At 38.7% G+C, this 144179-nt stretch overlaps 1 long non-coding RNA gene across 1 annotated transcript; it reads left to right on the top strand.

Annotated features, from left to right (window-relative positions):
• The first annotated feature begins 9533 nt into the window (after positions 1–9533).
• LOC103477300 (uncharacterized) lies at positions 9534–68849 on the top strand. The gene is made up of 4 exons (XR_014091239.1): positions 9534–11231; positions 11840–11910; positions 16729–16829; positions 65335–68849. It is a non-coding gene; the product is annotated as an uncharacterized LOC103477300 (long non-coding RNA).
• Positions 68850–144179: the final 75330 nt, after the last annotated feature.

Consider the following 144179-nt stretch of genomic DNA (forward strand, 5'->3'; position numbering starts at 1 on the left):
CCAACCGCACAACTACCTCCTTTTGTTTGTTTTTGATTGTTTTATAATAAAGTACTATTTTATTTAATTCATTTTAACTACAAGACTAACTACTGTTTCACTTGTGTTGTGTGTGACAATGTGACATATGCAAAGCTGCTTTTGTAGGAGCTGAGAATGTAGACACACATGGTTCCGATGGGGTGTGTAGAGAGTGTAATTTTGCATACTTCTCAAGATGGCTACTCACGCGGTGCATTTAGGTACACTCTGTGCCAAGGGAATACTGAGATTCATCTGTCAGCACAATAATCACTGAAGTGATAATGGTCGCGGCAGCTACACCAACAGAGAACATTAAGGTGTCTGTGTTATTGTGACATTTTCCCGTTTCAGTTCTAAACACACAAGTACAGGGGACGACAAACCGTCTATTTGCAGGATTTAAAGAATGCAACGTAGTCGGCACACCCATCCAAAGTGAGCGATGATGTAGCTATTCAGGCCACTGCCAGAGTGCGGGATAGGATGCTACCCCTTTTACCTGCTGGTCTCACTTCCCTCTCACTCGTCCCGAGGGGGCTCGTTTATTTACATTAGTGCAAAGCAGAAAGGCATCAGAGGAAGTCTTAAAGTTGAGCCACAATGACCGATTTAAGCCGCCACCCAAAAGCCTTCTTTTTCCCTTTTGGCTAAGAGGATTTGTGTCTGGTCCATGTGTATCAGGCCACTCTCTCTCACTCAAGACTTTCTCTCTGGGACAAAGTCACCCCTGACTCATTCTGAGTGAACGTAGTGTCTTGCCAAAGAGCTGCCTGGCTAATGACAGATTTGGACACACACTAATATATATATATATATATATATATATATATATATACCTGAGACAGGCGGACATAAATGGCCGACTGAATTTACACCAGTGGTTCAGCACTTATGCATTCACGCACACACAACTCCCCTGCAGCTTCTTATCCCAAACTGGCCACCAGTCAAAATAAGCCTTATTCTCTGGGGTTTAAATTTTTTTTGACTTGGCCTGGCTAAGCACTTAAGATGGCAAGAATATAATCTATCTTCCCTAATTTTTGCCATCTTTCTTTTTCTATCTAATGCAAAAGGCTGGATGGGTGCATCTGTCCCCCGGCATGCAAGAGGGCCAAATTTCTGATTTAGTTAAACACCAAAATTTCAAGTAATTTAGGTCAAAGCATTTTTTTCAGAAGGCAAGGAAGGAGCGTTCAAATTTTGCGTTTTTTTTTTTTACATACACCACAATATAAAAAGATCCAATATCACAAGGGACTGATTTGATGTCTTATTTTGGGGAATATATTGTACTTCAAGTGCCATGCATGTGATTTCTATTTAGCACTAATATTTTTGCTCTTCCCTTAATAACTAAACTTCACCTATATTTTCAGTGTGGAATTGCATTTAGTCAATTTAAATTTATCTCTAAGAATAATTTTAATAAATTATGATAGTATTTCTTTCAAATGTAGGACTTCTAAAAATAGTTTTGTACAATATTTCTCATCTCTTATCTGAGGACAACACACTAACGCTCCCTGGGTACTACTGCAGTGTTTCCTAAAAGAGCGCAGGAAAGAATTGGAGGTCAAATGTTCACTGATGTCCTGTGCTCGTCTCTCCAACATGCACTTGCACACACATTCAAACACACGCGCACACCCCCGCACACACACACACAACAGCGGACAGGTCAAGCATACAACTCTAGAGTTGGTTACATAAACCAGATGGCTGTGGCTGGCATGAAGAAGCTGACATCTTAAAGTTGTGTGTGTGTGTGTGTGTGTGTGTGCGTGTGTGTGTGGGGGTGTGTGTATAGAGGTGTACCTACAGTATCCTTTAGTATAACCCACTAGGGACTTTGTTTGTTGTCTGTGCACCACAGGGGAAATGCTGTCAGCTTTACAAGTGTATTGATTCACACCACACACACACACACAGAGAAACAAAAGGGCCGGAGAAACGAGGGCTGTCCAAGAGTGTGATGGTCTGTGGAGTTCCCTTTGTTCTTTTTGAAGAGCTTTCTCAGAAACTCAAATGATGAGAGCTTTTAAAAGTTTAGCATGTAAATCAGAGCATGAAATTGAGCAGCAACGTCCAAGGCTCACCTCATAGGTCATACAGAATTCATAAGAAATTTTTTTTTTACTTCAAATTGCTTTTTGCTTTTGATGAGAGTGAGTTGAGTGTGCAATAAAATATGTAGATTCTTGCCTCTTCCTTAATGTGATCAATATGATAAAATTAGCGGCATTATCATGGCTTACCGTTTACTGCAGCATGTCAACATAGAAGGGATTCATGACCGCCTGATTTACAAGGCATGATTATCAGTATCCATCAGAAAGAAAATTGGACACAAAATTGAATATTTGCTAAAACTGGATTTAAAAACAGACTCAACATGAATCAAAAATGTGTGTTTTGTGCACATCTGGCTTCAAATGCATATCTTCTGCTGCCAGTAGATTTGCTAATTAACAACAAATACTGTACATTTGCCATGAGTACAAAATTACAAGTTCGGACCAGTATCTGAATTTAGGAGGCTCAGATTAACACTGTCAGATTTGATTTCAACACTTTTAAAGTGTGTATATGGGTCCACACCAGAAAGTGTTAATTTAACTCTTTTTGAAGAGCTAGTACCTTAACTCTTATAAAGTGTCAAATATCAAATCTGCTGGAGTTAATAATTTAACATTTACAATAATTCAGTGTTAGATCTTAATATTAACTCTCACATAGTACTTCATTAACTTCTTAGGAGTTATTTGTAGTTAATATTAAATAGGTACTTTATTGTTTTGAACTTTTAAAAATTATTTGGAAAATAAACATTTAAGAAAGAGGCAATAATTTTCTCAAATGCATTTATTTCAAAACGTGCACCATAATTACAAAACATATTACAACGTGGAATAATGTGCATGCTTCACATGTCGCTTTCATTCACATATTGCTTATTAAAAGGTCTGACATATCAGCTGTGCAATACAAAATGCAGTATGCTTAATACATTTTTCTTCAATACCATATGCATGAAATTGTTCAAAGTAAAGCAAGCAGTTCATGTAATATGATAGAGTGCATTTTATTTTAACAGGTAGATTGCCAGACAGTGTCGGTCTCTGGATCATAACAAACAAAAAACATAACAATGAGGAATGGAGCGAAGGAATACATTTTTACTACAACTCTAACAACAAGCCTCCTTTACAGAAATGTAGAGTTTCAGAGATATTAACGCTCACATAATCATTTTTGGAGCTTGAATCTTCGAAGAATCCATGGAGGAATCGGCAGGGGGAGGTTAGGCTGACGACTGGCGATTCATCCGCAACCAAACTGGTACTAATGTACAAAAACGCAATAAAAGGATTAAAACTTGCTGCAAAACGTATATAAGAGGACACAACAGCGGGAATAATGCTCTCAACGTGAAAAAGCCTTTTGCATTTTTTCAAAGGAAAAAAATCGATCAGAAAGGTTGATAAATCTGACCAATATGCATGTAAACGTTCAACATAATGAAAAAACATACTCCAGATTATTACGGATCTATTTAAATTAGCCAAGAATTTGATTAAATGTTCACCGGCTTGATTTTTTCCAACACTTATACTCTGCTAACATTCGGCATGCTAAGCTAAAAATGCTAACACCGAGCCGTGTGGCGAACGTGACGTCTATCATACAGGTTGAGCTCAACTCAAAATAGTAGTTATAAACCATCTCAGAAAAAAATGACTTACCAAGCATGGTAAATAACTCAGACAGGTGGAAAGTAAATAGTCCTGAAATGACTTTGCTGCTGTCCTTCGCTTCGGTGGGAATCTATGATTCTGGGACGGAGTGTGAATTAACTCTGGTGGAGTTCAGAGTTCAGAAGTAAAGAGTTATTGATTCTATTTTAACACCTCTAGATTTGATACGGAAACACTTTGTTTTAACACTGGATTTTAACCACTAATAATATACACCCCAGAGTTACATAAACAGAACGTGACTCTATGTGTAAAATTAACTCTGCTTTTGCACAAAGTCTACTAACACCAAAACATTTAACACTTTTGAATTTGCTGCCTCGCTTCTCTTTCAAACTACATGTTTTCTCTTTCTTCAAATGAGCGGCCAGAGTTTACTTTGCAAAGTTAGTTACCTGGAATCTAAAAACCATTAGCAGAACATATATAATCTTTGTTGAAAGTCTCTTCGTGTCATTCTTTTTAACACAGTTTCGCCTCCCACTGAGATGTGCCTAAAAAACCTCCAAAGAAGGGCTGCCCAGGACGCTTCCTGACCAGATACCCAAATCACCTCAATGGCTTCTTTTCTTGCAGAGGAGCAATGGCTCCTTTCTTAGCTGCCCTTAGATGATGGAGCTCCTCACCTGCTTCCTACAGAGGAAGATGAGAATTTCTTGTTACAAGCATTTTATTCTTTCACTCACAATCCAAATTTTATTACCATAAGTGCAGGTTGAAACATAGACATACTGGTAAATTGTTGGCTTTACCTTTTGGTCAACCTCGCCACCAATCTGTACATCCACCTCCTGCTCCAACCTGCCTCCATTTGTGAAGAAAACAACGTAGTCACTCCTCTATTTGGTGCAGATGGGGGATTCTGGCAGGAGGGGAACAATCCATGTTTTTCCAGTTGAGAACCATGGCCTCATACTGGAAGCAGTGGGCTCTGCCGCCACTTCACATTCAGCTGTCAACTACTCCAATGCACGCCAAACATTACAACACAACGAAGCCAACAGAACTACATCACATAAGCCAAACTTTAGAGCAGCTTTACTTGGGAAAATACCAGAACCATTAAGCTAATAATATGAACATGGTGTCTACTTTATAAAATTATTTTGGAGTTCAAATTTAATGTACTGTCAGGCAGTATATACAGGCATGACTGCTTGTTTGAACACAATTAAATTGTTACCCAACAGCTTCCCAGGTTGGTGGTGGGAACTCTGCATGTGTGTGTGTGCGTGTGTGTGTGTGTGTGTGTGTGTGTGTGTGTGTTTGTATGTAGGCCTGAACTAAAGACCTGACGGTTGATGGAATTATTCACCATTGCAGCATAGCTTCCAGGCATGAGTGCGTGAGCACGTGCAGCCATGAATGTCAAAGATCTTTTATCCAGACTCACTGCTCCCAGTGTCACCCACAATCCGTGCACACATACATATCCTGACTGATAAACACCAGCAAAAACGAATGTCAGGATGTCACATTGAGTGACAGCAGCGAGCATGACAATCCCTTCTGACAGGCTTAGCTGGTATCACCGCACAGCAAGTGGCGTTTGAGCACATGTCCACAGACAAACAGACCAGTGCAGAAATGAAGCATTGGACTACAGTATGGAACATTAATCTTTGCAAAAAGTGTTTATATCTTACACTGATTTCAGTAATTTAATTTACTGCTAATGAATGTAGAAACCAGGAAAGAAACACTTATTTGGTTCTAATTTTATTTTTTTCAGATCATAAGTGCTTCACTACAAGGTACCTGGACGTCTCTTCTTTCTTTAAGACTTTTCACCTCCCACACGAAAGGCTTTTTTTGATTCTAAGCATGGCTGGAAGTAAAAGGCTTCTGAAATGTAGTCAGAACAAACAGGGCCATTAAGGTCACTAATGGGGCAATTTGGACATGTGTGTCACTTTGGGTTGTTTTTGCTTGACAATTCAAACATGCCCCTTAACATGCTATGTGAGATGGTTTGTTCACATGTTCCAAGGTGTGAATTGCTGAAAAAACACCTGGGGAGTCAATGCTGGTGTTAGAAAAACGAAATCTGAGACCACCTGATCTGTTTAGTGTTATTTTTCATGTTTAACATAGATGGCTTCCCTCACTTCTCTTTCAAACTACATCTTTTCTCTTTCTTCAAATGAGTGGCCATGAAATGCTGATTCTTGACTGAATGATTTGCTTTTCTCTGTTGTGCCATCCATTTATGTGACTGTTTAGTTTCTTCAGCGCAGAGGTTTGAGCATTCCTCGCTGCACTGGATTGCATAAACCGCACCAGTGGGTTTCAGTTTAGTTGTTTTTTTTTCCTTGGGATGAACAAATCTCGCTCTGCGAGTGTGTTTCGGTTTAAAATGCACCAGAATATCATAGAAAATAGCCTACTTAGTTTCTTGGATACTATAGCCACATGTGCAATGACAATGTTGATGGAATAATTATAGCATAATGTGAGCAGTGTCGATAACTTTTGCCTCGAATATAGATAATATTTAAAAATACCTATACATGTAATTTGCCACCTCAAGTTGTTCTGCAACCTGAAGAAGAAGAAAAGAGCTCAGACTCATTGTCAGGTGGTGGATACCAGAGGCTAAGCTGTGCATGCAACTAAGTTAGCGATCTAGTTGATGGAACCAAATGTGACACATCGCTCCTGCTTTTCTTAATGGATGTAGATAAAACCTACATCCATTACAAAAACTATGTTACAGCCGTGGAATTAGCCCTTGCCTGCCACCTGGACCAGATTATGGACTTCCTAAACTTTGCTTCTCACAGGTATTGGGACCTAAGGCTGACTAAGCCCCATGAGTCAAGGCTTGACCACCTGGAACTCACTGATGAACTCCACACCGAGTTTGTCTCCAGGAGAGTGAGTCACACTAATGAACTGGTCCTAGACTAAATATTCCCCAGGATCAAAGAGATACTCAAAACATATTGGGCGTGAAAAAGTGTGGAATTTACAAATAGGTATTAGTAGTAATAGTAGTCATTTGTTTTTTGATTTTTTTTTATATATATATATATATATATATATCTGTTCAATGTTTATTAAAGTGTTTGGATTTAGTTTCATTTGCTTGCCTCTTTAATGTGGTGCAGATTTTAAGAACATGAATAATTGCTCTACCTGGGCTTTCAGGCAGTGGAGTGCTGGATTTATTTTTTTTCTCAAGCACTTGATCTTATAAAGGAAAAGATTTTAAAATCCCTATCTATCCAGTCCACCCAAAATTACCACCATAACTTAATATGAGAAATTATCACCATAGCCAAGAATTTCCATGTCCTGGAAGCAGGAAATATTGAGAGTTAATGCATGATTAATTTGGGAGAAATTTTGATTAATATTCATTATGAAACATTTTCTTCTTCTGAAGCATGTTCATGTTCTAGTACTAAAAATAATTGCAAATTGCAAGTAGACTGTTCCATCTGCTGTGGAAATTGTATTTCTTGCTCAAATCAAAGACAATGCTGCAGATGGTTCATTTTGATGACACTACTGCTTAAGAAAGCAGCAGTATTAAGCACTAATGAAACACTTATGAACACGTAGATTTAACAACTAAGTGGATTCAACATGTGTGTATAGGGAAGAGGTGTGACATATACTGCTCTACCACTCAACCTTTTTCAGATTTCTCAAAGCAACACATTCAACCCCAATTTAATGAAAATCAAGAGCTTTAAGAGAAACAAAGTCATTGGTGTCTATCTGACTAAAGAACTAGTTCTTAGTAGTCCAGCAAACCACAGTATGAGCCAACATACACAAACATAGAAAACACTGACAAGCAGTTACCAAAGTTACTCCACAAATCCATCACTAACTCATCCAGGAGGTGCTCTGAAAATTCAAAATTTGCCATAAAGCAACAACAGATAAAAATCTGATGACGGCATAACCTTTTACTACTCCCTCCCTGTATTGCTATGCATCACATCACCATGCGTCCTATTTTCCTCAGACTATTTAACGTTGTGCTGCAGTGTGTGTCCTATGTAAGCATCTGTACAAAACCAAACTGATGCATGCACATTCCTCCTACCTACACAATAAAGCCTTTTATGATTAGAAGGAGCACTGTGATTATTTTTCCTCCCCAAATTGCCTAGCTTCTCTGCAAATTCACCTCACTGACTCTCCATCCCCATCATTTAGGGAGCACTAATGTGTTAAACGCGAAGAAAAAGACAGGATGTCTTGCCATTTTCTGCTTCCCCACTGTTTCCCACATTGCTGTAGTGGCTAAATTAGATGAAGCCAAACACAGGGATTGTCTGTCTAAGGCCAGATGTGATATTTGTTTTCCACAGTGCGGCGTCAGGTAGAAGGGAAGAAAAAATAAATGGAAAATCCAAACAGCTCCCTCATTGGGTTGGGGACTGATTTTGATTTGCTGATGGAGGCCAGTTAATCATTTGATCCTGTTAGAACAAGTGAAGTGTTTGTGTGTTTGTGTGCGATTCTGCCGGGAGAGTTAACAACCGCTGTAAACAGGCCAGAGCTCTGTGTCTTGATTTGTGTGCAGGCCATGCTGTGTGTGTGTATTTGTCCTCGCTCAGGCTTTTTTCTTTTTTTTTTTTTTCCCTCCTATAAAAGCAATTTGCCCCATGCTCAGGCTAGGCAATGAGCAGATGCTACCATTGTAAATGATGATGCGAGAGGCCATAATAAAGAGTTGATAAACACAGAATTACTGCTGGGCTGTGGGCCATGAGGAGGGGAGGAGGGGAGGAAGGGAGCGAAGAAGACATAGAAAGTATGAAGAAAGAAGTGCCGCACACACAAACACATCTGTCAGACTTCCTTTAAGCGCATATCTGCAAACTAGGTCCATTCTAGGTTATGATAACATAAAAGAGATCCTGTTTCATGTGTAGCTTTGTGTATTTTAGGTGATTTGATCAAAGATAACCAGACTTTATGCCGGAAAATGCTTAAAGTTGGTTCAAATTAAATATGTAAAATCCTTCTGCTGTTAAATGTTACTAAAATGAGGTCATTTTATTTAGCTTTAATGGCTTGTTATTTTGGCTTTTTGTGACACAAAGAGTCCTTTATGACACAAAGAGTCCGACCTATAGTAAACAGCAGTTTGAATTTTGATTGGGAGATTGTGAAGTTGACCCCACATGTTATCTGATGTTTAAAATGAATTCAGCTGAATGGTCAGACAATGGAAGTTGTACAACTTGATTTGTAGAAACTTTAAGTTTGCGGTGAGAATGCCACAGCTGGTTATGATAACATAAAATTAAACCAATGGTTAGTTGCTAATGATGCTAAGGGGCTTTTTGATGGTTTGCAAGGAATCTGCAATTGTACAATTCAAGCTGAAAATCTAAAATATTTTTGTAGTATTTGAACCTACCCCCAATAATTCTACTGCAGATCACCTTTTAAAAATACAATTTTGAGATTTTAAATATTTGTCCTATTAATGTGAACATAAAATAGGACGATTTTCAGTGATTTCCTTGTTATTAGAGTCACTTTAGAATTAGGACAATATATAGTCTTGCCAAAGCTGGATTGGAGTATTCTACCATGAAAACAGGGTCATAAAAATACATTATAATCTATATTACATAAAATAAAAATGTTGGATTTTCAGTTTCCCTAAATTGTTTTGCTAAAATATTGCTTACTTAGAAATCCTTCCCTTTTTCTGATGAAAGATGTGTCATTTGTTTACAGAACATTAACATTTAGAAAATGAGAGGAAAATGAGCTTCCATTCTTGTTTTCATAGAAGTTGTCACACTAATGACAATCAGATAGTCAAATTAACATCAGCTGATTAAGTTCACCTGGCTGCCACTTACCCTCTCTATCTGTTGCACGAAAAGCTTTTTACATTTTTGTTTAATCTTTGGTTAATTAAAAAAAATGATGTGATTTTAGATATGAATCTAAAATCCTGAAACAAAATGCTCATAGTGCAATGAAACTCATTGTGCTGCAACATGTATCTGGAGAAAAAGAAGTCTGCTGAACAATGTGTATGTTATGGTTGACTCTATTGTGTTTAGTCTGAAACCTTTTTAGCCATGTTACACAGCTCTGCTGAGCAAAGAGGAGATGGATGGAAAGGCAGACAAAAGGTGGGAGTACAGATGGCATAAAACAAAAGCAAAGAGAAAAAGAAAACAATGGATCCAGCAATTTACGAGGTTGGACAGAGAACATCCCACTGCAAATGAGAAAATGGATGCCTTTCATCAGCTGACGTTCTGAAGGAGAAGAAAGTGATGAGACATGCAGTATATTACATATAAAGTGTTTGTTTGCAACAAGCCTTTTCATATAGCAAAACATATTATGGGGTTGGGGAGTGTTTACATCTGTGCTGCAAACTCTTCCAGATTTCTCAGTACTATTGCAGTTTAAGGGAAAATGCCCATGCAACTGTAGTATTTGTTCTAAGTTTCGCACATTCTAGCTGTCTAATTTCTGTACTGGATTAACAGACCACATTGTACAAAGTATACGCACATGTAAACATACCAATTCAGTCCATTTCAACGTTGTCCTCAGTTAAGATAGACACAAAGTGCATAAGTGACCAAAGAAAAAAAAAATCTTCATCACATGGCTGATTTATCTCCTCAGCATGACACAGAGCTCTACAGAAGCCAAGTAACGAGGCATTCATTTAAATATGGTGACTTTGGACAGGAATGCATCAAAAAGTTGGAGGACATCGGTTCTGAAAGTGCCCTGTTTGTCTTTGCATGCTTTTGGTTACATAGTGTGGCCCTCACAAAAAAACTCCCATTTATCTTGCATGGAGCAGCTTTGCTCTGACAATAATGTGCATGAACTTTAATAATCTTTTGGCAATAACACCCAGGAAAATAAGTGGTAAATGAAAACTGTCCAACAGAATTCTTGGTCACTTCAATAATATTGTGGGCAGTGTTCAAAGAAATTGCAGACTCTGCAAGTCTGTTAAGGAGTGTTACAGAGATATTAATGAACTATACAAAAGCAACCACTATCAGAGTTTAGTCTCCTCACAGTCTTCATATGCTGCTTATTCAAAAATACCCAATCTGAACATCGAAGTCTCGTGTATTTGGACAAGAAAATTAACCATATGGCTTTGTCAATGTAGGTAAGGTTCAATCCTGCAGTTTATTGATGAATGTTAGTGTCCAAAACTGTGATAGTTTAATGTTGAGAATAGTTTATTTACACTTTATTAGGAGCATTCCAATTATAAGGAAAAATCATGTTAGCAACTACTTGTGTTTGGTTGATCTTCAGGTGAGTGCGGATGTGGAGTGCGCCACAAGGGGGCAGTGTATTGTGAAGGCAGTGGTTCCGCCAGGCGGGGGGGAATTTTTGTGAACGGTGTTGTTCCGTTGAAGCGAAGCTGCATCAAACCATAACAAGACGCTTCACATCTCATAATTTCTCCTGTTAACAGAGGTAATATTGCATAAAATGAATACAAAATCACACATAGTAGGGCTGTATATGATTTCAGTGCTTTATAGCCAACTTATGTGTGATTTTACTCATGTTGAACGAGGTTGATAGAACGGTTAAGCTGTTCTCGTTACGGAACAGAGACGAGGCTGTGTAATGGCGGCGCTCCACCCTCACTTTACCTCTGATACTAGTAGCGTAGAGTCCCGGACTCTGTTGTAACGTTCAGATATCATTGTTTTAATAGTAAAATGGTTCTAGAAGTACTATTAGTCTCATTTGTACATTTAATATGGTTTATTATTGCTTTTGTAAAATATAAAAAGGATTTATTAGCAGACCAAGCTAAGGCAATTGCACTATTTTCTGGTAATATGGGTTAAAGCTAAAGAACATACATATAGAAATAGTTTAGATTATTTATTAAAATGATAACTATAAAGAGAATAGAAAATTATTCTACATATATAAACATGGTTGTGTTGTATAATATGCAAATGGACAGAAATGTGACTTGAAATGTATTTTTGAATACAAATTTGAAATGAAAAACTGCATCAAACCAGAACATGCTGCTTCCCATCTCATAATTTCTCCTGTTTATTCAGAACCATTCTTCTGCTGCTGGTCTGCCTCTCCTAGACCGAACCTGTAACACACGTACCTATATGGCCGGAAGGTAAACATTCATTTTCAAATAACAAGTTTGAGCCAATCACCTAACCTCTGATAAAGCAGTTCAGAAGGAAGTTGATACTGTGCTGTGGCTGACCACAAAAGACAGCACAGATGTGCTGAGAAAGCATTTAACCTATAGATGACATATTTTGTACATGCTGCACATTAACACACAGAGGCAGGAAGAGGGATGGACACACAATTATGAACAAACATGAGCAAGCTGCCATGCGAAGCTTGTTTGTTGCTTTGTTTACCAGATGACTAGTCAAGAAACCGTGCACACGCACTGTTCCTTCCTGCAATGAATCTGTGCAACAATGTGTGAGAATGCTGCAGATTTCTAAAAATGAGTTCTAAATTGGGACCTATCTGTTTAAGGGTCTCAAGAAGAGGCCCTGTAGCGAGCTTTTTAATGAAAGATCAGAGCAGACCATTCCGAGTGGGCAAACAAACGTGCAGGCATGGACGCATGTGCCATAAACTACCCCCTTCCAATAATCCCTCTCACTTCTAATGGTGGCCATTTGCCATTCATTAGGATCAAAATGTTGTTTTCTGCCAGGACAAATTGCAAAGCTATTCCATTCACAGCTTGAGGAAAGTCTGAGACTCTGCTGGGTTTCTTTGGCTTGTTTAAGTGCCCAAACACGGCTGGCTAATGTGGCTAACAAGCCCTGAATTGTGTAGTGTAGTAAAACGGCAGGGAGAAGAAAACTGTAGGGAAGCAAGCAGGAGATTTGGGTTTTTTTATGTTTCCTGTGTAAATATTTCAGTGAGGGAATTCAAGATCTTTTTAGAACTGTTGTTAGGGAGTTCATATGCTTTTAAGAGCCATGTCCAGGGTTCAAGCAGAAACAAAGATACTCATCTCTCATCAATCTGTGAAGAAACCAATATATCTTAAAAGTATTTCGAATCCTTAAGCATATGTAAGCATAGGATACAATATTAAGGCTTGTCGATGTCTTGTTTACTATATAGTTCTGTGTTCTTATGTTTGTCATCCTTTTTAGAATATTGGCAATCTTTAATTTTAAGATTTAAATGGACTTTGGCTGCAAAGAGCTGTTTGACCAAATTCTCTAGCGTGAATAAAATCTGGAAACCATCAGTGATTCACTGGTCTTATCCCATTAGCAGTTTACCTTAATCAGCATGGTTTTAAGTGCCACGTTAATTTTGAGCTTACAATACGTGTATAGAATGACTTGGAACAAGCAAACAACTATGATGGTTGCAAAAATGTTGTTGCAAATGTTTGCATTTATTTGAGATTTTATCAAATCTACGTCGAGCCTAAATTATACAGACAGGTTTACATTTTGTGAATGAAGTTACTGAATAAAATTAAGGTTTGAATAATATTCCAATTTCCAATACACACCGAAATAGATAATCAAATTTGACTGAATATTAGCAGTCTTTCCTCATTGTAAAGGTAAGTGGTTTTATTTTCCCATATACCCAGGGTACGGGCTAAAAGTTAATCAGATGTTTGTCTGAGTAACATAAAAACACAAATAGCTAATAGCTGGAGAGCAATTTGCATGGTAAACAAAACCATGAAAAGTGCTCCCTAGACAACAAAAATACAGAGTTGCTTTACATTATTTCTAGCATTTAAAAAAATAGGGACACAGATGCAATTTACAGCTGAACTGCTTCCCAGAAGCGATAACATCTAAGGCAACAAGTGTAGTTTGTCTTTGTGGGTGTGATATTACGACATTATCAGCATTTCTGTGGTTTGAATGTCGTGCAGGTGGATGAGGAGGAGGTAATTAACACAGACATCTCCTGAGCCAGGTCTAATCAGTGCTCTCTTCTCCTCATATGCTATATTCATCTCCACTCTTTATCCCTCCTATCATAGTGATTATCACTTCATAACTGTCTTTATTTACCTCATCTTGCCTATCCACCTATTCTCTGAAACGATATGAGTAGAAATAGAACTGAAGCCGTTGATGTTTCAACTCCAGATATCTTGCTTTCAAGTACAGTTTTTCCTTCCTTAGAGAGAAGATAAAACAGAGGACTGGTCAATCACTTTTCAAAACGTTCCTATAAATGGAACAGTTATTTAGCATAAGTATGTATTTTACTGCATGAAGCATATATTTTGGTCAATATTCACTTTAGAGATAGACAGTTACTGTAAATAAGGGGTGAAACAGTATATGGATTCAAAATATGGAAGTACAGATGTCACTTTTGGGTTCATGCTGGTGGAATGAAAAATACCATCGCTGTCATTTAGGCGAAGATGCACATGTGTTTGTATTACTTAAACTAGGATTTAGAACAGAAGACTTTTACATGTAGGACAAAGCATCGGAGACCGTCACAAGGTTTTAAAGTTTTAGTGTCACACTTAGTGTTTACCATTTTATAGCCTGTTTTTGTGGTGTTGGGTTATTTGAATATATAAGTTCTGCCCTGTTTTGTTTTTATGTTTAAGTGATACATAAATCATGTGCACAACCTCAACATTTTGGCACAACTAAGTTTATAAAATAACTTTAGGTATTCACAGTTTGTTTCTGTTACAACATGCAGTCTGATACTTTTTGCCAAACATTAAATTCAAATGTGAGCTTTGGCCACCTACTTGATGTGAATGGGGAGCTCTGCGTTGGTTTTGAGTGTTAATGTGTCCACTTGAATTCTGCTGTGACTTGCATATAAAAGTTTCTGGACCCAACATTCGCAAACCCTGGAGAATATACTGTTGTTTTAATTTGAAATATACACTAAGAGTATTGGGAGACCTATAAGTTAACTACTATCAGAGTTTTTCCAAAGAGTGTGCAAGTGAGAATTACTCATTGACCAGCAGAAGGCAGGGTTGTAGCATCTTTGATTTCTTACACCCCCACTGCACCCCCATGCCCTTTGTGCACACACAGATATACACACCAAAATAGATAATCAAAACCACAAGTCTTCTAAATGTATATGGACTTTTGCAAAATAATGGCAAAGATGAAAGTAAAAGTAAACCAAGTGCCATGTTTGTGGGTGCACTTCAGCTAGAGATAGGGGGACATAACTTTCTCGAGGAAAGCCATCATGTTATCGTCTTAGAGGTTTGAGTGAAAAGTGAAGTTTTCTCACAGGCACAAGTCTGCTTTTTAACAGACCTCAGAAACACACACATGGGCATGTAATAAGGCCCTAGACACTGACAAGCAAGCATCCAGGTTCAAATGTGTTCACTGGCATTGGGCCCACATTGTTTATTCTTTGATGGAAAGCCAAGTGGAAATAGGTATAGAGGTTACAGAGGGAAACGGAAAGAAAAAAAGGTTTAAAGGCAGAACAGTGCAAGAGATATTTATGTGTTAGTTTACTCATTTTTAGGGGAAAAAAGTAATCAGAATCAAACAAATATTTGTTGAGGCTACACCAAAGGTTGAAGAAAGGAGACAAAAAGAGTCAAATGTATTTTTGGTGGTGTAGAAGACAAGATAACCTGAACAAAAGAAAAGATAAGTAAAACCTAAAATTCCATCTAACAATTAGACATGTTTCAACCTTTTCCAAACTCCCTTTCTTCCTTTAGGCATTGTTATACGTAAGTGCATGTAACACTGCAATAAATATTTCTATTCATATTCCATTATACATCTGCTTGTAAAATGTATATGCTTTTGTATTCTATCCTACCGCTCGTCCTTTTTGGTGAGCACTACTCCCACTGTGTATGAAAATCTACAAAATGGGGACATAACCGGTTCAGTAATCTATTACGATTGCCCTGGCAACCCCTATGCAGTATAGAAGTGTTGTTCATTCAACACATTCTCCTTTTGTGCCAGAGATCCTGCGTTAGCTTCTTTGTTTAGTCATTATTAAGCTAGTTTGAAGAATTCATTGCATCCACCTTTGTGGATGATTTAAAAAAAAATTTTGATGGTGAGGAGAAACACTTGCATGTTACATATTGGGTCTGAGGAACCTGCAGCCTGGAACTACAATGCCAAGTTTTCTACTCTATTTTATCATATTTATGGTGAGTTAGGGGAATGCGTCATTGTTTTATCACATAAAAAACTGATTGAAATTCAGTTCAATTCAGCGTACTTGTTTCTTGCTGTAAACTGTCCGACTGAAGAGATCACACTGAGATGAAGCAAGCTTGATGCAGTGAGTTTGATTGAATCAACTACGAGGTGAAGGAGGGACTGCAGGGAATGATCAGATAAGTTAGAAGTGGGAGAGCAGAAACATCAGTTTGTTCCCACAATTTAAAAAGAAATGGAGAACTGCTCCACTCGCTCCATTGTTCAGACACTTATTTCAAGGGAATCTCCCCTTCTTCTAAAATTAATATTGACAATATAAAGATAAAAAAAATACACATTCACTTGCTTGTACTGAGAAACCGAAGTCATTAGTGCTGCTTTATAAACTGTCTAAAGTCAAATGGTGACAGTGTATTTAGTTCTGAAATGATGTCATATTTTTGCAGGTAACTCATCCATCTTGACCAAGCAAGATTAAATTTGAACTACTCAAAGCCATCTTCAATTTATTTTCAATCTCCTTGAAGCCTTTAACTTCCCTCTGTTTGAAACCCTCAGTCATTTGATCATGACACGAGACAGAGACCATCCTACCTTAATATAAGGAATTCTTTCGAGTGATTGAGTATTCAAAGCATAAAACAAAGTCATAAGACCAGATATAATATTTATTTGATATGGAAATGCTTGCAGATATGCATTGCAAGGTATAAATTATTCATGTTGTTTTTTGATTTTTTTTGTGTGTGTCTACAATATATATACTATGTATTCTCTTCTTCCGACAGAACTATCTTTTGAAATAAAAGAAGAGGTTAAAGAAAGACGGGTCAGTTGTCGTTTCACGTCGACTACAAAGGATGAAAGAAGAAAAAAATCTTCATCATGAGTACGAGTGACAGGAAGTGTGAAACACAACACACACACACACCTTCGTTTTTTCTGTTTCTGTTTAGAAAAGAACAAGGAACCTGTCTGCATGGACAACACACACATACACACACCACAATTGAAAAAAAAACTGAGCTGTTAACTACCAGTTATCAGTTTCATTCACTTTAACACACTCTTTAATAAAAAGAACAGGAAGTGCACCGCTACCATACTCCCACAACACGGCAAGCACAGAAATGTATCAATATTCATGGCTATATAAAATTTATATAGATTTATTATAGACAGTAACTTATATCAAGCATTTATATATATTAAATTTGACATTTATGGCATACACGTAAGGATAAACCCAAACTCAGTTAAAAAAAATTATAAAAGATTTTAACACAATAATAGGAAAAACTTTACAGTTGACATTGACACTCCCAAGAAGTTTTGCAAGTTGCAAAATACATTTACAAAAGAAGCTGACTGTGTGTGGTATAAAGAAACAGTAGTATAAAATGGAAAGTTAAGTGAAAGGGAAAAAAAAATCATAGAAATGATGTGTAGAAGCAGAAATGACTTGAGCCTTGCATGTGTAGAACAAACTCTGCAGCCATGCTTTCTGCACTCATAAGATTCACTCTGAGACCTCGTTTTAAAAAGTGCAGATGTCAGAAACTGATTACTGGAGATGAGCTGCTGGATTGTAATATAATTGTTATGGTTTCACTGAAAACGGGGGATTAATACCAGTGTTTCAGCAGCTGACATTCAGTTTGTTAGAACTACCAGTTCACATTTTATTTGCAAATAAATCAGATACTCACATACACTGCAAAAAGACAAATAAAAAAAAACCACGTTTTGCACGGTTGTCAGTCTTGTGTCAGTCTCTGTGTTGCCCTGTGATGAACTGGCAACCTGTCCAGGGCGTGCCACGCCTCTCACCCATTGATTCATGGCAGCAGCCCCCTGGCAAACCCTGCAAGGAAAAGTGTCCCAAGATAATGGATGTATGGAAATCTAAATATTTCTTCTAGTTAGGATTACCGAAATGTTTGTAGTAACTACGTTTCAGAAAAATAATTGTGAAAATGCTAGAGAGAAAAGGTTTGTTAATTTCTTTCTCAAGTCAGAGGTTTACTCAAAGACTGAGTGCTATGCCTTTAAACAATTTGATTAAATGGAGACACATGTGGATGTATTTTACCCTAAACACAAATCCTCTCTGTGTGATATCATGGAAAAATCAACAGAAATCAGCCAAGATCTCACAAAGAGAGTGATGGACCTCCACAAATCTGGTTCACGCTTAGATTCAATTTCTGAAGATACAACATTCATATATTCAAACAGTTACATGTAAGTATTGACAGGTTGGGAATGTGCAGCCATCATGCTGTTCGGGAGGGAGGTGGACTCTATTTCCCATAAATTAATGTGTTTTGGTGCAAACTGAAGTTGTAAATCCCAGAACAAAAAGAAAGACCTTAAGAGAATACTGTCTAAAGCTGGTAAGTAAGTGTCATTATCTACAGTGAAACGAATCCTGTACCAACACTGGCTGAAAGGCCACTCAGACAGGAAGAAGCTATTCCTTTCTGTGCTCCTTCTGGGCTTTCTCCTCTTGAAACATACTTCTACAGTAGAGTTTCGAACACGCTTATCAACAAACAGAAGGATATGTTGTGAACAATGATATTGATTTTCTGGAATACTTTGGAATTGTAGTCTATTTGTAGTGGAGGATGGTTGTGTAGAGCACGCAATTTGGAGCAAGATTCATAGCGTCGAACTGTTGCATTACATACATCACTGCCAAACGGTAGCAGTTGGGTAAAGTTTAAAACTTCAACAGAGTCAATGCATTTAAAGGACTGTTTTACCAAATAATAAATGTTGGTGAATTTATGAATTATTTTTCTTTTTGCCACAAGAATATGGTTCGCATAAATAAAACAGAAAATGGAAGAATTAGTGGCAGTGCTTGCCACTAAGGTCCCAAAATACCCATTGCAGAGGGTTGGTGAAACCACTGGATTTTTTTCTTTGGACAAGCTGGTAAATAAATTGGGCTTTATTTACCGGAGCTTGCCTCAGTATCTCTCCATGTCTCTTTTTTTGTGCATCTGTCAGTATATATTAGTCAGTTTTGCCCACACATCGGTGTTTTCGCTGCATTGTAAATTGTCAGAAAAAGCAGCAGTTTTCTGCATAAATGCATCATGTTGTATCGTGCTGTGGTTTACTAGCCGAGGTTAGAGTGGGGTTACATGTGTGGGGGGTTGTTTTGACTGGCCGGCGTCTTTTGTTCTTCTCTTTTTTAAAATGTATTCACAGTATTTATTTATTGTTTGTGCTACACTTCAGATGCTCGGCTGCCGTGCTGGTGTTATCATGTCCCACTGGGAAATGTTTTCACCATCAGTCACTGTGCGTGGTAAATCTCTCCGTGTGTGTACTTGTATCTAGGTGCTTGTTTGTGTGCTTTTCTTTGTGCGTGCCAGAATGTGTGTATGCGTACCAACAGCACAGTAATCTGTAGGCGGGACATCATTCTTAATGCAGCCTGTGTCATCAGTTCCCGTGACAACAAGGGGAATGATGTGGCCGATACATATGAAACAGGGTTTCATGCATAAACATGCAGGCTCCAGGAAGAGGAGGGCGAGGGCAGCAGGAGAGCCAGGTTATAAGGAAGATGTGCATATGTGTGCGTGTCCACATGCTTCCTTACCTGGACCTCTCTAGTCCTGTTTATTATTTATGAGACCTCCGTCAGAGCACTGTCACCAGCCCTTCCCCCTTACACATAAGTTTGTATACGTGTGTGATGGATGGTGACGGCGACTTCGGATGATAGATCAAGATTAAGATCAAACACGGCTCAACGTCACACTCCGTCAAGTTTGGATTTATTTATTTATCTTTTTTTTTTTTACATTTATTTTTGATGCACATGCCTACACAAGCAACTTCTCACATTTTAAAAATCGTGCCAATTTTTATCCAAGTCGTGATGGATATAAATCGCTCCGCCATCGTAAAGGAATAATAAGATATTTCTTTATCAGCACAAACACCAGAATAAAATCCGTTCACCTGGGCTTGGAAGTACAGAAACTGTATCTAGGAATAATTTATGAACCGTGTTATCAGAGGTGACGAAAGTATTTGGAAAAAAATTGTGGGTGAAAAGTGACAAAGTAAAAAATAAATCTTTCAAGTGCATCAAATACTTTTGCCAGGTATAATAAACTCACTTAGAATTAAAAGCTGGAACTGGCCCTACGCCTCCAAGAAATTTACAGGTAGGATAAAAACTAAGTTTGTATTTGTTCACAGTGAACGCACACAAACAGAGGAGAGAGCAGGGGTCATGAGTTCAGCTATGGCCTCCCCTCTTCACACGTAACACTCCAAAGGGAGATGTTTTCAATTCACTCATTATAGAAGGGTCGCTCCAGGTCAAGTTCAATGCCAGAGAAAAAAGAGCGGCTACACTGAGGGAAGTGCCACCCACTCATGGGCAGAAACGCTCATGCACACCCTTGACGGTGCAGCGAGCGTTGCATGAACTGAACTGCAGTCGCCATGGCTGGGGATTTTGGGTAAATACAGCTAAATTAGTTATGCAGTGGATAAGGATAGATGGAGGGAATTAGAGGACCAAAGTTGGTGATCTCACTAATATGTTTCACCATCTCTATTTTCAGTATACACTGGTACATTTTTCCATTTATCTTCATTCGTGAGTAATTGTCTTTACCTGGTCTTTTCCTCTGAAAATTAAGAACAATTATTTCTTAATTTTTGAGAAAATTAAGAAATAAAAACACAAATTACAATTCTTTCCATATTTAATGACTTAAAAGTGGAACTGCAGGAGATATGGGTAGACTGAAACTGGAATAATTAATCTACAATCTTTCAGCCTTCCTGCACAACAATGAAGAATCTACAAGCTATGGTACAATTGTAAAATGTTTTATCTTGCTAGCTTTACAGTTATAGTCAAATATTATATAACAGTAACACTGATAATTAATAGTAATTATACAATTCTCAATCTGTGGTTATAGGATTTATAAAGGAAATCCTCCTTATAAGACAGGCATTTGTGATGTAAAAACAATATTAATCGTTTTAATATTTTTCAGCCTTCGACTGAACACCAAACACATTTGTTTGACAGTAAAATAAAAATCTGAAATAAAAAAAAGCTAAAAAAAAATAGGTTGCATAAGTTTTTACACCCTTAAATTAATTCTAAATTATCTTTGATTCAGTTTCTTTGATAGAACTTGTAACAGCATCCAACATTTTAAAATGGCTTTTATTTTTTGCCACTGTGCTTTGGAAAAGTGCTTCAAATCTACCAGATTATGGAGATATTGCTTGTCCATAGCTCTCTTCAAATGACTCTGATTCTGATTCATATAGTTTAAAAAAATTCTCTAAAGTGTCATTCTGGTATTAGACAAATAGAGCTATTTTTGGTCATCAGTTTGGACACAGTGAGATTATACAAAACGTTTCATGCGTCTTCTTACATAGTCCTTATAAATACCTGGTTTCACGTGCATAACACTGTCAGTTTTATTTATATGTATCTCCTGACTGATACCTTTGTACAATAAGATCAGTTTTATTATTTGTGTCACTAGCAAATTGACTTGAGTTGCAAGATGTAAATGAGCAAATGTCAAGAGAAACCTAATATGGTTGCTGAGCTTTGTTTCACTGAGATCTATTATATGCTTTTTATTTATACACTATCTTAAAATAGGCATGAAACCTTTTCCAGCATGTGGCACAAGTGAATCTGATTCATTAGAATGATCAAGTGTTTTGACCTCAAACTGCAGCTTCACCCCACAAAATCTGCTTTGAAGCAAAAGGACAATCCTGTCCTTGAGTGTAACTCATGAAGCCACCTCTTAGAATTTTTATGAAGATTGCAAAAAAGAAGAGCAGCATCACGATTTTACAACAGAATCCCAGATTAAAGTTACAGTCTGTACTTTTTCTTATTTTTTCAACAAAGACTTGAAGTTCAATGACATCCAATGATGTTACAGATTCAGTCTCTGGTCAATAACATGTTTCTCTTCTCAGTCCAGTCGTAAGAAGGTGTGTGCCATCTACTCACAAATGGTCAGGTCGAGTTAAGCTGTCATTGTATACTGTGTCAGTTTCTCTCTACTCCAGCAAAGCATTGTTGATTTGAGTCTTCATTATGGTAACAAATTGAACTCCATATTTGTGGGAAGATTTTGGATTTCTACCAGCATACTTGGAAGGATGTTTGACGGAAATACTGGTAACAGCTGACAACTGGGAATCTTCATGAAAATACAAACTGGTTACAGTTAAATGGGATGGATACTTGTGGTAGAAAGTAAAATGACTGCAGAATTGGAAAGTCAAAACAGTAAAGCATGCAGGTTAACTCCAGGCCTGATAAGTGAGTCAAAATGTACTTTACTCGTCCTGTCTGTTTTTCCAACATGTTTAATGCTTCATTTTTCTGCAAACGGTTGTACTATCTTAGAGGAAGAAAGAGAAAGTGGAAAAAACAGGAGCAATTAAAATGTCTTTACTTTTAGCTTAATTATGAGCAAACCAATGAATCTCTTTGTCAGAGCGACTCTTTCTCCCGGCTCGCCCCTTCTGCATAAAACAATAAAACCTCAGTTAAAATTTAATTTTCTCTTTTTTCAGATTAGATCCTGCTTTCTTTTTTGTCTTGTCTGAGTTGAGAAGTTAAATCTAATCAAAGACGAACAACGCTCCTCTCCACCCTCCACCCCCCCTCCATCTTACTTCCAAGCACCCTCTGCTTTCAGAGATTCCCTCACTCTGTAGCCATGGAAATGGGACTTTGGGGATGAAAGGAAATCATAATTTTGTGGCGGGATTAATTTTGAGACATGAGCGATGCCAAATGAAATCCCTGTCAAAACCTATGCTGATTCTTTTCATCGCTTGCAGATCCCTGAGAAATCTGTTCCCTGTTGCGTTTATGATTTGACAGTCCAGTCGTTTTGGACTTACTTCCCCCCTGATACCTCTGACATGTTGACATTAAGTGGTTGCAGAGACAGGCAGCACCTATATTTCAATCACCATTAGGCGGAGGATATTTGGTGTTGGTTTGAATGGAAAGAAGGGCAGATGACAAACGCATTCACAGATACAACACAAGGCGAACGGCTATAATTACATTAAAGGGCGAGCAGCAGCCATTTTCTGGGAGTGCACAGAGGTAAATATAGTCCACACCTGACCCTTGGATTGTCAAAAATGCGGACCAGATTGTTTACTTGTGTCCTTGTCAAATGTCCTCTGTCCATATTAGTCCTTTCAATCAGAAAAAGTTTTTTATTTCCTCATCACTTTTTACTTTGGTATAGTTGGGAAACCCCACTGCAAGAGTTCCTTCACATTGGCCCCCTCATCTGCATGGCAGAAACACAGGTACAGTGGGGCAAAAAAGTATTTAGTCAGCCACCAATTGTGCAAGTTCTCCCACTTAAAAAGATGAGAGAGGCCTGTAATTTTCATCATAGATGTACCTCAACTATGAGAGACAAAAGGAGAAAAAAAAATCCAGAAAATCACATTTTCTGATTTTTAAAGAATTTATTTGCAAAATATGGTGGAAAATAAGTATTTGGTCAATAACAAAAGTTCATCTCAATACTTTGTTATATACCCTTTGTTGGCAATGACAGTGATCAAACGTTTTCTGTAAGTCTTCACAAGGTTCTCACACACTGTTGGTGGTATTTTGGCCCATTCCTCCATGCAGATCTTCTCTAGAGCTGTGATGTTCTGGGGCTGTCGCTGGACAACACGGACTTTCAACTCCCTCCACAGATTTTCTATGGGGTTGACATCTGGAGACTGGCTAGGCCACTCCAGGACCTTGAAATGCTTCTTACGAAGCCACTCCTTCGTTACCCGGGTGGTGTGTTTGGGATCATCGTCCTGCTGAAAGACCCAGCCACGTTTCACCTTCAATGCCCTTGTTGATGGAAGGAGGTTTTCACTCAAAATGTGACGATACATGGCCCCATTCATTCTTTCCTTTACACGGATCAGTCGTCCTGGTCCCTTGGCAGAAAAACAGCCCTAAAGCATGATGTTTCCACCCCCATGCTTCACAGTAGGCATGGTGTTCTTTGGATGCAACTCAGCATTCATTCTCCTCCAAACACGACGATTAGAATTTTGACCAAAAAGTTCTACTTTGGTTTCATCTGACCATATGATATTCTCCCAGTCATCTTCTGGATCATCCAAATGCTCTCTAGCAAACTTGAGACGGGCCTTGACATGTACTGGCTTAAGCAGGGGGATAAGTCTGGCACTGCAGGTTTGAGTCCCTGGCGGCGTAGTGTGTTACTGATGGTAGCCTTTGTTACTTTGGTCCCAGCTCTCTGCAGGTCATTCACTAGGTTCCCCCGTGTGGTTCTGGATTTTTGCTCACCGTTCTTGTGATCATTTTGTCCCCACGGGGTGTGATCTTGCGTGGAGCCCCAGATCGAGGGAGATTATCAGTGGTCTTGTAAGTGTTCCATTTTCTAATAATTGATCCCACAGTTGATTTCTTTACACCAAGCTGTTTACCTATTGCAGATTCAGTATTCCCAGCTAGGTGTAGGTTTATAATTTTGTTTCGGGTGTCCTTTGACAGCTCTCTAGTTTTGGCCATGGTGGAGTTTAGAGTGTGACTGTTTGAGGTTGTAGACAGGTGTGTTTTATACTGATAACGAGTTCAAATAGGTGCCATTAATACAGGTAACAAGTGGAGGACAGAGGAGCCTCTTACAGAAGAAGTTACACGGCTGTGAGAGCCTGAAATCTTGCTTGTTTGTAGCTGACCAAATACTTATTTTCCACCATATATTGCCAATAAATTTTTTAAAAATCAGAAAATGTGATTTTCTGGATTTTTTTTTCTCCTTTTGTCTCTCATAGTTGAGGTACATCTATGATGAAAATTACAGGCCTCTCTCATCTTTTTAAGTGGGAGAACTTGCACAATTGGTGGCTGACTAAATACTTTTTTGCCCCACTGTATATGGTGGATTTTAGTGAATTTTGGACATGTAGCAATTTCATTGGTGAACGTGATGGATAGTTTTAAGACACTCCTCCCGGCTCTGATTGGTAAGGGTTAGCAAATTATACAGATTTCAGAGTTGTAGCTAGGCTGGCTCAACATGGGTGTGACATTCCCACCTCCAAATTCTGGCTTCTGAGATAAATTCAACGCAGCCTCACTTCAGCAGCAGAACCTTTTGAGTCTGAGCCCTTGAGCCAAATTTCTCCTTTCCACTTCAAAAACAAACCAAAAAAATCAAGGAGTGAAGAACTGCATATACACTGTTCTTCACTCAAAATAAAAGGGTGCTTGTATTTTGTGTAACACATATTACACAAAACGTTTTAAACAATACAGCTTTTGTGCAATCTGCCACATTTTCAGTGTTCCTGAAAGTGTTTGGTATGCTTGCTACCTCTATCTCAGACCAAATTCACCATGAGGCCAAGTAGCCCACTGACTGTGAATTAAAATGTTTTCCACGACTGTAAGGATGAAGATACTCAGTTGGACTGGCCAGTTCTTTTTCTTATATAAAACGAGTTTAATGTGGAGCGCTCGGATAGAAAACTACACTTCATGCTTATGTTGTGCCTATATGTTATAGGGAAGAATCTCTCTGATTATTTTACTTGATATCAAAAAGAGTTATTGTGATGCATGTAGTCTCCCCTGAACACCTTAAATACAGTGATGATTCACCACTCTGTCATTTTTGATGTGAGCGTAGGATAGAAGATTGTCAATTTGAACTTCAATTATTAGTTAATGCAAGTCGCAAAAGGAGATTTAATGGTGCAAGATTTTAGGTTCTATATGTTTTGTACATTACATTTGATCAGCAAATTTTCTTTATTACTTTACTTTAAAGAGTTGTGAATGTTGGCAACAATATTCCATTTGGTATGTATCATTTTAGCAGCCTAAACATTATTTAAATCGCAAGATAAAAAAAAAACACCCAAAATGTTAAGCTACTGAATTGGCAGGACATGACAAAAAAAAAAGTCTTCTGTCCTTGTTGCATAAATTCAGACTATGTGTTTTTGACTTCATTGCATTTGCACAGAATCTTAAATATCACAAGATCACAAAAATCTACATAAATGGAAATATACACAACAACAAAAAAATTCAGATTAAGTTTCAACGCTGAATCTACTCCAGTTTTGACAAATGAGACTCAGTATGAGGTTGGTAAAATAGTTTATCTATGTACTAGTTGGAAAGACAATGACAAATATATGCAGTCAAAAATTCAGCTAATTGTTTTCTTTCTAAATGTCACAATTTCACTGAAATCTTTAGATACGCTCCTAAAGATAATGACAGTTGTTTTTATCCTCAGTTTATATCGTTGTATTATATTGAAAATCAGTCATTTATTTCCAAAAAAAGACCAGTTTCAGCCCCTTGCTTTGTTTTAAAGCATTAATGTTTTATTTAGCTTAATCAAATGCTTTTGAAGCATTTAATTGCTTAAAAAGCAAATGCTGTAACAACAGTTGAAGATGAGTCTATTCTGCTTAGTTCAGATTTAAGTATTGCATACGCACATAAACACCATTACTCACATACCAATACAAAAAAAAAAGACCCAAAAATCAGACCTGCATCAGCTGGGACTTTATGAATCTCATATCTTCTGGATATAGCCGCACATTGCACGGCTTAGTGCCTATCCACCTGAAATCCAACCAAACAAAGAAATATATTCCCCCAGCAGAACGCTCTCTTAGTAGAGGCTTTGCAGCCACCCGCTGAGCTCAGTTTAAGCAAGCAACCAGTGTAGGTGCTTGCATTCAGTTTGAGGAAAGGGATCAAACAACTAGTTGAGGAAGTTATCTCTGTTAGAGCATTATGTGGTGTATTAGTGAAGAAACTGAATGTTGAATCCTTTCAGATTTTTCCCCATCTTTCTCCTGGGTGTCTGTATCCTGTCCAGCTGTGCGTTATAGCCCAAAGACATGTTTTTTTAGTAAGGATATACATTTTTTTTTGTGGAGAAAGAGAAGGAAGAGTTGTACGTCTGTGGGGAGTCGGAGAGGTTCATCTGTTTGGGGTGGAGGGAGAGAAGGCGGGTGAGGATGAAGAATGACAAGTTAAGAAAAAGCTATAAGGTCACAGATCCCGGTAAGATGTGGATTATATGCAAGGTGCAAGCCCAGGTTTTTCTCAGATCTTCCTGCTGACATGGAACCTTCATGTATGCACTCTCTTCCAAAACCGAAAACTAAACTTTTACCTGAAAGGGGAATATGGCTACCACAACTCAAGTTTGCAATTTCCACAAAAAACAATCAGAGCCTTTTTTTTTTTTTTTTTACCTTTTCCCTCAAAAAGTTATTTATATTAATTAAAATGTTCACATTTAGACATTTTTCTTTCTATGTGCTGGAGATTATGACTCGAGCATGACTTGAACCAAAATTTTGGCTGAGTCGGGCCAGAATGATTGGCTTGATGGTCGGGTTCAGGCTTCTGTGGCATGTTTATTAAGCCTGCAATACATACATCACAGAGAAACCCAAGGCAGAATACACAATATAAAGTTGTGATGATCTACTTATCATAGTGTGGATAAAGGGATAGATAGTTTAATCTGTAAGTAGGGTGCAGAAGTTAATCAGACTGTAGCAAGTCCAGCACACTGCATGTGCACGGCTTGCTCAGCTGGAGTAGCAGCGGAGACAGGATCCCATCAGCGCAGAACAGTTCACCTGTCCCTGCTGAAGAAAAGCATCCCTGTATATTAATGCCGCAACCAGCAGGTTTCACCTTGGCAATGATGTATTCAGAAAGACCTGAAGTGTTATTTTTCCATTATAGACCTAAATTACAAAAGTTTCAACTTTTGTCTGAGCAAACTGAGGCATCTTCCTCTTCTTACATGTATCTCGTATTTCGCTTTTGGCAAACTATGCACTAAAATTCCTTTGTTTTTGTTTTTTTCTTTCAAAAACGGCTTTCTTTTCCCAATGTGCCATAAAAAACAGACTAATAGTTGACCTGGCAATTTATTCTCTTCCAGAATTAGCATACAGGCTTTGACTGCTTCTTTGAAAAATGCTCCTCTTACCTGAGCTGTCAGCCTTGGTATGTTTGACTTACTCTTTCCATTTTCAGAAGATGTTTTGTACTTTGTGAAAAGCTCAAACCTTGGGATTTTGTTTTATAGTCTAACCTGCTTTAAACCTTTCAAAATGTCCTGACCTAAATGCTGTGTACCTTGGTCTTTATGTCGCTGTTTTTTTCCCCCGCAGATGTTCTCTAAGAAATCACAGATCCCTACACAGAATAACTATTTTTAATGTCGTTACATTTCAATTAAATGAACAATTTACTAATGAGATTATGAGGTGGGTGAAAACAAATGCACACCAAATGTTCCCATCACTTAACATTTGAATAAAATGTGTTGAACTTGGTGATGGTGATGTGAGACGGACCTCAGAATTGGAGGTTTTACCTGGCATGACAGTGTAGTCCTCCTCTGATGCATTTAAGCTTTGAGGTCAAGACAAGAGCACCAGCAGGAAAGCCACTGCCTTCTAGTTTATGTCCCTCATGCTGACGCCAACACTGCATACAGATGACAGATACTCCATGTTTTCTGCAACACCCAAGTTTCCAACCGGACTTTTTTGTTCTGCGACTACACCCTGTCCATTGGTATACAGTTGGTAGGGTGAAAGGGGGCTGTCCCTTTGAAATGATAAGTAGTCTTTCTCCACGCAGGGACTGTCATTGAAGTCTTTGTTTGCCCGTCAGTGGCTCTGAGGTGTCTGAACTTGAGGGTCGGCGCAGAATAGAAATGACCATGTAACCTCGTTCTAGGTCACCTAATGAAGGAAGATGTATTCATATATTTTCCTGGTTGGATTAGTTCAGCATCATGCTTGCCTTTGAAGCCCAAGGTTGCAGGATCATATTTGAAGTAGGTTTTCAATCATCCCTTAGCACTGAAGTATCTTTTGTGCTTAAAATCTGGGCTCCACAGGGCCGAAGTTCTGTTCGGTTTCTGGTTATCTGAATTTAGTCTTGGACTTTAGAGTCGAAGCTATCACAAAAAGAGGGGAAAAAATTACTTTCAGAGGAATTTGCATATTTGTGAATAGTTGAGACCAGGCAGAATAAACTACAAATGACAAGAAAGTAAAATCTGAGACAGAAAACCTTCTTAAATTCTTATCTTCTTTGTTGTCCATCCCTTGGGCTATTGAGGTTCGCCCAAACCTGTTGTGGCAAAGTTACCTTACACAACCGCCCCCCCTTCCCCACTCTCCATCATCACCTGTATTAAACACTCTCACACAGCCCATCCCTGCTGACATACCACCCCCTACTACATTCTGGACCCATTTCCCTACGTTTCTGAGACTCATCTCAGCTGGACCTCCTGGTCAGATTCTCAGCAGGGACCCCTCGAGTCCATCAGAGAAATAATTCACACTCTGCCTCATTTGAGTTATTTACTCTATTACCACCCTGGCCGGCCCATTCCCCACCGCTACCCACTGAGACCTGGAACTCAGGCTGGATACCTGGGCTTCCAGCAGGACACTCAATGCCCTCCATCGGCCCCCCCTCTACCACATTATGACGGGCGCTGCCACCTCAATCTGCAGCTGGCGCAGTATGTGGCCGGTTAGGAACAAGATGAGTGTGGAGATTGCTCAGCTAGCTTGAAGTAGAGAGGTGTGGAAAAGTACACTCGTCTGTGTTCATGTGTATGCATGTGCGTGTGTATTTTTCAGTCACATCCTCTCCCCGTTGGTAGTCTTCTGTAAGTCATTATCACACCCAAAGCCTGTGCTTCTCTCAGATGACTTGATAGATTTACATGACTCCGTCTGGGGACCTGTGAAAGAGGCTGGGTCCAGCAGAAAGATGAGAGAGAGGACCGCATCATCATCCCAGCCAAAATAAGAAGAGGGACAGCACAGTCACACCTTAATAAAAGATGTCCTTTTTTTGGAGGGGGCGGATAGCACACCTCATACTTCACACAATAGGTGCAAGCCTCCATCTTTCCATTGTAGAATTGAAATAGCCTTTCCCATCAAAGATCCCCTTGAGCTCATTTACCAGGGACTGAAATGAATGATTTTACCCATCTTCCTCATTTCATTTTAATCTCAAATCATGTCACTTTCCTTTCACTTATTGCTATCTGGTAATATTCTGGTTATCACAAATTTACCTGCCTGTAATACATTGTCCTCAGTGACTAACGGAAACCTGGAAAGGACCACATACCCCATTGCAGAGGTCATTTGTAATGCTAATATAGTCCTGTTGCACATAAGCCAGGGAGTTCATCTTTTCATAGCACTGGGATGGTAAATAATTTGCTGGCTGTGATTCTACATAACATACCATATGTTCATTTACCGGAACACAGGACACAATTCTTAGAAGTTAATGCAGTTTGTGTCTACACAAACTAATGGCCAGGTACCCAGAGAACCTGGGTTTGGAAGTTAATTTGTCTGTGCCATTCAAATGTCTTGGCAAGACAAACAAAAAAACAAAACAGGAGATTTAGAAGAAGTGACAATCTAGAGTAGTTTACAGAGAGTTTACTGAAAGGGAATATGGACATACAAAATGTAAACATTTCAGGTTGCTACCTAGTCAGTCAGATGGACAGTTTTAGGTCAAGCTACCATCATGGGAGTAGTTTCAGCTTAAATTGTTTGATTTTGGAGTGTATTGTCTTGGTTACACTCCAAAGGATGTTGCATTTAAAATAGCAACATCCTAACAAAGTAGAGAACACTGTTAATGTGTAGTTGCAATGAGGTACTTCACAGTACCAAAATTGGCTCTATTGCTTACCTGCCAGAAGGTCCAGGCTCAAATCTGAACCTCCTGGGAGCCTTTCTGCACAGCGTTACCTTTTCTCCCTGGACTTCTTAAAAAACCCTTTGGTCTGAGTTTGTGTGTGCGATGACGTTAGTCTGATGTGCCTTTGTGTTGCCCTGTGACAGACTGCTGATCTGTTCAGGGTTAACCCACTTCTCACTCAGCCTCCAGTCCCCAAACAATTCTGCATGGAATAAGACACAGTTTTTTAAAGTTAATATGTATGTTTTTTGACAATTCTTTAAGTTCTTTTTTTTTTTTTCCCGATCCGTTTTGGATGAGACACAATGAAGTCTTTTGTTTGTACATTAACACATCTTTTTGTGTGTGTTTTTGTATATAAGGTTGTGTCAGAACAGCTCCAAAGTGTTATATTTGGTGTTTGGCCTCTTATCTCACCAACTGTCCTCGGTGGCATTACGGCAGCAGGTGTTGATGCTGCATCCATTCAAAGTGTCGCTCACACCATTTAAAAAGTGAGGACACGGTCTGCTGTTTTACATATGTTGGGGTTTTGGGGACGTTCATAGACTCAGGTCCATCTGGGCAAGATTTCATTATATCTTCACAGGAGTGGCATTACGCCAAACGTATGTTAATTACTCATTTAAGAGCTAACAAAATAACCTAGAACATAATCTAAAAAACTGAGGAAGAGACTCTGCAAAAAGAACATACATCAGAAGCCAACGGTCAAAACCATGGCTGAACAAACACAGGCACACTTGTCTGACATTTCCCCAAAATACATCTTATTAATCATAAACCTTTTTGAAAATTGTCTTGACTGATGGGGGGAAAAAAGTGACACTTTTTGGAAAGTGTGCATCCTTTTACAGTAAATCCAACCCAGCATTTTAGAAAAAGAACATCTTCATGTAGAAAAAACGTGGTGCTGTTGCTTCTGGATATGGAAGAGTTGCTTTAATTGATGAAACCCTGAAATTTTATTGTAAATATATGCTAAATTTCATGTGCAAAATCAGGCCTGGATTGTCACTTTTCATTCCATTTTTTTTTCTAGTGGGATTTTTGTTTTTTTTATCAACATCTAAAAAGTCATTAACAGCTGAACATAAATATGAAACATTCCTAAATCTCATAATATTCCTGAATACATACTGCAAAGTTGTGCTTAAATTGCTGTTGGGTAAAAATAAAAATACAAATTACAGCAAAAAATAATTTGTGGGGATTTTGCCAAAATTCAGTAAATATTCTTAAAAGTCCAAAAATTTGAAGAATTATTGGTTTTATTATAGATTAATCTTTCTGATGTTTTAGTTTAATAACATCCTTGTTCTTATAAAACTCTAGTTCCTCTGATCTGTATATTTTGAACTCAGACCACATTTTTCATACTTGTGTACGTTTGAGTTGAATTTTGGTTCCTACTGTGCCTCACTTCCACATCCCAGATGTGTAATGCACCCTTCCAAACCTGCCACCCCGCTCGCTTCTTCTTTTTTTTACTCTTTGAATACATTAAACCTCTCCCAACTGAAACTCATATGGGACCATCTCTCATCATTGCCTTCATTATCCATTCTTTCCACTTCTTCCTTTTTTTCTTTTTTTTTTTTCGTCTTGCAGCTCCTTGGCTTCCCCTCCCTCTGTTCATCTGTCGGCTCTGTCTGGCACCTCAAGCGCCACTAAGCTTTCAACCAGTGTCAAAATGTACGGAGACGGAACAGTGACTCTGCTGTGTTTAGGTGCTGGCATTTATACACGCACACACGCGCACACACACACACTGTGGAAGCAAATGAGCTCAAATACGTCCAAATATAAAGACACACTTCTTTAGGCACACATTATGCTTACACAAGGATAACAGAAAACAGAGCAGAAAAACATCAGTCACATGTGTTTACATTATATAATGAAGACAGATGTGACACAGATCAATTAGGTATCAGCAATAGATTTAGACACACACACACACACACACACACGCACACACACACACACACACACACACGTGGACAATGATACAAATAGTTATTGAGTTAGACAAGTGAAAGCCTTCCAAAGTTAGAATGTGTGTGTGTGCATGCGTGTGTGTGCGTGTGTGTGTGCAATAATCCATTGGTTCTGTTCTGTGCTGATTCTGGGCGCTAAGCCCTGCCACAATTATTCAAATCCAGGCTTTTAGTTGCAGCACACCTCTCTCCATGGGCCTGTGAGCCGGTAATCTTGCCTTTGGCCCTGCATTTCAAATGGCCTTAACTCCCATAAGGAATGCATATGAAGAGGAGCCACTAGTGGCTTAATCCGCCCTGTTTAAGTTGCTGAAACGTACACCTGTCACGCCGTCTCGCGCCGGAGCTTGTGGCTACTGATAGTGAGGCTGTAATTCCAAAGGCATGTAGCTTTTCAGGTCTTTAAAAAAGTATTTTATGAGGCTTTTCTGCAGGTTGGTGGCAGGTGTAGAAGAACAGACTGTCTCCGTTCTCATGTCCTCCTTCACGCCTCCCCCTCAAGAAGATTTTTTTTTCTCCATTTATAACTATCGGTCTCTTCTGTGCTAAGTTGTTTTCTGCAACATTTGTTGTGCTGCTTGCTTCTTTATTAGGTCTGTATTTAGTTCAAAGTAATCAGATTATACAGTTTGGATAGTTAACAGATAATGTTTTAAAAATTGCTGTGAGAAATATTTCAAATGATTTGTAACTCTAGAGCTTGGTGTTGACCAAAAAGCACTAACATTTACTGATATTTGTTTCTGTATAGTGTCTTAATGAAACATTGGTTGTTGGCAGTTATATTCTGTGTCCTACCCAAACATCTTTCAGTGTCCTAATAAAGTCTATAATTCCATTTCATGACCCAAACAAACAAATGCAGGGTCATCTACTTCTGACTTCTGAAAAATATGTGTAAACTGTCTGAAAATGACTGTCCCTTATGTGGCAAAATAAGCATGGATTTTCAACCACCTTCGTTTTATCCATCCATTTCCACTCATCCATGCAGTCATAGTAATGGTAGATGTCTTATTAAATATTAATTTCAAAACCTTTGTTCAGGGTGACAGTAAATGAGAAAAGTAGTTTAAGTTCTGTTAAAGAAGTACGTGTTAATTTATCAATGAAAAGAAAAACGTAAAAAAAATAAATAAATAAAAGAGCATTTTATGAGAAGACTGCCACAGGATTTACAATAACAAAAGATTGATATGATATGAATGAAATTGTTTTTCTCCTTCTGCGACATTGAACCAGTTAAGATATTCCAGTGAAAAAAGGTTGGATATTTTAAATGTCTCCGATAGCTGTTAATTTCTTTTAAATTAGTTGATAACTGTGCCAGAGCTTAACAAAAGGATGATCCTTCAATGTGGCTCAACGATTTGTCTTCAGACAACCCTCTAAGGAGACATCCAAATTTTTGAAATCACACTGACTGTGCACTCTGACGGCTCGTTTTCAAAGGGCGGCAGTGTTTAGATGAACAAACACTACAATGATTTTTGTTTTTAAGGAAATGGTGTGGGAAGATACAATTTTTGTAGAATTAATTTCGCATGAACAAATACTCAAAAACTTTATCTGTGTCCTAGTGAGAAATCCCTTTAGTTTTTTCTGCTGTCCTGGCTGTGAGGGAGCTGGTGCCTGTCTCCAGTGGTCATTGGGAGAGAGGTACACCCTGAACAGGTCATCAGAGGGCAACTCAGGGTCACACAGGCAGACAACCGCGCGCACACTCTCATATAAGGACGATTTAGAGACCAGTTAACCTAAAAGTTGTGCTTTTAGACTGTGGGAGGAAATCAGAATATCCAGAGACCCAGTTAAGCAAAAAGGCTGGGGTTTGAACCCAGAACCTTCTTGCTGCAGGGTGAAAGTGCTGCAAAGTCATGGTATTAAAAAAAACAAGAGAACCCCAAACTCAAGGTTGGTTCAAGCTACGAAGAAAACTAAGACAAATTGTATGTTACCTAGTTGATTAATTTCCAGTGACTGGTTTCATATGTTGCCATCAGAGACAGCATAGTAATTGTACAATATGATGTCAAAAACTATGCAAACGCTGATTATAAGTTCGTATTATTCCTAAATTATAAGAACTTGTAGGTTTCTTGCACCACCACTACCACTTATATACACACATCGACACACACATTCAGAAAGCCACTCTGAGTGTTTGTTGTAGGGACAGCGATCAGCGAAGGACAGCTGCACAGCAGCCTCAGGTAAGACAGAAACTCCCAGCTCCTCACACGAGAGACCAACATGTACTCGACATCTGTCGACACAAACTCACAAAACACGGCGCACATACACGCTTTGAACTTCTCTTTTTCTTGGCTTAACAGCAAGCTTTTGTTCGAGCCGGCCACAATATGCTTTAGATAGACAACTCTGCAACTTGGTACAAATCTCCCAAACTCTCACAAGCTCTGATCAGAGCATTTGGTGCCCAGAGGAAGGGGGGAGTGCTCATACAAGCTAAGGGCAAGCACACACACACGCTCACGCACACACACACACATTTAGCCTTCCAGCAGGCTTCAGCTGCCATGTGTGAGGCCCAGCAGCTGCTGGTTGCCGGGTTGTTTGCGCCTGGACTATTACCCAGAAGAGGGACACTGCCAGCGGGCTTCTGCTCTACCAGTGGCCCAGGCCTGAAAGAAGGCCTCCTGAGGTGCAGTCCCACTGGCCTGAGTGTCTATGTATTTGTGTTTAAAATGCTGTATGTGTTGGCAGCAACATATTGGCCATCTGGTTATCTGGACCCTCTAGGATCACACATAGCAATACAGTATCATTACAGCTGCCACAGCTATTTACAGGCCCACACACTCTCAGGGACTTTGGCACACACTTGGTATGACCACAGCAGCCACCCATACAGGGAGAAGTCATTCACACAAAGACTGTAAAGTGCCTTAAATGTGAAAAAAAAAGGGAAAGTTCAAGGGATATGAATACTTTGGCAAGGCAAACGGTGTCAAAAATGAATCACTAAAAAGTCAAAAACTGTCAAACAGTTTGAAAAAGTTTCTTATTTACCGTATACTTATAAAAAACACACTCAGACTATCTCTACTGTCTCACATTCTGTTTCTTCATTGTCCTCACTCTTATGTAATTTATAAAAAGCAAATTGCAGCTTGTGCTGGTCTGCAATCCGTTGCCTCCTAATGTTCTCTGCCACCTGCTCGGTGTTCCGAGTCCGGGTCTAAATGTGATGGCGTGGGCCGCATCGGGCAGATCGAGAGGAGTGCAGCAAGTGACTCATCAGGCTCGGGGAAAAAAAAGTGGACACAGAAAAAAATAATTGCAAGTAAAGAGGCTTTTATGCAAGACAAATGTAGTTAATAGTTAGTCAGCAGTGATTTCTTAAGCTGGGTTCTGCAAACCTTTTGTTTCACTTCCTGTGGTTTTCCTTTTCTTTGTCACCTGAAGTACTGCTTTGGAGTTTGCTTTCAAGAAGCGGACAGCTAATGTAGCATGAATACTGTAAGAGTTAGCTTGGCAATGGATTGCAACTCAACTCACTGTAAATGATGGCTGATGAGTTCCTACTGAGATTTCAAAAATATTTATACAGAGTAGACATAAGGAACAAGTACATACGCATAAGAGTATTTTATTGGGATTCGGTGTGACAGACCAACACAAATCAGTGTAGAGATGTGAAGAGAAAGGAACTGGAAGTGCAATTTCCAAACTCATTACTGAGCAAAAATCTGAAACGTGTGGCATGTTCATGGCTGGCTGAATGAAGATTTTGATCCTACCGGAAGGTGAACTTATACTGCAACAAGACTTTTGCTACTTCTGATAGGTTTTTTCTGGGGCTTCTTGTATTTTGTTCCTGCCGTGCAGCAGAAAATATCCTTTACAGTATTATCATATGCATCCCAAACTTTGAGTCTGAGGAGGATTTTAAGGTTTTTCTTGGGTAAGGAGGAGAAAACTTTCAAGTACTGGTATGAACAACTAATCAATTTGATCTTATCTGATCCCTGGAATGAAGTGGTGAAATTTGAAAAGAAAAAAACACATTTGCCAGAACTGCATGGAAGACCTAATAGAAAGAGCATCTTGAGTGCTACTTTTTTGTTTAGTTTGATTGCTCTGCACATGCTTGCAAGACTTAGATTTTCATCCATAGCTTTAAACATATGTTGGAATAATCAAGAATCCAATCTTGACTTCAGAACCACTTTTCTTGCTTGTGTGCTTCATATCTGCGTTTGCATAGGAATGTGTTGTCAGGAAGTACCATCCTCTTGCATGTCGGTGCTGGATTACATTGTACAGCCCTGACTCAGAACAAAAAGAGTTCAGACAAATGACCTCCAGGAGAACCCAACAAGATAATCCGGCCAGGGATACCTGCTTTAGGAGAGAACAGAGGAACAACAAAGACAGTTAATTGCAACATTAATAGGATAACTGTACATGGCCATGATTTGAGACAAAAGAGTAAGGAGGTTTTACAGGAACGTTAGGGATATTCAACATCAGCTTAAACAAATGACAACTTGATTAAAGTTCCAGTTTTGAATCATAGAAGAAATGCATTTTTACTATTGGTGCCAGTCAAAAAATACTTTCAGAGTAAATATTAGCATTAACAAATACAACCATAAGAAGTCAGATATGCCCTTGCCGTGCCTATTTCAGTCATGCATTGAATTAGCTTGCTAGAGTAAGATGTTCATAGTTTTTGCTGGGAATAGATAATGTACTGATCCAAGGCACACAAAAAAAGACACGTCCACAATCAGGTAATATAGTGGGTCATTTATCTTGATAGTTTTGGTGAGAGTGATCTGTCTCCTATGAAATTAAGAGTGTAATTATGCTATCACATAATCATTGAGCATTTTTGCAGCTGAATATTTTCCTTTCCCGGAGATAAATGTCCATTTGATTGGAGGAGATTGCATGTGGACGTATTGGAGGGACAGTAGCCTTAGTAAAGGATTCTATGCACAAAATTAAGCATTCAATACTTTTCCGACATGCAGATTAAGTTGGAGAAGTATACAAAGGTGCGATGCTAAGGGTATGTTATTTTCTGGTAATAATATATATTTATTTGAATGTTTTTGTCTTGGTCTGGAACTGTGTAATAACTTATGACTCTGTATACTCCAGACCCTGGATGTGTGCCAGATAGAGCAAACTAGAAGTAAATGAGAGAGTTTGTCAAAACTCATGGATTGTTAAAGTTAAAGGTAAATGGTAGCAGGGACAAATGAAATCCCTCATACTCCATATAATAAATAGTTTAATAGTTTGAGTTAAGCAAAATTATAGGGCTTAGAGTAAACAAAGTTTCTATAAAGGCCACAAAGATCATCTTCAGACACAACACAGTTCCTTTGAGGCCATGGTTCTTAAACTGTGGTACAAGTTCTTCTGGTTGTACTCAGGCTGCCTACTCAGAAGAAAGTTTTTTAATAAATTATTTACAAGGCAAATACAAACAGCTTAACAGTGTGGCCGTGGACCATGGAACGAGAGCTGATGGCTAGTCGTCGCCGGGATCGATTTACCTCTTCAGTCAGAACTTAAATATGAGAACTACATCAACTTGTGTTTCCAAGTACAAAAATAAGATGTTGAAATTGTTTTTTATTATTCTGAGAAGCTGAATTACCTGCAATCCATAATCCATTCAAAATTAACCGAAATAAACACAACTCCGTACTCTGTATGTAGTTACTCTAGATATGATTTTTACTTCTGAATTAAATCACTGAAAAAAAAAGTGCTTTTATTTTATAATTGATTGATGTGCAACTGGATGCTAACTGTAGTTCTGAGTTGGTCTCTGGAAGCAGAAAAGGCTCAGATAAATGTACTAAAATCAAATTAGCAGACACTTTGGTTACATGAGTGTTTTTGTTTGGAAAAAAACCCATCATCTTCTGTTTGTCACAATTGGAAAGCCAGTGGGATTTGTGCATTTTATTCCTCCCCCACAGCCACCTCACACATACACACACAGCCCCACATTTCTATGTCCATACTATTATCCATTTTTCACGTCCAATTGCTCTGTTATGGTAATCGTTGAAGGCTCGCCATGGGCTGATTACTCACAGCTGACTTCAGAAGATTCTTGCTCCAGTCTCCTGCCGTTCTCCTGCTGGCTCTTAATGCACTATTAACCCATTCCTGCTTATTAATTCCTTCCCAGTCATTGCGAGGCGTCCACTCCATGATATCTGTCATCATTCCATGCCTATTAACTCCTCGGCCAATAGTTATTCCCAGTGTGCTGCCACATTTCTGCGCTTTTGCAATGCACCCCCACCCCAAACCTCCAGCTCAAATTGTCTTCCTACAGTCTGTTTAACAGGAACCCTGATGAAGTAGGAATTCAAGACACTGACAGTATGAGGACAAGCTGCAGAATTTGTACTGTACAAATACTATTGTAGTTTTTAATTTCTGTCAGTATTAGTGTGGGCTTTGACTAGATTTTTAAATGGGATCATAGTGCTACTACACTTTTTTTAAAAAAGTAAGCACATCATGCATTGCCCGGTTAATTTCTTTTTAAAGCACCTTCATTTTACTATGTAAATATTTATAAACCTCTTATTTGATAATTACAGCATGGCCAATTGTCTTTCAGCTGGCAACAAGTTATGCAACCCCAACTGATGTAATGAGTAGCTTCTTATTTCTTAACCATGTTGGAAGAAACATCTTGTGGAAAAGATGTTGGTCTGTTTGACTTGAACTTGATGGCCTGCATGGATCAGGCAGAGAAAACATCTGAGGACTTTGGAGATGGCAGAAGCTACTAAAACTGGTTTAGAGCACTGACGTACTTCATCTGAACTGCCGAAATCGGTTCTCAATAACGTAGACAGGTGATGAGAATGGTGTCATTTGTTTGGCGCGCAGTTCATTACTCTTAGATGGAAATTGTTGCTGTTCTGGCGACAGAAACGTTTGGCGCTTGCTTTGTGACTGCTTCATAAAATCAAAACTGGATGCAGGGAGGGAAGGGAAACCCCCGCTGGTAGTGGCGTGACGTATACCGAAGCGGCACGGGTGTCCCCCAGTTGGTCTGTGCTGTCGTATGAAAGGTGTGTGTGAATCTGAACGGTTCGGAACCACATGACTGTACGTCGACTGTTCGGCTTTGGATGAAACATGTTGAGGCCTTTCAGAAATATCTAACCCTTTATTAAAAACTGGAAGGAACATAGGGAACCACATTAAGATTGGAGTATTAGGCAATGGAAGCAGGTCCAGATGTACCCTGGTCTAAAATTATGGGAACATCAGAGTAAGAAGAGAGGAAAATACAGTGATGCACCCATTATGGCTAGTGCTTACTCTAAAAGGAGCAGTGCAATGATTTGGAGTTGCTGCAGTTGGTCAGGTCAAAGTTCAGCAACATAATGTGCCCAGAGAACGAGGTCAGCCATCTGGCTGAATATCCTGAATGACCACGTTGTTTGATCAATGTTTTTTCTTCCTTGATGGCACGGGCATATTCCAAGATGACAATGTCAGAATTCATCTGGCTAAAATTATGAAAGAGTAGTTCAGGGAATATGAGACATCATTTTCACACATGGATTGGCCACCACTGAGTCCAGACCCCGCTAAGAATCAAAATAAGACTTTGGTGAAAGATTAATACCACACAGGATGGAAATAAATCTTATGACATTACAGAAGCTTATCAAAACAATGCCACAGCACATACATGCCAAAATCAAAGCTAAATAAAATATCATAGTGTGACCCTTTTTTTTTTTTTTTGCCAGGCTTTGCATATTACTTGATCGGTCTAGTCTAGAAGATTTTGATATGCCCAAAATTTCATTTTTAGGTCTTACTGTTTTGGTAAATACATCATCTGTAACCTAAGTCTTTAGAAGTTATGGTTATGGTCAGGTTCTGTGCTTTTCTTTCCTTACTTTCCTACAGCTGTCATAAGTCTGTCTGTTAAAACTTTTTTTCTGGACAGAGATTTTCTCTCAGTACTTTATGTTTCCCACTATAAATCCTTATGGAAGGTTCTTGGACAAAACTCAGGAATATTCCGCACAGTGGATCTTGGCAGCTGATACTGGAACCACCGCTTGTGTCAGGGGTTGTGGTTTTGGACTGTCTAGAGATATATGTAGGAATGCTGGAATCACTCAAAGCCCTTCAGCTCTCCATGCGCAACCACACACTGTCTCAGGTTTCCTGTAGACCACATTAAAGTGCAGCAGTAGCACCAAGTGTGGTCTTTCTGATGGAACCTCGGCTGTTTTTTGTACAAGCTGGTCACCCAGAACTTCGCAGCCGTCAATCAGTTGGAAGCGTTGTTTGCTCAACTTTTTTTTTTTTTTTCCCCACACACATGTTGGTCCCAAAGCAAACTTGACCACAAGTGGCTTCAAAGTGCCAAAGCAATGAAAAGGGAAATTATAAAGACAGCTGTTACTGCAAATGATCTAAGACAAAAACTGCACACTGCCATAATGGTTGTGTTGATGTAAGAAGATGATGCAGTCTATACAATCCAATTGTGGCTTCAACCAAAAATTTTGATAAATCCAACAAAGCTTTCATTGAAATGGTTACGACCAGATGAAACTTGGCCAAGTTTGGGTTGACCAAATTAAATCTCGTGGAGATAAGTTTAACAGGCTGTGGTGCTGTCCAAAACATTTTACTGGTAACCTTCTGTGAACAAAGCATTTTTATTTCCATTTTCTTTGTCAAATATTTAGATGAGTTCTAGTTTGCTGGAATAATCTAATGTTAGGACTTAGCCCAAAGGACTGAGGTACACACAAGGATCAAAGAGACTGGTATGAAACTATTAATCCCAGAATGCATTGCATTAACTCACTTTCAGATTAAAGGGGAAGTAAGTATTTCAGCAAAGGAGGATACTCTGAAGTAGAGACCTCCTGTCCTCTTGGTCTGTCACCTTTATAGGCTGAATATGGGCCTAGAACACCTCCCAATTTATGGTTATGGTCTGGTTCTGTGATTTTCTTTCCTTACTTTCCTATGGTTGTCATAAGTCTGTCTGTTTTTTTTCTAGGTGTTTTTGGGGGGATTGAGGCATCTTTTAAGCAACTTACTTAAAAGATTACATAAAAGATTTTTTAAGTATCTGCTCTCAACACCAATAGTAGTTAAGAGTATTTTTGACCACTTATCTTTCAGCTCCTCAAGAGTGTAAACGCCTCCATACAATACAGCCAAACCTTTCCTGTTTGCCATTCACTCTGTCATCCCATTTCCTTCCCTTTCTCTTTTTTAACTTCCCATCTCATTCAGCTCTTACCCCAGTGAGTTGGCATTCACACCAATTTGCCACTCACAATTCTGCTAATAACTCCGGCCTTTTATTACAGCAGCAATTCACAGCTCTGCTCTGAAAGTCGTAGCCTAGCTGTTCTCTCGTTACCATGCTAGCCTCCTTTGATTTCCAGTTGCATATATCAACCTTCAATTACAGACCTGGTCTGGAAATAGTCAAGCATGACTGCAGTGGCATTGGAGTTATTGCAATTACACTCAGGTAATTGAGCCGCCACGGGTGAAGATGTTAAACACTGTGTCTATAGTGGAGTCCGTGTTGCCACTGGCTCCTTCTATTTCACTCCTCCTTTTCCTACATAAATGCTTGAAATGTTCTACCCCCTCTAATAAACTGGTTAGAGATAATAGCAGAAGTCTGCATTTTCAACAGGACTGACTGAATCACTGAAGTGTTCAGAGAAGTTATTTTGGCTTGTAATTAGCTCTGATGATATACACAAAAGTTTGCTCAGCTCTGAAATATCTGCTGATAGGACATTCTTCTGTGAAGCAAAACAATATTGAATTTTTTTTCTGAAGATCTGATCAATATTTCTCAGTTACCTTATAGCTGATGTGAAGTTATTTCAAAGCGTTTTTCTTAAGCTCAAATAAAACTCACTGAAACCTTTTTGCATTTGCATTTAAGCTGAAAAACTGCAGTTTTCTGTCTGTAGCCCACTGTTGGAGTCTCTTTATTTCACAGAGGGTGTGAACCTGCAGTAAAAGTGTTTTAACTTGATTTTTATTATTTGAGCTTTATTGACACTTTCCCTAGAAATGCTTTATGCTGAGGCTGATTTGAAAGTCACAGAACAGGAAACACAAGACAGAAACAGAAAACGGAAAGGTACCATTTATTGACGCTTTGAGAACTGGACTTCCTGGTCCATCTACGTTATTCTCCTGAGGTCAAGACCAAAAACTGGTTCTGTTTCAAGATTTTCTTTTAGAGATCAAAAATTATGATTCCATCAATTATGGCAAGTCATCCAGGCCCTGAAGCAGCCACATGTTTGACTGTTGGTAAAACCATTTTTTTTCTAAAATGTGTTAATTGTATGGCACATATAATGGGACACACACATTAAAAGTGTAAGTATGGCACGGTACTTTCTGACTCACCATGTACTAATATGCATTTATGGCTAATCAAAGAGACTAAATATGTCAAACATTAAATATTTCAGACAGACTGTGGAACATCAGCATGTGTAACGTGTGTAATCAAACATGAATATTGGTGAAGTAAAGAGAGGCAACAATGGGAATTCCCAAGCTGCCTGCATCAGTCAGTGTGTGATATGGCGCCCCCAGAGGCACAGCTCGTCACTGCCTCACATCACCTTCCTCCTATATATTTGAACAAGCAATTTCTAAATTCAGTTTTTTTGACTTTTTGAATTTTGAAATCATGCAGAAGATAAATACATAGCACAGAAAAGTGGGTAAAATTATTTTTTCTAATCATTGTTAGAGATTTACTACCTCCTTTGACTGCAAGTCACTGCAGAAAACATATTTTTGTATTTACTCAATATGTTTGTCTGGTTTTAATTTAGAACACTTAAGTGTGACCCAAAATCAAAACCAGCAGATATACACATAAGGAAGGAATTTGGTTTTCACAGCACTCTAGATATCATAAATGCTCTAAAAACAAACAAAGCATTTTCCTGCATCCTTTCTGTGTCCTTAAGTGAGTCTGTGTAACCTGGTTGTAATTCTCTTTTGTTATAATTACACAAAATGTCTTTTTTGGTTATTTGTCTTGTTCCTTATCTTACTGAAACGCCTCTGCCATTGTTTTAACCGTGTTACTTTAAGATCTGAAGCCCCTCCTTTTTATTTCTTCTTCTGTGGTATTGTCTTTAAATTGTTTGCGCCCCTTAGCCCCTCCCCTTTTGACATGTTGTCCTGCGGGAGAGGTGTGTGCTTTTTATTCTTCCATCTAAATACATTCAGTTTATTTATAGATCTATTAAGTTAATTTTTGTTTTATACTTTTGTTTGGTGTAGGACTTGGAGCACGCAGCCTTTAACACGGTTGTTTTGTCTTTGCATTCTCGTCAGGTATGTTATACAAAAATGTTTAGTTTTTTTTTTTTGTAAGTTGTGAGAGGTGTTCCCGCCTTTTGACATGTTGTCCTGCGGGAGAGGACTTGGAGCGGGCAGCCTTGAACACCGTTGTTTTGTCTTTGTATTCTCGTCAGAAATAAACCGAGAATCATCTGTTCGAAAGACAAACTGTGTCACGGTCCATTCACTCAATAACCAGCACAACGCAGAAAAGGATCCGGTTACATCTGCATGTGTTCAGCATCCTTTCACCCGAGCTTGTGTGTGACAAAAAGTTGCTTAACGCAGAACTTTCACCGTGGGGCTATCACTGCTGTGGAGTTCTGCTATCAGCTGGCATCTGTCCACTCCTATCTTTCCTCTCTCTCTCTGCGCTGTTTTTCACTCCCTGTGTGAACCCAGCTTTTTTATTTCGAGCATCTGTATAGCTGCCTCTTTGCCTTTCTCTCCTCTCTCCTGTGTGCCTCTGTCGTTCAGTCTGTCTGTATCCGCTGACCCCGTCCTCATTACCGTCACAACACTGCAGCAGCCGGTTGCCTGAGTCACAGCCACACCGCTGTCGATGCCTCTCTCGTCCCACTCCCATCCACTTAAAGCTGCGTAGAGGGAGTGCTGGGGAAGAGAGAGGGAAAGATGAGAAAGAGGTAAAGAGGCAAGGAGGGGAGATTCATAGAACACACATGGCTCCTTAGGCTGCTGGTTTAATATATTTAGTGTATTTTCTGAAGTATTGCATCTGAAAAATAATAACAAACTGTGATAAACTTTAAGCTGGTTGACTCATTTGGGAGTAATTCTCAAAGGATTTCCCCATAACCACTTTGTGAATGTAATGACTGGGCAGACGGAGAGACAAGCAAGTAACACCTTCATGCGCAGACTACAAAGCCATCCCACAAAAACAAATCTGTTCTCATGGCAACCATTCACTGACTGAGGTAGCGAAAAAACTGCACAGCAGAGATTTTCGCTGCACATAATTAGAAGTACTTCTGAAATAAACAATAACATAAGCACATGTTAATGATGTCACTGAAGAAATACAACATTTAACTGCAGATGTCAGTTTTTTAGCAATATAGTATAAACTTCATTTCCTGCTTGACAAGACAGTTGTGCGCTCACCACTCAGATCCCTGTGACTGTTGGGAATTATTTTCAGGTGGGTTTTGTGCACAAGTGGTGCTTAACTGATTGTTTCTGGCAGCAGACAGTGCAGGTGGGACTGAGTCAAAATAAACTACCCATGTTGAAGGCAGCGAAGGAGCATGTCACCCAATCCTGCTCATGGCCCAGAGGGAGAGGGGGGAAAAAAATCGTTCTTCCATTTTTGGCAGTCATGTATGGCTGCGTGGTGCAACAGGATATTCACTGGGCGCTGTGATGTTGCAAACCCACTTGAATTTTTAGTGTCACAACTCAATGAGGTGGATGAGTCCCTCCGAAAAAAAAATGATGCAATTTTCATCACGCAACTATGTCAACGGGAGGCAATTTCAATACTTTGGATGGATTATGGGAGAGTTGTTATTCTATGTGAGCTACTTTTGATGTCATTGGTTCAGGACAACAGTCTGAGAACTATGGGCCTCTTTAGCAATGAGCTTTTCTGTCTAACCCTCCTTTTGGAGGGTGATAATGACTTTATGTTGGGCAATTGGTAAATCATCAGTATATCAAGGCCAGTGTCCTGCATGTTTTAATTTTCCCTGGTTAAATCCATCAAAATCAAGTGATTGGTTCATTGCCACACCTCTGCTGGTCCCCATTTTTAATTGATCTTGTGTAATCAAAGTTTCTAAAATATTCAGTTTTGGGATTAAACTGTAAGCCACACTATTTAATGAGAACAAAAGTTATTCTTATTAAATCTTAAGAATTTCACTTTTTTAAATTGAATTAGTGAAATAACCATTTTTGACTATATTTTAATTCATTGTAATGTGCCTGTAGTGTTGGATAATTAACTACAACGTTGAGAAAGTATTTCTTTTCAGAGGTGATATCGTGGAAAATAACATAATAGAGATGTAACAATTGTTTGAAATAATCTCAGCAGATGTTTGGAATACATACAGTACACAGTGATGGTGAGGGATTCATATGCAGTTTTGAAGCAAGCCTTGGGAGCAGCAAATTGTTTGATATTTTCATCAAACTTTAAACAAATCCAGTTGTTTTACTGGTACACCCCTCCCATGATGCCGCAGGGAACAACCTCCAGACTTCTTCAGGGTGCTAAAAGACTCAGCCAATTTCAAAACCACCTTCAAAATGTGATCCAGCTTGAGGCAAACACAAAAAACAAGGTAGATAAAAAAAGATAGGGAGCAGGCGAGAAACCCAATGTAGGAATGTGGCGAAGGAGGAGGAGATAGTGAGTGCAGGTGCTTGTTGTGTGTCAGCAAGTGTCAGAGGGAGGAGAGGGTTGCGGGTCAAACTTGGCCAATCCTCTGCGCTGCACTCTCATCTGAATTAAACTGTGCAAAACAGGCCCCAGGGCTCGGTTGCTAAGCAGAGAGATGGGCTTGGCGATTTCCACCGAGACCTCAGCGGCGAAAGCCTCTCTGATGACCTGAACCAGACAGCCCATAATAATGAGCTGTGCCATGGCAACAATAGAGACCCCAAATAACGGGGTGCAGTGCTCGTTTGCCGTAAAGAGGGGGGATTATGCATGTTCTGCCAGATAATTTGATTGTTCTGCTGCACCCCATGTTGTGACACAGAGTGACCACACAAATGTGCCATATGGAGCATGTTTATATGGAGGATGTTATCTCAGTGGTTTTTGCTTTAAAAAATTTTTGCCATGAAAATATTCTGTGAAAACCTTCAATGAGGCAACGCCAGGTAAACTGGTATGCCAACTTTGCGCTCTCTTCCTCTTTGTTTGTCTCTCTGGTTGAGGATGGGCAAATTTCTGGCTATTGTTTAATTTGTAGCCATAGAGACATGTTGGCAAACTTGGTAACCGTGGCAGCAGGGATCCTGTTTGTTTCCCAGAGAGCACTCAAGGTCCGCTCGTAAGGGCATTTTCTTGAGGTCTTGTTTTTTATTTTCCTCCTCCCTCTTTTCCAAGGGGGTAAGGGGGTTGCTGCAGCTGGTTCAGGAATTGCTAGTGACCTTTCAGATTTTAGAGAGTGGAGAAGGCTAAACAAGCCAAAGTCTGTTACTCTGTCAACAAACACTTAAAGGTCTCAGGAGAAGTTGGGGGGCCTCTGGGGGCCGTGGAATGCTATTCATCTGGAGTGTAAGGCGAGCGCGGCCAAGGATGCTTCAGTAGGGCACGTAAACAAGGACAAATGCCTAGCCGTTCTCGTAATAATCTGGTAGCGATATGCACACGCTGGCTGGGGCACTACGCGTGACTGCATGTTAAAGGTTAAGTGAAACATATGAATAATTATGTGCTGTCTCACTGATTCCCTTGTTTGGAGGTCTAGAAACAGTCACCAACATTAGCAGTGGCATTGCAGATGTAGATACATTTGTAGATACAATGGCAAAGGCATGGTTATCTTTGTGCTGTGTGTGTGTGTGCGTGTGTGTGTGCGTGCTTGCGAGATGAGATGACTGACAGGGTTGCAGTGACATTTTTGGTGCCATTATAATTGATTTTTTTTTTTTTGTTTGTTTTTTTTCAACTGATTAATATAGATTTGGACATCGCTACCTTAGGGCAACTAAAATGTCATGACTGAGATGTGGTGTTTTTGCACTCAGACCATTTCCTTTCCGTTTCTCTTCTTGTTTTCTTGGAAAATGTTTCCTTTCACTGGAGATGAAATGACGGATATGTAAAATTTCTTTTATCGTTCATCCCTGTGAGACCAGGTCAAAAAATGCAGTGCATTATTGCGTATTATTAATTAGCTGTAACATATCTTGCCACATTAAGGCAAAGATTTCTCTTTGTCTGATTTGAAATTTGTGTCAAAACCAACAAAATGTAGTGCTTAATTTAAAAGGTAAAGTATTCCTTTTGAAGCAAAGTGTGCCTCCCATCATAATTGAAGTATTCAAGATCACCTAACCTGTCAAGACCAAGAATTTAAGGGAGGTGTGACCAAGACTAAACTAATCTGAAATCTGCTTCAATACCATCACTGTCAATATAACAATGTTGTTATGCTGTAAGTGTTCAAAGAAAATCTGAATTTTCAAAAATGTCAAAGGTTAAGTTGTATTACAATATAACCAGGAGTGAAATTCTTCAAAACTGTATTTGTGCTGAAATTAAGACACTCACTCATGTCTTCAGGAAAGTTAAGGTGTTAAAGGTGTGCAAGAGTATTAAGGGATAACTAAAGTGGGCTGGATGCATATGTACAACACAATAACAATTTCTTTGTGAAAAATATTTAAAACTATTTACAATTTTCTTTACATGTAACAATTGCTTTTCTGCTTTCAAGGGACTTCATGTGCATGATTTATTTTGCAAGGCAGCATAAGAAAGCAGACATTTTTCTAATCTTTAAAGGAGCCTATTAGGTTCCCTGGAAAGCAACCTCATAACACACTGCTATTAATATGACACAGCAAGTTCCCAAGAGTAAAATTTAAGCAGTTTAAGTAAAAATGTGTTGACCCTTGCCTTACCATCAGGCCACTTCTCCACACACCAGCGTCATCTCGCATTTACAGAGCACTGACTCTTCCAACATTTAAAGCCCACATTTACAGAAATGTTAATTAACCAGCATACTAAGAACAAATACCATCAGCAGACGAAGAAAAGCACTTTTTAAATGACAGTGTTAGTCGTGGCCCGATGTGGCCAATGCAATTAGCTGCTGCCAGCCAAGGCGACTGTGGCGATTTTTCTTGCTTAACTCATTAGAGGGGTCTCCGGCAGTGTGCTCACTCATGTCAAGTCTGCATAATTACTTTAAAACAAGGGGGGGAAGAAATCAAAGTAGCCACTGTCTGGTATTGTTCACTGCCCCCTCATCTTGGAATTTAATTAGGCGTTCCTTTTAATAAAAGCCCATTTGGGATGAAACGCCAACGATAATAGTATTCCGATCCCCTAAAGGCTGTCACGTCTTCATCCGCTGCTCAGATGGACACTGACAGGTGACATTATGGCTTATTTTATGGGAAAATATCAAAGCGCTTTTGTGAGATGGGGGAAGAATTATGAATAAAATGAGTTATGATTTGCAAACATTAGAAACTAAAAGTAATTAATACAGGTCTAAAAAGTATTTTTTTTTAATGTGGTGTTTGAATAATTCAATATCAGCCTTTTTATAAAACTTTACTTTTTACCTTGATTAGCACAATCTAATACTATTTATTCTTTGTTGAGATGTGTAACGATGGTGTGTAATTTCAGGACAATTGCCTTGGACCAGGGTCTTCACTCAGTTATTTAGTGTCTGCCAATGAGCCTGGGGGGATTTCAGAAGGTCCAGCTTTGAGGCCTCACATCCAGCCTCACACCAACAAAACTCCAGCCACATAAGGTCTTACCAACTAAATCAGACCCTTCCACTCAGGTGCATCAGCCACAATTTCATATTTAATTGGTCACAGGTGATTTGCCCTTTTTCCAGAAGTGGTGATGGCTGTTGGATGGTCTGGCATCTGTATACATGGCCAGGCCCTCAAGGAAACGGGTTCAGTCCTAAATCCCCTGTCTGATGAATTCATAATATGGATGTGGATCAGTAAAGTGCCACCTCTTCAACTTCCACCATAAACTTCCAGAAAGTCCAGAAAGAATAAGACAACAGATGGATAGATGGTTGGACTGTTATTTGATTTTATTTAATTTAAAATATATATTTTTGATTTCAAAAAGAATAGAAAAGCAATCTATTTGTAATTTTTAAATGTTTTCAAACTCTAGTCATATTCAATAACTAAAATATGATAAGATACTGATGAGGATTGATTGGCAGATTAAAACTACATTTTGAAGATAACTTTTAAAAAGGGATCAACTTTTTTTCCCCCATTGGTTTAATGGAATATTCCAGTCTTCTAAGAAATGAAATGTCAGGTTTTCATTGTGGAGAATCATCATAACTACAGGAAATGTAGACTTAAAACATCGGCCTATTTGTAATTAATCTATATGATGCATTCCCGTTACTGAAATACACATGTATATGAAATAGATATTTTCTTAACTCACAAGGTAAGAGGCATTATGTGTATTATATGTGTCATATAAAATGTTGTTGGTGAATTATCTCTAACATGATTATCAAACACTGATATAGAATAGATGAGTAAATGAGATCATGAGTTGATCTGGATTAAGCTGGTACGTTTCTCTGCCTTTTCGTTTTGGGTTTTGCTCTGGATCACTTAAATCTGCATATCTATTTTCACAATCAGCACTTTCAATAACTCTTTCAAACCCACTCCAGTTATAAACATAGTGCTTGGGCCAAAAGGATGACGCACCAGAGTAACAAATCATGTGTATTTTTGTTGCTCAGCATTCCAAATGATAGAAATGTCGTTTACATGGCCCTCAGTGTTTGTTTTCCTGCATGATTTCCCGTAATTCAGACCAGAAATGGGCAACTGCCTTATTTCCCCTCAAAGATACAATTTGACTTGCTTCATTAGTCAAATGACCATCTACTGATCTGACACCATGTCATTAAAATATAACTTCAACTTTTGTTTTTTTTTTACTGGAAAACCTCAGGGTAGGACATTCTCCATTCCGGGTTAGTACACATTTTTTATATTGATACTCTGGAAATAAATATTCTATTCTAGTTTCTTTTTACTTCTTATCCAGATATGGAAATTAGTGAAAGCCAATTCCAAATCTGGTCTATAGTCTTAGTTTTTTCATGACCCAATTCCACATTAAATTAATACTTCTGCATTGACCAGGTATTAAACTCTTGGGAACTGAAGACAACAATTTACCTGGCCTCGCTTTTGGTCTCAATGCAACCAAGATAGGGTATGCAAGTTAATGCACATTTAACACATACCACAGTCACATTTAAAGCACTTTGTAGAGATTTAAATGTTGGAATTTTGCCTAATTTATGTCTAATTTCCACAATTGGTTTACTGGATACTTGCAGTTATATTTGTTGTAATTTTGAATGTACTGGAGAACAAAGACACAAAAAAGTAGAGAGCCAGCAAAAACACAGGGAAGATGCATATAACTTTTAAACAATGGCTTACAATAACATTTTGATATTGTAAACTTCAGATACCCAAAAAGGAATACTGTACAGTTAGCATTCTCAAATATTTTAGGTAGCTGACCATACACTTTAGTTATGTTGGTTTGCTAGAAGATGCTTGTTCTTGCCTTTTATATGGTCCAAGAGCCACTTATTCTCCTTCTGTCCTTGATTTCACCTGGACTCTCTTTGTACACAACTCGTTTCTTTCATATTTCTCCTTTGAATTCCGATGACACATTTTTTTGCCCATAAATTCACGTTTTTCGAAGGGATCGATTTCTTCTTGGAAATGAAGATGACGGCAAAGATATGTAAACACTTAAGAATCAACAAGCACCGACAGAAACACAATGTAAGAGCCCTTGATCAAACATTCACCTCAAAGGGGACGCCAATCTTTCAGTGATTGGTTGCTCTCATTTATATCTCATGACAACAGAAGGGGGAGAGAAAAGTTTAATTTCAAAGCACACTGTACAATGTACCCTTCATAGAGCAGTCAAAAATTCCAATTAACATTGTGTTTTGGTATTTCTAAAGTTTCTGTCACATTGAAGACTAAAATAATATCTATATCAAAGAAAAGATAACAAAGTGATCCTTGTCATTCCAAGCTGCACCTTAACTTCAGGACTTTGAAGTATTTACACGGAGCATTCCATCTGTCCTGATGAAGCTTTTATGGGTGTTTTTGTTTCCCTTGGTTCTATTTAATGAAAACATCAAGGACATGTTGGCCGCTCACCAAACAACTTTGAAGAATGTCTTTAAGTGGTTCTACGTAGGCAAAAGTTCTCAGTACATTTAAGCTGGCTTTGAGTTAGAAGTGGTATAAAACAGTTGATGACTGTGAAGGTGAGTGATGGACTGACAGGCTGTCCAGGTCAAAAAATACCTTTCGTCTCATGTCAGCTGGACGAGATGAAAGAGAATCACCCACTCGTCTGTCCGTCCCTCCCCCCTCCATCCATCCATCCATCCATCCATCCATCCATCCATCCATCCATCCATCCATCCATCCATCCATCCATCCATCCATCCATCCATCCATCCATCCATCTCTACCAGTTGTCCATCATTCCATCCATCCATTTGTCCAACCATGTACCAATATATCCATTAATTTACCAATTTCACCCTCTATCCATTTATCCACATACTAAACTGTCCGTCCACCAACAGATACCTGTTTAGCTGCAAGTTGAAAGGATTTGGAGTCCATACTCAATAAAACCACAAATGAAAGAAAGATGTTGACTCATGATTAAATTACATTAAATGACATAAATTCCCTATGGTACAACAAGTTTTACAGCAGTGTGAGGAAGATGAGCTTGCGAAGCCAAACGCGTTTCATGGAAATGTGCTCAGAATTAGTGACAGGGAGAAAAAGAGGGGGAAGCGCAGGGAGGAGGAGAGCAAGAAAGCAGAGGCCGAGTGAGAAGCTAATTAAAAAGATAAGTGACCAGCAGTTGTGGCCTGTCAGGGTGCAGAGCCACAGCTGAAGTTAACCCGCTTTATGCTGGATGGCAGCAGCTGACAGTCCCAACTGAGGCTTTGTATGGCCTCACCTGTGATGGAGGGGCTCTCTGTTCGCAGGTGAAGGGCTACACAGGCTGAGCTGGCACTTATACACTCTATTAGACACACACACACGCGAACACACACATAACTATTCGGCCTTCTCTTTCCCACTGTCTTGGTGCTTTTCTCTGATTCTTATTCTCTCCTTCCCCGGCCTCCTGTGACAGATCCAGGCGGTGGGTGGTGGCGCTGGCACATTGTTTCCTCCTCTGTCTCTCTCTCTCTCTCCTCTCTTTTCCTCTCTCCAACATGCACAGATACACACCTACACTCCAACGTGGGGTTATAATTAATACTTCTCCCGTATCCATATTTCATACTGTTTGCTTAGAAAGAGCCACGGCTCTGGAGTGTTGTGAGGGAGAGGGAGGGATGCTAAAAAAGATTCAGAAAAGATTAATTAAAGGTGGAAGAGGGGAAGAAAAGGGATGTGTCCAGGGAAAGCAGCAAGCTCTGCACAATGCGGCGCACTTCATTTGAATAACGGAGCAGCGTGTTTTTCTACTGTTTATATGTGTGTGTGTCATGGCGACACCACTCTACCTGAAATGAAGGATAACAACCGCACAGGATTAGAAAACGCGCCATCTATCCTCCAAGTCTTCCCCTTCCTCCTCCCTCCCCATCCTCCCCCACTTTCTCCACATTATTTGTATTCAAGGTTTTTCAAAATGACATTGCAATCTGATGATGCACCAGCCCATTATATTGTCTAGCAGGACAAATACCCCACCGTTTTTCTGTGTAGAACTAACACAATTTTTCCATGTCAAAATCTGTGTGTGCGCGCACGTGTGCGTGTGTGTGTGTGTGTGAATGAGATAGAGGGTACGGGGTAGTTGCGTTGGTAATATTCTGACCGTCCAGGGTGGAGGCAGGGCCCGGGAATATTGTCATTAATCCTGGAGGAGGGCCACAGCGCACTCGGATTATTAGAGAAATAAATTTGCATGCTGCATATGAGCCAGGTGAAAAGCACCGAAGGCGCAAATTATATTTCCCTGACAGGCCGAACGGGAGAACGGAGGCTGCCACCATCTTGCTCCAGTCCACACAGACTAACGCACACATGAGGTACAGAGCTTTGAAAATAAATATTAACACCCCCACATTTTTTGTTTATATTTTGCAACTTACAACCACAAACTTAATTGTGTGTTTGCATGGTTTTATGTGATGGATCAACACAACGTGCCTAATTGTGAGAGGTAAAGATAGTGATACAGGGTTTTCAACATTTCTTACAATCAAAATCTCAAAAATGTAATGTGTAGGTAAGACTAACCTAATTTTCTCTAATACAGATGAATAAAAAGTTGAGCAAATTGTCTTCCGAGGCCCCTGAATTAGAAAATAGAGTCCACTAATTGAACTAACTAAGTGTGTTAGTTCAATTTCAGTATAAATTCAATTGTCCAGCTGAGGCTTAGAGGTTTGTTGGAGAGCATTTGTGAACAAACAGCTTCATGAAGAACAAGGAACAAAACAAACAAATCAGTTAGAAAGTTGTAGAGAAGTTGAAATCAGGGGTGGGTTGTAAGACAATATCCCAAGCTTTGCTATACTCTATTAAATGTATAGAGTGTAGCATAACAGCAAACCTACTGACAGTTCAGGTCATCCACCTAAACTGACAGGTTGGGCATAAAGAACATTTATCAGAGAAGCAGCCAAGAGACCCATCGTAACTTTGGAGGTGCTGCAGAGATTCAAGATAAATATTAGTTGCGCACTTCAGATATCTTTCCTCGGTGGAGGAGGAGCAAGAAGAAAAGTAGTGTTGAACAAAGCTGTACTTCTGTAGTCAGTTTGCCAAAAGCCATGTAGGTAGTTGGAATAAATATGTGGATGAAGGTACTTTGATCAGACTAGACCAACATGGACAGTCCTGGAAGGAAACCTGTTAGACACCCTAAAACACTTGAAGCTGAGGTGGAGATTCAAATTAATTATAATGTCAGAGAAACAGTAGGATAGTTTACATCAGAGCATATGTATGTGTATGAAAGGCCCTATTAAAGTCAAGACTTGAATATTTTAACTGAGACATAAAAACACAGATGCTCTCCGGCCAATCTCCGGCTTGTGCTGTTCTGCACAAAAGTCTCTTCAGTCTCTAGTGGTACAAAGCTGGTAAGGCAAGCCAGTTTTATGTGTGTAGCACATTTTCAGGGGAAGAAATTATTAGAAGGGAAAACGGCCACAAACAAGCAAAGGGACATTTGTAGACCCACACCTTAAAAGTGTTGCAGATGTAAGTGCAGTGAAATGTGGTACTACAAACAATTGACCTGGACTCATTTTATTTCCACATCAGAATTGCAGTATTCACTCTGCTGTGTTGCTCTAACACGCGAATACTCAATAAATTACATTAGGGTTTGTGTTTACAACGCAACCAAATGCGGGGGAAATCGTCAAGGGGTAATGCCACTACAAGGCACTGTGCTTTAGGCTGAACACTTCTATATTTCTATACGTGAAAGAAGGATGAGCAGGACTTTACTTTGTTTCTTGCTTATCTTCCCGTACAGAGGAATTTACAACGAAACACAAGTAGTACTTAGATTGTGTGTAGGTATAGACAAACCCCTGAGGAATGAAAGCTATGGGAGGACATTTTCAACATTTTCATCCAAGCATGTGTGTAAACCACCTTGTTTTTTAGATGCGTGTGTGTGTATTTGGATGGGTCCTGTGGCTCTGGGCTGTCCTCTAACCCTGCCTGTAATGGTCCATGCAGGCTCGGCTTAATGGGGTAGACACTGGTGTCAACTTCATTACTTTGCATCTATCGCCAAGAAGAAAAGTCTCTCCTCGCTCGCACTTTGACCACGCTTCGTTAGTGTCTCCTGCCCCCTTTGCCTTTCTCAAACCTCTAAAAGGAAATGTGAAACACTTTCAGAAGTACACTGATGAGATAATTTAGCTTCAAGCTGATTCAGTTGTATTTACTTCAAATGAGGCTATTTGGAGACGTGTCAAATAAGGATTAAAAATCCGACTATGGCTTATACATAGCAGACAATCTGCAAATTGCAGAACTTCATCAGCCTACAAATTGTCTTCAAATTGGTAGATGGTCCTGAAATGAGGGCTGTAAGGAGGACACAACAGTCATAGTTTGTTGCAGCCTTGGTTTTTGGGTCATAGTTTCATACACTTATGGTACAAAAGGCAAAATAAACAGATGCTAAGTGCCAAGTCCCTTTTCATCTATTTCAAACAGAAATAAGACCTTAGAAAAACAAATCAGTCTCATTAATGAAAAGGCTTTAAAGTAGCAGGCTATCCATTACGAGGCAGGACTTGTCTGCTAACTTCACTATGTTTGATGTAACTATTCTAAGTTACAAACATAAATTTGCTGTTGATCTGAACTGACCAACTATAAGTCTGATCACCACCGACTGTACTGAAAAACGAGAATCAGAACGTATTTCTGATCAGTGAACTCACAATTCCCAGGAGCTAGCAGGTTGCTGACCGCAATTCTTTACCACATGGAAGATGTTCTTATATGACGAGTTAATACATGTATAACCTCTAGTTGTCCTGTAATAAACATGAGACTCTGGCTTTGCCATTCAAATCAAACAACAGTTATTATAGAAAAGCGACATTGCCTCTGAGAGACGCATTGGTTACCTTCCAGGTCCAAGATTCTGCTGTGATGGACGATTCAGTTTGAGGAGTAACTTAAGATTCCTGTTTAAAGAGACTGGCAAACCAAGGCAGCTCCTCACAGCAAAGGCCTGATTAAAGCAGCATTAAAAAAGATTAAAGAAGCACTTCAGTAGAGATGTTTCCCTAGACCATACAGATGAAGATGCATGGTTCTATATGTCCACTGCAGTGTTTCTGTCAGTCATCTTTCATCTCTTGGCCTGTGCCTATAGGCAGAGAGCGAGCAGCAGGCGGTGTCATTCTGTTCTAAAGTCCCTAGTTAGGCATGCATATATTCCTATTATAGTCAGTGCTCCCGGAACAAGACAACAGAGAGCAAACAGAATGACCTTGAAATATTTATCCCCAGCTTCGCTTCGGAGAATTAAGTTTGGTGTCAGGGGCAACTCGCAGCTATCCAGTTTCACTTTGTGTGGAAGGGTACGTGCCTGCGAACACAAAACCCACACACATACACACGTCGTGTCCTCCTTTAGCCGGCTGTGTTGAGTGAGACAAACGGCTCATGTACCATCTTGCAGTGTTGAATATTGAAAGCGGTCAGGGAGGCAAGGCTTTGATTGGGACAATAAAGGCTGATGAGCAGGATCTTAGAGCATGGGAGAGGAGAGCATGCATGCTTGTGTATTTGTGTGTGTGTGGGGGTGTGTGTGTGTGTGTCACAGTGCAAGAGAAAAAGCCAAAACCATGAAGTGGATGCCAAGAGCTGCTAGGCCCAAAATACTGTTACTTTGTTTTAGTGTGTGTGTGTGTGTGTGTGTGTGTGTGTGTGTGTGTGTGTGTGTGTGTGTGTGTGTGTGTGTGTGTGCGTGTGTGTGTGTGTGTGTGTGTGTGTGTAGAAGGGAAAAGGATGGTTAAGAATGGTGCAAATGACCCAATCTGAGTGAATGTGGGTCAGACACGAGACCTGCTAAAGTTGTAGGTTTTAATTCCATGACCCACGATGCCTCTTTGTGCCTCCCGGTTACGACGTCCCGTTAATAGAGACTGATTACAGGCCGGTATCAAAAGGTATTTTTGTAGTTTCTTAAACTAATTATTTGACAGATGCATCCTTAGCAAAGGGGACTAATTGGTGAAACAGTTATGATGGCACAAACAAGACATTTGAGCTGTCAGAAAATTGGTGGGGTTAATTTGAAGGCAAACCAGAGAGACAGAAAACCTAAGATTTGTGTTATAATTACCCGTTGGACCATAAAACACCAATTATGAAAGGTCAAAGATAAGTCAGACAGTGAAGCTGTAAACTGACTTCATGATTATACCTGACACTTTGTGTTGCAACTGTAAGTAATAGCAAACTCAGAGTTTACTGAATTAATAAAATGATTTTGACTCTCATATGCAAAACTTAACACAACAATAATTTCTGATTGGTTGACTGGTTATTTTTTGTAACAGTGCTTCTTGGTTAAAAATCTTGTACCACTGGAAAACTTACGTATTGATACTTAAATCTTTGTGAGGGAAATGCAAGTGAGTTGATTTTTTATTTTTTAACTTTTTACAGTGCTCTTTTACGCTTTTGCTAGATTCATATGCATGCTTCTTTTTGCAAGCTGCATTAAATGATGGTCCATTTAATGCAGCCTGAGTTGTCTGGACAGAGGTGCTACCTGTAAATGTTTGAACAAATCCACTAAAAACGAGCAGCTAAAATATTATCACTACTCATTTTGTATTGTCCAGATTTAGAAATTGAACAAATAAGAAATAGATTAAAAAAAATAAATACAAATCTTGAGTTCATTAACTCATCAGACCAAAATATTAAATAAAGAATGCCACTCGCAGATCGGCAGTGAGTGTGTGAATGAAATCGCAAGGAACTAAAAAGCATCCGTCTCCTTCTTCAGGATTCTCCATCAGGGTACGCCATGTGAAAATGGAGACAGTGCAGCACAACTGTAAACCAACCAAGACTTGCTTAGTAAAACAGACAGCTTGGCCAATGACATCACAAATCACAGAAGAAGCCAGGAGCCTCCAGGTGTGTCTGGAGGTGCTGCAGACGACAGAATAACTGTTCGCAGCACTTTTGAACATTTCAAGAGGCATGGATACTTTTTCAAAGTACGACATATGTACTGACAGAACATTTCGGGAATGAAGTTCTTAATCATGCACATATTTAGTGTTAGCTTTTTATTTTAAAATCCAGTCCCCCTGCATGTCGGACAGAAATAAATATTTTTCTTTCCTTTCGTAAAATTCTTCACAAAGTTTAAATCCCAGTCCTATTTTACAGTTACGACTTTTCAACCCCCGATGATGAAGAATCACCAGCAACTTCTTGATATATATTTAGACGTTTCGCTAATGATCCATCACAGAATAATCTGAAGGGACATCTGTACAGAAGATGCATGATGGGATGCCTTGCCAAAAGCCTCTTTGTTGTACTTATGTAATTGTCATGTTCATTGGGAATTTTTTATTGAAACAATAACAAAGCACATGTCCACAAATTAGCTTCACTTTCTCCCATTCAACTTCTCATTGTCTGCAATGCCTGTGAGGGCTTAGAATAATGGATGATTGGAGAGGAGAAAGGAATCAGTGAGAAGCGTGTGTGTGTGTGTGTGGGTGTGTGTGTGTGTGTGTGCGTGTATGCGTGCAGCCTTTGGCAGTGTGGTAAAGAAAAGCCTCCCAGACTGTTTGAGCCCAGTGGAAGGAAGCCTGCCAGTTTCTCCACCACCGGGACTCTCTGACCTGCGCTTGTGCTTGTGTGTGTGTGTGTGTGTGTTTTTATTATGATTGTGAAGCCTTCGTATGGTTCTGTATGCGTCCAATCTCTGTACATTTATATAGAGCGTGTGAATGCGCATACTTGTGTTTCCGTCCATTCCAGAAATTGGTTGTTGGCCATGTGCACCTGTGTGTTGTTGGGGGTGAGTGTGTACATGTGTGGGAAGGAAGCAGATGAAGAGAAGACTCGCCTCATGTTCAGCGTGATCTGAAGCCTCACCTATGTCAATATATTTAGTGTACAACCCAGCTCCGTTTCTCATTATGCATTCTCATCTACTGCTCGATGTTGCGAATCTTACATCTCAATTAGCCTCTGCGTTCTGGACATAATCCAGCATTATTTGTGGCGAGCAGCGGGATATTAAAGCAACTAAAAAATGGCATCAAAAGCAAACATGAAGCCCAAATAATAGTTTTCCTCATAAATATGAATGCCATGACATTATTTTGTTGCGCGTTTTTATCTTTCTGTTCTGCGTGTGTGGTTAAATTAGACATGAGTGTGACCATTAAAAGGTTGTTTGGCTGTTATAATGGCTAGTTGCAGCTTTTTGGGAGATTATTGTCCTGTTGATGACACATTTTGGGCCATGCTTCAGCTGTTGAACAGATGGCCTCACATCTGACTCTGGAGTACAGAGACATTCACAGTTTACTCATTGACTGCAAGGTGTCCAGGTTGTCTGGTGGAAAGACAAGCCCAAACCATCAACCTTACAATTCCTTGCTTGCCAGTTGGCATGAGATCTCCACACACCAGACCTTACTTCAATAGTCTTGGTCTATATCTATGTTGTTTTTGGCAAATGTTAGTCTGGCATTCATGATTTCCCAGTTTGGGCAGTGTGAATGTACTTGAGTTTATTTAAGGACAAAAAAATAAATAAAAATCTGACGATTAAATCTGAGAAAAAGAAAAAAAAATGTGGTGAATACAATTTCATTCTGCAAAATGATGGACTGACCTTAAATAATGGCAGCAACAGCTGCTGCCATTATTTCATTGCAGATGTATTTCCACCATTGCATTTAGTTAATACACACCTCTGGATCAGAAAGGTGCCAAATCTCATGTCTTAACAGAAATGATGATGATTTTGAAGAAGAGCTGGTGCTCTTCATGTGTAATCCTGTGGAAGCTGCAAAAATTAGCTTTTCTTAGATATTAAAAAAATATTCTTCCCCTAAATTCAAATGCTTTCCATTACATTGTTGAAAGTTACTCACATGGCTGTAGCCTCCAAAACTCCGTTTCTTAGAATAAACCAACCCTGTTGAAAACAGTGGCAACTTTTAGGAAAGAGTGAATGTCTTATTCACCGAAACAAAATTAGCTACGGGCAATTTCAAACTCGTGCCGCTCTGATCTTTAAAACAAGAAGACTCCATGGCTTTTACTCTCCAGTGAGAAAACGTACTATTTTGTGATTTAGCTAAACTGACTCTTTATACACTTACCTCCTCTTTGGGTTGGTATCGTTAAGATGTTTCGATCCGCCGGTGAAAGAGTCGGATCAAAGCCTTGCTGAAGGACACCTTGACAGTAGCTGCTCAAGGAGGAAGCAGCTTTACTTTCACATACTTCAGGTTTTAAAATGCAGCCAGTGCCTTGTCAGCATAATCTTGGATCCTGGCCCAGAGAGTTCTCCTTAATCTTACATTACCATATCTGCTATGGAGAGCCATATGAACCTGTGAAATGGGAGCAGAATGCCAGATACATACACAAGTGAATACACACACATTTTACCCGTTTACTGGACCCTTTGTTTTTGAGTGGGCTTTTATTGCGTCTGACATGATGTAAATTTCCCTCCAAAATGTGCTGCTACTATAATGCCCTTTATGAAACTTTCAATCTGACTTCTTACTGAAGAGTAACAGATGAAAAATAAAAGTCTTTGACAAAGCAAACAACCGTAATCATTTTTTTTTCACAACCAGTGCCTAAATGCCCTATATTTATAAAGGTAAAATCAGAGGCATATTCAATAACTTTTTGCAGCTCTTCACGGTTATTCTGAGCAGCTGCAGCTTGTTCCATTTTTATAGAGATGGTTCATTCATCATTAGATGGATGTCTGTTCATGTAAAACTTGTGGGTCACCATTTTCTTGTACGGATATTGCTTTTTCTGATGGTATTGTAATAAAGCTGCAAGAAGAAAAAAAGAATCAAGGTATCTGCAGGATAAAGCTGATTTTGCTAAAATACGTCCTCATGAGGCACAGAGCCTGATGGTGTTTTTTTTGTTTTTTTTTTAGCTCGTTGGACATGGTGGTCACCTTATTGAGTAAGAAATTCCTGGCAAACCTCGAAGAATCACACTTGGTTATATGTTATTGAATCTGAAATGAATTGATTGATTACTTTGCACCCAGAAATGTGAATTTCCTGTTGCCCTATGGCATTTACACCTAAGGAGCGATTTAATAAGCCACAAACTCTGAAATAATTAATATTTTTAATTTAATACATTGAAACTACATTCCATGGAAATCTGGAAGTGTATTGTATTGAATCCCTTTGATTGTTTAGTGCAATCAGTCTGTTTTGTGAATTATTCTGCTGTAAATATCATTGTCTTTGTGTACATTTCATGTTTATGTAGGTGACTAATTACATATTATTATAAATCCCAGCGGGTTCAGATTGCTCATTTGGGAATTTGAGCCTCTTCTTTAAAATATTGTGTTAAAGATTCCTTTGGAGACATTTGTCCAGAGGTCATTTTTATGCTGAGAAAGTTGAGCTCTTTTTTTTTTTTTTTTTTGTTAAAAAAATCTATTGGTCAGTTAATCAGACATTTCGTTCAGACTTCTATCCCTACTTGGATGGTCCAATTTTCACATCAGTATTTAATTTACAAAGCAGTGAGAGCAGCCCAGGTGTAAGAACATTAACAATGGCTCTTTTCTATTCCTGAATCCCAGCAAGTCACAGTGACACTGAGCTTTTTATACAGGGCAACAGCACCCTGGAAAACAAACAGCTTCATGGAATTGAGCCATTTTGTGTTTCTGCTTTTGTATTACAGCGTCTTTTGTCAAAAATAGCCTGAAGAAATGGTCTTATCTGGGAAAAACAGGTCTGTTTCTTTTCTGTTTTGTTTTCTTATTAAATGGTTCAATTTTGGAGGGAACTCTTCCAAAAAGAGCTGTTAATCTGAAGCTACAGTTCCGGTCAGAAGTTTACACAGACTCATCGTAGGCATGAATGTCATATCAATTTAGGGCTTTTAAGGATTAATTTGAGCTGTTCTTTTTCAATGCTGAATGATACAACATACACCTGCAAGTATTTAAAAAAAAGAAAAAAGGATTGTGTCACCTATGACATATTTCTTAGTTGGAGAACAGAAAGTAATTCGTGAAATCAAGTAAATCTGCAACTTGAAATAATCTAATGCATGAAGGAGAGATGAGAAGGATATTTGGAAAATTTAAGGTTTTTTGGGATCCAAACAGATTGTGTTCAATCCCATCCATGAATTATATAGTTTCATAGATTGAATCTATCTAATTCATAGATCGTTTCTTCTTAGCTTTTTAATTTTTCAAATCATATCAGTAAGGAAAACACAATTTTTGTAAAACCCTGAGTGCTACTTCTTAAATTACAGAGTTTAAAGCTAACTTTGTTCATGTTTCATTTTTAATTGTACAACTTTATCACATACAAATTTTATGAGTAATAATGATAGAAACTATTGAGTTATTTTCAGTAAACGGACCCACAAACTTTACATTTAAGGCATTAATTGTTTGCAAATTGTAAAAGTGTAGTCATTGATTTGAAGTAAAATTAAAGAAATTAAAAAATAATATAATTTTTATGCCTTTTTTTTTTTTATTATTTTCATACTGGTACCTTGAGTAGTCTTTTGGCGTTATGCCAGCACGAGATTGAAAGCCTGCCAGTCTATCAGAGAACAAACGTTTTTCATCAACAATTTAGAAATATTTCAGACGATTGCTAAATTTACCCCTAATAGCCATTAAAAGCATTGAATGTAAATGTTTAGCCTATGAAAGCCTGTAGTGTTGTTCACTGACCTGTCACAGTAAGTCCATCTTGCTTTCTCCAACAGCTCCAGACAGCTGACAGTAGCCTTCTCCTTCCTTTCTCATTTTCACTCGTTGTGATAAAGAGCATATGTGAGTTCTCCGTCGCAAAATTACCCCCCAAAGCTATTCTAACAATCCACCCTATGTGGGCGTACATTTCACGATCGCTCTGAATCAAAGGTGATGCTGGCAGGCAGAGAAGTTGACCGGGAGAGGGGAGAGATGTTTTACGTGTTAACCTTCGTTGAAAGGCAAAGCTGGAAGAGCCCGAGTACGTGGCAGCAGACACACTGGGACATGCAAGTAGCCTGTAGCCACAGCAGGGATCAGCTGTCCGCGTGCTTTTCCAATGTGCAAGCCTGCCAGCAGATATGATTAAACAGGCTTTGATGAAATAAATGCAGCTATTGATTTGGAATGGGTGCGTGACTTTCCGGCCCCCAAATTCTACCAAAAGCAGATGTGTGGAAGCAGGGAGGAGCTTTGCTTTTGAACCCATGTCCATCACCGACAATGAAGGGATGTACTTGCTTGGTAATCTTTGACAGCATTTCGGCAGAAATAGGTTCTACATGGAAGAAGGTGTGCTAACACAGAGTTAGCACTCCGGTCTTTGCTGGTCCTCTTCATGTCCATAAGATCTGAAAAGCTGGCCTGTAGATAAAGGAGTTTTGTGGGAGACTTTGTGTATGATGCTAGCATGCTCTCTCCGACACCCCCACCCCGAGTTTAAACTGTAAGACGTCAATAGCCAACCTGTAAATGACAGGCACAAAGGGAGTGCGTTTAGCTGTGTGGCTGGTTCTTAAAAAGGTCACACGCACACACACACGCACACACGCAAACCACAAACACACACAAAGAACAAGCATGAAAACCTTCATGCAATTTTGTGCAACTACTGAGACGCCTCAGGGTTTGCTTACTTGAATATTTTTATCAAATGATGAAATGAGTTGGTGGAGCCTCTCAAAACCCATAAAATAGACACCAGAGTGCATTCTCACAACAAACAGAAACTTTAAACTTGCTTCACTAATGCTTTTGCTGTGTTTCAAAGCTACATTTTACAAAATGTTACAAAAGATGTGTGCTCTCTTGTAGAGGAGCAGTCAAGTTTTAGTAAAATTTCACTATTTTTTATTTAGCCAAACAAAAAGAATCTGTCCAAGCTTCTTGCCGTCCAGTTTTAAATGGTTAGATGGGTTGTTGCATGAATTAAAGCATGTGAGAGGAACACTAATCACTATGTTTGAAACTGGTAGCAAAACAATTATTGATTTGCAAATGAAAATATACACAAGTGCCAAAGCCTATGACTATACATTACACACCAGACAGTGAATATAAAATCCAGTGGTCAGTATTCAGTGATAAATAGTGTCCAGTCATGCACATACTCCTCAAGAGCTGGCAGGTTTGTTTGCCCTGTTGAGGCCAAAAACAACGTTTGTTCTGACCAGACCATCATACGTGCTGTGCTAGTTCACCCTCAGATGGTTGATGATGCAATTCTTAACCATGGGTGTAGCATTGATGATTAGTCACACCACTATTACAGATTATTTCTAAAATTACATGAAACATGTATTTTATATTATGAGTATGTCCTTTTGCAGAATTGCACTTTTTCCTCATTTGATGCCATCCCATCAAGCATGTTGGAAGTAAAACATGATTAGTGCCAATGCAGACAACTGAGCAAAAATATTTCATAAAATGTGAGATGAACTGATGTCGCATAATCTCTTGTTTGCAAAGATTGATCTGATTGGTCATAGTTTATAGGCTTAACCAGTGTAGACAACCTCACTGACTTCTTACATATATATATATTTTTTTTATCTCTCCTCCCCCCACAATCATCCCTTCATCTCCATCTCACCAGGCATGTGCTTGATGAAAGAAAAACAGAAACAAGAAAGTGAGAAAAAGAGGGAGACGGATCGGATTTCCATTCCACGTTGGATCACTGGAACGGAGTCTAAAACCACAGAGCGTACTGGCACTGGACAAAAAGGCTGGATTCAATAAATATGTGGACTAAGCGCTCCTATTCAGACCCCACAGTATTGAATTCCTTATTTAGGTCATTTACACTGGGCAAAATTGATACAGTATGAAGCTCAAATCTCTGTCTTTGCCCTTCTAAATAAAAAAAAAAAGGAGATTAGAGCAAAGCCAGTGTGTGGGAGTGCAGGAACGGGCTGAAAAGGATGAAGAAGCCATAAAAGAGGGAGTGGAGACTGTAAATGTTTGTGTATTCTGGCAAAATAAATGACAGGGTGAAGAGTAGAAAACAAGAAATTAGAGAGCAGGAATGGAAAGCTGAAACAAATTGAATGAAAGGCCTGGACAAAGTGATCAAGGGACACAGCAACTGCGTTTGCCGATGCACGTGCAAGAAAACCACTGGCATTTTGACGTTTTATTAGAGCCTCAATGAGATCTGCAGAAGACAATGCTCCTTTGCCTTCTCGTTTAGCCTGATCTTAATTGGCCATTAGATTGAAAAATAGCTGATACCTCCTCTCCGCTCCTCTTCTCGTCCTCTGCTTTTCTCCTGAGCAGCTTTGCAGCTGATTAGACCTTTGATTTACCAATAAACACAAAGAAACAGATTAGCTTTAGAGCTCAAGCACTATCAGACAACCTAAACTGTGTCAGGAATAGAAAAATCCTCACTGAAGCCTCAGTGCTGAGTACATAAAGTCAGATTTTTGCTGGAACAGTTTGAATTTGAGCTAAGATCAGGTTAGAAGCTGACTGCTACACAGAGATAACTTTCTTCAAATCTTTGCTTGTGTCTTCTTGCGTGTTGTTAGCATGTGTTCCCTGTGCATGGGTTTTCTATGGGTACTCCAGGTTAACAGACTAAAATCATTCAATCTAAATGTGATGAGCCAGGAAAAAACCAGGAACAAATCACCAGGGCACAAACAGAAAAACATTCATCTCTGAGAAAACAGTGATTTCCTTTTATTTTTTTTTGCCTTATTTCTCAGGTGATGTCATGAAGAAATCACCCTATGCTTTAAAATTTTTAAATTATAAATTTTGTGTTTGATTTCGGCTTGTTTACAGAGAAAATGTTCCGGGTGGCGAAATGCACAGCTGATTAACATGCCGTCTGCTTGGTTAGTCATTTTACTGTTCTTGTCGGTTTCTGTCAATAAGGTGGACATCTGAAAGGAACACATGGCAACTTAAACCTGCAGGTACTTTATGCTATTTAATGAGGACACCTGGTTGGGTTTCTGTTACTGAACAAAGATGGACCAAGCTGAATGCGTTGCTATGGCAGTGCTTCTCAACCAAAGCTTACGCAAAACTCACTTCAGATTCTGAATCAGAACAAGCTGAAGCAGAATAACGAGACGATAACGACTGCATTACTTTGGAAAACATTCCATGTTTCCAGCTGAAGATGAGGACGGTGAAGAATGCTTTGTGGACTCGTAGGGGAGGAGCGAGGACACAACATGGGAGACATTGAAGTCTGCAGAATGCTCTTCAGTTTCTCATCGTATGGTGAGTTTTACAATGTTTATTATTTTTGATCGGATATAGGAACAAATCTTTTTAAACTCTGACGTCTGTTTTCTCACCAACCTTGTTCGCAGCGTGCCAACATTCAAATGTTCAGATCTTGTTTTTATTTCTATGATGCATACATACAAATGTGAATGTATGTGGATACGTAAATGTACATGCACACTTGTGCACCAGGTACCACTTCAGTGGCTGCTGATAACCTCCAGCCTCCCTGCAATAGTGAACAAGTTAAAGAAGGTTTAAGCAACAAGACCTCTCTAATTTGATATATAAAAAAAACTTTTCACTTCTTTTTTTTGTTACGTTATCATTAGCCTGACAAAATCAAAGACTGAAACTCCATTCCCTCATGCCAAACCATTCCAAACTCATATTGACCTTTTTTTTTTTTTTTTTGTAGCTCTTATCTTCCAAAGCTGCAGATGACTGCACTCCATGCCTTCTCTTTTTTTTTTGGTTTTCTGTTTGTTTGCTTTCTTGTTTTTTGTTTTTTTCTCTCTCTCTCTGCAAATCTCACACTGGGCTCTTATGATAAATAAGACTTTACCCACAATGAGTGGAACTCAATCAGTGCTTGTGTTGGCTGAGAGTGGGAAAGACAAGGATAATTACTCACTAAATAGGCAATCACCGAGGTGGCGCCCACACAATCACGCCAGTGTGTGTATTTTGGGGAACTTCCATGAAGCTACTGGCCAAAAGTCTTGGAAAACGGAGAACTGAGCAGTGAAGTACAATGAGTAACAGTGCCACCATTATCGTATCGTAACTTACAGTTAAAAGTAGAGTTAGTGGTTAAGGTTAGTAATGTGCTGGGTCTGTTTTATTAAGAAACTTGCTGCCTGGTTTCAAATGGCAGAAGAGATGGGACAGTCTTTAGATACTGCCGATTATGTGTGGCTCAAAAAAATAGTGCTCTTATGTGTATATGATGCATATGATAAGAAAAAAAAAAACGCTTGGAAATTAAACCTAACCTCTAATCCCTTTACCATTTAATATGGGTTGAGGATTGAGCTTCTTCCACTCTGTCAAATCTTCTGATTTAATGCATTTTGTGGGTTTACTAGTGAACCTCCCTATCCCCACACTCAGGGTGATCGCCCTCTGATTCTTTTAAAACAATCAAATGATACTTCATTCAGCACATGCACAAGCAGAATGCCTTGCTTGTGCATCTCAACAATCCTGCTAGGCGGGAAGATATAAAAGCTTTTTTTTTTTTTTCCGTTTGCCATCATGACAGGGTAAATGCCTGATGAGAAAGGATGTTAAAGTACAGACTTGAGCTTGTTAGGACTATGGTCTTAAACCTTTGATCAGGTCTTAAACCCTGACTACACAGGGAGTTTAGTTCAAATGCAATTTTCAATTGTTTGACAGAATTTCTTCTCCTTTACTCCAGTTTTTTATACTCTGTTGTTACCCATTTTAACATCTGCTTTCAACCTCATAAAACGTGTTCTGGAGTGTCTGTCCCCTCTGGTCTGGCCTTCAAGGTGTTGCTAGTGTTGCACGTCCATTTTTCCCTTTTTGACTCGTTTTCTCTGCGACCTGGTCAAGGCTGCTTTACAATTAGAAACGAAATGGATGTAAAGTCTCCACATTTCCCACGTTTCATTTAGTTACTAAAGTTTTTCTTCCTCTTCAAGTTACTGCATCCACACCATGTTTGTAGTCTGATGCAGTTATATCCAATTAAATGTCTGTTCAAGACTTGAAAATGACCGTTTACATTATTTGCACACATGGATAAAAACACAACTAAAGGTTGAACACAGCTGACGTCTCTATCATTCACTCCTCATTATGTAGGATATCAATTTATTTGGAAATATGCAACATGAATGTCTTTGAGATAGCATAATTGACAGATGTGTAATGTAAAACATCTGTAATATGCTTTCAAGTAAACTGAATGAAAACAGGAAAGCTGTGATAAATTTTACATTACTTTTGCTCACCAGTCTAACAAGTGCAAATGGTGCTTATCTGCTTTGAATAAAATATGAATCTATCAAAAACAGACTTGGTATCATCCTTGGACAGTTGTTTTCATTGAAGTTAATGACGGCACAGGAGCTGATCATGTATGCTGGATTCTGTTTTATTATTGAGCAATTATTATTTGGAATCTGACCAGAAAAGATACGTTTATTTGCATTGGTGACGCATTGAGTCTGTGAGAGATTAATCAGCTTTGGCATGAACACGTAAATTATTAAATTGCTATTTTAAAATGGAAATGCTTCTGGCTGCACGATGACCAACAGTCATCACTACTATCTTGTAGAATTAAGGTCTGATATTTAAATGTAGGTGAACTTCTTACTGTACTCCTAATTGATTTTAGATACAAATGTATGTGTGTGTGCCCTTGTATTTGCTACGTTGTAAGTACCATTTTCCTAACACACACAATTCATACTGAACTGTGACTTTGTTGGCTCATTTTATTGTTCTATTTTTATCTACTTTTTAATATTTTTACTGCTGGTATTTTTTTGTTGTTTTAGTTTAGTCATTATTTTGTTACTACCTTAGTGAGATTGTTAGATAAAGTAACTAAATGTAATGTTGAGTTATGTTGTTAATCCACTGTATAATAGAGAGAGGTCGTCTGTATTTATTCCATTCATTTGTATTTTATTGCTGTTCAGATAATGCCAGTGCTGGACTTATGCTTTAATCTTTTATTATAAAATCTAAGCCTTATCAGGCAGATGTTTATAAACAATATAGCCGAGACTAAAGTATTTGGCTTTTTTTTTTCATGATCAAGCTGTGCCTCAATTTTAAGAAATTGGATCCATTTTACCCAACGTTTACAGGCATTTTACTGTTGGAAAAAAAATGACCAAAATTAATATCTGTGTTACTTTTTAATTTGAGCTCCTTTTATTTCATTTGTCCATGAAGTTGCGTGCATGTGCAAAATCGTTGTGTTTGCATTTGAGCTGGGTATTGATATTATTGAGGTGTTACTTCCTGAGAAAGAAAGGCCAGACCCTGGAATGATTTAATCAATACGGGAATGTTCTCCGTAATGAAGTGTGTCAGCTTCTTAACAGGACTAAAACCTTCATCAAGTCAATGAGAAGGATAGAGGTAAACCTGAGGCCCACCTGAATAATCACGCTGGCTTATTGACTGGACCAGAGACGAGGCGAATGCCAAACACCGGCCTGGTCTGCCACATAATCAGACAGAAACATTCAGGTAAAGATGTGATTTTCATTTTTTGGAGAGCTTTCTTTATTGACAAGGACGTACTTCATAAAGTGATCTGACTGTTGAAAACTGTTTTAGTACTCCTCACTGCAATTCAAGTTCTACCTTCAAACAAGAAAAGAGCTTTAACCTCTTTTGGCTCTACTTTGGGAAAAGATAGAGCACAAAAAAATCTGAAAGGTTTATTTAAAAAAAAAAAATTTCTCCTTGGTAAATGTTTTTGCATGTGTAATGATTTGATAATAAGTAATCAACATGTTAGTTGCCCATACAATACACTAAAACAATATTTGGATTCAGTCATTTTTAATCTAATACCCCAAAATATGATCCCGTTTACCCATCTGCCTTCAGGAGTCACCTAACTCATAAACAGATCAGTCAGTGATACAGTTGTGCCCAAGCTAAGCAGGGTTAGGTTATGGAAGAATATCCCAAACTTTGAACATCTCCTGGGTCAATCATCATATAAAAAAACAAAAAGAGATTGGCACAATTGCAAAACATCTAAACTGACAACCAGACAAGAGGAGAAATAATCAGCAAGGCAGCCAAGATCCACAGCTCAGGTGGGAGAAATGTTGACTAGACAAATTTTAGTTGTGCAATCCACAAACCTGGTCTTAATGGAAGAGAAGCAAGAGGAAAGACTACGTTAAAAGAAAAGCTAAAAGTAGGTTTAAGTTCACAAGAGGCACCGTGAGGAAACACAAGACATGTTGAAGAAGGTTCTCTAGTCAGATGAGGCCAAAGCTAAACTTTTTGGCCTTCATGCAAACATAAAGCCAACAATGCACAACATCCCCATGTGTAGGCACAGTGGTGGCAGCGCAGTGATGTGGGACGCTTTTCCTTAGCAGGAATAGGGAAGCTGGTCAGAGCTTCTTGGAAGACGGGTATCAGAAACACACATTCTGAAGGTTTTATTAAAGTTAGACAACCTTGGGTGTTGACTTTCTTTCTCCCAGCAACCACCATAAATGCTGATCAGCTGCAACCCTTCAACATGAGAGCCAGAGATGGAAGTGTTATGTGACAGCACTGTATATTCACATAAATAAACATACAGTGAAGATTGTGAACAGTGAATAATAACACCAACTGATCTGCATATGAAAACAGTGTGATACATAAGCTCTCACTTTCTCAGTATGCGACACAAATGCGTCCACACACACACACACACGCACACCCCCACACACAAACACACACGCACACAAACAGAAAACCTGTTCATCACTTCTTCTGTCTTCACTCTTTTTTCCACCATCCTCCCTCTCTCCTCTCTGTCGTTCATTGATCTCTTTCTCATTGGACTCATCACTCTGCATTCTCTGCAGACAAAGAGCAACCACAGGATGACAATCACATTAAAGCATACAATCTATTTATGGCTTTGCCTCATATTTCAACTCCATTATTTCTCCCTCTCTCTCTTTTTCTCTCGCTCTCTGCATTTCCACACACACAAATTCTACCTCTGTCTTTTTTTGGTGGTAGTCTGTGATGATATAAATGCAGGGGTTTTAGTGGTAATGAGTTTTTAATGAAAAATGAATTATTTACTGTGGCTGTAGGACAGAAGACGGGAAAGAAAGAAGAGCAGGTGATATCAAAGCCTTGAATGTAATGCAATCATGGAGTTTATTGGAGTTTGCTTTGGATACACTGACTAGGCAGATTAAAGCAGATTACTTTGTATATTTGATGAACAAAGACATTTTTAATTAGTTTGCTTGGACCTTCGGAGAAGTGAGGACAAATGTATGAAGGTGATATGACCAATGTATGTCTTTTTGAAACAGTGATATGTTTTACACACACAGGGAAAAAAAAAAAGGTTTTAAATCCCGTTATATTTTTACTGTGCACACCAAATCCCACATATGTAGTTGGAGCTTAATCCAGTAAATGTACCTCCTGCTTTTTGAAAATGAATTTACTTTTAATTTAACATAGTTCCTATATGTTATGTTTAATGAAAGGCTTTTCTTTTGCAAAGGGGGTTGTATCGTATATTTTCTTGGGCATATAGGACTATTTTATAGCACAGACAGTGAAGTAACTGTTACCTTCAGTTGTTGTAAAAATGCTGTAAACCTCAAAATAACTTTGACTTTGCAGTTTGATGCCTTGAAACTGGCCTCTGTCTCTGAGTAGTTTCCAACACTTTGCTTCCAATACGTCATCATAACAATGCCATTTAAAACTGTTCTTAGGAGCGTTGGACTGAGAAGTAGTTTGTATGATAATCTGATCATCTATCTCTACTTTCACAACAGGATGAAATAAAGTTCTAGGTTTTGTGTGACTTTGGAGAAGTTTGGTGCAAAATCTTCAAGTCCATGTAGCAGCTACCACAGATCATTGTTACGATCACTTTAAAGTACATTAGTCCAGTCCACTGTTTTATGCCATGTTTTAGTGCATGGAATAAAATCTCAAAACTTGTTACACTTGTTCAAACCAACACTTTGGGTAGAACATCAAGCATAAAGAGGAAATCTTTAGAAAGCTCTACTGTGCTGACTCTGCTAAAACAGTAGTACATTTCTAGGTACAATTTCACTGTGTCATACAGATGCAGGAATATCTCTTTCAACTCTGACTTTAGTTACAGATGAGCTCGACATTCGTGATGAGAAAGATGCTGAACGACAAATCCCCAGTGATGGCAAGCAAATCCCGGCAACTCTTATGTAAGAGGCAAGAAAAAAATATGCAAACAGTAAGCGACAATAAACATGTTGGACTCAAATTTGACTTTACTGCAAGTAGAGACTACATTATGAGAAGATCAGACCCTCAAAATGTTGTCATTATGATTCGTGATGCATTTCTCTATCTATCTATCTATCTATCTATCTATCTATCTATCTATCTATCTATCTATCTATCTATCTATCTATCTATCTATCTATCTATCTATCTATCTATCTATCTATCTATCTAATTTGTGTTGCTGACAATGTTTTAGGAATTCAGTGTCTGGATGCAAATGGGTTTTATACAACGGACATCAATTCAATAGAGAAATGTCGTGATGATTTTAATAGTAAGAGCAGAGTGAAGGAATTGATCTTCATTACTCAGTGATCACATGACATTTCAACCAAAGCCTTGAGCATCTAACCCTCCTATCCCCCGTCTCCTCTGAGCCCCTTCACCCCCCCATCTGATCTCTTTCCCTTCTCTTTTTCGTTCTTCGTTTGACCCATGAACACTCACTTGGCTCCACCTTTTCTGTGTGCATTCAGCTCTCGCTGCACTTTGTCTCAGCGTCATCTCAAACTTTAATTGCCACCTCTCTCCGCCAGCCTTTATTTTGATTATATTTTTCTCCTCTATCTCTCAACCTGTCACACTTTCAGACGCACACTCCCCTCATTCTGCCTCTTCAACTTTGTTTTCTGACTCAGTCACTAACTCACAGACAGCTGCGCGCGCACAAACACACACGCACAAACAACCCCCCCAAGCCACTGGTTCCCATGGGTCAGCCCATATTAGCTTACTTGTTAATACTTGGACAGCTCGGGATCAATACTTAATCAACAAGTAATGGGATTCCTCAGTCATCCCATATGATCTTTCAATAAAGACTTGAATCTCTTCTCATCCAGACCTAACCACACCTCCCCCACCCCGCATACGTGGGCATAACCGTGGACGAGGGAGGGTGAGAACGTGAGAGTGAGAGATCCGTCTTATTCTCACCAAGCAGGTGGAGAAGGCGCTGGAGGCAAACTGTGCACTGCAAGAGTGTGCAGATCAAATTAGACTTGTGGGTTTGCGGATGAGCAGTATGCTACTTTTTTTTTTTTTTACTTATTAAAATATCACACACTTCATAAGTTATTCTAACTTTTGATTGCATGCTATGCTGCACTAATTAGGATTAAAGGGATTCGACCCCAGCGTGGATCACAACGTGGCACGCGGTTGTCCTTCAATCAGAAGGTTGTTGTTTTATTTCCTAAATTATCCCCAGATAGGATTCTGAAATGTATTTAAAATCTCGATAAAACCACTTGCGGGAATAAAACAATACTAGCAGAAATGCTCAATATGAGTTGCCCATTGTACGATCAGATGAGCTACTTTGTTTGAGACTGTAAAACATTTTCTTCTTCTTCCTTGAATCGCACATTCAGTGTCCTGCATTTTACTGATTTCTGTGTTTTAGTCATTTTTCCAACTCGGCTGTCACCAACGCAGGAGATTTTGTTTACTGTCCGTCAGAGCGTTTTGTTTATGTGTTTATGTGCCAGAATTTCTCCAGTTTCTCTTCCACATTTTCAAGTTCTTCTTTAAGTAAACCATCAACTTTACATGAACGTCTCGTCTTGTCATCACAGGGAGGCGGTGAGAAACACAATTTTGATTCTTTGGTATCAAAAATTGTATTGACTTTATTTTGAGTCCCATCTGTGTGTCATTCTGCCATGACAGGATACCTTTGTGGTGCCAGTCTTTTAGCCTTGTAAAATACATAGCAAGAATCACAGTCAAATCAAAATAGTGTAGAACAAATGATAGAGGGAAAGAAACAGACATGGATGGCTTTTGCTGCTGTGTGTGTGTGGGTGTGTGATTCATGATTTTAGGAACACATATTGCACAATTCGATAAATAAAAAGCAAAGGATATTTCAGACTTCCTTTGACTTAGAAGTGACTTTGGTTCTGGTCCAAAGTGTAACAGCTCTAGAGTTATCCCAACCAGGGTGCTGTGGAACACCAGCTTGTTGCTCTCACTGGGTACTTCTGCAGCTGTTACTCCTTCTCCTGGAGCTATAAGCTGTTTTCACTGATTTTGTTTAAATTGGTATTACTGCATTATGAACTGTGCTGTTGAGATGGGGGGCCATGTGTCTCCTCAGATCACTGAAGCTACAGCTGAATGTTCCTTCAATAGGATCAGTGGCCCTCTCTACTTAAGTTTAGCAAAGCAAACCTTTGGATGTGACAGCTTTGAACACAGGCGACTCACTGCCAGAGTGAAATGATAGGTTTCTGGAAATTAAGCTAAGGGGCAAAATATTCCAGGTCGCAAAATATAAGTATACCTTTTGGTGTTTAGGCCGTTCACAGTGCAAACTCTCTGTGGGGTAACATGTCGGCAGTCTGCTGCCTTTAGAATTGAACATAATTTACAGAAGGAATGTGTATGTATATAGGTGTGTGTGTGTGTGTGTGTCAAGGTTTTTATACTAAAGTTGTTATCATAGTAAGTTGCTCAACATATGTTGCTGGTAAATGTTGGGAGGGTGATGTAAAAAATGTAAATGCACCATAAGAAAAAAACCCTGTGCTGCTGCATTAGGCTGAGCAGCCTTCAACATGAGCGCAGTGAGATAAATCCCTGCAGAGGCTCATGCTAAACATCTTGAACCTGGCTACAGCCAGCACAGTTACTGTAAACAGGCTTTGTGTCACTATTGTCATATCACAGCGTCATTAATATACATGAGACGCCGAGGCCTCTAAGAAGCTTCACAGAGTGCAAGAGCTGGCAGATTCTTTTCTTCCTCTCTGTTGCTGTTCTTTCTTCTTTCTCAATCACTTTGTCCCTTCTTTTCTTACTTGTTATTCTCTCCTCCATGTTTTTGGTTCTCAAAATCATTTTACCATATATTTGCACCTTCTCTCCCTTTTCTTCCGTATTTCTTAGGGTAGTGTGTCTTTTTATCTTGATGCTTAAAGGCCCTTGGAGCTCATGATGCCAGTGTTCTTGCGCCTTGTTTCCATTGAATGATTTATACAACTTCATGTCCCCCCTTGTAGGTCCGAGCAGTTCGCTACTGACGTCACACAACACAGTGCATTGATAGGGGGGGCAGTGTTTGCACGTGAAAGGAAGTGTTTAAATCTATGTTTGTGACAGGTAAAATAAACAACAGCTATTTAGTCGACCATAGTGGAAGCCAGCCTTCTCTGACTATGTCACCTGGTTAACTCAGTATCATCCTTAACTCAGGTGTGACGGCATTTGCAGCTCTTGAGTTTCTGATTTTCAAGGCAAATGTTACGTCACATTTTTGTTGCACTAGTATGATGTAACATTGGACATTTGCGATAAACTCTGACCAACTGCCGGTGGAAAAGGTTCTCTGAATATACCGGACCATATCATATTGTACCGGACCGCAGAGACCTGTTGCCATACTGTTCAGAGGAAACGATAAATTGATATACTGGGAGCTAAAGAATACCTCTCACGTCATTTAAACACCTATTGTGTAACTTTCTAACTTCCTTTTAAGGAATTCATACAAAATAAGACAAAAATTTGTATGACAATACAACGTTTTCATACAAAATTTTGTAGGTGCGTCTGCTAAAAAGGCTTCAGGCTGAAAGCTTTTCAGTGTGACTCATGATGAAATGTTTTTGAAAGTTTTTGTTCCAGGAAAATTTAATGCAGGACAAAGTTTGTCTAAACGTAAAAATTAGCTGGAGATTCATAAAACTAAAGACACAAACTTGGTGAACATTTTATTTTTTCAGTTTTTACAAAAAAAATCTTTTTTCGTTTAAGTTTTCCTTACTTTTCATTGAAGTTGTCAATAATTGCACATAACATATCCTTTATTTTCATCTTTTTTTGCAAGGAACTTGGATGTATTTTCACTGTGTGTGAGTTTGTGTGTGTGCGGGGGTGTGTGTGTGTGTGTGGGTGTGTGTGTGTGTGTTGACCATGACTTATATGCTTCAGTGTCATTCATAGTGCTAAATCATGTAAAAATCGCATACTTTAACATTTCTACTGCGGCCGTCTGTTTTCTTCTCCGAATCTGTCAAGCATAGTGATTTATACTGGATCTGTTTCCTCTGTCTTATCTCTCCTTCTTCCCTCCCTCTGACTCTTGCTGCTTTCTTTCTGCCTGTTGACACTGCGGTTGTCTTTACTTCCGACAGCATGTGCCTGTAAATATGCAGCGAGGAAGCGTGTGCAGGCATACGGAAACAGTGGTCATACGCAGGAGCAGTGCAGGAGACTCGCTGTTTGGCCAGTGGTTCGTTGTGCCCAGTTGTGTGTTTCTCAACACCTATGGATTTCGGTTGGTGTAAATATGTGACAACTCAGTGACCTGACTTCTGCTCACTCTCATGATCTTCTTACTTTCTGGAGGTTTACAGTGACAACCTGCAGCAATAGAAGTCACTATAAAACACTTAAAATCAGCTTAGTCTTTGCTGCCGTTCATATTGAATGCATACAAATACCTAATTTATTATTTTTGGAAACAATAAGTAGATGCATTTTACTTTATGCTTAAATTTTAGGAGGCATGTGTGTAAATACAAAACATTTAGTACTATTGATGAACAAATGTTGAGTGTAGAGTAAATAAAAGCTTTCATACTATTATTTTTAACCCTTATAGGCCAAGGTCTAAATGGCCATTCCGGCGCGCAGTCTTTCTCTTCTCAGTGCGTCAGAGCTCGCTATGAAGCCATGCAGCGATCGCTAGCAAAACTACTACTAACACTACACACACCACAAACTCTAAATAACATACTTGCTGTATAAAAAAACCTATCGAAACACTCTTAGTAAAATCCACAGCATCAATTCTCCCTAGTCTCTTGCCGTATCCAAATCCACCCCCCCTCGTTTGTCCCCACGTGTCTCCGTTCTACCTAGCAACAGACCGTCAACACATTTTCATTGGTTGTGTCGAAATGTGGTACAGTTAGACCCCCACACAGTAAGGCAGAAATGATCGATCATATTCCTGGCTTTATTTTCAAGTAAATAACCACAAAACCAATATAAAAACACAACTTTTATAAAGTTTGAAGTCCGTACTGTCCACCAGAGGTGAAATGAACACTCGGTATGCCATCTGTGTTATTACGAAGCCTTATAAATGTGTCACGTGCTTGCCCGCTCCACAGCGGGCTTCGTCCCGGTAGGGTTAAAAATGGATTTCATGCCCTGACGTTCTGTTCAGTAAAGGATCAACTTTAAAATATTGCCATTTGTTTTAAATGAAAACTTTTAGCATCCTGTAGCAAACTTTTTTTTTTTTTTACTTTTACAGCCTTCACCTTTTACCTCTTAGCTCCAACAAGAAAGGTGACCGACTCTTTAGAGGTCACCCTAATGTCTGGAACAGCGTAGAGAATTTTCTGCAATATTATTTTTGCTATATCTTTATTTAATTAGAGGATCAAACAAAATGAACCACCAAAATGAACCACCAATTTCAATCTATTATCCAGTTTCTCTCCTTCTTTGCGTCCTCTGCATGATGCACTGTGTTGGTAATCACATCCAAATGCTGAGCCGTCACTATTTTTGACAGACTGCAGTTGGTTATATAGATCCATAATTGCACTCATAGTTACATATAATCGTTGGAACCACTTAATTGATCTTCCTCATTTCATCTCCATCATTGTCTCCATCCATCTATTTCTCCCCTCTGCTGCTACTCCAAGTGTAAGCTGCTTATGCTGACGTTGCAATGACAGCAGCACTACTACAGTATTTCTGTATGCATTATTGATTTGGTTGTTAAATGTATGCACCTGTGGGAAGTTCACATGAGGACATCACACTGGTAAGGAAGTCAAACTCGTATGTTTAATTTTTATGTTTCTGTTTTAATGTTTAAACTAACTGGTAAAGTTTTACTGTAAGTGAGACATAAATCAATAGGCTGTAGACTTTCTAATTAATTAGTTTTTAATTAATTCTTCCAGAATTGAAGATTTCAATGGCTGACTGTAGAGAGGAAAGCAAAGCACACACGTTATTTTAATTTAATGCTGCAGTGCTGTAAGGTTGTCCAAGAAGTGGAATGTCGCTGTTTTCTGATAAAAACGGTGGAATTCTACAAATTCTGCATCCTAATGATATAACTTTCCTGATGGATAGACTTTGTCTGTCTTTGATCCTTGCCATACTTGTCCTAAATATCACAAAGCACGTTGGGCCACTGTGAGAAAGAAAGGGACCGTTTTTTGGTTGATCTTGATTGATATAGTTATTGCAGAATGCAGGAACAGTATCACAATTAAATGTCTTCTTTAGTTTGACAGATGACATAGTGGAGCGGAATCTGTGGTCAAAGTTTGCACATTTCAGATATTAAAAAAAAACTTTATAACCTGTTAAGATAGTTCAAACATTAACAACTTTGAAATTAAAGATTTTTATTGTGACTGAGCAAGAAGAAAACTTCGATCACTCAGTACCTCATTCTGGATTGATGTACAGATGTTACACTAGCTTTTTGAAGAAATATTATAAGGTCGGCCTTTAGGGAAATAACCGATGTGCAGCCAAATAAATATCTTTGTTTTAAGACTCGAAAATCAGAACCAAGAATGACCTCAGTCTCAAAAATAGAAGCAAAACTCAAATCAAATCAAGAATGGCTGAAAATATTCAAATGACTTAAATGAGATGAAGCAATGGAAAAGGAAGTCAATAAAATGAAATGGCAAAATGCAACCCTTAATCATTTATTCTCTCCTTCAACACTAAACATTTAATAGCTTGCAAACAGATTTTTCTATTTGAGCAGCTCATTAATGTACATTATTGCCAAGTGTTTGAACTTGCTTTGGCCTAAAATGGATCTTTGAGGCAGTCTGTTTGCAGTGGTTATCAGTTCATGATGCCCCGGTCCTAACCCATCGCTCCCCTCTCAATCTGTCTGTATCATTGTTCTGTATCAGCGCCGTGTGCTTCCCTGTGTGAGTGTCAGCCATCTGTTATAATCAGCCATGAATATTGCAGCCACCCCAGCACTTTAAACAGCTTATATACCCCATGGATGTTGACATGCATGGGAGAAGTCATGTGTGAACTCTGTGTGCGCTTACAGTTGGCCCATTGATTTATAATTAACGCCGGGGTTACTGCTCCAGCACACGCACAGCTGGCCCGCTCTCTGGGGTCACAGCAGTGTGTGATTGCCAAAGCATTTGTGCAGAAAGTTATTTCAGTGTCCGAGAAAGACGCATTGTGCTCGAGCGTGTGTTCAAGTGTGTGCAAATGAGGGTGAATGCTCGTGTAGGCGGGTCAAGAGCATATAGCATATGTTTTTATAAATAGAGTATCTCTTAGCGTTTGTGCAAATTACATGCATTTGTGAAGTTACCATGGTGACTTGTTTAAAGATACCTACAGACAGCAGACTCTTCAGACACATTAAATTAATTGATTACAGGGCCGCTGTGAAAAAAAGCTGGTAACACCATTAGCTTGCATTCTTCCAATTCGACGTCTCGCGGGACAAAACACGAAAAAAATGCACGGACATTGACGCTTAAATGAGTTATTCAAACTGCAAGTGTGTTATGATCACAACACAGATTAAAAACAAGTAAACGTGTTGTCAGGTGTTGATTTTTTACAGAGTATTTATCAAGAAATATTCCCAATAATAAAGAAAATGTGGTGTGTTTAATGTCAAATAAGTATTAGGATTGCCATCTGATTTATTAATCCCTAACTGGGTTCTCAGTGATGTCAGAATTCACCAGATTGAACTTAATTTGGATTAAAGAAGAATAAATTATGGATAATAAAAGCATAACAAAATAATAATTTAACATATTTCAATTTGAAATGCCTTTTTTAAAATTGTAAATAGTGGGGTAATTTTTTTAATTTAAGGCAGGCAGATTACAGGAACAAAAAGGTCCAGGAGTAGGTATGTCTGGTTGGTGTGAAATGTCACATGGTTGTTAACAAATGTTCACTTGGCTGAAGGCATCATTTCATATACAAAAAAAGAGGAAAAGATGATCAGCATCCTTTGTTTGAGTATTTGTTTGTGTGCTGTGAGGATAAATGACCTAAAATACTAAAAACACTAATATAATTTAAGTAGTGGTGGGAGTCGATTAAAATTTTTAATCAAGTTAATTGCAGAGTCTGTAATTAGTTAATCGTATTTTAATTAAAAACCATATATTGTCAAAATAAGCAACATTTTCAATTCAAAATCCCTTTCTGCTCCTATTTTTCAACAAATAGGCATATTTATACTAACTAAACAACACAATGGAGACCAAAAGGATTTCTAAACAGGTCCAGGACAAAGTTGAACTTGACGTTGACAGAAATACAAATCAGGGTTGGGTTACAAAAAAATAATGTCTAAATCTGATTATTCCCTGGAGAACAACGAAATCCACTATCATCAAATAGAAATAACATATTACCAAAAGAAACCTGCCGAGAGAGAGAGGCGCCCACCAAAAGTCTCAGTCTGGACAGAGAGCCGGCACAGAGACCGAAGCAAACCCTGAAGGAGCTGCAGCGTTCACAAGCAGAGACTGGAGTATCTGTCCATACAACTACAATACGCCACACACATCACAGAGCTGGGCTCTAGGAAAGAGAGACCAGAAAAAAAGCTTTTACTTGCAGGTATAAAGAGGAAGGCTCATTTTGAGTTTGTCATCAAGTAGTGAGCTAGCAAAACACAAAAAATGCCAATGGAGAGAATAAGTTTGCAAGGCATTCTAAAGTGAGCTAAAATGTCTTTGCACCATTTGAACCACCAGAGAAGAAGAAACCTAATTTATTTACAACAGTTCACTTCTGGAGAGGCTGTTCAGGTGGTTACTTGAGGAAAGTTCAGCCTCTTAACAATAAAAATACAAAACAAATCTGCCAGGGCCTTGCTGGGTTAAAAACATTGCTTTGTTCAACAGAGCTAAAACAGACTTCAGCTGCAAGACTCAAAGCAGTCTTTGAATATGATTTTGTGCAGCCTTGGCACCAGAAAGAACAGTTTGTCCGTCTTTATATGAAAGTCGAAGTCAATCCAATTCAGTCCAATAAAACCGCATAAACAGATTAGAAAAAAGGTTAACTGTAACAGTATTTAGATATGATGTTAAAATTTAGAATTAGTCTCCACTTGCATATAAATTAAACTGCAATATATGCCTGTGTTCAAGGGGTCTGAGGTTAGATCGAAACAGCCAAACATTGTTGACCCTGACTGTCAAGATGAAAAAGAAACAAACACTTCATTTCACAATCTTTGCAGGAAGATTTAAAAGATGTTTCCGCACTGGATTACAGTTGATAGTCATTATAAACCGTTTTAACTGGCAGGCGGAGCGAGTTGAGTATGAAACAGGGATGCAGTCAAGAGGTAACACTGAAGCAGCTGCAGAGTTTAGGCATAAAAATCAGTTAACAGATCATTTCTAGTTCACAATTTAGATCTTTTTAAAAGAGGGACCAGAAAAAAGCCATTGTTGAAAAAGCTATTTTTCAATTCCTGTTTTCAGTTTCCCAAAAGTCTCAACATGGGACAGTAAATGTGTGCAAGGAGATGCTGTGGTCAGATGAAACAACACTGATCTTTTGAGTATGTAGGTAAAGCATCTGGAAAAATATCTAATAAAATTATAGCTACAGAGAAATATGATGGTGTAAGTGTTGTGTTTTTGAAGATGATTTATATTCAGCATGGTTAGACATGCTTAAATCCAGGAAAACCTAAAGACAGAACTACAATGAACGTCTTGGATTTGTCTCTGTTCATATTTTGAAAAGGATCAGTAAAAGTGTAAACCTAAACCCAATGCACAAAAACTAGAAAACCAATGTTCACACAAACCCTCCTTCTAATATTGCAAAGATGAACAGGCAGAAATTTCACTGTACAAATGTGCAAAACACTTCAAAAAACTTCATGTCCGCTTATTAAATGTTTTAACTCAGAATCTGACTGCCCATGCATGCCACACTATTCAAAATCTTTTCAAGGAAGAGTTTCAAAGCATGTATTGCTTTCTCCACTTCATAGTTATGCATGAGTTAGTTCTAATCTGTCACATAAGGTTACAATAAATGACTCTAAAGTTTGTTAGTCAAAGATGACAGAATGTGACTTTAACATATGCTCAATTCATGCAGAATGAATGACTCAGTGACACCAGACTAACGCTGTGATACTCACTGCAGCTCAACTAAATTCAGATACAAGCACAACAGCCCAGGTATGACCACTTAATCCTTCTGAGACCCATCTCTCTTTCCACTACAGTGATCTGCCCTCCCTTCTTGCCCTTGTTCCTTCATCTGCCCCACTTCTTTCCTCTTTTAATAGTACTTTTTCTACTTCGTTTTTTTTTTTTTTAATTTACCTCCTCCGCTCTCTGTGACCTCTCATCTCTCCATCTGATCTAATCTGTGCCTTCTTATAAGGTCATCTCTGCACTGCTGTATTTTCTCAGGGAGTGAGAGTAGCGAGAGGGCCCTTTCTCTTTGATTCGTCTCTATGTTGGAAGGTGGACGGCCCGGGTGTTTAAGATGACACACTGGATTAAGTGGCTGCATTCACTCTGGATGTTGGGGTCATCCACAGGGGGTTCCCAGGGCCACTCCGAGGATTGTTGCATGCTGATCTGTCATGGGGTGCTGAAACACATTTCAAAGCCCTTTTGATCCATCGCAGCAGTTTCCACAGGCAGCACATCACGTTCGCATGTACACGTGTACTCATCATCGTAACCTTAAACAGGGTCAACTGGAGTTTCGAAAAACAATCTCCGGACACAATCACGCTGCGTAAAAACTTAACAGGCATAAAAATATGAATGCAAAAGTTTGTTAAGGGAATGTGATCATTAGTTTTACTACATACTTAAAAAAACGGATATCAAGTCTTTGGTTAGAAGAACCATCCAGAAATGGTAATATCTGAATAAAGCAATACAGAGGCTAAGCATGCAAATTTTACTCCTTATCTCCAAACATTTTCACATAAAAAAAAAAAAAAAAAAACTAAAGTCAAGCTATCAAAAATATTAGTCCACAGTGCCTTGGGGGAGGCAATGGTGGCCTCATCTAATATAAATTATATACACAGATTTTGGGCAACAAAATGTGTCCCCACTGAGCAAAAAAAGCAATTTCAGTGTATGTCAAAGCTAAAACTCAGATTTAGAAAGTTCTCTTCAAACCAAAATACAAAATGTATAATTAATGTGGGTAATCAGATTTCTCAACCTTTTACACAAAGCACTTTCCTTAAAAGGAAAAAATTGTGAGAATGGACTCAAAAATTAAATATGCCTTATGTTTTTGTCATGCAAGAAAAACATAAAAATCTATTTGTAATAATACAAAGACTGAGAAAACTTGCATTTGTTTAGATAAGTATTCAGTAACAGATTCATTTTCAAGATTTGGAATAAAAAATAAATAAATCTTGATTTTGTATGGCCACAGTTTGTGAAATTAATAACCAAGATCTTCCAATTCCAAAAAAACAACGATCAAGAGTCAATGGCAGAATGAAGAAGCGGCATGTTTTCCTTTCAAAATGGCACCATTTAGGTGAAAACACACTTTTCAACTGTATAAGAATGCAAAGCAAGAAACACTTTTATAAAAAAAAACTAAAAGACACAAAAGGAAAGTGTTTTAGTTGCAATCACAGCTGCTTGTCTATTGAAACATCCTCATGTATGTTAAATCTGACATGTAAATTTACATGTTCATATATGAAGGCACATGTGAACATTGAAGATGGTCAGTTTCTGTAAGTTGGCTGAATGTTGGTTAGAGTAAGGATGGTCTGTGTCTGTACTTGTGTGTATGTTAGGGTATGTAGAGAAGGCTTGTTGCTTAAAAAGGCCCCAGCATACTTAAAAGTGCATTACATGTGTCAGGCTAATCCACAGTGATAGCTAAAGTGCTCTTTGTTGACCACAGGAGACTGTGTGTCTTTGTTTGTACGATTATGTTTTTGGTCAGGCAGCATGAAGAAGACAACACAAGAGATGGCCACCATGCACATTATTCTTCATAAATTTTGCATCGGGCCACAAGGCTCCCGTCATCCTATGTACAAATGATGGGGAGGGAGAGGGAGCAATACAAAGGGAGCAGGAGTTCACAAGACAACTGAACAAGAGAGTAACAAACATGAAAAGCTGAAGCAAAACATAAAACAGAAATATAAAGAAATATGTGAATATATTCGAAATAGAGAGAGATGAGAGAAACGTGGCTGCCTCTAACAGATGGTTGTGTAAATACAGTCACACGGTGGTCAGCTTAACTTTTTATTTTGTCTTAGTGCTGTTCTCTCATTTTGTCTGAATACAGTAGTGTCATCAAAATGTAATATTCTGATGATTGAATTAAAAAGTGGCACTCATGCATTCATTATGCAAAGGAATATGTTTTCCACACTTTTTGTGTTTCTGTAGTAGGTAGTTTTAGAAAAATATGTTGTTTTACATATTTTTTAAAACACTATGTGGGTGGGGTGTTGTGGTGGCGCAGGGGTAGAGCACAACCCACATAAGGAGGCCATCACAGGTTCGATTCCCGCCCTGATGACCTTAGCCACATGTCGTCCCCCTCTTTCCTGACTAGTTATTCTCAAATAAAGGCCACTGAAGCCAAAAAAACCCAAAACTGTCTCTATGTCATGATGGTAGAATATAAGACAACTAATCTGTAAAAAAATAAGCTCCTCTAGCTCCTCCAAGTGGTCCTTCTGCCATTTAAGGAAATAAAACATTCCTGGTCAGAAACAACCAATCAGAGCCAGGAGGGATGTCTAACCAGTGTCAATCATGCGCATGTATGTACTACTCATACTCATCCCCCACACAGGGCTTACTGTTGTTCAAGCTAAGGATTACTGGCTAGCCGGGGGGAGGTTTCTATAACGTGTGCTTGTTCAAATGTTCAGGCTAAGTCCACAGTTTTCTTAGAACTCCCTACTGCATCTTACAAAACAAAGCCTGTGTAAAAAAGTCATAAAATAACCTGAGAGTATTTATTTTTAGTTGCAAATTTGTCAATTTCTAAGGCTGCATTGTGACTGAAATTTGTTTTTTATTTGCCAAAATGTCTTAAAAATCCTGAGAGATGCAAACCTTGCAAATAAACATATTGCATACTTATTGTAGAGATTCAATTCATAAATGTTCATTTCATGACTTCAAATCAATAAAAATCTAGCATGTGTGTGTATATATGATGGATTTGTAAATGCTGTGAATAAAGAGAGGATGTGAACTATGAGACTTTCTGTGCTCAGGAAAGCTGTGTGTGTTTGGAGAGACTGGGCTGTGGAGGTTAGCCAGGGCTGCAGCAGTGCTGGAGACCTATTTTAATTCTTAACTAGATGTCCATGATTTATTAATCTGAGTTTGAAATAACAATTACCATGTCAGAAGGGATCAGGCCAAAGATTTAATTGCATTCCAAAACAGACTTAATGTGGAGCTTCGCCCGAACCAACGCACACGCATAGCAATCCCAACTGGCGAAAGGAAACGCCTCTTTTTGTATTTGTGACCATGCAATGCACAGTTTTGTGAAAATATGAGCATGAATCTCAACACCGCTTTGTATCATTTGTCTACTTGCATTTTCAGTCTTAACAGCAGCTCTTCAAATTACGGATTTAGGTTTTAAAAATCAATGAAATGATTCCTTAACTGTCCGATTGCACTGCTTTTGAGGTTGTTTCTCCAGCAGAAATGGGAAGAGACAAGGTTATTCAGTTAGTACCAATTTATATGAAACATCTCAAGACAACATAATGAGTCATGTAAATATATTTGCGCCCTTACAGACTTTTATTCCTTCCATTTAAGCTTTGCTGTCAGACTTGAATGCTTCAGATCATCAGACAAATTATCTTGGCCTTAAGTGAGAAGTGTTTGTTTCCTTGAAATGTCTGTAATTAACCAACATGTTTTCATTCATTTTAATAACCCATGTTATTAAAATGCATTATAAAGGAACTAAGAAATGTCACATGATTGTTAATCACTTGGAACAATTTAGTCACCTGATGAGGGGGTGTCAACGTTTGTTTGGTCTTAGTTTTGGCTCCTGCTGAGGATGTCTGATGAAAACTTGGTGTTCTAATCAGAATTGACCATCTATTGCTCTTCAGAATCCATTGCCACACAACATATAAATACACATTCAACTCATGTGGTAAGCTTTGTACTTATTTTTCAGTTTATAGAAAAATAAACAGTGTTTAGGTGTTTAAAATCCTTTGTTGCAGGGCTGCTACTGCAACCACTGAACTACTTTGAGAAAATATTTTACAAATTTGAAGTTTAATTTAGACTTTTATAATTGAATTGCACCTGGGGAATATGAACACAGATTAATGTGCAAAGATGTGTTGTTTCATTTGGCTATGATGCCTAATTGATTTTGGATTTTATTTTTGTACTTTTGACTCGTTTTGTGATTGGCATGCTATCCGGAAGTAGCATTTTTTGACTATAACTGTGCAGTTAAATTAATGAGTTTTCCTAAGAAATACTGTATTGAAAGCCGCATACGATTTCTGAACTGCTTGTTTAGTTATTTAAATGATGTATGGTATTAATGTTTCCTGGCAAACGGATTTCAGTTAATGATTGAATTTAAATTGTTGTTGATTATTGTTCTGACCCTTCACAGGTCAGGTTTTCTTTTCTAAAATGAAAACTGAACAGAACCGAACTGATGGCGAGCTGATGGGACCTCTTACTTTTTTATTTTCCCTTTTGATTTTTATTCTGGATTGGATTGTAGTATTGGAAGGACACAACTGAACTCTCAAAAAGACAAAAGAACCACAAAGAACTCTGAAACAGTCTGGGAAAGACTTTTTCAACTGGAATCTGTTACTGCACATAAAGTGCTCTGAACATTTATTATTTAGAATTTTTTTGAATTGCATAACGAGTGCTCTGAACAGTTATTTAGAATTCTTGAACTGCATAAGAAATGCTTTGAACATACAGTTAAGTTTATATATTGTTTCATTTAGCACTGCGTTTTCCAATTAACCCAAATAAAATTAATAAATAAAGGTATAACCGCTGCACATGGCTACATCTGACAATCCATCGAAAAACTGAATCTGAATGTAGATTAACCACGGTGAGAGCCATTATTCACAAATGGAGGAAACATGGAGCAGTGGTGAAAGGCTGACACTGCAAAATTACACCAAGAGTGCAATGATGATGCATCTGAAAAAAAAAAAAAACCAAAATGTATAAAGCATAAAAAAGATGTTGGTTAAAATAATTATTCTTCAGAAAGTTCCAAGGTCAAAACCACTGATAACTAAAAGTTACCCCATATTTGTCAAAATATTCTGCATCCTTTTGAGACAAAACTAGAACTTTTGTGTTTTTCCCATTACATTTGGCATAAAACTAACATTTTACTGACAGCCAAACTGGGTGATGATGCTATGATGGCGGAAGACTCGTTTCCTGCTTCAGGATTTCGATCAATTGCTGTTATGAATAGAACCATGAATTCTGTTCCTCTAGCAGAAAATCTCGAGGGAAAATGTTGTCATTACTTTGCTTGGTTTACTTTATTTTTAATCCTGACCTTCAGTGCACTGGGATGATGCAGCAGCACAATGATCCTAAGCAATTGTACCTCTGAATTGTTGCACTAGATTGTCACTAAACCTTTGAATAAAATGAATTTTTATTGAAAGTCCAGCTAAATAATTGCAGTCAATTTTCACATTACTTCAGCAATTTTCAACTTTTCAATATACTATTTAAACAAGTATGAAAGATTTTTTTTTCCAAACATGTTTAGACTGCACTACCATCTCTGCGCAAAAGGCTTGGTGATTTATTAATGTTAACATGGACCAAAAATGGTCTTTGCTGAAATTAGTTTTTTTTTTTTTTAACTCAATGAAAATCTAAAATGAGGAAATATGTCATTTGGGCAATTTAGTTTAATGTTCCTCCTTGTAAAGATAACCCCCCTACATTAAGTAGCACTTAAACAACAGTTTTCATGTACAGCCTTATGGCGTGGTTACTAATAGGAAGTGTAATGAGGCTGACCCACGGCCCTTGCCTAATTTGAAGAGCCTGTTAAATGACTTGATGATTTTTAAAGGTAATGTTTAAGAGCTGTGCAAAGTTCGGAGAAAGTTGGTAAGAGTTGTGTGAAAACTGAAAGTAAGAGCTGCTTTTTCAGATGTCGGCGAAGCAGCTGGAGAGATTTTCATTTACATACTTATGCATGTGTATCATAGGTTTGTATTATCCATACTCAAAGAGGCTGCAGAGAGAAATGTATCTACTTAAATAGTAAGTACTCTCCTTGCTTGTTCCACAACTAACACACACACACACGCACACACACACACACACACACACACACACACACACGCACGCAGTCAGAGACATTCAAATATCCAGTTTCCTTTCCTCTCAGCTCTCTTTTTGTGTCTGTCCCCTGTCTGTACTTCTGAAGGAATTCTCCATCCATCTAATTCCCCTCCTGGTTCTTTTATATTGAGGCTGGACCCCGCTCGTATTCCATGTCAAAGGCTTTTTCTTTTATTGAACATCAAATCCTCTGTGTCTCGCCTGGCGTTCTCTTCTCTCTGCTCGGCACCATGCATATTCAGGAGCCGGCGGGCGCACTGTAAGGCCGGCTAGGCCTTCCAAAATCCACGATTGTGGGCATTAGCGTCTATATTTGGGTGTTAAGTCGACCACACTGTAGCCAAGAATGAGAGTACTGGATGGGAACACAATGTTAGAAGCGTACTTTCTCTTTTGTGCTGATACTCTGTTTAATTCTCCCCTGGTCTGTGTCGTAGGCATTCTCCCTCAGCTCAGGAGGCTTCACTTGGTGTCCAAAAGTTTCAACAAAGCTTTAGATGTCTTGCTGTTAGGAGCCAACATGCTGTGGCACTTTGCATACTGATTTGAGTTTTATTGCTGACTTCAAGACAAAAAAGAGAGAAAAGACCTGACTGCTGTGAATTAGGCTATAATATGCTTGGCTCACTTTATTAACAATAAAAGTCCCAGCAGAGATAATACAAGCATAAAAAACGGAAACAATTGTGGGAACAATTACTTTCAGCACTTGGCAAAATTGCACTTTCTGCATTTTCTTTATTTACTTTTCTCACTTTGTTTGCGGTACTAGGACTCAATATTTTTTGCATAAATGTACCCCAACAATTTGGAAACAATTTTTAGTATTTAAAAGTCGATTTATTGGCACGTTTTGCTAGTATTAATTTTCTATCAATTGTGTCATTGTTTTAGGGAAAGAAGTACTTTCATTGTGTGACAGAATTTATAAATACCACTATTATACCCCCAAAAAACTTTACTTAGAAAAAATGGCAGCCTGGACTTGTGAGATTATGGTAAAGTTTGTTTTGTCTGCTGTTTCTGGAGTCAAAAGGTTAACTTTCTCATTTTATGTGTGGAATTGTAACTTCATTTCCAAAAATTTAGTGCATGGAGAAAAACAAGTTATAAGTAAATGAAAACAATAATTAAGAAAATAGGCACCACAACATAATTTTTCGTTTTGTATCTTTAATTTCTCATTGTAATAAGTTACTTAGTTACTATTCCTGGCAATTCCACACACAGCCGCTAGGGGCGCCTGTCGCGTTGGTGGCATTGAGAAAGTTGAGAACACAAGAAGAATAAATCTTCCTGTTGAATATGAAAGGAAGCTCAGCGTGTGTCTCGTCTTTCTTATGCCTTATTATTAATTATTTTTTTTTTATAATCTATATGATGTTAATTTTTTTTTTATCTAGCATTTTACTAATTTTTTATTATTTTTTATATGTGTGCTTTTTAGAAAGATTTTTTTGTATTGAAAAGTCATGTGTCTCGTCTTTCTTATGCCTCAGCATCACACGGTGAGGGAAGAGAATTTCTACATTACTCTCAGCCAGGGGTGCTTTGGAGTTTCTGTGCTGATTAATTTTTTTGCGAAGCGATAAAAGCTGGTTAGCTCTTGAATTGCTACAAAATAAAGCTGTATTTCTCTCAGCCCACCTTCTGCGATGTTGGCACCTTGAGATGCCATGAGACCTAAATTCTGAACATCATGGCATGGATGCATCCCAGTTTTCCATGTCTGGCATATAACCATTCATTTTAGCTTTTAAACTGATTCTATTGATCCTGTGTTCAGATAGAGGGATAATCAGTAGCTCAGCATCATGACCTGTTTGTTCTGAAGATCCTGCAGCTTCCACTTCTCTTCCTAACATGGCGCCTCCTCACCCTGACTCTCATACTGATAGGAGGAACCACAGAGCTCTGTTAGGTTAAAGCTCATCTTCTGAAGTTGGGATGTTTTTCCTCCAACAGGTTCCAGAGGAATCACCTCAAACCAGATGTTGGACTGGATTTTATTTCAATGTCATTTGTAAATGTTAGAGCCTCATTTTCAACAGTGGAGCTATAAAGGTTGAAAAAGGTTATTTTGAAGAAAATCTCATCAACATCAATGTTTCCACTAAATAAGAGCCAAAAAAAATTGTTTGATAACTTTATCAGGAAGGGTTAGGAAAAGCCTCTCAGACTCCAAACTGTTTTTTTATATTAAACAATTAATTTAATTTCACATCATTATCGCGGTAGAAGCCATTTGTTTGTTAAATACTTAATGAAACATATTTACCGTGTTTGATGTTTGTTGTGAATGACGTATATTCACACAGAACGAGGTAATTAGTCCAAGTTTGTCGTTTATTGAAAGTTCAGAAACTACAGCGGCTGTAATGAGCCACGTCAAAGGTAAACAAAGGTAAAGCAACCTGAATAGGTGATCAACTCAAAACCACTCGCACCTTTTTATTCTCTGTCTCTCTCTGTCATTTAAGCACAGCCGTTGCCATGGCAAGCTCCTGCGCTCCACAAGCCGACCAGAGATTATGTTAAAAACATAACATTCAGTCCGTTACGATATTAGGTTTGCAGGCTTGATATTTATTTTGCGATCATTAATAAGCCTCTCATGAACACCGCGGTGGTTGATTAGTTAATTTTAAACTCCTGCTCTGCTGGTTATTTTGGTCATGGAACCGAAACGCACATAATTGCGCAACACCTTGTTGAAACAATAATCACTTGGATTATTATTGTTGTTGGGTCATTAATTTTTAACATGTTTTGTTGATTTTTTTTTGTTGTTGTTCTTTAATCAAGTTACAAACGTTTTCATAAGGAGTCAGAGGAGGACGTGCTGGTCTCAGCGGCCTGGAGTTTGTCACCTCATGCTGAGATCGACTCAAAACCTCCCGCGATCGACATATTGCACCGCTGCTCTAGCAAAGCACGAAGAGTTCAGAAACAATATGAAATGGGAAAAAAGCTATTTATTAACTGATTAAGTCGTGTTTTAGATTGTTCTTGAAAAACTAATCACTCACGGCTGCACAGTGAACCCATTGATGTTTTACAGCAGACAGCCGCCCCCCTTTCTTGCAGGTACTGCGTACCCCCGCTAAATCTTATAGGGGTATGCAGTACCCGACCATACCCCCTTACTTTCACCCCTGCCCTCAGCCCATTCAAGGTTGCAGGATACCACTAGCACCAAAATACATTAAATACCTGTTGTTGTTGTTATATCAACCCAGAACCAAACATGGAGAAGCAACATCCATCTTCTGTTCCACAATTCTGGAACAAACTTCCAGAAAACTGCAAAACGGGAGCACAGAGTTCCTTTAAATCAAGACTAAAAACGCACCTGTTTTGAAATGCTTTCAATTAGTAGAAAGTTGATCAGCAGATTTGTTGTGCATTTGCTTGATGACATTTGGCAGAGTGCAACATTTACAGCTTGTTTCATAGTTGCTTACTGTTATGTTTTTATGACATAAAGCACTTTGAACTGCCTTGTTGCTGAAATGTGCTACACAAATAAAGTTCTCAGTGTGAGCTTCTGTCCTAGTGGAGGTGTCGAGGCCACAGCACTGTCAGCCCCGTGTGTAACTGCAGAGAGCACATCTTATTTTTTTCTCTCAGAAATAAATCAAAGCTAATTTCAGTAGCCACAGCCAAATGCTCCATTTTCAACAAGAACATCCTCTGATGTGGAATTTAATGGTGTGGGAGTGAGAGATGTACACGCTGCTTCCAAAATCATGAAAAGATCAATTTGACCACATTACCCCGCCGTGGAGTAAGTGTGGACGATTGGTCGTGAAGTGTCCTCTGGTTATGAAGTGGTCTCTGGACAGCTCAGACTTTGGCACAGCGACTAGGCACTGCACCGCTCAGCACAGCTTGCCACAGTTGACCACCAGCCCAGGCAGATGGCCAGCAACCAAACAGCCCTATTAGCATTTGGTCTGGATTAAACCAAATGCCCGGTGGAGATCTATCTGTGGAATAGTCATTTAACATGCTGCAGGGAAAAAAACAGCAGGAGCTGGAGTTGGGAGTAAAGCTGGACATGAGACATGAAACATGTTGGACCACATTTCTTGCTCCAAGCAGATTCCTTTGGAGTTTCCCTCTGAATTACTCTGATTTTTTTTTTTTCTTTTGATATTGAAAATGTTTGGAGAAAAAATGACATTCCTCATTAGCAAATAGGTGCTCTGGTTTATAAATATTACAAGTGTAAAACAAAATATGATTTGCATTTATCTGAAAAGTCTCTTATTTATCCCTTTAAAAATATATATATATTGTGAGTCAATGCAACAGGTTTCCAAAAATAGATTATTTTACCAAATGGCTTTGCACACTGAAATTGATTTCATTATATTATAAGTGGGACCAAATTCAAATTCATAAGGTGAATTTAAATTCATAATCTATTCTTAGTATTGAATTTTATTAATTGACATATATACTGGTTATTAATTGAACTTGCTTAAACCTTGATTTTAAACAGATTGCAAGATTTTTTAAGCCATAACATATGTGTAAATTCGCATTAATTTTCACAAGTAACGTCTATTTTGAAATCACTGCAAACTGCTAGTTTCACGTGAAAGTAAAGCAGAAGCCAGTCGAGGAAAAAGTGGCAAAGAGCTGCACTGATAAAGTCAGTGACCTGTCATGTTACAGAGATCCCCTTGTATCTTCCTCTTGCTTCCTTTCATACACACACACACACACACACACACACACACACACACACACGCACACGCACACACACACACACAAGGGCATCATGCATGTTAATCTGAACTGATTGCATGTCCACTTATATAAATTATGGACTGTGCTGGATGCATTATTTACTCAGCAGAATTAAAAGGCATGCTAGGTTCCTGCATGCCATGACAACATCACGATGCACACATACAAACTCGGAAGAATGCAGCGTTTCTCCTGTGCACATCTCTGATTTAGTTGTTCTTTCTTTTCATTTCCTTTTCTTCTGATCCTTGGTCCAATTCCAGTCTTACTCTTCTTTTTTTGTGTCTTTTGCACCCATTCACTCGTCCTCATTTTTTTATTCTTGGTTCCTCGGTTCCTTGAACCTTGCCGTTTCTCATATCTGACCAACTTAATTGTTTTTCCACATCTATTTTTCAGCCTTTTTTGGGCAAATTTCTACTAATTTTAAACCCTAGATTTTGTGGCTCTTAAAAATGTTAAGCAACATCAGTGATGTCTTTTTTTTTTTTACCCGGTAATGATCTTTGGGTCGTACATTTCTCTAGTCCTAACACTGGAAATCAAGTTGAAATCAAATAATTTTAGTTTAGTGTCATTTGTTCAAACCAACTTTCTACCTAGCCTCCACTGAATTATTCAGATGTTTGACATTATGATCAAAGTGCAGATGTTCTCTAGTGGGATTACAAGATTTCTGTTCATTATACTGAAATGTGTAACCAATACTGTTCTTCAAGAAGACTGTGGTCCAATCTACCTTCAGACTATTAACAATCTGCTTCTGTATAGAAATATGCTGGCTCATTAGTTTTCTGATCTTGTGTCAAACTTTAAACTTCACAAAGTTTCCCACAGTGGAAGGGTGGGCAAGTTCTTTAACTGGACAATGTTAAGTACATTTTTCAGTCTGGATTCTTCAACTTCCTCCAAACTTTCCTACCTTGACCTTGTCATCCAGGCTGCCAACGGCACTGAAAATAAGCTTTGAAAGTTAGCTTAAGTGTGTGTTTTGCCCTGAAAATAGATCTCGTTCTGCTCTTGTTTCATTCAATATGCAGAACACCGAGTCTGTCCTCAGAGAGATGGAGAACCCTGCATCTTTTATGTTTGTGGAGTTGGATGAGTTAGGGAGTATGGATGCAACTGACTGGATTTTTTTTGGGCTTATACAACTCTGTCTCTTTTGTAGATTTTTTTCTGCACATTATCCTTTAGCATTGTCTTTATTATGCATTCTCCTCCAGTAGAACGGAACAGAGGTTCTATACTTCTTGGGAAAACCATAAACACAGTTATCTGGCCAAGCATTACCTGCACAAAAGGTAAGGGAGAAGAAAAACACATGCTCAACACACATATCCGCTCACCGGCCACTTCATTTAGTACACCTGTTCAATTTCACATTTACCCCAAAAGGCAAAAAACACAAATCACAGCAGCGACTGAGTAGTTTCAACTGAGTTTCAGATTGGGCTTCTAACCCGAAGGTGTTTTTACTAGCCTTGAGAGTCATTAGGGACAAATATATCCACTCCAAAAGGTGAAATAGAAACTTGGACTAGTCACCTTTCTTTTTTGCATAAATCTCCTGAACCTGTTAAAAAAGTTCCAACATTCAACAATTCTGATGTACAACTGTTTCAAATGTTTTAATGACAGAGTTTACTTAATAGCTGTATTCTGATATTTGTTTTTGTTTGTGTGTCCTTTTCAGGAGATTTCGTTAGTTTGTTAGCAGGTAAAAATAATTGAACTACTACCAAAAAGTTGACAAAAAAAGACTCTTACAAAAGAATTTTAAAAAATGAGCGATGTGCACTAAAACAGCAAAAATGATGCCCGGATCAACCAGACAAGTTTGACTAAATGGAAAGCAACAGAAGTCAAAGCGCCAAGGCTAAAATGAACACAACCTCACCAAAACTGAACAATACTAGATTGGAAGAATGTTGTTCCTGTCTCAAATCACTAGGTCCAGCTGGGGGTGGTGCGATGGTGAGGGAGACATTTTCTTGATACGTGTCATACCTGTATGATTGATTTTGATAATGTCCATCCACCCATTGATGACCAAGGTGTACCTTTTTTCTGATCGCTACGTCCAGCAGGATAATGTACCTGCTGGACGTACATTCCTGTTGTACTTGAAAGGATGTACAGTGTACTATCATGTCAAAATGATGGCAGCACCTTTGACTGTCGTCATCATGACTCAAAATCTGAGGTGTTTCCAACACCTCACTAAATCTATGTAAGAAACAAATAAGGTAGCAAGTGTAGAGGCAGTTTTGTGTTCTAATGGTATCATTGTATGTTTCTGTGGGAATAAAGACCATAGTACCCATTATATAAAAGGTAAATACTAGTGGAACTGGCTACATGAAGAGACATCTATGTGAGGACATAATTAACCAAGACTCTGTCGACATTAATTGAGTCTTAATTCTGCCCTTGCAGGCTTTGACGGACATTTTGCTGACGGCATTTCTGCATAAAGTTATCATTGCTTTCTGGAGATGCAGGAATTATGCTTGATACATGAGCTAATATTTTCTAATATTTTCACACATCAGCTGTGTTATTCAAAACATACGCCCTCTCCTGCAAATCACACACCAAAGATTCAGCTGTTAAACGAGTCGTTCGCAGGAACCCGAAAACATTCAGCTTCTAATCAGATGGAACTATTTCTTCAAAGATCAGGCTGGAAAAATGACAAAGATCCACATATTAAACAAAAAAAGATAAGCGATATCACTTTGTGCAAGTGTCACAAGAGCTTTTTCACAAGGCCCATGACACACGTCTACCTTTAATACCTCTATGGAACTCATTACCCAGGACACCTCTGGGAAATTCATTTTTACATATCTACACCATCTCAATTATGCCTCTTAATTGATATCTTTATTTGTGTAAGTGGCAGCTTTGTACATCACCTGCAGAGAGACAAAGAAATGTTTGCAAAGGAAACAGAGCTCTCATAGGCTGTTTTATTATCCTTTCTCCATTTCCTCATTATTTTTCACATGTCAGGAATGTCACAACACATCCAGTGAAATTATAATGAAGAGTGACTTGGGCATGTTTTCAGAGAGGGAACGAGCTGAGTAGTAGATTTCATGTGATTAGTAAGTGGATTTTTACTGTTTAAAGGTTGTAAACACTTAACACTAAGTATGTTTACAGCAACAGGAAGTTATATTCTTTAAAGGTGAAAAAAAACATCATTCTGGGTGTTATCTAGTCGGCAACACAGCTTGTGTTACTATGGATTATAAGGAGGTGTTCAGTAGCAGGAGCAACGTGCTGTGACAAAGTTGGTGCCCTGTTGCAGATCTCTTCTGGTTTTGCCATCTTGTCAGACTTCAGTAATTAAAATTATCAAACAAATATCTGAAAATTGTTATGAACAAACACAAAATTCAGTTCTGAAATTATAATTTAAATTAACGAGAGACAAAAAAAATTATCCAAACCAACCTGATCCTTTCTGGAAACTGACTACACCCTAGATTTAATAACTTGTTGTGCCACCCTTTGTGGCAACAACTGCAACCAACTGTTTTCACTAACTGGCCGTGATCTGGGAAGGATATTTGGTGCAATCTACTTGACAGAAATATTTTTAATTCAACCATTTCTGAGAACTTTCCAGCATGAAAAGTCTGTTTAAGGTCAAAATTTCAATCGGACTTCAGTTCAGACTTTGAATTGACAATTTCAAAAGCTTCAGTGGTGGACTTGGTGCACTTTAGACAGATTATCCTGCTGCAAAATCTAAATGTGCTCAAGGTTAAGATAAAAAATACAGAATTCTGTGTTAGAGAACAGATCTGATGCTTCCATCGATTTGGCAAAGTTCCTCAGGTGTCACATATCGTCACACTGTTTTTCAGTATGATCTTTTTTCTAAAATGCTTTTAGTTTTATTTATGATGTATTGGGAGACACACATTCTAAAATGTTCCATATTTGTCCTCACCAGAAGGAGGGACTGGCCTGAGGCAGGACTCAATCAATCACAAACCCACATTATGGAAAAAAATATATATATATAGGCAACCCGAGGTATGGTTTCCATCTCTTATGAACCACACCCCTAGATGCTTTAGCGTCTCCACTTGGAAAACTGAAGTAATTGTTTTTGGACCTAAAGAGGAACAAAACTTTATTGCTATTACAGCAAGAAACTACTGAACTGGCCTGAAGTCAAGGTGTGGTGATGGACCCAGACCTCACATCAAGAAACACAAAAGAAAATTACTAAGTCAGTCTTCTATCCCCTGAAGAACATTTCCAGGATTAAAGAACATTATAATGTCCCAACAAGATCTAGAGAAACTCATCAATGCATTTATCTTCAGTTGAATTGACTACAGCAACACAGGTCTGCCTAAGAGGTCAATCAGACAGCTGATCCAAAATGCTGCTGCTTTCGTCTTCACTAAAACTAGGACAATATAAAACATCACCCCAGATCTAAAGTCCATACACTGGCTCTCTGTAGCTCAGAGAATACACTTTGATATACTTCTGTTAGTTTGGAAATCACTTAATGGCTTAGCACCAAAATACATTAACGACCTGCTGTTGTTGTTTCAACCTTAAAGACCTTTCAGGTTTTCTGGTTGTAGTCGGCTCTGCAGCCTCAGAATCAGAACCAAATATGGAGTTTTTATCCTCTAATCTAGAACAAACTTCCAGAAAACTGCAAAACTGTTGAAACACAGAGATGCTTTAAATCAAGGCTAAGAGCCTATTTAGATGGAGTTGAATTTGATTAAGAATAGATGGAACATTGACTAAGTCTTGTTTGAATTGCAGCATTTGATTAACTCTCTTTATTTTGATTCTTCAATGTAATTATCTATGTTTGTTTATTGTGTCTTGTTTTTATCACATATTGCACTTTGAATGCAGCTCGTTCTTGAAATGTGCTGTACGAATAAACTTGACTTGATTTGGAGAAGTGAGTCACTCCCAACATGAAGAAAACTATTCACTTTTTTCCTACTGATTGGACTTTAAAATGTTGTTAAGCTCTGTTACTGGATTAAAAAAGCAGCTTAGTGCAGCCCAGCACTACAGGGTTTGGTCATTATGTGTTGATCCAGTACCAAAACCTCCCATACAATATGAAGTAGCTGAGGCCTACTCCGCACTCCTTTCCTCTCAGCTTACGGTTTCACCCACTCTGATTGATTCTTTATCGACCTAACGTGTCCAATAGTGCCATCACTCCGCATCCTCCCCTCCCTTCAGCCACTGCCTCAAACCTCCTCCTCCAAGTGGAAGGTGAAAAAGAGATCGCGCTCAATATTGATTTCTTTATGCCCCTTTCATTTCTGTACTCAGGTTGGCCCCTCCTCTCTCCTTGGACAACCAGCCTCTCTTCACAAGTCGCAGTAGTGGACACCTCGGTGCGGTGATAAAAAGGAGTAGTTCTCCAATTTATGAAGAATAATTGAATTCCACATTTGACCTACCGATAAAAGCAATAATGGTGCAGGTTAAAGTACCAAACACATGGAGTGCCAAAACAGTTATTCCTAAGAAGAAATGAGTTTTTGCATGCGGGTGCAAGTCACTAATTTAGGATACCACTGAAAAGTTAAATTAATTACTTTAATATCCGCCTTTAGCTCTTCTGCACTGTTGCCTCTGGTGTCTTTCAAGTCCTCCTGAAATTGAGGTACTGGCAATGAGGCCAGCATCAAATCATGCTGGAAAAAAAAAATCAGCATCTCCATAACATTTGTCAGTAGAGGAATGAATACTGACAAACCAGCACAAGCAGATGACTTGGCACCCAAAATTGTCACACTGATTTTTGGGATGAACCTGGCTTTCATGTGTTTTCTCCTTAGTCCAGGGGTGTCCACGTCAGTCCTCAAGGGCCGGTATCCTGCCGGTATCTACCTCTGTTTCAACACCCTGGTACCAGATGTCTCCACAGAAAGTCAATGTTCTGCAGAGCCCTGCTAACAAGCCATCTTTTCATTCAGATGAGAGAACCAAAACATGCTGGATGCTGGCCTTAGCTCTAGCCCATATTTCTGATGTCGTCTGGTTTAGAAGTGACTTAACAAAAAGAGTGCAACAGTTATGGCCCATGGCCTGGACACGTCTGTACAGAGTCTGTTAAAGAATTGACTTCGGTGCAGTCCACACCTTGTGTATCTTCAAACTCTTGGATCGATTTAGTTTCAGAATTCTCTAAAGGCTCTTTATATTTGCTGTTTGTGTACATTTTTTGGCAATACCTTTTCCTTGCACTCAACTTTTCATTGTTACACTTGCATACAGCAATCTGTGAACAGTTTTATTAGCAATGACTATTTATGACTTCTCATCCTTTTGTTGCTCTTACATAATATTAGTAATGAACAAAATTTTGTTTTTATAGTCTGTGTTTATAATCATCAAAATGAACAGAAATGAAATAAATACTGCACATATAAAGAATCTGTATGAGCTTCACTTCTGCGTGAAACTGCACAGTTGTAGAACGGTATTGACAAAAGTGCTGCCTGACTGCGCTCCCAATCCAGTCTGAATGACAAAAACGGAGATTCTGACACTGTAATAATTAAAAACAAAGACTAATCAACAATTGTTCACATCATCAAGCCAATTATAGCTCAGCACATTTCAAATATGGAAATGTGGAGAGCATAATTACACAAACAAGGACTCTCACGCACTTACACCCACTTTCGACACATGATAATAAGTCGACCCCCCGGAAAGCAACCCCCAACATCCTGCCCCTTTGGACAACACATGAGAAACTAAATGTCTCAAATGGAGAAATAAACAAAAGAAACAAAAATACATGAGATGAAAGAAGAGGCAAGACAATAAAGGCGAAGCGTCCCGGGTGGATTGTTCTATCCCTCCTGTTTGCTCTGTTTTTTCTTCTCCCATTATTTTATTTGTTTGTTGCCTGGCCATTCATTACATTTTCTCTTTTTTTGTTGTTGTTGTTTCTCTTTGTGATGTTGCACGTTCCTAAATGGTTTCGACTCTTGCTTTGATCTCATTTAGAAAGTGAAAGAAGCCAAAGCTTTGGAAGTTATTTTGATTAGACTTTTATTAACTTCTGTCTGCATTTTCTAACACCGTCTCTGAAGAATTCATTGAAAAGCCTTGGCTGAAAGAACTAATATTGCCACATGGATGTGTGCCGAAATCCAAATCCAACTAAAATAATTGCTTTCTAAAACTTAGTTTAAACTTTTAACTTCCATCAGATTGGGTAAATATTTGCTGCAAAGATTGTTTTCTATTTATAGTTCATTTTGGACCACATGTAAGACTATACTTCTTTATTGATTTAATTTAGCTCAACATGCATATATATATATATATATTATTATTATTTTTTTATTATTATTATTTTTAAAAGCCTCTGTGTTGCTTTACCTGTTATAATCTCACAACATTATGTCATATTATTTTTGTTAAAAACCTACGATTTCACTAAAGATTCTTCTTTTTTCATGACGGTTCCTGAATTAACCGAAAGCGGTGGATCGGTGAGTCTGGGTCACAAAACAGGAAAATACAAGATATTGCCTTCAGCAGAGTAAGACACGATTTGAATAACACCATCCATGTCATGCTTTCAGTAGTTTTCAACTGGAGTGTCACTAACACTGATCTTCAACAAATGAAAGTAAAAAGTTTCATAGCAAATTATTACGTGCTTATATCTATCCATCCATCCATCCATTTTCTTTACACCCTGGTCCCTTATTGGGGTCAGGAGGGTTGCTGGTTCCTCTCCAGCTAACGGGCGAGAGGCGGGGTCACCCTGGACAGGTCGCCAGTCTGTCGCAGGGCAACACAGAGACACACAGGGCAAATAACCATGCATACACACACTCACACCTAGGGACAATTTGGAGAGCCCAATTAACCTGACAGTCATGTTTTTGGACTGTGGGTGGAAACCAGAGTGCCCAGAGAAAACCCACACATGCACAGGGAGAACATGCAGAAAGACCGGGGCCGGGAATCAAACCCAGAACCTTCTTGCTGATAGGCAAGCTCTACCAACTGCGCCACTGTGCAGGCCTGCTTATATCTATATATGTAAATATAAAATGTTTGGAGCTACTTATTAGGAGCACCTTATTGTAACTAGCTAATAAGATCAATTAGTGCCTTGCGATAATGACAACTGTGGGACCATTGTAGTTTCGATGGCATTTGGTCTGTTAATGTATGTCCTACAGAGATAATTAGGAAAGAGGGCTTCAGACAGAGCCGAGCTGAATGGGAGGGAAAGCATTACACCAGGATCTTTCAGGCGATTAGCATCTTGGCTCCTTCTTGCCTGCCACCAGCGTCAAGTGGAGGTTTTGAAGAAGCGTAAATTGATTCTGCGTCTTGTCACAACCGTCATCCTAAGCAATAATTTCTTGATGTCTTGATCCCTTTTATGTTTACAGATCCTGTACAATATAAACTCAAGCATCAGATAAGTGTCCTAAGTCTTGCTTTGCAGATTGTTACAAATACGGTAAAAATACCTGAAGTATGACGAAGATGTTTTGATACTATACTTGTGATCAATATAATACGAGTGGGAAAATGTTAAACATTTCCTTTTTAAGATTTTTTTAGACTCTAGAATCCATTCTAAAATTGTACATGGACATGCAGCAAGACAGGGAGACTCGAAACCGGAAACTGAATCCAAGACAACCGCGTTGAGGAGTACAGCCTCCGCTCCTGGTGGCATGTACTCAACTAGCTGAGAAAAGTTCTGTAGCGTGGGACGGGAAACATGACCACATCCCATGACTTAATGCCATGCATAATTATGCAGACGCTCTGTCTGCACTGATGAAAATTATGTCTCCGGAGTATGTCGAATGCATAAAGTGTTTGAGGTGGCAGAGAAGTTGACCTTAGTCAGATTATTCATGTAATAACTTGACCAGTAGGAGTCATGCAAAAAGAAAAAACATGGTGAGAGTACTGCAAAACTAACTTAAGTAATCATGCCGTAGTACACTTTATTACAATCACAACACATCCCAATATACAGATTATGTGGCAACTAAAAAGGTATATCATAAACATGCTCACATCATATTTATGTATTTATGATGTTTTTCTCCCCTTAAAAATAATCTTTTAAGATATACCTGCATATGCAGCAAATTCAGAGACTGAGCCATCAGCTTTAAGTGTCTTTTCTGTCCTGTAAAAGTGAAGGAAAGAAACTTTCCAGCATCTTTTCTGTTGTCTCATCAACTCAATGAAAAAGGGGGATTGTAAGATTGTAGCATAATAAAAGCAACACACATTAAAGATGTGACGGGATTTACATTTTTATTTTAAATCCCCTTAAAGTCTTCACATATAGACCTATGTGACGTGTTTTTAATATGCCAGCTTATATGGCAAGAAAGGAAACAGTGCAACACCAACTTTTAACCCTTTCAGAGCCCTGATAGCTGTTTGGACCAAACTAATTCTTACAGAACAATAAGTGTTTCTGGATCACTCTTTACCTTTCTGAGGCTATCTTCATCCACAGCGATGCCACCGCACAGAAAATATGCAGCTTCAGCAACTTCTGCAGTCTTAATGAATGTCTCAAAGCGTTCCCAGATTGTTCTCAGCTGTCCCCAGTAGGTGGTGGAGAGAGGGAGGGACTGGGGATCTCCATGGGGCACGAGGAAGGGAGAGTAGATGCTAAAAAGAAAGATAATGGAGGAGGGGGTGGGTAGGTGGAGGCTTGATTGACAACCACAGACTGCAATTAGTGTGTTCTCTCATAGCATCTGTGCTCTGGTGCTGCATGTGTGTTTATTTTGGGTGGTATTTGGTACAAGCAATGATCTGGATCCACGGTCCGCCGGTTCTGATCCGACACACAGGGACGGGTAGCTCAGGGTGTGAGGCGCCTCTGCCAGATGGCATATATACACAAGCCTGTCTCTCATGTACAGATGCATGCACACATATATCTGACCGCACCAGAGGTCTGATGGAATGATTTTCAGTCTGTCAACCTGCCAGAATTTACATCCATTTCATGCTGTGAAACCAGTGTAATGTTAATTATTCTTTGTTTGTTCAAGTACAGTAAAATCCCTTTTTTTTTTTTTTTTTGTCAATATATTACCCCAAATCAAATTTCGTTGACATACTTGCTGCCGACTGTGGAACCATCCTCCTCTGAATCATTCTCTTTTATTTCATTTGTGTAGTTTCATCGTACTTTGAAGTAAACACACACGAGGCTGATCAGAATTGTGAAGCGATTGTATTTGCTGTATTTTCATAAATGTTGTTTATAGTGATTCAAATGGTAATTTCTAACTTCGTCCGTTTGCAGACAATAAAACGTTTTCTTTAAGTGTCTGTCTTATAGGAAATGATGTGCACCGGCTCAAGAAGCTACATTTTCTACATCTAGATGGATATGCATTTATTTATAGTGAGACAGTTTTAAGTTCTCTTTTATCAGAATGTATTTATGACTTATTTATCTCTACATGACCCAAACCAGTGTTATCAGAGGGCATGTCAGAAGAGGGTTAAAAGGAAAAATCATGGAAATGTGCTGTTCCCTTGCGCTTCCTTTTAACCTAGAATCACAGCCCAGCACAGATCATACATATGTACAGGGTGTCTTAATCCCTGGCGCATGCAGCAGGTCCAGCACTAAGTGAACACACCCCTTGATATTATTCTCATCAAGGTTCAATCAATTTCCTCTTCTTTTGCCTGCAGCAGTATATCAAAAGGGTCCTTTATCTTCTCTGTGTCTCTATTCCTGTCCGTATCACACTGCTCTCCTTTACACTGAGACGGGGGACTTAAAGTATGAAAGGTTGGGGAGGACAGTTAATGCAGAAGATTCTTAGGTCCTCATTGAGAGTTTGCTTTGGTGCGAATGCAAAAGCAGCAGAAATAATAGTTTAATATATGTATTGAAAGGATATACGTATGAGAGTTTTGTTGCATAGGCTCGTCACAGGTTGACAGGCTGCTGCTGGTGCTTCTAACAGAGGTAAGGCCAAGCTTCCTTGGATGAAATGTAGACGAGAGGTCACTTAGGCTACACTTCACAGAATGAGATTATTCCCCTCTGCCCTCACACCGTCAACGTGTGTTGGTCATGGGAGGTGATGGTTAAATATTTTGCCATCCAGGTCAGCAGATGTGACCCTCTCCTGACCTGCCGGTGAAGGCAGGTGTTATCTGGGACTCTTCCCATGATAAATGACCACTAAGTGCAAGGAGCTTCAACCCTGCGCTGGCCTGTCGGCTGGGGCCCCAAACCACTGCTGACACGCACATCCATTTATGTTCACTTTTCAGTAAGCTACACATGTGATAGTTGAACCTAAGTTAAAATTGGGGTCATTTCTATCTTATATTAAATTATATCTTTATTATTAAACACTAAAAGCTACACACTCACATTAGAATGGTTGACTGTGTCCCTGTGCGTTTGTTTTCACCTTCAGCTTGTAGGTGATTTTTTTGTAGTTTTCCAGTTCCAAAACTATATGATAAAAAAACTAGAAAAATTAGATATTAAATATACATACATATTGAAATAACCACAGCAATGTCTGTCCAAATGGTACTTTTCTACAGAACACGTGAGATACCTTTTTAAGTTACTAAAGTGCTTTTAACTGACCAATGGGCTTTTCATAGCTTTATGAAATAAAAATAAAGGTAAAGAATGCCAATAAATTGCTCATGTTAATGTTTATTAATTAATAAAATGATTTCCAAACTATAATCTTAAACCAGAGCCAGGATTTTATTTGTAAGCCTTGATCTGGGTTGATTGTTAAATTGTGATTTTAATTATGCTAGTTTATTTATGATATATATCTAATGTACCAGTGCACACTGTATATGAGTCACACAAGCATAACTATAATATTCGCTCTCAAAAGTGACGCTTTAAAAACAGGGATGTTATTACCAATAATACATCCCAACAATGAGACACAATATATACCCTGCTAAGAACTGCTTTTACATCAGTCTCACTTTCAGCAAATGCAGCTCTCTTAATTTCTTCTGTGTAGTTTGGGCTGTTGCACACAACATCAGACATGTGTGACTACTGCTTGACAGGATCAACAAATCTGCTGCGTCCACCAGTAAAAACAGATTTCAGCCCCAATACCAGGGCGATGCCAGCGATCAAAGATGGTACAACAGATCGGCAGCTGACCAAGAGCTTTGATTTGACATTAAAATAGGGGGCAAATCTTTGATTGAAAAAAAAAACAAGAAAAAAGACAAACAGGAACATTCATTAAAATATTTGAGGATTATTATACTTGATAACTTTTTTATTTGACAAAATGTAGAATTTGTTACATATATATATATATATATACACACACTGCTCAAAAAAATAAAGGGAACACTTTAACATTTAAATGAACACTGAAGTGTTCCCTTTATTTTTTTTGAGCAGTATATATATAAAGCCACAAAGGTTATGTAGTATTCAACCAGTGACTCCTGTGTATACAAACAATACACAATCAATAGTTTGTGTAGTTGAAAATGTTAAATTATGAATCTTCTTAAAGTGTTAATAATAAAGTAAGAAATAAAAACCTAGATGAGTTATTTTTATACAATCATTATCTTTCCAGCTGTATGGGACATCCTGGGTTCAGAATTAGTCTCAAAATCAGACGGTAAATGGATCCTAAAATGTTATTGGAAAAATCCTTTCAATGTCATCGTGCATGGTGACAAAATTAGTTTTGCTTTCAGTAGTTAAATATTTGAACCATCAACAAAATCACCTCTTTTTTTCATTGATTTTGTGATTGCGTACATATCGGATTTACAGGCATCCACTGTACACATACTGCGCTTACAGCTTATGCAGTCGTCTGTGGGCGTATGGACGGAGAAACCTGCTCCGTTAACACGTCTCCACATCCCGATCTGTTAGGACCCAGATGGGAATATCAGTGTGACGGTGTTTGTGAGAGAGCCCATATAGGCTGTCTAACCTTCAACACCTCTGCGTTCCTGTTTTTCCCATAGTACCGCTCCGACGACTACTCCACCCAAAAACCAATACCGAGCACAATAATACCTCCACTGGTCCCTCTGCGTGTGGTGTTGCTGAGGCTACCCACTCAAAAGGTCTCAAACAGAGTCTCAGAGATGGAGATGGGGAGAGGTGGATGGAAAGAAGAGAGAGCAGGATGATGTGATGGGAAGTCCCAGGGTGATTATGTTGTGTCCAACCGGCGACTCCTGACGTGACTTCATTTAGATTTACATTGGTTCCTAAATTAGAATAATCACCTCTAAAGCACTCTGGGCTTTACCTCATTTCTTTCACTATTCCTTTTCCTCTTTGTTTTTTTTTTTTTCATCTGTATTGTAGTTTCTCTCCTTTGATTTACTTTGGAGATTCATGTACATTTTTTTGTGTGACTCTTCACATACACACTTTGTCTTACTTTCTCTCTCTAATGGGCAAGATATAAAATCAAGAAATCCACTGACTAAAACATTTGCTTTTTAAAAAGAGTAGAATTTTATACTATCAGAAGTTTCTACATTATCCATCTAAAGTAGGTGTTTTTCTGTTTTTGCTTTTTGTAACAAGCAAAATCCTTTTGGAGTTCTAAGAAAATTATCTTCTGTTCTAACTTAAGGAAAGGCCTCGAAAGACTAAATCCCTGTCAAAAGTCAACCATCTACTAATTTATATTAATGCTGATGTAATCAGGTAGCTACAGTGTAATTTGAATATCAGAAAAAGGATTTAAAACTAAATCAAAAAATAGTACAATGAGACATAGGTTCAAAGGCACTCAGACAAACTTTTTTCTGCACATAAAATCTCGTTTAACTGTCACTTGTAAAATAAAATGGTAGAGGTGAGTCATGACTCTGTCCATACTTTCAGAGAATTGTTACAACTTAAGCTGGGGTCAAAGTGTGACTGGACCTAACGGACAATCAGATTAAACATCAATCAGAACCATGACTGAGATTTGATCACTTTGGTAGAATAACAAAAAAGGGCATAGAAAAAATAATTATTTAAAATTTAGTGAAGCTTTATATGCAGTTTAAATACCATTTAGCTCCTTTTTTTTTTTTTTTACAATTGTATAAAAGTTCCAAGTTCACCTGAAATCACCTTGCACCACCAGCGTGGTGCAAGGTGTAACATATTTTTTGCACACGCAAAGGAATGCGTTGGACAAGCTTTCTTGCCATCTAGTGACCTAACGTATGCCCATTTATGCCTAATTCTGCCAACTTGCATTAAAGAGTGCTTACATTTATGTTTGGCTGGTGCCACATTAAAAATAACCATCTCTACTTGACAGTCAAATTGACTGCAAACACTATTTTTTTTTCCATAAAAGTCAGAATAACACCAGGCAGTGACTGATCAAGCTAAACAAGGCGATAAGCTCAATTTCATACTAAATCAAAACTGCTTTCATAGAAAACATAAACGTGTTCGCAAGCCTGAAGAACAGAAATGTTTGTTTTGGCAAATATACGCACACATACAAAGGAGTGGACATCCTTTTTTTCTGCTGCTGCTCCTCTCTTACACACAAACAGAAAAATTCTCTATGGTGCTACTAGTCCTAATAATGCTGGAGTGTTGTGGCAACTGGGCTTCAAGCTACAAATTGACTGCTAGCTGCGGGTGGCCTCATCTTGCTGCTTACTAGGGCTACTTCACTACTGTCCATTCAAACAGAGGAGACTGTTAGACAGATATATGGCCACTTAATTGGCCCATGATGGCAGTGTGGTGGAGTGGTGATCGCCAGCGGAGAGCTCGACACAAGGATGATTAGGCGTGTGTATATATGTGTGTGTGTGTGTGTGTGTGCGGGATAAGAAGCCGAGCTCGGGGTCTCTTTTTGTATATGTGTGTTTGTATGTATGTGAGCGTGTGTAAAGAGACTGCTCAGCCCAGCAGGACAGCACCAGGTCTGGACTTATTAGTCACTAGTCTCAAGCTGTCAACCCACACAAAAGGCTTCAGACGATTAAAAAAATGAACAGCCGCAAACAAATTGTGCACACCGCTAGTCCTCTTCTGTGTGTCAGGTGTGTGTGGTGGAAAACAAGTGTGGTTTGATAGAGGCCTATTTTCCTTCCGAGTCCACTCATACTCTAAGTGGGGAAATCAATGCAAATAAGGGAAACAGGGAGGGCAGGAGGAGTGAAAAAAATTAGAAATGAGGGCTGTAAAAATGAAAAGAAGAAAAAAAAAACTCCAGGATTTAAGAGACCAACAAGAGAGAAAGGAGAGATAGGGGGTGGGAAGGCCCATTAAGGTGGGAAATTGAAGCTCTTTGCTTTTAAGCATTCTGCTTGTGCCCATATTTCCCTGAAGGTGCTACAATATTCACCAGGCCCCAAGTTATCCAGATGAGACGGGCAGGAATTAAAATGCCATATGTTCAGGATGGCACCTCGGCGCAAATCAAACGCTCCTGTAATTTCTCTCAATACAAAAGGGGCTTCTACCATTAGGTTTTCTCCGCTTTACTGGTTTGTTTATTTCCACCTTTTTTTGTCATTTTGATGCGGTAATTTATTCTAGTTTAAAGCCGGCTTCTGCTGCTCAATAGGCTCACTGTAAGTCCTTGCATGTTAAGAAGCAGGTTCTGGGTTTACTTTAGTTAAATGACTTTTTTTGTCTATTATAAGGGTTCCTGAATTGAACATGTATTCTACATATAATGTGTATGTTAACATATATTTAAGCCATTTTATAGGACACTGCAAAAAAAAAAATTGTAGACCTCTGAAGCCTGAAATGATATTTTTTTGCCATCTTTGGGTTCGATCTAGAAAGATTCCCAATAAGGAGAACTAAATCACTTGACAATGAGAAATTTGCGTTTGTTTATTTATTTACTATTCATTTATATTTTAAATGTGAGGACAGAAAATAGAATAAGGCTAGCAAGGTCTCACATATCACTGAATAGTTGATCTTCATTTACAATTACATTTTTGTATTTGGATCCCCTTAAAGCATGCAACTTTTACACACATATATGTGTATATATTATAGAAAATATATTTTTGTTGAGAATAAGTACTTCTGCATTTCACTCCATCTCTTTTAGCTATCTCCATGCTCGTATACACATACATGCAGTTACATACATGCGCACAAAGCTAAGGCTAATGGAAATGAAACACTAGGGAGCACATAGCTTAGATAGATGCTAACAAAGGGAATTGCAAACTGTTGTTTGAGGCTATTTTGCTTTGTTAGCCCATAACGATAGCATGAACAAGTGGACCAGCTGTATTTTGGTCTTAATAAATGGAATTCATGAATTCAACTCACTGACTCTTCTTCAACCTTAAAGATCAAGAACCTAATGGAGAAAGGATAATTCTCCGCAATATTTAATTTGTTGTGATGGTATGAAACGGATAATCTGTGAAAAAATCGAGGTCCTCCATCTCCTCCAAGTAATGCTGGGACACCACTGGTCCCACAGTTTTAATAAATATGTAAAAAATATATATTTTTAATAACAGTTACAAACTGCAGATTTGAGTTCCTCTCGATTCCCTCTGAATTTACAATGCCAGGTGGATTTTTTTTTTTTTTTTTTTTTTTTTTTACTTTTTAGACATTTCTGAATTAACTGTGACCAAAACTTTTCCTTTTGGATTTACAGAACAATTGTTTTGTGAAACCCAGTTTGGGTTTAAAAAATTAGTCTATTTTTTAGAGAGCATATCTAAAATATTTGAAGGGAAATGCAGCTTTGGAAGCTGAAATACATAGATGCGATGCCATTTGACAAGATGCTGTCTGACATTGGCAAAGCAGCCAATCCAGGAGTGCCATTTATTTTCCTCAATACTGATTGGCTGTACTCTTAGAGCGACAATCTGAAAGACTGTAGATATTAGGTTCTGCAGTTGTGCTAAGACGGTTTCTACTGTGCATATTATTACACATTAAGGTAATGTGGTTAGAAAATAAGCAGTTATAAGCATTTTTGGAAGGTGCCTTTAACTATTCATGGCAGTTGTGGTCCCTAACATAACTCCTATGAGTACTGGGGATCTACTGTGATATTCTTTTTTCTGTTCTTTTGGCTTTATTTGCCTTTTTAGTGATAACAATCAACACTCTTTGTAGGGTTATTTTACCCTTCCACTTATCCAGGATCATTTGACCAAGTTAACAGGAAGGAAGGAAGCCCAAACATTCCTCTCCCCAGCAGTTTTGTGGGCATCCCAAGGCATTAAGTAGGCAGCAAGGATATGTAGCGGGTTTCGGATCCCTTCTGGGACTCCACCCATAGGAATGTAGCTAAAGTGAGGCAGTCGAGAGCAGGGCCGTGCAGAGACCACTAAAGGGGCAGGTGCTCAAAAAAACAAAAGGGCACATCCAACCGTATTTTAGGACAGAATATTAACAAAGTCTCTCAGCTTTCAAAGTTTAATAAACAGTGATAAATTACAAAATTGTGAGATATACACTGCTCAAAAAAATAAAGGGAACACTTAAACAACACAATATAACTCAAAGTAAATCAAACTTCTGTGAAATCAAACTGTCCACTTAGGAAGCAACACTGATTGACAACGGGGACCCTCGTCGGGTCTGGATTGAGTTTTTTTCCCTTCATTAATGACAAACTTTTATTACATTCATTATATCTATCATGGTAATTCACGGTGAGTTATTTTTAATTCTAAATGAATATATTTGTTGGACTTTTATTTAAGTGTTATTCTCCTTCAAGATACATTTACCTAACGCCAGAATAAATGTAATGTACATTATGCAGCAAAGGAAATTAGAAGATCGGACATATACCCATTATGGAGATGATCAGTTTTGGACGGGCGATGTGCCCTTATTGCATAAAAAATAAGGGCACTTATTTTTTATGCAATAAAAAATAAGGGCACTTATTTTTTCCCTGGGGGTGCTCAAGCACCCCCAGGGAAACTGGGCACCAAAGGAGGGGTAAGAACTCACGAGGGGGCAAAGTGACCTGGCGCAAAAGCTAACTGGGTGTTTCAGGTTTTCTTTGACAAAACGTTTTAGTTTACTATAAGAAAAACGTTTCCCTCATGTCCTTTCCTCGTCACCGTGCTTATGTTGACCACCAACTGTTTAAATAATCGTTCTCTCTATTGCCATCTTGTTTATGCGTCATTCCTCTCCACCCAATCGCCTTACCCACACCAATAATTGTGTGTTCTCAACCTCCGCTACCTTCAGCTAATTTAATGACAGACTGAAATAGAGTGACTCCCACCCCAGCTCTGAAACCACCACCCCCTGCCTTCTCTACAGACGTCGTGCTGAGTAGCAATCAGGAGTCTGAATAGACTCCTTTCCTCAGCAGACACACAACTGATTCCAAAGCTAATAGTCATTGTTTGAAGTAACACTGTTGCCCTGGCATTTGCTTAACCTTTTGTATTATGCACAAGACAGAGTCAATGCACAATCCCTGCTTAATTAATATCTTTCTATGCTGCTACTCCTCCCCCACGCCCCCGTCTTTTATTCCTCCCTGTGCTAACAGAAAAATGAGATGCCAAGTGTCACCTGTACATTTTGTGAGCTGTATGTATATTAGATTACCCTGATTTCTCTTTCTTTTAAATCTGTCTGAAAAAAAGGTTGATATTTTTGTAAACTGCTTAAATAATCTTTAATCACAATCATCACGTTTATATAAAAATGCTTTGTTCTTTTTGTTGTTGACCTGTTTAGAATGAAATCATTAAAAGATGTTTACTGCTATTGATTTTTTATTTTTTTTTTAAATACAGTCCTAGGAAAACATTCACGGGATAAATCAATTAACCCAACTGTTCTATTTTTTAGTCTGTAGGAGAAGGGGGTACCTGGAGAGAACCCACAAATTCACAGGTAGAACATGCAAAATTCATGCAGAAAGACTCCAGGCGGAGACTGGAACCCAAAAATGTATTCCTGCAAGGCAACGATGTGAGCAGCTTTGACATACCTTATCAAGTTCATTTTGAAGTAAATTTAAATAAACAAAAGTTTGAGACAGTCTCCATATTCTCGGACTCTTTACTGAAATTTTCTGGATAGGATCCCTCTGGACCTAAGAGGTCCTTCATTTGACTCGTCTGTCTGCCGCCTTCTTCTCCGTTGTTTCTCTGGGGGTCCGATGAAGTGGTCAGCAGTTGACAGGTCTTGCCATGGCTGACAGAGTAAGCACAAAGCCGGTGAGTGTGAGAAACGCTGTGTGCCCATTTGTTGCACGTTGACTTAGGGTCCGCCGGCCCTGTGCTGCAGAGCATGGCAGGAACAAAGCCATCGGGACCCCGAATCAATGACGTCTCTTTCAGCCAGGCTCTTCTCTCACCTGCCTCACTGCAGTCTCCCTCTTTAAGACTTCCTCCTACCCTTTGTTGCCTCTTGGTTGGTGTTTTTATATTACATATCTGTGTGGAATGAATCAATTTTAATGTAAAAGATTTCTAATAACAGATGAAGTTAATAGTAAGATTCTTCAACCTGCTGTCACATTGCTGGAAAAAGATTAAGTTGGGCGTGATAAGAGTTAAAGATTCTTTTCAGGCAGCTAAAATAAAGCACAACATAGCAAATGTTCTCAAACAAAGTTTTACAAACATAATAAGAGAGTTTAAATGGATGATGTTTTGTATTTTCCAGGTACATAGTGCTATTTTACAGCATAATCAAGTAACTTTATTACCTTCAGTTGTTATAAAAATCCTGCATTCATCAAATATAACTTATATAATTTGATGCCTTTAAATTGGCCCCTGTCTCTGTCAGTAATTACACCAAAGTATAATACTAAAAAAACTCACAAGGGAAATTAATATTAATACATATTTGTCTAAATTTAAAAAAAAGAGAACATTTTGTGTGAGATAGATAAGATAAATCACCAAATAGCAAAGAACAAAGGGACTATTAATCAATAAAAATTCATAACCGTTTGAAACAACACAAACTGATTTCTGTCTTCTATTACTATTTTCTACTTCAATCAGAACCTTCTTTGACTTGCATAAAACCCAGAAAACAACCAAAAAACTTATTTCCAGAAACCGAAAAAGAACATAGACAGCAAATGAATGATTAAAACATGTTAAATAAAGCTAAAGTACTCTGCTGGAATAATTTTATTTTCATGGCTTTGTTAATCAAGAAAAATAAAATTTGTTAACTTTTTGAGATTCTAAAAGTACCTATGTAAGATTTTTAGGAGTTTTTCTAAAGACCGAACTCTCCTTTTAGGGAACTTTAACTTTAAAGGACAAAACCTTTTTTTATGACTTTCCTATGACAGTGAGTATTCTTAAAATGCGTTGAAATGCCTTTGGATTTGATGTCTGCACCATAGACCAGAGCCAGACAGCTTTTAGGTGTGTCTCAGGTCCAATACACCCCAATAAGGAATTTTAACAGGTTTAAGAGGAGTAGATTAGGGAGCCTTGAGATTTACGATATCTATCCCAAAGTGGACATTTGGTGATATCTTCAGTATATTCTTTGAAATATGCTTTATATTTTTAGGTTTTAAAAACTTTATACATATAACACATCTTCCAAAGTCCATGTGTGTGTGTATTTATATCTAAGTAAAATACAAGCCAAGTAATTTTTTTAAGCACATTTCAGCACTATGGGAGTTTAAAGTATTTCACACCACAACCAACAACCAGTAGCAAATTGTAAAACAAGCCATAAGCATTACATTTTGTCAAACGTCATTATCAGTTAATCAAAGGCAAAATAGACTTTGATTAACTTAAAACCCTTAACAGAGTTTAGGGTTTTAAGATTTGAGGACCAGAAGACCTGACAGGTGTGGATGGCTGGTACAATGACAATAGGTCTGCAATGCAATTTGGTGCTGTGCCATTCAGTGAATTAATTCATCAGCATCATAGAGCCTAAAGAACACAGCAGACAGGTCCAAATGACCTTCTTCAAAAAGGGTGAAGCCCTAAAATTGGAAACTTTATGGCACCACCTTTTTGCATTAAGACAAGAGTTTATTTTAATCAACAGGTACTCTTGTCATAAATTAGTAAATGGAACAGGCCATTCTAAACATGACACACAACACAAATAGAAGATTCTACTATAATCGACTGCTTTTTTTGCTACCACACTTAAAGCACAAATTAAAAAACATACATGTCCAATTATTCAGACAATAACACAACGACCTACTTGGCTTTAATGCCCGCACATCCCTGTGCTGCCCGCGTTTTTCTCGACCTCACAGTGGAGTTACCAGTGGTGGATTTAAATCAGGCTTGACCAGCTGAGAGTGTGTGTATCTGTATGCGCACTGTGCTCTTCACAGCATTTGTATCTAAATTAAATTGTCTTTATCTCCTCCAGTAAAAGAGGGAGAAAAGGGAAGGACAGGAAGGGCTAGGGAGTTGGGGTGAAAATTAATTTGTTAGATCAAAAAAAAAAATATTTAATTTTGCTGCACATCAAACAAACTTTGTCTTCAGACAGGGTGTACTGAGGCGGGTCCGCCTTTCTCCCTTTTCTTCCTCCTCTCTTTCTTCATCTGCTTCCTCTTCTTTTCTTTAATTAAAAAGCATCCTATTATTACAGCAGATGAAAAGGAAACATCTATTCAAACAGTACAGTCGTACCGGACTACCACTAATCTTTTGGTAATTATTTTTTAATTGAATCTTTTGAACACAAAAGCCCTGCGAGCAGATGCTTGCATTACTGTGGTCCCACATCACGCACCGCGCCATGTATACGAGATGATGCCTGCCTCACCGCGAGCTGCCAGCGGGACAACATGGAAAAGAGAGGGAGAGAAGTTGAGACGGAGAGAAAGAAAGCAATGACAAATGGGGTGGGAGGAAAGGAGGGGATGCGATTGGATGGAAAGTTTTGGATACTGAACAGCTCAGCAGCTCTTAAGAGGACTGAACATGAAGCGGGTTTGTGCTTCATGTTCACAGGAATACTTTCTGCTGACACACATACTTAGATGTAAACAGGGGGGGTCAAGAAGCTTGCGGGTGAACCACACCTCTGCCACTTTTTCACAAAATCCCTCACTTGGCTCTCACCTGGCCGCCTAAAAAATTCTTTAGCATCTGCAGCAAGCTGATTCCAAGCACATAATGACTGGTCTTAACGGAAATGGAAAGGGGGGGTACTTGCTCAAAAAGAAAACCCCCCTTGAAAAGATGAACCCGTGCTAAACTTTTCAGCATTTTGGCTCTCAGAAAGGACCTTAAAAACACCTTATTACCAGAGCGCTCCTGATTTCACTGACATTTGATACGCTTCTGCCTCTGAGTGAGCGATTCAAAATGATGTGTGTAACGTTCTCCTTCGGAGAAGCCTCAGAAGAGCTTAAAAGACACGTAGAGGAGGATGCAAAGAGGGACTTAAAGAGCAGGCAAATAAGAGCGGCTCGGAAAAAAGACATCTTTAGCTGGGCTTTATGCAGCAATATATTGGCTCTTAATCATGTCGAGTACCCGTCAGAGCTCGCCAAAGCAGGTTAAATCACATTACCCGTGCATGCAATGTGTGTGCCTTTGTGTGTGTGTGTGTAATGTGTGTTTTTCCTTGCTTTTATGGCTGTGTAGCTGTGTCTACATGAGGCAAAATATTTGAGTAATGAAGGCATAAGCCATACATTTAAATTTGCCTTGGACCTACAGAGATCAAGCATCTTTGAGTAACAAATCCAAAATGCTTCAAGAAAAAGTCCAATAGAAAACAAGTAGCAGCACAAAAGCTTAATGGTTTCTGACGTAGTTTTTGCTGTTTCTAATGCAAATTGAAGCAAAGATGCTCTTTGTTTGCTGACAGGTAGTTCGTGTAACATTTTATGTTTTAAATCACATTTTTAAATCATGTTTTATTTATTGTAAATATTTTTCAATTATTAATTTTTTTTTAATTACTCAATAATTAGGTTTCGCAAGTAAATATATGATTTATCAAATAATTTATGAACTATTAAAAATATTCTGGCCTAATAGTAAAGACTACTGTTTAAATTAAATTGTAGTTTAGACAATTACATTTTCTTAGGTTTGCATTCATGTTTAAAACTGCTCCTTTTAGCTATGTTATGTTGCATTGTTTGATTTTATATGGTTTTACACTTGTAAAGCACTTTTGAGTACATAGAAAAATGCTATAAAAATAACATGTATTAACTATGAAGTTCTAAGAAATTTCATTGGACTGTAATGTGTCACATCATACACTGACACCAGCCAGTGGAAGAGAACAAAACTGTCACGGTTATTTTTGCGGAGAGACAGATTTAAATGCTCATTACCATGGCGATATCTCAACATTTTTTCTATAGTACAGCCCCGTTATACCTACAAAGTATCTAAAAACACCAATCAACAGTGCCAGATAGAATCCAGATACCTGGAAAATTAAAGTGGAAATCATACTTTATTTGTACTGATAGATTTAATTAAATTTTTTTTTTGTTTGTTTTTATTAAGGACTCTTTTTTATGCGTAAAGATGATTTTGAGAACAATTGTATTTGTAATTTGCCAAAAAAAATAAAAAAATCCTTATATACCAGGGTTGATTTATTTGTCCACAAAAAACACACATTTTGTGGCATGTGTTGATTAACACAAATATAGTTCAGTAATTTACCAGATCAATGCATTTGGAGTTGAAATAAAAATCAGTGCTTGAGAGAGGAGTGTGAGTGGTGAGCAGGTATGACGTTTCCTCCATTCCTGCTCCTCACCTCCTTACTTTGGCATTTCAATGTTACTGAAGTGAATTCATGCTTTCAAAGAGTGTTTGTGAACTGTGCGCGTGAAGGTTTGTGTGTTTGTTAGTTGTAGCTTCAGTACCGTAGGTGCTCAGACATTAGAAAGGGAAAGAAAGCCTTTTTTCCTGTTCGTCTGAGTGCAGCTTTGCCAGCTTCAGTGCCCTCAGCCATGGGCACAAAGACAACAGTGACAACCCATTCATTTCCCTGACAAGCTGCTGCTTGCGGGAGGATAGGTGATGTCTCTCAAGGTTATTTATGGCGTTGTTGATCTCTCATTCTCGGTTTCGACACAACCCCCTCCCCCTTATCCCTCTCCATAGCACTTTACCAGCAACAAACCTTCTCTTTTTTATGGCCACTTTTCCTCACTTCACCTTGTCATTTCCTTGGCTTGATCATTGCGACTTGTGAGGATTTGACTTCTTAATGGTAACATGGATATCGATTTGGCCGCAACATATGGAAAGACAGGAATCAAGGAACCAGGTTTCAATTAAAAAAACTACGTTTTCTGAATTGTTCCTCTAATAATATATAATCCTCTAAGCTTTGGGTACAACTACACCCTGAGGCCTGAAATGGAGTGATCTAAGGTAAAAGGCCCTCTAATATCCAGATTAAACATTTCTCTAATATCGGTGATGCTTTAGAAAAGAACTAGAATGCTTATGCCACTGTTTATTATTATTATGATTTTAAATGTAAATTTTCTCTTTTGGGCTTTTACTTTTGAAGTTCCATTCTGTGCACTTCCCTACCTTTGTTCAGTTTATAGCATTTATTCAAATTCTGCATGTCTTTGAGCCCTTGGTGACGGCTCAGTACTCCAGGACATAAAAATAGTCTTTAAATAATATAAGTGATGGTAAAGTATGTAATCAGTTTCTTGTTTCCAATTCATTGTTGGTACCCAGGCTTTATGGAGCAAAATTGAAGACATTTCTCATTTATGATCTGAAGCCTGCTAAGGTGAAAGTGGGTTTGCCTATGTGTGTGTTTCCATTTGAAATGGCTGCTCTGTCAGAGAATAAGTTGACGGGTCAGAAATAGATGACTCCAGCACTATTAAACAAATTCACAGTAAAGAGAAAAAGTCACAGGCTCCTTTTTGCACAGAAAATGTCTTCAATTCATTTCAATTTCCTGCAGGGCCTCGGCGACTTCAGAGAACAAGTAATCTGTTGAAGAACTCCATTTAGCCTCGCAGTTACATCTTAACCCCAAAACCAGATATTTAATAAATACGGCTCTACTGGCTGTGAGGGACGCAGCCTGTCGAGTTTATTTAATTTGAGAAAAGCCTGGGTGTAACATATTGCAACTCCTCCCCCTTTGACACCGAACCCTCGCCTTAAGTGGCGCTCCACACAAGTAACAGGACTACTTACATCACAAAATGGACGCTAAATGCAAACAGGCATAACTGGGGACAAATCGTTCTCTTGCTCCCCCGCTTTTTTTCCAGTTTCTGCTTTTTTTGGAAAAAGAGTTTGGGGCCTTTTTACTTCAAATTTCACACTGAATATCATTGTGCTTGGATAAAAACGAGCAGAGAAATGAGGAGAAAGGGACACAGTCAGGCAAGCTGAGGATGGAAGAGAAAAGAGAAAAATCAATAGTGAGGATGTAGCTTGAGGGTTTCCATATTACATTTTGCATAGACGTCAGCTGTAATTTGCCTTTGATCTCAGTCCCAAGATGACTCACTGAAGCCATCTTCCACAGCCAATTGAGGGTGTAAGGAGGGGAGCAAAGAAAAGATGTGAGGGGTGGGTGGGTGGAAGAAGTGGGCGGAGGTTTAAGGAAGGAGAGAAAGGTAGGGCAAGGATGAGAGTTGGTCTTGGGAGAGATGGGTGTCAGAGTAGACCACAGGGCCTGGATGCCAGGACAGGGCTTATGCATCCTGCTGAGATGCATTTATCATTGCAGACTGAATATAAAGCAGATTTTTTTTCTCGTTTCACATACAGCAACAATAAATACTCCCTTTTTAGTAAATACAGTACGACATACACATTTTATAAATGGACTTTTATTACAAAACTTTGCTTTGTAACATGGACAATTTTAATCAGTCAGTTTGGTTTCCATAAATCATAAACCTTTCAGTCTGTGGCAGATTGCGTGTGCGGATTTTATTTCCATCCATCCATCCATCCATCCATTTTCTTTCACCCTTGTCCCTCAGTGGGGTCGGGAGGGTTGCTGGTGCCCATCTCCAGCTAACGTTCCGGGCGAGAGGCGGGGTACACTCTGGACAGGTCGCCAGTCTGTCGCAGGGCAACACAGAGACAAACAGGACAAACAACCATGCACACACACACTCACACCTAGGGGCAATTTAGACAGACCAATTAACCTAACAGTCATGGTTTTGGATTGTGGGAGGAAACTGGAGTACCCGGAGAAAACCCATGCATGCACAGGGAGAACATGGAAACTCCATGCAGAAAGACCCCAGGCCGGGAATTGAACCCAGAACCTTCTTGCTGCAAGGCAACAGCTCTACCAACTGCGCCACTGTGCAGCCCGGATTTTATGATATTAAGCAATAATATTATCAAACTCCATAAATCAGTATTTTATTGAAAAGTTCATTTTCTCAGTAACTCACCAGGTGAAACTTGTTCAGATTAACAACAGGCTGTTTTCTAGGTCATAATGTTATGCCTGATACCTGCAGATTCATAATACCAAAACTCTACCAGGGCCAGGTCCCTTGTCCTTTTATATTTATATATGAGAACAGTTTGTATTGAACTGTGAGGACTGGTAACATGCAATGGACACAAAATTGAAACATTACAAGACATGTGAACTTCAAAGATGACACAAACTTTTTCTGCAACTTTCCAACACTGTATATAAGTTATATGATAATCTTAAGAGTTTGAAAGACTGCAATGAAGAGCTTATGGTAAAATGTATTGCCACTGGCAATTAAAAATCACCCTGGGTGTTGCAATGGTGTGCAATAATGTCTGAAGACATAAAAGTTATTAATAGACACGACCGTCTTTGAGAGAAAAGCGGAGGATTTGTCTGTTCCTAATACCTTTGTTTCCCCAGATGTTCTGCAGACTTATGATCTAGAGAGAAATGCTTCTGCACTTGTTTACCATCTCTGAATATTTTTTGGGAGTCTTTTGATTTTTTTTTTTTTACTACCATCATTGGCATCACCATAATGACCATGATTTCTTTTTTCAGCTCTTCAGTTTTCTTCTAATGTAAGTGTTAAGTAACTCTGTTATGTTTACGTGTTTTTAAATGATACAAGTGGTGTAAAAGATTATTTTTTTACATTATGATTTTGACTGTTGACCTAAATTTATAGTGTTTTGTACCATTTAAAACTGACTTGTTGCAAATTTAACCTAGATTAAAAAAAAGAAAGAAAGAAAAAGAAAAACAGATTACTGATATTCAATTTTAACATTCATTCACTTTTAGTAGAATTCTTGTTAAGAGTGCCTCACAGTTTTTCAGATTGTGGCAGCATCTCTTGTCTGAAACCCTCTTCAGGTGATTCTCTGTCAGATTTAGCTCAGGACTCTCAATAGGCCATTACAAAACGTTACATTTCTTAAGGTGAATTTATTCTTTTGAGCATTTAGATGTGTGTTTGGGCTCACAAGTGTAGAGTTTCTTTCAGGTTCATCAAATGTCCTATAAATGTTGGCAGGTGTGAACTCTACCTGACTGGAGGCTGAAAATAAATCAAAAGTTTTAGTTTTCATACTTATGCAACTAGGTTACAGCAACGTTTTATTTTTTTATATTTTCCCCACAAATTATTTTGCAGCTGAATTAAACTTTAAGTATGTTTGAAATGTATAATCTATGTACTTTATATCACAAAAATACCCTGACACAAATCAACAAGGTTGGGCATACTTTTACATCCTATATGTCGTCCACTCTACATGGGATCACTGTCATGTTGCAAAATATATAATATATATATAATATATATATATATATATATATATATATATATATATATATATATATATATATATATATATATATATAATATATATATAAGTCTTACAGTTTTAGCTTCCATGCAGTCAAACACTGTTTGAGGAATAGGTTTAACTTTTTTAAAGCACTTTGGAGCAAAATACACAGAAATGTACAAAATGTTCAGCAGACTTAATCCTTCAGGGTCTGACATTCACCATTTGAAAAAGAAACGGACTTTACAGCTAAGAAAGTGCATGCAGTACCAGCAAGTTTCCACCTATGTTGCATTTCTGTCATATTTAGGTCCTGACTTGCCAACCATGCTGAAGCTTACTTTTGTTCTCATGCTAACACCCAATTTCTTGGTGCGGGCTGCAAAATTTGATATTATTTGAGGCTTATTCATAATCGTCCAGACGGTGGATGTTACACACTTCTTCTGCGGTGGCCTAATAGGCATGTAACTTTATAGGCAAACATGTGAAGTGGTATCCCTCCAGTGACTGGGTGTTTGCAGAGAGTGCCAGGCATTCCCTGAAGATGAAAGACTTGTCAGATGACACTGTCTAGCTCTGCTTAGATGCTAATGAGAACCAGACCTTCAGTAGAGGCTAAAGGTCCAATGTCCTGTTCCTTAGCACAGCAATAGAGCAAAATTGTCTGTAAATAGAGTATTTTAGAAATAGAAACACTGATCCTTCTGTACCCTGGCATCATCTCCCATTGAAATGGACACCTCATCCAAACCTAACCAGGAGCGCACTGGGGATTATTGCAATTATTACACTTCATAAATTCCCTCCTATCTCATGATTGATGAATTTCCACCCTTGCCTCGAATAGTGTGATGGATCACTTTCAGAAATTTGGTTTCTTTTCCCGACAACTCGACTCTAAATGATACTTTTCATCTGAAGTCCATTTGGCTGTCGGCCTTCTCCACTGAGCCCGAATTAGCATTCAGCCTCAGTAATCTACCCCCTCGTCTCCCATGGCCCTGTCCACAATCCCTAATGATGAAATGAATTACACCATCTATTGTCAGAGTGCTTTAATCATATTAGCTTCTGTTAAAATGACAGAGCATTGTTCAGGGGACCAGACACGAGAATACACATCTAAGGTACAATGGACCTCGGATCTCTCAGTGAATTACATTAATTCTAAATAACGGCACATTAAGCTGCCTGTCCAGAAGAGGTAGTAAAAGAGATTTGACTGGGATGCCGTTTGCACCTTCATCATTGCTCCTAATGAGGAATACTGACAGTTATTCACTGGCTTGGCAAAAGGATCTTTTCTTTTTCTTTTCTAACTTGAACACAGGTTTAATATATCCCTGTCTCACCTCAGGGTTGATATTTGGGGCAATTATTTTGTACGTGTACTTTCACATTTTTATACAAGGAAACCCGAAAAAAGTTAACATTCCATGAGTTTAGTCATTTTATTGAGATCTAAATAAAGGTTAAGATGTATTCATTACAAGGGATCTGTAGCTCAAATGTTTTAGATCTAAATGTGGTAAAAATGATGGATTAGACAAAATGAACCAGGAAAAAAACACTGTGCTTCATGGATTCACCTTAAGTCCTTACAGGGGTGTATCGTACAAAATCCACTTTTTTCTCCTATTTTCTGCATACAAAATATAAATTAATAAGCATTAAAACATGGGAATAGTACAGCATCGCTAAGGAAAATAGTTCCCTTTTTTTAACCAGGGACTGCATTTAATTCATGCAGATTGATGTCTTGGGAAAACAAAATCCAGACTTGGATAAATTGGAGATATGAGAGCAATGAGGGTGGAGATGATGGAGAGGTAACAGAAAAATACAAATTACAGTCATCTTAAGGCTATGGAATTAATGTTAAGGTTATACTCTTTAGACGCTAAAAGGATTTGCCTGTATGGTTGTGTTGTGCGCATCAAGTCTGCTTTTCTCAAGGTTGTGTGAAAGTGTGTGTATAACTAATCAATATCCCTCATTTATCCGAAACTATAAAAATTCCTTGAAAACAGCCATTGCTTCAAAGCACACCATGCTCAAAGGCACTGAATAAAATTCTTACCATCTAAATTGGGAAAAGGTACTAAAATGTACATGTTTGTATTTATACATATTGGTGGAAGTCTTGTTACCAAGTACTGTCCTAGGAATTTGTTCAGTTTTTGCAGAGCAAGCAGGTAAGTTTTTTTTTTAAATGATGGCCTTGTTGATTGCAAATGTGAAAAAACATATTTTTTCTAACTGAAGATCCAGAAAAGTTTTATCTACTCTGTAGGAATGGATTATTTTGAAAGAATCCCTGCACTGCTTCTGTGATTCCTGCTCATCGTACTATAGACAGTTTTATTGTCTTACTCATTCGACTCAGTCCTGGACTGAAGTTTTACCGGCGTAGTCTTCACCAAACAATCGGACAGATGTAGACAATGGGATACTTGACGGGGTTTTTTTGACAGCTCATTCAGTGACGTCTGACTTAGTTGTGATTGTCTGTTCTCCATCCTTAACGCAGATGATCATTTGATCAGGCATTTTTTTCCAGAATGTTTAGATTTTTTTCAGTAGGCTACTTGAACTTCTTGTGTTTGTGTTTAAGATCCAGAAAAGAGGAGATGTATGCACACTTGCTAGCACTGCAGAGCCCCGAACCATAGATGATGGCACTTCAAGACATCACACTCTTCTTCAACGTTTCACCTTGAGATTTTGTCCTTGAGCATCATAAAAGGCATCATTGATAAATAAGACAGATAAACATGTTGCTTTCACTGATGATTTCTCTTAATTCATTACAGATCTGCAGCTTTATGTGAAAAAGGGGCTTACAGAGAGTGACCTGATATGCTTGACACTTGATACTCAACACAGTTCAGCAAAGTCAGAGGAAAACAAAGACAAACAGAAAAAAAAAGCAGTAAAAAAAATATTTCCAAAGAAGGGCAAGACGCAGAGAACAAACAGTGTGCAGATGCAAACACACATGCACTCTACATACATAAACATGTGCACTTGCTTTATTTCATTGTGCTCCATCCCAGCCTCCCACCACACCCGGCTCGTGCTCTCTGAGGAAGTTTGGAATTCTGTCATTCTGTCTCCGACTTCGGCACTTCTTTCATGTGTGCCTCGACAGCGGGCCTCTCCTCCTTTTGTATTGTTTTATTATTTATGCATGGGGAGGGGTTGGTGGTTAGTTTGACGGTGGGGTTGGGGTGCATAAGCAGCCGCAGCATTAAGGCAGATCTGGGGGAGATGGAGGAGGCTAATTTATATTCTGTTTTAGCACCATCTTAGTGAGCCAGAGAGTTCAAACAATCTCCAACAAATGCAAGGAGAGAAGGGGAGAATGAAAGAGAAAAGGGAAGAAGACAGGAAGGACAAGACACTGGGGGTAGGTGTGTGTGTGCTTGTGAGAGGAAATGCACTTGAGGAGGGGATTTTGCATGCACTTGTGTGTGTGACTGAATGGGTATCTGTGGCCATTCACATACCCAGCAGATTGGTAGCCTTAAAAAAAGTTTAAAAAGGGTTTAACTGGTTCGGTAAAATGAGGGAAAAAGTGGATTTAATTTTGAAAGATTCACATTGGAACCATTGTAAATTGTTGCTGCCTCTTGCCCCCGTATCCTTCCAAACCAAAAACCACTTGAACTCTGCAAAAAAGTACCAAACATGGGTCATTAGGGAGAGGTATGAAAGTATTATTCATTAACAAGAAAACAAATGATTCTGAAAGAAGACTCGACAGGAGACATTTTCCGTGCACCACAGAGGAGGAGGTTCCATCAGGATCTGGGAGGTTTTTGTCCTTCAGTGAAACAATGGAGCTTCTGGTTGTCTGGGGTCATCAAACTGCAGCTGGGTATCTGAAGATGTTGCAGCAGGCTCCTCTCTTGATTGAGGGCCTTTGTCTGCATGTTGATGAATGGGTCTTTCAACGGGACAATGCTGATGTTCACAACGTCTGTCTGACAAAGCCTCCATATTATATGTCTCCCTAACCTTAACCACTAAGGAATGAATTGTAAAGGAGATTTAGGGGAAAAAAAATAAATTTCGGTTCCATATGTTACCTTTTATGAAGCTACAGAACAAATTCCCTACTGGACATGTTCTCACAAAGCACACCTTAAAATCTTCTGAAGTAATTAACAATGGTTTTACTTCTGTTTTGTTTGTGTGGTTTTTTTTTTCAGGGTGGGTGTTTAAATGCTTAAAACGTAAATTACATACATTACATGTTTCCGCTCTTGCTTTTTGTTCTACTTTGTGCATTTTGAAGCATGTTTTAGGATTTTAATCAGGAAGGCCAGAATCTTTTGTGCTTTCGCCGTTACATTTTTCCTCCGTCTCTTTGCAGATATTAGTTTCTAGAATCATCTACGTAGATCTGTTTCACTCGGTTATTTTCTTGGTTAAAGTGAATTATTCCACCTCATATGCTGCGTTTTCACAACATGAAGGTTGTATCGGATTGTTTGGAAAGGTTTTAATTTAATCGAATTAGCTTTATTACAAGGAAGGTGAACACAATTCCATAATACGCAAAAATCGTCTTTCGAATATAACTGAGTGTCGGTCCAGATCTGCTTGTTTATAAACACCAACTTCCAGTCACTGTTCACTTTATGTGGCTCCATGGTAGAATCCCCCTGTAATCTCAGACTGCTGAGTCCTATTGTGCTTCTTCAAACTAAATACAGAAATTACAGTCACACTAGCACCACAGTGGCAATGCTGCAACTGTGTTGACAGTAGTCACTACAGCATGTACACTGTAGTGAACCTTGTCATTCGTCATGCATTAGCTGTGCTCTGGCCAGTTTAGACTGCACTTAACTAAAGCTGAAGCCTGCTGTGGCCTCAGGGAGCCCCTGTCTGTGCCAGCCATATCAATAGTCACCACAGCTGGGCTCTACTCTGACACTGTGTTGGAGAATATTGCACCACCGCCTTAACACCAAAAACATCGGAGCCAATCACTGTCAGTGGATGTTCAAGCTCTGTGCGTGTGTGCGTGTGTGTGTGTGTGTGTGTGTGTGTGCGTGTGTGTGTGTGTGCGTGTGCGCCTTCCCCCCACTCTCCTCTTCCACATCTTCAGTACATGGCCTTGAGCATGAGCAAAATGGCTCAGTATCAAAGAGTAATGATTGAACTGAAAACATACTCCATTGGAGAAAATAAAAGCCCTCAGTGTGTGTGCGTGTGGGGGTGTGTGTGTGCGTGCACAGATCTGTGTATTTATAATGGCAAATTTGTGTATTTCATGAACCAAATCCAGTGTGTGTGTGTGTGGGGGGGGTGGGGTGCGTGTGTGCGTGGGTGTGCGTGTGTGTGTTTGTTTCGACTGTAAAAAAAACAAAGCAAAGATTGGCAGAAAGGCAAGGAGACGTTTGCTGAGATGTATTGAATTTCAATAAAAACTGCAATGAGGAGAATGAGGCTTGGGCAATTTTTCAATTTCTCTTCACTCTGCCTTGAATTAGTTGTGGTACTCTCTATTTTTCACTAGGCCCAGCTAATCAGATCTCTACCGTGTCCCTTGGGTCTCCCCTCATTTGGTATGTCCCACGAGTCATGTGCCAATCAAATTGTTCATCAATGTCTGCCTCGTTTTTTTGTCTTTCTTTCTCTTTCTTGGTCTCTTACTCCCCACTTGCTTTTAAGCCATTTCATTAAAATGTGTCACAAGAAAACTTGATGATGCTGGACGCCATGCAGCCACATCAAGATTTATTAGAGACTGAGAACCACCGGCATGGGTCAAAATGGTGTTGAGAAAATGTTGACGTTAAGGTGAGATCATTTTAAACTCCTGGATTAAGGCAAAAAAAATTGTTGGACCAATTTACTATAAACAAATGTTGAGACATGAAGTCATAAATAAAACCAAGGAATCCTCAAAAGAGTAATTATTTGGGTTGAACTCTGTAGTCAGGAGGGTGTCTGATTGTTTGTTCTGTATTTCCCTGTGATGCACTGGAGACCTTTACAGGATGTGCGCCGCCTCTCGCCCAATGGCTGCTGGAGAAACTCACTAGACTCCTTCAGCCCTTCAAAGATAAGGAGGTAAGTAAGATTACCTCCTTATCTTATTTACCTCTCACTTTTCTTGTCCATCCATGTCCCAACTCTCATCTTTGGTGATGGGATAGGAATATTGACCAAAGAGCGAGATCCATGAGAAAAGTGGAACAAAATAGCATCTTCTGTATGGTTGTGATGAGGTGAGGAGCTTGGAGGAGAGATGCTGCTCCTCTGCAATGGAAACCATCAGTTGGCGTGGTTCAGGATGTACTCAGTATACACCTTGGAAGGTTTTGGAAATGATTTATGAAGTGTTTGAAACGTAATTACAACTGTCTTATTAAGTCATTTTGGGCAGAGTTTTATTATGAAATAGTTGGTTCATAAGCTAAAGAGTGAGGAGGTACGTATGAGGAGAATTCATTTCTGAGAGCTTTAACTTGGACAAACTAGATTTATGGATTTTAAAGTCAACAACTCACCAGTAGGGAGGCTGATTTGTAAAAAAAAATAAAATAAAATATATACATATTTCAAAACACAAACATTCTGGCAGCATTGAGGAAGATGCAGTCATTGCTGTTCCAGTTCTGACCAGCTGTGGAAAATGTATTAGGCAGTTGGCAGGAACTAAAAGTCCTACTTCTCAACACTTAGCCAGGGTTTTGGTGAACCACACTAATAATGTTGCTTCCCTCATAAGCAGACGTGCAAATGTTTTAATCCAGAGAGAAAACATGTTTCAAGCAGACAAAATTCCACAAATCTTACATACTTTTATGCAAAATGTTTGGAGAAAGTAAAAAAGTTGTGTGCACAACACACAACATTTACAATTTAAAATCTGCGGTAAAGTCATGCTAATTTTACCATTAAATTTTTAGTGTAAAATTAAAAAAATGCTAATATTTAAATAAACTTATAGGCACATGTAGCAGTATTTACAAAATAATATTAGTCGTTATATTAGTCATATATAGTCAGCAGACCTTAAAATCCACAAAATAAACAACTTTTTTATGAGAACCTTCACATAAAACTCCATGCTAATCCTTGAACAGTGTAAAGAAACGCCTTGGCGAAGTGAATAAAGTCACACATCTCGCACCGCTCAAGCAGTTTCGGACTAGTTTCTGGAATTTTATTAATTTCCTGGAGAAAGCAATGAAAAAAAAAGTTTCTTTCTCTACAATTATACAGTTGGAGGGAGCAATGTCCCATTTGGGATTTTAAGCCATTTACACAGATGATTCCTGTAATGCCATGCAAATAGAATTTAATTCAAAGTTAATTCGCCTGCATTACTTTTTAATAAAGAAATGATAAATTATAATCTCCTCTGCAATTTAATCTATTTATGCTGTTTCCGTTACTGGAAAGTGTCCACTGCTTCAATTCATTAATTGTGATGGAGGCTGGGGGAAAAAAAAAAGAGAGAGAGAGAAAGAAAGACTTAAAGAAGTAGGAAAATAAAGGAGGTGGGAGATAAATCTGTTATCTCAGCACCGGACTGTGTTTGAGAAGGGAATAACGGGTGTAATGAATTGATTTCATATTTAGTCTTGGGCGTGCTGATACACAGAGATCTCTCGTGGTCTTTCGGTGCCTGTTGCCTGCAGTATTTTCTTTCCTTTCATTAAGGTGGAGATTCTGCCCTTTGATAGTGTTATCGATTCTGCCTCCAAACACTGTGGCACCCCTGTGAAGTTGCTCTTCAGGTAGACAAAAAAGAAAAAAGCAGATGAAGCTATTATCTTCCGTCTTATCCTGTACCAGTGTAGGGCCAATTCACTGAACCGCTTTACCAACCAGTAAACTGTTTTTCCTCGTTCTTTGTTCCTTCTCGCATTTATTGAATCCAGGGGATAATTACAGATTCTGCCGCTGCCGCCGCTGATCGAGCTTGCTGTAATTCCACCGGGCTGAGAAATTACTGCTGAAATCATTGTGATTCTTTCCCTCACCTCTGCCTTTAAATTCTATCTCTCCCTCAATCTGTTCTGAATGTGTATGAAGAGAAGAAGTTGCCGCACTTCAGCTTAAGTCCACGTTTGACCCGATAGTGAACACAAACTCAACACCAACTTCTTCTAATCTGATACTTTTTTGACCTCCGTGTAATACTTCATCGCCTTTACCGAATATCTTTTCTGTCTTTGACTGTAATTCCTTGCTTAAGGAAGAAGCAGTTGCTGATAAGGACGATGGAGCAACTGTACCGGTACACTGGATCTGTTTTGCTCATTATTTAAATAAATCAGATATGGAACTATTAAAATAACGAGTGAAATTATTTTTTGTTTCAACTGAAATTGGCTCATTGTGCACATGTTATGAGAAAAAGAAATCCTTCATCAAAAAACTTTTTGAAATTACAACCCTTTATTTTGATATGTCTTTACTTATGTAAAAGGAACAATGCAAATAAATATACCTGAATGTTTCAATCCGTCATATAAACAGATTTAGACACGCAGGTTGAGAATTAACCTAACGAATCAAAAGTCTCCCACCAGGTGTGGTTTGAATCCCTGAGCGAACCCAGCCTGTCCCTTTGAGGCGGACCCTCTGCTTCTCCTTGCATTTTATGTGCAGTTTCTTCGGGTGTTTCGATGCCTTTGTGTTCTGTTTCTGAAGCCTTTTTGGATATTTTGGGCTCGTTTTATCTCTTGGATTTTGCTTGATTTGCACATGGAATGAAATGCTCTTTCTTGTGTTGCTTCTCTGTATCTGCAGTCACTTTGTGTCCTTTCTTTTTTTCTCTCCCTCTTTATCATTTTAGTCGCTTTCTCCTCTTCAGTACCTTTGATTCGTTTTGTGCTTGATTTCCCCGTTATATGTTGTTATGATTCTTCAGCCATTACTTGATACGGGGTTTTAAAACGAGGGCCTTCTGACCACTTGTACCTCCAGGCTTGTAACTGGTCTAAAATTGTCACAGATAAGAAAAGTAGGAACCTTATATGACTTGATTATGTAAACCTACATGCAGTGACAACATCTTCAACATCTTTGCTCATTTTGCTGCTCTTGTATTTTTTTTTTCTCTTGACTGGGCAAAGGGCCTTCGTTTGTTTTAGATTATAAGAACTCTTCATTGCTTTGAATGGATTAGAATTATATTATGACAGGTGCTTTAACTAACAAGCGAAGGAGCAATAGAGCATAGATGTTTTCCTCAGAAATACAAAATGTTAATTCACAAAATTTACTATGCAATTTAAGACATTCAAATAAGAACATGTTCAAGATAAACTGGTGAATTGCTCCTTTAGACAAAGAAACACATTCTCCTTAATAGTCACAACTCAAGTGAATATTGAAGGATTTACAGATTTGGCTAATGGTGTAAAAAAAAAATATGAAAGGATGAAATTAAAGCATAGCAGCTGAACCAAAGACATAAGATCAACCATGATAACAAAGCAAATCTCATTTTCCTTAAAGATCCTAATTGATTGATAGATTAAGCTTTTTTTCTGCCTCCGTCTCGGTGAGTCTTCTTTAATCGCTCCATAATGGTGCTGCTGAACTGGTCGAGGAAGTCTCAGCCAATTAGAATAGTAATAGTTTCTAATTAACTTAAAAAAAGGATTTTCAATAAAAAGGAGGAGATAGCAAACTTGATTACTCATATTCATTAACACCACCACCCCTCCCTCCCCACTTTCTTTCCTTGCTGCCCCCTGCCTTTGCTGGAACTTTGCTCCCTTCATTTTTATGAATATTTTATCTTGTGTGAAACATTACAATACATGATGTCCCTGGCAAAGGCCAAAGACGTAACAGCAGAAAAGCCTTTCTTCTGCTCTCATTCAAAGAGCCTGCCTTTGTTTCTGCATAATGAACAAGTCGCTGATGGCGGCAGAATAAATTTTAATTAGAGTTTTTTTTTTTTTTGAACACACTTGTGAAGATGATAGGTTGTTTTAAAAGGAAACCCAACACTGTGAAGGCTTTTTTTGTAGAATAAACGAAAGTCGGTTTGCTTTAAAAAAAAGTGAGTGCGTGTGTGTGTGTGTGTGCGTGTGTGTGTGTGTTTATGTCAGAGATGGCTGCAGGTATCTGTTACATGAATTTGCCACAGTTTTAACCAGCTCTTTCCCTCTTGATGCATTTGTCTTCCCTTCTTCCCATCTCAGTCTTTCTTGCCTTGGGTCAAGTTAACACCACTTAAGGACTACAACACTGTGCCTATTCACCATATGTTGCTGGTGTCGGCGTGGATGTGTGTGTGTGTGTGTGTGTGTTTGTGTGTATATGCTTGCTTTCCTTGTTCCCTTACCTGATGCTTCCCGTTGCTTGAAGCCAAAGCATGTCATCTTTTGAGAGACGAAAGCAAAAAACAGAGGCGAACAGAGCGGGGACACCAGGTACACTTGTGTATTTGTGAGTATTGCTCTGTGTGTGTGTGTGTGTGTGTGTGTGTGTGTGTGCGTGTGTGTGAATCCTGCAGGCTGGTGCGCCATGAGACAGGACCAGATGGTCACCCCAGGCAAAGCAGGTTGGGCCTGTTTACCTGCTTCACTCTGGGTCATGTCAGTTTCGCTTTCAGCTTAGCTGCAACACGGTTCAGACTGTGCTGCCAAAAACACCACATTTAATTGCCCTTCTTCTCCACCTCCACTTTCTCTTCCAGTTCTGCTCAGTTTGTTTGTACCACCTTTACATCGCCAGTATATCGCAAGTCTGTTGATTTTTATTTATTTTATTTTTTTTTGGCTAGATAATTATTTAGCATTTTGCTCTGCACAATTTCCAGCTAATTCCACTCTTAGTTTTTGGGGGTTTATTTTGAAACATTTAGACTATGGCTGAACTCAAAGGATCATATAGTAATAAAACTTAACATTACTCATCTTAATTGATGGAACATTTCTTCATTGTTCAGGAAAAATTCTGTAAATTGTAAAACCAGGATTTATTGTGTAGACTTTATTTTAATCAGAAAAAAATCTTTAAAAGAAATTTCCTCTGTTTGCAAATTAGTAAAGGGTCAAAAAGGTACATGCATTCCAAATTTAGCAGCTGTTGTGTTGTGGCCATTTATGTAAATTGTACTTTCTATCAATTTAATTTTTCTTTGGGCAGTGAGAATATACTTAAGTCTGTAATTAATTTTTATATTTGGAATTGTTTAGATTACTTTGACAACCTTTAAACCTTCCCATTAATTTAAGTGATTAAGAACACATGGGTGCTTGGTGGGTGTGCTTTTGTTTGGCAAATGTTCGATGTGATGAAGGGAAGTTGTTGTAAAAAGATTTTTTTTTGACCGCTTTTTGAACTTGAAACATCAGATTACTAACTTTTGTTTTCAATTAAGTTGTTGAAAATGTTTTAGTAATTGTTTTGTCCATATTCTTTCAAGAAATAAAGTATATGTATTTTTTTTTTCAAACAATCAAGTTGGAAGTGTGTGCAAGAACCAATCCACCTGCTACCGTCCAGGGCCTTTTTTGGAAAGTTTTGGTTTTGGAACTTAGAAGGTCACGGCACCTGATATTTTACCTTTGTGGAGAAGCAAAATCTCAGAGAGAAACCTGAGAGAGAAGTCCAGTGTTGCAGCCCTGGGCCTTATGAGCTGGGCTGCAGGTTTTACTGGACTGTGTTTGTGCTCTTCCTCTTTACAGGTGTGACTGATCTGTTCATTCGGAGCACAGAATATTTAAACCTGACCGTCTCCACCTTCGGCGTTCACTCTGCTTCCTGATGAATGTGGTGCTCTGCTGCCAGGCCTCAATGCTCAGCTTTGTGTTTTCAGCTCAACACTTCAATATGCACACACACAACACATCTAAGCGCTTGCATATCGCCACTGACACTAACATTCACAATCCCCTGTAGTTTTTGTCAATAAATATCCCTTTCTCTGCACCTTATCCACAGCATGGTCTCCCGTTTTTGTTATGACCTGGATCCAGTTGCAACGTCAAGTTGAGGTTCCTTCATTTTTCTTCTTTTTTTTTTTCAGAGATGCTATGGAAGAATTTTCTTGCCATTTTTTTTCATTTCATCTTTTCAAGTTGATCGGAACACTTGAAAACTTCTTATTAGTTATCACCTTATTGTTTTAATGGAGCATAAATATGATTTGAGGTACAGAGGCATTCTCTTAACCTCTCTGAAAATTGGGAAAGACGAGATATCAGGCAGTTAGAGTACAGCAGTTTTGTATCATTTGTCAAGAAATTTCCAACAGGAATACTTGTTTCTCTAAGCTTCCCCTTAGCTACAGTCAGAGCTAAATTTAAGAAGTTTAAAACAACAGAGATCCGATACAAAAAAAGGCAAAAGAAGAAGTTAAATTGGTGTTAGTGCCACTTTTAGTGAGAAGAAATAGTAAGATAAGTAAAATATATATATATATATTTGCATGGGTAACTGTTAAAAAACCACAGAACATTTTTCAAGGTTAGAAGATGAAACTGCCTAGTAGAGTGTTGGATTTTTGAGGGTGCCGATAATTATGAAGGAGGCTGAATGCTACAGTATTCCTTCCCCAGATACTACGTATTTCTGATAATCAAAAGATCACACTGTTTGTTTAGAAGATTTCCCAGTTGTGAAAAACACAGACAAGCAAAGTGTGGAAACTAAAGCAGACCCACTCTCCACCTATCTTAAACTGTAGTTTGAAAACTCAATAATAACACATCCAATTTTGATTAACATTTTTGTGTAAGTACTGTGATAGTGTTGAACTTTTACAGATTGTTATTTATGGTAATGGTTAACTTAGCTGGACAAATAAAGCTAATGAAGGAAGAAAAGCTTGGAAAGACTTTTGGAAATCCTGATCAAGAAAACTTTAATGGGCTATCGGAAACTCTGACTGTTTAGAAGCAAAGGGTCAGAAATTTCCAGTGGCTAAAAATGTTTCAATGCATTGCATAAAAAATATACATGGAACAGTAGTTTACTGTTTAACTACTGTTAAACAGTAGTTTAACAGTAGTTTAATACTTGATGTATACTTGATGTATTAAACTACATCAAGTTTAATACATTAAACTTGATGTAGGTTAAGGTAAATAGCACACAATAAACTAGTTTGATATTTCACTGCAACAAAATTTTATTTTATGCTCTGAACAAAACCGATCACACACTCTTTAATTACACTCCCCCATTGAGGAGCATTTCAATAGTTTAACACGAGGCTCTTTCCCTCAGAACAGCCTTTCCTCTCCCCGCCCCTGTTAACCCCCACCCTCCTCCTGCTGTAGCAGCAGTTGTTGGCACCGCGGCAAAGCTCGATGTCCGCCTGTAGCAGTCACAGGTGCCTACATGTTGCCTGCTGGCAGGATGCCGCCACGCTGCTGCGGCCATCTTGGCAGCATGTTCGGTGCTCTTGCCCAAACTCGCCAGCTGTAATCTACCTAATCTCGTCCTCCGTCCAGCTGCCAGTCACTTCGAAGTAGTTTATACACACCAGTGATGACTCCACATCAAATAACTGACCTGTACGCAAGCATAGCTACTTCTGTTTAATGTGAAACAGATTCCTCATGCGTTGGCATCAAATGACCCACTTGCACCCCTCCACCCCCCCCCAGGCTTACACTCTTGCACCCAACATCCCCTCCTGCACCTCCCACACCTACACACCCTGCCCTCTTTTTTCCATTTCACATGCAAAGAAGGGGCCAAGGCGAGCCGTGCATATAGTCACAGCGGCAATCTCATCTATGTCCAATCTGTCATGCCACTGCCTTTCATTATTCTCCTGCGTGGGGGAAGCGATAACACCAAGGCATATTTTATGGACAGTTAGAGGGAGAGAGTGTGATAAGAAAATAAAGGGGTGGAAAGATGCCAATATAGAGGGGTAATGGTGGCAAGATATGAGTGGTCCTGCTCAGGCCAGGAGAAGTGACATTCGTCTTTACTGGTATCTGGGTCAAGGCAACAGAGAGGAAAGACAGGAAGCGGGGGAGTACGGAGAAGGGGGCAAATGAAGTGATGAAAATTATGAAAATCGAGGTTTCGGAGTGAAGGATGTAAATAGGGGGTGCCTGAAGGCCTGCAGGGGCCAGGGAGGTGTAAATAGGCAGCAGTCATTCTTCATGGCCACACGATGGCTTCATAAAGTCAGTGCTTGTATGTACGCATGCATGTCGCTGTTGTTGAATATGGAGGAGTAAAAGAATGTGATGGGGCCAGCGTGTGCTGGAGGGGAGGGACGGGTTGGAGGGATGGGTGAATGAACTGAGGTCAGGTATTCTCTGCTGTCACCTCTGTTGCTGGGCTGAGTGGCTGACTGCCTGTCTCTCAGCTCAGCGCGCTGGAATGATTGGGTCCTGGCCTACAGAGAATGGGGCTGGCCAGCTTTACATATATACATATATCATGGCTATTGTCGTGCTGTGTATGTCCCTGTGAGTGCATCGTGCATGCGATGTGTGTGTGTGAGTGTGTGTGAGTGAATATGCAAATAAGATCCGGTTGTGCCTTTCATTTTTTATATGTGCTGGTGTCCATGCAACAGTGCGAGATACAGATGTCAGTGCAGTCTCACTCTGTGTCTGTCATTGAGACGGGTGGGGGTGGGGTTAAGGTGACCTGTTTTAAATATAGAGAGTGTCAAGACAACATGCCCGGCTTGACTTATAAAACCCATTTGCATGACGTTTCTCTATTACCTTTTATTTTTCTTCTCTCTTCTTCTTTTTTTTTTTTTCCACCTGGGAGACGAGCAAAGCAGACGTGTCTCGTGTTTTTTTCTTTGTCTTGGCTTCCTGAAGACAAAAGATGCCACGTCAAGGTTTTTTTCCGACACAAAAAGACAAACGTAGCACACAGCGGACAGTCTTGCGCATGGAGTGAAAAGGGTTTTGCGTTTCATCCGTCAAATGGTAAACGCACTCTAAAAAACTGCCATCACAAAGGGTCGTCACCAAATAACATAAAGACATTTGTCACCACTTCCTGCACCTTTCTTTGGGTGGGGCTTTCGGTTTACTGCTAAAGTACTAAACAAAAATGAGTTGCATAAAAATAGCCTATAGTTAGGGGTTCATATTTTCTGATAATAAAGTTTTTTCTTACTGAGGAACTTGAAATGAGGACTGCTTAATGTGGTGATATTAAACGGGAGTCTTCTGGAGTTAAAATGTGTTGTGGTTCTGGCTTGGAGTCTCAGTAACAAATCCATCTCCCCAAACTCACATCTGCTATCCTTAGCATCCACATCTGTCACATTGTCCTTCTGCACAGCTTTCTTCACAATATCCATATACCTTCTGTGAGGTCTTTCTAGTTTCCTCCTCTCTGAAAGCTCCATATTTAACATCCATAATCTAATATAGTCACATTCCCTCCTCTGCACATGTCCAAACCATCTCTGTCTTCCTTCTCCTACTTTGTCTTTTGGTCACTTATCTTAGATATCTGCAAATTTTCAGCTCTCCTACCATCAGCACCATCTCCTGTTGTTTTAGTAAGGGCCAAAGTAATCAAAGTAATTTAGTAATCGCCAAAGATTTAATTGGGAGCAAGAAGTTGTTGTGATGAGGATGTTACACATATCTGTCCTCTTTTTCATTCTGATAATTGTGGTGTACATGTAACTTAGCTGAAATTACACCACACACATCATTCATCATTTTCTTTCCAGAACAGAAAACATTCTGGTGGGTTAGTGGTCACACCAGTTAAAGAACTGGTTTAAGTTGTTGACCCATACTAGGTCTTTTACAGCCTGGGGCTTGATTTGTGGTCTGGAATTGGCTTTGTGTTCTGCCAAACCCGACTGATGTTGCTATGCTACAACTGAACCTCCATTTTTTTTCTGTAGATGTTCTTTCCATCCATAATTTTCTGTCCTGATCTAGTTATACTTTATTTAGAACAGCCTTTAATTCAGGGCTAATCCATGGCTTTTTATTGGAGAAATTCCTTTCCTTCATGATGGACACATTGTCTATGACCGTTGTTTGATTTACTGCTTCGCAATTTTAGTTTTTGTGCCACTTTGGTCGAGTAACAAACAGATAAAAGCATTAAAATGGGGATATTTCAGTGCCTGTGTTTGGTCTCATACAAACTTTAGGTCAGAGTTTTTAAAGATTTAATCAAGATTCTTCAGCTGTGTTTTCTTGAGTTGCTATGAAAAGTAATGGGAATATTTCATTTACTATTTAGAATTTTGTGAAATGAAGACAGCACTTCTCCCACTTTTTCCTTTTTTTTAATGAAGCCAGTTTTAGTGTACTTTTAGTTTTTTCAAGATGAGTCAAAGAACAGACAAAGAAAAACAATACAGAAAATAAACTCAACCATTTTTATCTGTCTATAATATCATATTAATGGACAAGGATTGTTTTCTGTAAAAACGGAACCCTAAAATTTCTATCTGTATATGCCATTGATCAGCAGCTACCAGCTTTTTGATCAGAACTCAGAACTGGAGGAAGTTTGGCAGCTATGCATTTAGCTCAGAACTTATAGGTGTTGAATTGTAAACATGAAATCATTTAGTTTTAATCTGTGTGCTCTGAACTAAGAGCTTCTACTTGAGCATGGTGAACCTGATGAACATTGCCAACAACCTTTTTGGATAAAAGGTCCCTTATGATTTAAGGGACGCTGATTCACACAGATCTCATAGACCTTGGACTCTGATTTCTGCTTAACTTTTGTAGCACATTTTGTCCTTCTTGAGCATTTGTGTGAGCAAGTCTTGTCAGCATGCCCTTCAGTTTGAATGCACACTTCAGTCTGGCAAACTAATTAATTATTCCCCTCTTCACCCTCCTTTATTCATGCATTTGTTTTTTTTTTTAACTCTATCAAGAATACATGTCACATTCCTTCAATACCTTTCCTTCTCTCAGGCTCAGAGCCTATTCATTAGGAATTCAAATTAATCAGTATTTACTGTAGCCCTCGCCAGCTCTGCTCTCAAGTGCAATTTCTATCAACAAGGTTGAGTGGGCTTTTGTTTCTCATAGCCAATTGGAATTAAGCCTGCTCTTTCTTTGTCCCGTTTTTTCCAATGTTCAATTGAACACATCAACTAGTTTGGCACAAAAAATTGAACTGACGTCCCCCCCAATGAAACACTACAAGGATTTTTCAGATGACATTCAATGAACTTTGAAATTAAGGCGCTGAAACGGCTGGAAAAATAATTCAAGCTAATTGATAGTGGTTGTATCCATTTTTTTTTTTTTTTTATCTTCACAAGGTGCATGGTCACAAAAAAGTAAACATCACACATTGCCTTAAAAGTTATCTTTGGTTTAAGTGTTTCCACCTTTTGAAAGTTTATTATTATGCTATTTTATTAAGCTTACATTATCATTCCACTGCTTTCCTGTTAAAGTTATTGCAGATGGCAAAACTTTAGTCCTATAAATCAAAAGACAAAAACGCAACAATTCTACTAACACTGGACTTAATCTACCTTTCATTTAAGACATCAAACCTCTTATAAATACTTTGCTAGCATAATACTGACATTTGCCACTTATCATAAACTTGCAGGTGCATAGTATCAGAGTCCCTGACAGTAATTGCTGGTAATAACTACTTTACCCAATGACATTGGTAAGAGATGTATACATAAGAGCTATTTGTGCTTTCAACTGAATACATGAAGTGAGAATGCTGGCACGGTTACTAAGTCATAGCTCACTCTGCTGCTTTTGACTGAGGCGAACGAATGACTCTCAACGGTTGGTCGACTGATAAGCAAACCCAGTGATTCACAGGCTTTCTTCCCAACCTTAAGCATGACTCACGTTCTTTGTCAGATTGTCCATCTGTTTTCTGTATGAAGTCTGAGCGTTTCCTTGTGCGTGTCGATAAAAAAAAAATCATCAAATACTCACCTATACTCATTGTTTCAGAGAATGCATTCCCTGACCTGTAGTCCTCCAGCACAAGACATCAGGATTCATATGTTCTCTATAGATCTGTCACAATTAAATGCAAGTTTACCCTATAAGTAAATAAGCAATACATAACATGCAACACAAATGTTGGCTATCATTTTTCAGTTTCACTCCACTCTATAATCGTTCTAATCGGGTAGGATTTAGGTGATCAGGTGGTGCATAACTCACTCAGGAAAGATAATTTATTAGATTGCATTGCTAATGGTTACTAAGGCATTGTAAGACAATACCATACATTTTGACAATGTTGACAAAAGTTGTGAGATCAAAGGGTTAAAAGTTCAAAGATTCTGGTTGTTAATATGAGTTTAAATTAAATTACAGATCAGTAGTAGTTGCATTGTAACTGATTCCTTCTATTGTCAAGATTTCAACTTGTAAAATCCCTCAACTGCTAAACAGCACTCAACAGTCAAATCCACAACTAAATACTGTGTAAAAATAGGCAAACATGCAATGAACCACTGGAAAGCAAAGATGTGACGCATCCCATCATATTTGACATGATGTTTTATGACATTATTAAAAATTGTAGATAAAAAAAAAAAATTTGGTAGACTAATACCAATTGTCCCAGATCAGCTTTAATGGTGATCTGAGCTTCCTCAACCCCTCCAGAGTCTCAATTATGAGCTCAGTGCAGTGTGTAATCGCCTGTGTTAAGATGGCCAGTGTAGTAAAGGCAGCGGAGTTTTATGGAGTGTTTCAATGTTGTGTAAAGCTATTAATTTGATTAACAAATAAATTTTTATATTGGGGCCATTGTAAATAATCCATTGTATTTGTTGAGAACAAGACCAAATACACAAATACAGAAGGTACTTTGAAAAGACATCCTTCCTCCTTTTGTTGTATAATGTAGTCTTCTGAAGTATACTTGTCTTTTTAAGAGTTGATACATTTTTTCCAACACAACTTCTTTTTATCTGAGCCAAGGCTGTAATTATAGAAAAAAGGTATAGACCTCTACATAAGTCATCAACGCCTGGTTGGAACTAGCCTTTTGGCCTTTGCAAGCTTTCCCTTTACACAACTTTTTACTTAACAAGGCCACGCTGAAAAAAACCCCCCACAGATCTAATTGAATATTGATATGTGTGTGTATAAAGGGCCAGAACGAGGCGTGCCCGTGTTAAGCCATTCAGTGCATTCTCTTGACTGAAATTCCATTAGCTTGTTAGTGGAGGATAGTGGAGAGTCAGTGAATACTTAGCCTTGTTAGCCGAGGCGCAGGCTAAATGAGTGTGCACAGGGTCATTGTCCACTTAAAACTCGCTCTGCAAACTGGCGGCCAGCTTGAATAATTCATGGAGCATGACCCACGCTGCCTGGGCTTTAAATGAGTGTAGCTTCTCTCTGTCTGTTTGGATAATATCTCTACTCTGAAGTTAATTAGGTTTCCACTTTTTTTAATTTTTTTTAATTCCAGCCAGCTGCGTGTACAGCGGTCAGGGACTTGTCCCCGCGGACACACTGAGAGGCAAATAAAAACAGAAAGAAGAAAAGATGATTGCATTATAAAGTTGTAAATGGAGCTTTTTCTTTGTTGTTCACATCTTCATGAGGAGCATACTAATGCTGCAAACAACCTGACAATATAACAAGACACGGACAGTTGGTCAATCTGTGTGCAGTAAATAGTAAAGTCGCTGAAAATAAAAGAAACCAGGGAGTCATTGCAATTGTTTAATAATTGAAAACAACAAATTTAAGGTTTTAAATTATTTAAAACCTAAGCTTAGTTCACATCACACCAGCATAATGATGATTTGGATATTTCAATCTGGAGAGACTCAGACGGAGAAAGAAAGCGATTAAAAGAGTTCAATGACAAAATGAACATAAAAATAAACGCAAAGTCCTTTGGCTTTCAGGCCGAGCACGACGAGCTGGGCGTCGATAAGCTCGATGAACATTCCTGATGCAGCATAGGAATGTAGACCCCCGGGGCCTGTACTGGTGGCGGCGGTCGGAGGAGGATGAGGCCTGAGAGTCGGGAGCAGAAGGTGGAGATGGGGCGGAGGTGGGTTGATCGCAGCTGGTGAGCAGAGGAGGCCATGGGTGAAGGTCCTTTTGAACTGGAGCCCACACGATGATTGGCTGGAGCGAGGCTTGGACCGGTGCTGATAGGTCCAGGTTGCAGAGAGGGAGGCGCTGATTGATGAGGCAGGTGCGACTAGAGTCTTCCAGACTGAACTTTTGTCAAGACTCCATTTGCGTATTTTTTTTTTATGCTGCATATCTAAGATATTTATAATACAGTATACTTCTGGAATGGAGTATAGGGATCACAACTGCCCATGAAAAGCTAAAATCCATAAATACTTGGGAGCCCATCTGAAAATATTTACACCTACCTATTTTAATGGTTTAAATAACACCAAATAATGTGCATTAATATGCACAGCGGACATTGTCTTAGTACTACCGCAGAAGTTAACATCAGCAGTCTTCCTTATCTTCGCTCTTGGGGATGCAGCCGGTCAGTTTAGACAGCGGTCCTGTCTAGGTATGACTGGGTATTTCAGTTTACCAAGCTGCATTTCCTGCTTCTTTGTGCTACAGAGTATCAGGATAGATATCTTTCTCTGTCCCACTTACAGTAGCCACAATCTCACATGGCTGTCTTTCATTAATCTTTGTTCCAATACACTCACCTGAAGTCGACTTCTTCAGCAAAACCTCTGTGGTCTCTGACCATGACAATACAATGTACAAAGTACAGAGACAATAAGCTGAAATGTAGAAAACAAACAAACCAAACAAACTGCCAATCTAATTAGCAGTGTTCCTCCTGTCTAAAGTTAACCTAATGGTAAATATTAGATAAGATTGGTTGAATTGCAACATTTCTGCCACAACCAACAATGCAACTCATTGCTTGACTTTACCTACACTGTGCACAATCCATCTAGATTACCTGATCCACCATCAAAAACCTGACTGTGACCTGTCTATTTTCTCCAGCAGGTCTTGCTCTCTCCTCCTCTTCCTCACCCTGTTTCTTCTCCTTCTTTTCACTTCTCCATTCTGGTAGCTGTCATCAATCTTTCTAAAATGACAGGCGACAGATGTTAGCCTTTGCAAAGATCAAATCTGGTGTTTGAGACATGCACACAAACACGCACATGCAAATGCAGCCATACATGCACGTGAAAAAAAAACAAACATTTTGAGCCATAACCACTGACAGGTCACATGGTGCACACAGACACTCAGGGAACCTCGCTGCCCATCTTCCTTTCAGCTGTTCTGACACCAGAAACTGAGAAGAACAGATAAGTGGTGAACTGGTCACCCCACATGTACATATGTGGCACATGCATGATGCATCTCAACAAATTAGACATCAAGGAAGCAGTGTGACCATGTGAGCTACAGGACATCCACAACAAAGTTATTCAGTATTAAAAAAAACTAACAAAAAAAAAAAAAAAAAACTTTAATGTTATGGAATTGGAAAACAGAAAGAAATCTTTGTAATCCTTTACGTTGTGTTTATTAAACCTATAAAATAAATGCATAGAATGAGATATAAATGTGCTATAGCAAGTGATGACCTTTCTGGACCTTAGTATTCTTCCTTTATGCACAGTTTTAGATAAGCGATAAGGGATAGAGTGGCTCTTTTAGTTGTTTTTATTTGGTTGCATCAAGACATTGTGAGTTGGGCTCTGGTTCAGCATGCAGACCTGCTCGGATGCAGGTGCATCACCAAGTCAATTAGAAATTTGAATTCTAATTCATTTCAGGTAAAAATGACTTTGATTAAATTTCCTATAATAAAGTAGACTACCTTCAACTTGCTTGTCAACTTGGTCAACTTCTCAGATAATACACTATCCTGCAGCAATAACCTCCAAACTTTTTATTGAAAATCGTGTTTTTATGAACAAAGGAAAGCGATTTACTCTAGATGGACAAGCAAAGATTATATTGTGTCATTTAAACCCAGAAAACAATAACAGCAATGTAAACTAGTCCCTCACAGCACCATTTACATGCTCATAAGCCAGCATTACGCTACAATCATATTAGACTCACATAATATTGGATTTTTAATAACATAGCTTTATTGCTAACAATTCTGGCTGAGCTCTGGTAGTCGTGTCCACACTGTGCAGCATGTATGCACACAGTGACCCAGGGGGAGTTTGTCCCAACAGGGGTGGCGCGCTACACCACAGGAAGAACTCTGTTTGATCGTTGAGCAGGATGTGCCTGTGTGCACTGCACATAGACCGAGGGTGTGTGAAGACTCTGAAGCTGCCTTTCCCAGGAGAAGACAGAGAGAGGCA

Source organism: Poecilia reticulata, chromosome 15 (genome assembly GCF_904066995.2).
Source record: "Poecilia reticulata chromosome 15, P_reticulata-male-v2, whole genome shotgun sequence".
In the NCBI taxonomy this organism is placed as follows: Eukaryota; Metazoa; Chordata; class Actinopteri; order Cyprinodontiformes; family Poeciliidae; genus Poecilia; species Poecilia reticulata.